Source organism: Mesoplodon bidens, assembly GCF_964165515.1.
Source record: "Mesoplodon bidens genome assembly, chromosome: 19".
Classification (NCBI taxonomy): domain Eukaryota; kingdom Metazoa; phylum Chordata; class Mammalia; order Artiodactyla; family Ziphiidae; genus Mesoplodon; species Mesoplodon bidens.
The window spans coordinates 50,417,392-50,560,252 of NC_138179.1; the positions used below are offsets into that span (position 1 = coordinate 50,417,392).

Below are 142,861 nucleotides of genomic sequence, written 5' to 3' on the forward strand. Positions count from 1 at the left end.
TCTAAAAGAACCTGCCCTGGGCTTCCCTGGTGGCGCAGTGGTTGGGAGTCCGCCTGCTGATGCAGGGGACACGGGTTCATGCCCTGGTCCGGGAGGATCCCGCATGCCGCGGAGCAGCTGGGCCCGTGAGCCATGGCTGCTAAACCTGCGCGACCGGAGCCTGTGCTCCGCAACGGGAGAGGCCACAGCAGTGAGAGGCCCACGTACCGCAAAAAAAAAAAAAAAAAAAATTAAAAGAACCTGCCCTAAATCACACAATTAGCTAGTGGCCAACTCAAAAATTGAAACTTTCCCTTGTCTGCCTCCAGAGTCTCCATCCTCCTGTGCTGAAGGCAAAATTAACATTTCATGCCAGTATATGATTATTTACGTCTAAGCAGTGCATGGGCCACTAATCAACACAGAGGAGAGTGAGGCCAGAGCAGAGCTGGAAAGCCTCCCGTAGTTCCACACCCTCAATTTCCAGGTGAGAAAACATGAGTCCCAAGGACGTAAAATCACGTGCCCAATTCAGACAATGAATTCTTTCATTCATTCGTTTTCCGCGCCAGGTGCTCGTATGTGTTCTCACTAGAGCTTCCATGGCAAGCAAGCACCTGAGCACAGAGGAGCAGCCGGTGCCTGTGGGGACACTCATCCATGGAGAGATAGCATCTGTCCAGGCAGCCTTTGATCCTTCTCTCTTCTGGGTCACTGATCTAACCCTTTCCCCCACAAGCCTTCCCACCCCAGCCTGTGACCGCGCGCAGAGCGGCCCAGTTCCGGCCAGGCTCCCAGAGCACCAAGTCCCCCGACTTGGTCTTGCCCCACATGGGAGTGCCCCTCCAGTCCCACCTTTCACCCTCATCTTGTGCTGTTTTAGACTCAGGTAGACCTTGCCTGAAAGGACAGCCGCTACTACCCAGAACCCTTCTGAAAGCCAAGTGCCGTGTGCAAAAAAGAATTGACTGACACGGGACTTCCCTGGCAGTCCAGTGGTTAAGACTCTGCACTTCCAATGCAGGGAGCGTGGGTATGATCCCTGGTCAGAGAACTAAGATCCCACATGCCACGCGGCGAGGCCAAAAAAAAAAAAAAAAGAATTGACTGACACAATTCAACTCAGCGAGTGAGGGACGGGGAGTGTGCGTTGGCCCAGCCATGTACATGTCTGTGTGTTTGCATTTGAGACCTGTGGACTTCGTTCAGTTCCCCACCCCCGACTTGTGTGCCCATTCATTCATTCATTCATTCAGGAAGCTTCTAGTCACCCAGCATCTCCTCTGAGGCAAGCATTGCCCTTGCATCCGGTGATTCAGAGATGAACAAGACAGGGTCTCTACCCAGGAGTAACTTGTGGCCCCAATGTGGGAGAAAAACACATGTGCAAAGAATTACAGCTATGTGTGGTAAGCACCAGAGTCGAGATCTTTGCAAGGGAGAGGAGATGGAAAAGCAGCTCATAAAACACCACATCTGAGCTGAGTTAAGGACAAATTAGGGTTCACCAAGTGGGCTGAGGGTGAAGGAGGATGTTCCAGGCAGTAGAGAGAAGCACGCAGGGGCATGGCATGCCCTTGGAACTAGAAAAGTCAAGTTCAAGGGAGGGAGAGGGAGTTAAGCAGGGGTGGAGTTCAATAGGCATGGTCTGCTGCTGAAGGCAGGGACTAGGGGACTTCGGTCCGGAGGAGTCCAAAAGGGTGATATTGGTGGAAGGACAGGAACGTTCTTTCTCAGATGTGGTCAACGACATCAGCTCTTTTTCACAGAAAGGCCCCAAAGACCAATCCTTTTGGTACAAATGTGAAACTCCTTCCAACGGAGAGAAGTTCTCTTCCAGCTCTAGCTGGAATCGCCATGTTTCAATCTTCTCCATCCCTCCCTCTCTCCTTCAGGCTCCTGTAATGCAAAATCTGTGTTTTGCTCCCTGTAAATGAGAGAATTTAATCATCTGAATTAAATAAATTAAATAAATTTCTTCTCCTAGGCAGGAAGCTCAGCACATTTCAGAGAGAATTCCAGCAAACCCTCCAGAAACAAAGAGAGGGCCTGAGATCCACCCACATGAACAATGGCTACAAGGGTCAACCAGTTACCAGAAGCCATTTTCTCTGCATAAATCTGCAGCATTACAAAACCTGTGCATTATAAAAAACACATAAAGGCTATCCACAGGAGGAATAGCAGTGGTATGGGCCAAGCCCTCACACCAGGGAGATGCGTCCCAGAACCTCCACGTGTGGCACACGCTAAGTATGTGTATACACACCCCTGCCCAGGTCCCACACCCAAACTCCAAAGGGAGAGGAAAGCTTCTGGGGCCCATTTTTAAGTGGTGCTCACACACACATGTCTCACATACTCACACTCACAAGCACAATCACACCCACCCACACTTGCACACACACTACACACTCTCACATATATACTCACACATTTTCTGTGCTCCAGGGAATCAAGAGTAGTACCTTATATATTAAGGTGAAAGGTGCGTATGGGCTGGTGAACTTCCGGTCTCATCAGTAGTGTCCTTCTCTGCCCCAGCAGAGCAATAAGGCTTGGGTGACATCAGCAATGCCTTCCTGTTCCCACAACTAGACTTACCGAAATTTCGCTGTTTTTCCCAAGATACTTTTGGAGCTATTTTCTGTACAGTTTATTGGAGTAGAACATCTGCCCAGAAACGTGCCCAGGTCATAAGTATAGGTTCGATGGCTTTTCACAAAGATCATTCTCAGATCAAGAGGCAGAACATTTCCTGAACCCCAGAGGCCCCCACGAGCCTCCTGCCCAGGGTAACCACTCTCCTGGCTTCTAACAGCACAGATTAGCTTTGCCTGCTTTTGAACTTTATGTAAATGGAATCAGAAGTTCACTTTGATGCTCCTTAATGGCATCCACATCAAGAGATTCATCACACTGATGCCATAGGACAAAAGAAGCCTAGGAAACAGGAGTGTAGAGAAGCGTTTGTCACTTCGTTTAGACTAAGGATGACCGAGGGCTTTGAAGGGTAAAAATGCACTCCATGGTTGCAAGGCGTTCTCTGATTCAGCAGGCAAAACTAGCCACCCAGACTGAAGCCAGACTTCTTGCTGCAAGTAGCGGGCCCTGGAAAAGGGGACGTGGATACCACCAGACTCTTCCCTCCTTGAGCATTTTTCTAAGTGGGTTGAAACCACCACCCTGAATGGGGACTCAGGACATCTGGGTCGGAGTCCCAGCTCTGCCACTAACTCCAGAGTGACCCTGGGAAGCCACATTGCCTCTCCACATCTCTGCTTTCTCGCTGTACAGTGGGGGTAAGAACGGTAATAGCTAAACTTTCTTGAGCACTTGCTATGTGCCAAGCCCTGCTCCAGCTCACTCACTGCTCTAGTCCAGGGCTCAGTAAATTACCTGCCGTGGGCCAAATCCGCCCCCGCTCCCCCCACCCGTTTGTGTACAGCCTGCAAGCTAAGAATCATTCTCACATTTTTAAATGGTTTGGAGAAAAAAGCAAAAGAATGATATTTTGTGACACATGAAAATCATATGATACTTCAATTTAAGTGTCCATAAATAAAGTTTTATTTGAACCCAGCCACGCACATTCATTTATATCTATGACTGCTTCTGGAGTAGCTGTGACCAAGACCTTATGGGCTACAAAGCTGAAAGTATTTACTATCTGCCTTTTTACATAAAAAGTTTGCTGAGGGAATTCCCTGGCAGTCTAGTGGTTAAGACTTGGCGCTTTCACTGCCGGGGCCCAGGTTCAATCCCTGGTCAGGGAACTAAGATCCCGCAAGCCACATGGCCCGGACAAAAAAAAAAAAACAAATGAAAAATGTTTGCTGAGCCCTGCTCCACACCCTCACTTTGGACCCTCCTTTTATCATCCATGTAACAACAGATAAGGAAGCTGAGATCCAGAGAGGTTAAGAAACCTGCCAGGGGGCTCAGCTGGGAGTGGGAGATCTGGGCTAAGTGCAGATGGGCTGGCCCCAGTCAACCCACTCCGGGGATCTGCCCACCATATGAGGTCCTCTCAGGCAGTGGGCATGATGGTGTCACTTGGCAAACAGCAGAGACAGATAGAAACATGAGACAGGTGCCTCCCTGACCCCCTGGCAGGCGTCGGTGACTGATTCTACGCTCACCCCTCAGATCAAAATGCCCCGACACCCCACACATCCCACATCCAGCCCAAAGACCTCCTGATTGGGCTTCCCTGGTGGCGCAGTGGCTGAGAGTCTGCCTGCCGATGCAGGGGACGCGGGTTCGTGCCCCGGTCCGGGAGGATCCCACATGCCGCGGAACGGCTAGGCCCATGAGCCATGGCCGCTGAGCCTGCATGTCCGGAGCCTGTGCTCCGCAGCGGGGGAGGCCACGACAGTGGGAGGCCCGCATGCCGCAAAGAAAAAAAAAGAGACCTCCTGATTAATTAACTAGTGATTTTCTACAAACTTCTACCTCAGAGGCAGAGGGTTAAGTTAACCATACTCTCCTTTCATGACCTGTTTTCATAATTAGTCTTTTCAGGACCCTATTCTTGGTTTCATTCATACATTCATTCATTCATTCATTCATTCTCTTTTATCCCCATTGCCTATGTCCAAATGATAGTGGCTATCTTTCTGTTTGCTGCGTTCTTGCAGGATGGGCAGTGTTGTTTCACATGCATGCAGGGGCTTATTTACATAAATGGTATTGTGTCATATCTCCATGTTTCCTACTTTTTTCCCTGGGCAACATTTTTTGCTCTGTACTCCCCTGTTGAGGGATAACATGTATACAGCAAAGTATGTGTGCTTAAGTCTAAAACTCAGTTTTTTATCTATGAATACAGCCTGCGTAATCACCACCTAGATCAAAAGATAACACATTTCCAGTACCCTAGAAAGCTTCCCCTGTGCCGCTTCCCCGTTAATAAACTCTTCCCCCTTCTGCTGCCAGGGGTAACCACTACTCCAGCTTCTGTCACCACCCAGTTAGTTACCTTGTTTTTTTTGTTTGTTTTTTTTTTGTTTTTTTTTTTGCGGTACACAGGCCTCACTGTTGTGGCTTCTCCCGTTGCGGAGCACAGGCTCCGGACGCGCAGGCTCAGTGGCCATGGCTCACGGGCCCAGCCGCTCCGCAGCATGTGGGATCTTCCCGGACCAGGGCACGAACCCGTGTCCCCTGCATCAGCAGGCGGACTCTCAACCACTGCGCCACCAGGGAAGCCCCATAGTTAGCTGGTTCTTGAACTTCATCTAAATTGAATCATACAGCAGGGCCTCTTTCCCATCTTTCATGTCTTTTGCTTCTTTTGCTCAACTTGTCTGGGAGATCATCGCTCCAGCTCCACGTGATGCGGGTAGCAGTCATGTGTTCTTTTTTACTCCTAAGTTTTCAAGATCTAGCCACGTGGTTCTGGGTGCATGCAGTCTGTTGCTTCTTGTTGCTGCTCCGTGGCACATCCAGCCCTTTTTACCTTTCCACTGTCCCAACAAAGGACACACAGGGTGCCTCGGGGATCATCCTCACCCATGTCCCCTTATGGAGCTGTGTGAACATTTCGCTGGAATGAATACCTAGGAGCAGAATTGCTGGCACAGGGTCTGGGCAGGCTGAAACTGACAAGTTCTACCAAAGCAAAAGGAGCCAGGAGAAGCAAGAGCTGCTCTGGTGATCCTCCCCTGACCCCATTCTCCCCTCCCCCATTCCTCTCCAGGAAAAGCTTTCAGCCCCTCCTCTGTGTCTTCTTGCAGGACCCAGCTAAGCATCTCGCTTCCTGAGTATTGCTGCCTCCGCCGGCAGCCTGCACCATCCTGCTACATTATAACAAGACGCTAATCAATGAACTGCTAACTCTATCGCAATAAAGGAGCGAGCCCAACCTTATATAATTCTTTTTAATTGTTTTCTCACATTACAAGGGTTTTTTTTTTTTGCTAAACTTATTCTGCCATAAGTTATGTCGTTTAATTTCTCAAAGTGCTAATAATTTAATTGCTTCCTTCCTGCGCACAAAGTGCCTATACTGTCCTCCCTCTCCGGCTCGGAGATTATAAAACGGAGTTGGCAGGAATACCTAAGAGAGGAGTCTTTTTGGTGATAGGATTTGATGAGAAGCAGCTTTCTCAGAAGTCAGTATGTGGGGCTGGCAACCTGGCTGCAGACGGGGCCCAGCCAAGCCTGCTGGCTAGCTAGCTCCTGGGAGTTTATGATAATCCCAAGGGAGGGGAGAAAGGGAAGGAGCTGAGATTAGAGGGGCAGCGTGAGGTGAGGGAGCACTGAACGCAGAGTGCATCCCTGTCCCGGAAGGCTGTCAAGGAAGCTGGGATCCATCCACAGCAGGAGGGATTTAGATCAGACTCAGGGCTGGTCCTGACAACCAGGACTCTTGAGATGCTGGCTGGACCCAGGGCAGGGTGCTGAGGTGACATCTGATAACAAGAACTAGCATTTATTGAATCCTGAAGGACAGCCTGACACCGTGCTCCCCTATATTGATGCATTCTATCATCACACCAGCTCCCTGGAGTAGGTACTCTTATTACCGCTGATTTACTGATAAGGAAACCAAGGGAAAGAGAGATTCACTTGCTCAAGTCCTATAACTTATTGGTAGCAGAAAAAAATGAGTAAGGCTCCATGGCGTGTGCTTTCATCTGCCCTGCAGTCATGCCTCTGCCATCTGTCTGGGTTGGATGGCATCGCATCTTATGTGGCAAGAAGTGGGGGGTATAGGCCTTGGGACAGGATCACAGATGAGCTACTCTTGAGGGTCCCTCCCTCCTTCTGTCCAAGGTCTGATCAGTCAGAACTGCTTTAACATCCCTTCCCCTCCACAAGCCCCCTCTAAGAAACTCTAAGGTTGTGCTCAAGTCAGCTGGCACATTCCTTGGGAAATGTCTTTCTGGGGTCTGGGGAGCTGGATAAAATAGAGAAAACAATCCAATTTATTGGGTCTAATTTCCATCAGAAATCTTTTTCATCCTCTCCCCTAACCCCAACTTCAGTTCAATCTTAGCAAGTATTTACCAAAATAAACTTTGCCCCCACAAAAAAAACATGTTCTTGGGGGTCCAGAGGCTCAGAAATGAGTCGGGCCCCTGTCCCTGCCCTGAGGAGCCCACCATCTAGTAATGGCATTATGGGGCGGGGCATGGAGAGCACCTACGTGTCCTCAGTGTTTTCATGCAAAAGTCAGAAGATTCCCTTTCACCAGAGGTAGACTAGGGGTGAAGGTGAGTCCTGGAGTTCTGATTTCTTCAAGTCTGTCTCTAAAGCCATTTCCTCCAAGAAACCTTTCCTGCCACATTTGTTCTCCCAGGGAGCCCATTACTCTCCTTCAAGTTTCTCAACTCAAGTTGCAAAGAACTCTTTTTTTATTACTGGAGTATAGTTGATTTACAACGGTGTGTTAGTTTCAGGTGTACAGCAAAGTGATTCAGTTATACATAGACATATATCTGTTCTTTTTCAGATTCTTTTCGTATATACAGACTATTGAGTAGAGTTCCCTGTGCTATACAGTAGGTCCTTATTGATTATTTTATATAAAATAGTGTGCGCAATGTTCATTGCAGCACTATTTACAATAGCCAAGACATGGAAGCAACCTAAATGTCCATCGACAGATGAATGGGTAAAGACGATGTGGCACATATACACAATGGAATATTACCCAACCATAAAAAGGAACGAAATTGAGTTATTTGTAGTAAGGTGGATGGACCTAGAGCTGTCATGCAGAATGAAGTAAGTCAAAAGAAAAGAAAACAAATACCATATACTAATGCATATATATGGAATCTAAAAAAAATGGTACTGATGAACCTAGTGACAGGGCAGGAATAAAGACTCAAACGTAGAGAATAGACTTGAGGACACGGCGGGGAAGGGTAAGCTGGGACGAAGTGAGAGAGTGGCATGGACATATATACACTACGACATGTAAAATAGATAGCTAGTGGGAAGCAGCTGCATAGCACAGGGAGATCAGCTCGGTGCTGTGTGTCCACCTAGAGGGGTGGGATAGGGAGGGTGGGAGGGAGACAAGAGGGAGGGGATATGGGGATATATGTATATGTATAGCTGATTCACTTTGTTATAAAGCAGAAACTAACACACCATTGTAAAGCAATTTACTCCAATAAAGATGTAAAAAAAATTAAAATAAAATAAAATAGTGTGTATATGTTAATCCCAACCTCCCAATTTATCCCTCCCCCCCACCTCTCCCCTTTGGTAATCATAAATTTGTTTTCTAAGTCTGTGAGCCTGTTTCTGTTTTGTAAATAAGTTCATTTGTATAATTTTTTTAGATTCCACATATAAATGATATATGATATGTCTTTGTCTGACTTACTTCACTTAGTATGATAATCTCTAGGTCCATCCATGTTGCTGCAAATGGCATTATTTCATTCTTTTTTATGACTGAGTAATATTCCATCATATATATATATATATATATATATATATATATATATATATATATATATATATATATATATATATATATATATACATACATACATACATACATACACACACCACATCTTCTTTATCCATTCATCTGCGGTGGACATTAAGGTTTCTTTCATGCCTTGGCTATTGTAAATAGTGCTGCAATGAACATTGAGGTACATGTATCCTTTCAAATTATAGTTTTCTCTGAATATATGCCCAGGAGTGGGATTGCTGGATTATATGGTAACTCTGTTTTTAGTTTTTGAGAAACCTCCATACTGTTCTCCATAGTGGCTGCACCAATTTACATTCTGCAGAGAACTTATTTATTCACAGACAAGGCAAGGTCTCTTTCATGATGCCAATTGTCCTTGACCGTGTATCAGAATCTTCCTTGGACTTGTCTTGGACACCCCCCTGCTACTGGATGAGAAGTTCCTTGAGGGCAGCCTGGGTGCCTCACTCCTTTTCTGTGCCCCTTTGATTCTCAGCCCAGGCCCTGGAAGCGTCTGCTGATGCTGAATGAAAGACACCTACCTGCTTTGCACAGCCCCTGGAACTGAGTTTACAGCCAGAGGATGCTCTCCTGAGAGACATGGAAAGACCAGTACCTCTAAAGCAAAGCTTTGAAAACTATGGCCCATGGTCCTAGTTGGACCCACTGCTTGTTTTTGTAAGGCCTGTACGCTCCAAAGGGTTCTTACCTTTTTCAATGATTGGAAAAAAAATCAAAAGAAAAATAATATTTTATGACATATGGAAAATATAAGAAATTTAAATTTTAGTGTAAGTTCGATGAATAACCTTATTGGGACATAGTCATGTTCATTTGTTTAGGCGTTGTCTTCGGTTGCTTTTGTGCTGCAATGGAAGAACTGAGTACTTGCAGGTGAGATGGTATGACTGACAAAGCCTACAATATTTACTCTCTGGTCCTTTACAGAAAAAGTCCACCAAGCCTTGCTCTAAAGTGTAGATGGAAGACCTAATTCACCAATAGTAGGAGTCCACGTGGAAGGTTGGGCAGCCCAGGGAGGGGACCAAGTATCTCTGGGAAAGTCAGGGGCAGAGGCAGCCCACGACCCATCTTCCCAGCCGGAACCCCGCCCAGGGGGCTGAGAAGGACCTTTGGAGGTGTATCTTCCCCGAGTCAGGAGAGCCAGGAAGTGGAACTGAGAGGTGACAAAGAGGCAGGGGCTTTGGGGTTTGCTTCCATGTGGCATGGCCATCTGGCTCCAGTTCCCTGCTGCCCCCCAGACCCCGCCAGGGTGTGGGAAGGGGACACCCGCACAAGGAGAAGAGGGGTTCCCAGTACATCATGCTCTCACCTTCCTGAAGGCTGACTTATTCAGAACGAGTTGGGGAAGCAGGTTTGAGAATCCTCAGTGGGGGAGCCCTGCCCATCACCGTGGACTCTGGACTTGAGCCCACGGGGTGAGAAGTGGCAGCTTCTCCTCCCATGGCAGGGCTCAGCCACGGTGCCACTGGGGTCGGCCCTGACCCGCCCTCCACCACCTATGAAAAAGGGGTTCAGCCAGCGTGCTCTGTGCTCCCACCTTCCTTCTGCATCCACGTGGAGGAGGCCAGGCAGTCTGAGACACTTGGGAAACTTGCCTTGAAGAACAACCAAGAATCACAGAGATGAGCAGAAGACCTTGTGCCTGGGTGGCATCTCCTCGGGACCAAGGGGGGAAGGGTCCCTGTCGGGGTCAACCCCAGGAGACCATCCTGAACAGAACTGACAGCAAGTCTTTTGAAGGCTCACACCTGCCGTGCTGGCCCCGCCCCTCCCCATCTGTTCATTCATTCGTTCAACACATATTCATGGGGTCCTTCTGTGGGTTGAGCTCACCCTCTGGTAGAGAAGATTCTCTGCTACGGGGAGAATGTTATAAGTAAAATACAAATAGCTAACATTTATTGAGAACTTACTTGGTACCAGGCACTATTCTAAGCCTGTGTAAAATCGCTTAATGCTCTCAAAAACACTGTGCGGAAGAGAGGTACTGTCATTATCCCCTTATTATAGATGGGAACACACAAGCTCAGTGAGGAGGGGGAACTTGCCTGAGGTCACCCAGCTGGGAAGTGGCACAGCCAGCCTGTGAATCCAGTCTTGTCTGATTTCAGCAGCCAAAGTCCTAACCACAGCTTGAACGTGGGTGTTCCAAGGAGAGAGAGACACATGCTCACTGGGAGGATCAGGGGAGACTTCTCGGAGGAGGTGGCATTGGAGCCGGCATTGAAGGGGGTAGGATTCAGGCATGGGGCTGGGGAGAGGGTATTCCAGGCTTCGGGGATATCAGGACCAGCAGCAGGAGGCTGGTAAGCATGAGGCTAAATTAGAAGATTCTAGCGGGGTGTGAAAGGGATTGTGGAAAGTGGGAAAACTAAAAACTCCTGAGATATTTGCCTTGGAATGTTCTCTTTGGAATCTTGGCTTTGCGGTCCCAGGCCTGATGTCCACAGCTGGCCCTCCACAGAGCTGAGTGAGAAATTCTAAGCCAGTGTGAGAGAAAGAAAGGCTCCACTTGGCCCTGACCTTGCCCAGGCCTGCACACACCAGTGGCCTTGAACTGGTTTCCCAGGGCTCAGGCTTGGTCTGGCTGGCAGGGATTCCCCTGAAGGGAGCCTGGGCTTGCTCCCCCGCTGAGATTCCAGATTCCGACCGTGAATTTTCCATGGGACCATCACCCCGGTACTGTAGGGAGGAAGAAAGAGGGAATCGGTTTCCTTTGCAAGCAGGCAGCTTGTGGCTTCTCCTTACCATGCTGGACCCACTGTCCCCTTCTGGGATAGAGTAGGGGAAATTTTACCTTGGGGAGCCTCGGAGACCAAACTGGGAGATTTAGCAGCTGACACCCCAAAAGAATGAGCCTCAGGCATCCAAGCTGTGTCCCTGGCACCTACATCAGTGCTCAATAAATATCTGTGAAGGCAGGAAGAAGGTAAGTGGGTAACGAGGGAAGGGGTTTGTCCAGGGAGGTGTAGAACAGGCCTCCACCTGCCAGAAGCTTCCCGTCTAGTCAGGGAGGTGGGTGGGAGTGGCAGTGAAATGTTATAATGATAACATTATAACATTTTTCATAACTCAAGTTTGAGGCACCAAAGGCAATATGGGGAAGGTATATGTCATCACGAGGGTGGGGAAGCCTTTCCCAGAGGGGGGCTTCCCCACCCCAGTTACGGTCTGAAGAGGCTCTGAGCTCCTGCTCAGCTCAGCGGTGGCTTTTCCTTGAGGTCCTTCTGAGCCGGGCCCCTCTCACCCAGTTTGGCATGTCAGGCCCTCATGTGGTCTCTGCTGCTCTCTGCCGAGGATGGAGATTCCAGAACCACACTGATATGAGTGCGTCTTCCCTGGGGAGGAAGGAGGGGGCCTGGGTGACTTGGCACCCCGCCCCCCAGGAGCTATGAAGCTTACTTTCTCTGCTCAAACAGTGGGGGAGGCGTTGTGCTTTTTGCCCAAACCCAATTGCAGCAACTGCATGTGAAGGGAGAAACATGGCAGCCCCAAGCCACAGTCGAGGTGCCTTGTCCCATGGGGCCCCCTGGTAGGAGGGTATCTGCCCATGTCCTCCAAGTCACCCACTTTTCCGTGGCAAGGGTAATGGGGGTGGCTCTGGTCCACCCCTCTTCCCTGGTCCCCTCAGGATCTCAAACTCTAGAGACCCTAGGCTCTGACCCTGCCTTGTCAGTCTCCTAGGGCAGGCAGCCGTGGCAGGGAAAGGGGACCACCAGAATAATCTCCATGCAGCTTTACAAGACTGAGTCTCACCCATCTCTACATTTTCATACCACAACCCGGGGATTCAGAGAGGTTAAGTGACTTGCCCAAGGTCACACAGCCAGGAATGGCAGTTGGAGCCTGAACCCCTCTGATTCTCTGTCTAGTGCTACTTCATTGTGTCAGTGCCCTCAAGAGACTGAGAAAAGGAGATATGAGGCTTAGTCCAGACACCCCCACTCTGAGGAGCAGGGCAAGGAGGCAGAGAGTCCCAATTGAGGATTCGTGGTTCCAGATAATAAAGATTGTAGCTAGAGCCAAAGAAGGGAAAGTGAAAAGGTGAAGAATGCTGGTGGTGAAGCTCCGATTTCTCCACATCTGGAGGCAGGACATCCTGGACAAGTGTTCACACTTTCGTTTGGTGACTGCTGCTTCAGGATGCCCTCTGCTGCCCGCTCTCTGGGGTGGAGTGAGGGTGGGGACAGGTGTCAGTTTATGTGGAACACTGGGAGCCCTGCCTTCCAAAGGAAGCACCAGACTAATGCTACATCTGGGGTCCCAAACTTGGAGAAACAGCAGCATCTCTGGAGCTGAGGTGGGGGGAGGTAGGAGAACGTAACTGATTAATTAATGAATCCATTTTATTCATTTATTGAACAACTGCTACATGGCACTGCTGGGAGATGGGAATACATAGTAAGTGACAGCCAAAAAACAACAGCAAATCTTTCTTTTAGCCCTCACCATGTGCCAAGCCAACAGTTTTACATGTGTTACTCATTTATTCCATATCACACACATGTGGGGCTCAGAGAAGTTAAGAAACTTTTCCAAAGTCACAGAGCTAGAAAGTAGCAAGGGCGGGGGGAGTGGGCGCGCGGGGGCAGAATTCCCTGGTGGTCCAGTGGTTAGGACTCCACGCTTCTACCACAAAGGGAGAGAGCTGAGTAAGCTCATGCCGACAATGCAGGAGACCAGGTTTCCCTCCAAGAGAAGTGTGCTCTGAGTGTCCTGCAGGATTTGAGGGAGGGCCCTCTGCCTGGGAAAGTGGAGAGGAAGCATTTCATCTGGGTCTTGTGAGGTTTCATCCGTAGGAGAGGAAAAAAGGGTTTCAGGTTGAAGAAGTAGCATTTGCAAAGGCACAGAAGCCCAAAAGAAAATATGTGTCCCAATTCGCAGAGACGTGGATGGATCTAGAGACTGTCACACAGAGCGAAGTAAGTCAGAAAGGGAAGAACAAATATCCTATGTTAACGCATATATGTGGAACCTAGAAAATGGTACAGATGAACCGGTTTGCAGGGCAGAAATAGAGACACAGATGTAGAGCACAAACGTATGGACACCAAGGGGGGAAAGCGGGGGTGGTGGTGGGATGAACTGGGAGATTGGGATTGACATATATATACTAATATGTATAAAATGGATAACTAATAAGAACCTGCTGTATAAAAAAATAAATTAAATAAAATTCCGAAAAAAGAACCTGCTAAAAAAAAAAAAGAAAATATGTGTCCCCGGGTTGATGAACTTGGGTATTGAGCGTGGGACTGGGGAGTGTGAACATTGTGGAGACAGGTTTAGGAGCTGGGATTGCATCCTACAGACAATTGGGAGTCACAGGGCAGGGTAGGGTGGGGAGGACTCATTCTGAAGAAATTACTGCAGCCTTCTGACTTCTTGGAAATAAGAAGTGAAGCAGTGACTATTATAATTTGTGTATGTACACACACACACACACACACAAGGACCCACAATCCTCCTTCCTCTGATCTCCTGCCTCTTAACTGGATCCCCATTTCTCTGCCAAAGAAGGCGGAACCCCTTGTCCCTGGAAGCATAGCATCCCAACAGCCACTGCAGACTAGACCCTGGGGACCTCAAAGCCTCTTCCTCTAGAATCTAAATGAAACTGGCCACCAATAACCAGTAGATGAGAAAGGTCACTGCCTGTAAACTGGCACACCCAGATCCATGGCCAAGCAGCTGTGGAGGCTTCCCCAGGACAGCAGCGTGGAGGAGATGGAGGGGAAGTGGGGGAATATCAGCCCATACACTGGGAGCCAGAGAGGCTTAAATGGAGGAGGCCATGAAGTGAGGGTGCACCGGGAGAAGGGGGCAGCCAGAGAGACCTTGCACATACATTTACAGAGAGAGATTGAAAAGGGGTTTGTTCTTGTTAACTCGGCATTTTCTACCCATTATACCTAGACCTGAGCCAAGGTAGATCTTATTGTCCCCATTGTATATATAAGGAAACTGAGGCTCAGAGAGATTAATTGACTCACCCAGATCACAGAGCCAGTCAGAGGCACAACCAGGATTTTGTCTCAAAACCCTTGCCAAGTAATCAGACTCAGATTGTGCTTAGGGCAAAACAGAGGCACCAATTTTTTTTTCCTTTGCAATACTTTGGTATTGGTAATCATGATGAAAATCCAATCTTGTTTGGATTTCCTCTAATTTATTCTATGGTTTTTGTTGTTTTTAATTGTATGGGAGGTGGCGGAGATGGGCAAAACCATCTTAACAGTACATATAACAACCTTTAGAAGTTCTAGTTCAGCTTACTGAACTATTTGTTCTCTGGTTAGGCCAGGCTGTGTCAGGATGAAGTTTCTTTGGCTCTTGGTATTTTCACCCCACCCCCCACCCCCACCCCCCACCCACCCACCCCACCCCCACCCCCCCACCCCCCACCCCCGCCACCGTGTTCACAAGTCTACTCCTTGGTGTTTGTCTCACCAAGAATGCACAAGAAATTGAACATGTCATCTCAGCTGCCTTTAGTAAGGTAAAATGGGTTGCCAGGGGAGAGACTATAAAATTTCATCAGAGAGCATTATATGACTTTTGAATTTTGTACCAAGTGCATGTCTTAACTATTCAAATAAATAATGGTTTGCAACATTTACAACCTCGTTTTAAACAAAAACAACATAAAATGTGAATTCAACAGCTTCTGTTTTCAACTCTGCAGACACAACCCTGGGGATTGTGACACAACGGGGACAAGAAAAACAAAGGTCCGGTTACTACCTTGAAGAGGCAGAGAGAAAATTACAGAGAATCAAACACAATTTAAAATCACACCAAATGATCCTGAGAATAAGAATCCAGCCTGGGAAGCCAGGAAAGCCAGAGGGACAGAACTGGGTAGAGAAGTGGTCGGTACCAACTGGCGAGGTGGGGGCAGGGGTTCCAGAGGCCAAGCCCCTCCCAGCAGGAGTTTGCACGGCGGATGGGGGGAGACATTTAAAGAGAGAGGAGCACAGCCAGAAGATTCCTGCCCTTGAGATACACCAGTAAGTTAAGAAAGAAGGTGGGGCCATGAACAACCAGCCCCTCACACATCACTGGAACTTCAGGGGTCCCTTCCCCAATCAAGATTCAGTTTCTTTGTCTATAAAATGAAAGGTTTGGCCCAGAAAGATCTCCAGGTGCCTCGCAGCTCTAATATTGTCTGATTTGATGGCTGCAGCCTCCTGCAAACATGCATAAAATAGATTAGTTTTAGCGGTAGTAAAAACAAAACTGAAAATCAGATTTATCATTTTAATTAAATATACTTTACGTTCTCAATTTCTAGGGAGCAAAATGCTTCCCCCTGCATTAGTTTTCCCTTTGTGGGAGACATTCGTGTCTGATATGCAATTTAAGAAAATGCCGAACTACCCCCTAAGAAGATACACAATTAACAAGACCCTAACAGGTATTAACAGGAAAGTGGGTCTTGTAGGGAGAAAGAAAGAGCATAAAAAGGAAATGTCAGGGAGGGAAGGGTCAGGTGGGTCAGGATATCAGAGGACTGGGGATCAGGCTGGTAAGAACAATATGCTTTTGTCTCTACGGGTCTCTCAGAAGCGGCTGCCCCTGGAGCTGGGTGGAGCTTGAACAGGGAAGCAGGAGGTGGGAGTTCGGTCCACTCTCCCATCCCCCCCACTCCCCACCCTTCGGTGACATAAGGCCAATTGCTCTCTGAACTTTAGAGTACTCAACCACAAAATGGAGCTAAAAATAGCTGCTTTGAAGAATGCTGGGAAAAGGTAATTAGATAACATATCTGAAAAGGCTTAGGAATACAATAAAATGTAAAGCACACAAGCACACGTGAAAACACCGTATTTTGGAAACTCAGATTGGGATCCAGAATGCCTGGGCCCCATCGGGTGAGGTTCTGTGTGCTCTCTGCATGCCTCCCCCTAACATCCTCCCTTTCTGCCATCCTCTCTCCACCCAGGTGCTTGGTCCCCACGGAGTGAAAAGAAAGCAGCGCCTTCACCCAGGGCGAGCATCGTTTCCTGGGTTCTGGGTTCCTTGGCCCCAGATTGTAAATTAACAACTGTGGCTGTAAATTACCAGATAAATCTGGGCTGGGGTCGCCAGCAGGGATAGCTGAGAATCAACAGGAGAAGTAAATCTACAACAGCGCTTCCCAAGTTGCAGAGGAGCCCTCGAGATGCCTCAGGGGGAGTCAGAAGAGTTTCTGACTTGAAAAAAAAAAAAAAATACACTCAGAAATAAAACCAGGAATCCCCCCCACCACCACTACTTGCTCCAAAAAGAGTCCAGGAGAAGTCAAGCCCCCAGGCTTCTGCCAGCTCTGGGTCCCCTGCCTCTGCCTTAGCCAGCTGGGGCGTTCACTCGGCGGCGCATTACTCGTGATGACAAGAGCAAATATAGACGCTCTCAGAGAACTGGGGAGAGACTAAGTGGAATGAACGGCATTTAATCTTTAACGAGAGAAAGTGCCTCCCCTTGGCAGTGCCCTGCCCATCAGGAGCTACGGCCCCTCATAATTCAAATCCGCACTTAATTAAAAAGGGGATCATCCTGGATTCTGCCCAACTGGCACCGATTCCACTCTCATCCTTCAGGCTGCTGACATTTGTCCATTTGTCTCTCTTTGACAGAAAGGGAAAAAAATCGAAAGGGAAAAAAAGATCCTGTTCCATCCTACAGCTTTCAGGGAGGGCCTGTTCTTGAGCTGGGCTGCTTCGTCTAAAGGCCGAGGGTTTGAAATCTAAACGAATAGGGGAAGACACAGAGCAAGACAAGGAAGACTTGGCATTTGGGAGAGTCCTGAGCGGCTGCAGCAGCAAAGAGGAAAAGCTGAAGTCACCAGCACCTTCTAAAAATAAAAGTGACTTTCCTCAGGGGCACACTTTGACCTCCCAGACTCTTCCCAGCGTTAGGCGCAAACTTTCCTGCCATGACAATATCCCAGATGGAAGGAGGACACATTTATTTAGCCTTGTTTAAACATATTGAAATGTTCCTCGGTGGGTGTCTGACCAGTTCTTATACGGTTCCCCAAAAGGTGACTCCCAAAGGAAGAGTCCTAAAATCAGCCCCTCCCAGGGATTGGCCTGGCCCAAGGAGGTCATTGTGTCTGTCCCTCTACTCCTGAGAATCTCACACCCAGATGAGGGTCTCTGGGGAAAGCAGAACCTCCCATCTCAGATTCCTGACTGTGGCCTCTCTCTGCTGTACGAGATCCCACAAGAGTCAGGCTGTGGTGATCACCTCCTCTTGTTTCTCCCAGGTTTCCTGAGTACATCCCACCCCTACAACACCCAAGGGAAAGAAAGGCCCGGTTTCCACCCATGGCCTCATTTTCAGGCCTTTTCTCCTGAGACAGCTCTCCTCTACCAGGGTGCCCTCTGGAGTTGCGCAAGACATCTGCTTTACCCCTACATTTCCTCCAGCCCAACGACGTGCTCCCAGCCAAATGGCTGGAGGGAGGGCCCGCCCCCTTTTCTGTGGGGCTCTCGAGAGGTCTCGCACTAAGTAGAAGGTGGAGAGAACAAGGGGAGCAATTGCTCCACCCCCTCCCAAGCAGAGTCTCCAAAAGTGCTCTTTCCAACCACTTTTAAGATCATATATATTGACAAGATGTTTGTGAAGACATCTAGGATAAGAGACATTAGGGCAGTGGTTCTTAACCTGGGGAGATGGGGGATCATAGACCCATCTGTGATGGTTCTGATAAAAGCTCTGGATCCTCTCCTCAGCCAAATGCATACACGTCTCCACGCACTGATGCAGACAGTTGGTTTCACGATGTAGAGTTATCCGGGCTTCCCTGGTGGCGCAGTGGTTGACAGTCCGCCTGCCGATTCAGGGGACACGGGTTCGTGCCCCGGTCCAGAAAGATCCCACATGCTGTGGAGCAGCTAGGCCCGTGAGCCTTGGCCGCTGAGCCTGCGCATCCGGAGCCTGTGCTCCGCAGCGGGAGAGGCCACAACAGTGAGAGGCCCGCGTACCGCAAAAAAAAAAAAAAAAAAAAAAAGATGTAGCGTTATCCATGGACCCTGGGCTCAGAAGCCCTGCAGTTTAGAGGAAGCAGTGTGAGAGAGTGGGACTGTGAGACAAGGACAAAAGGAAATCCAAGAGTGGCACTCTTTTTTTGGTGACTCACCGGCCCATGGCGAAGACCCCATGTTCTCCCACCCCCACCAGAAAATAGGCCCTGACCCTATTCTCTGGTTCATTCCCCCTGGTGACAACTCCAGTTTGGGAGACACTAAAGAGTCACAGGTTACCTCTTGACCCTGTTTATCTCATCCATCTGGCCTTACTATTAAGCTGGGTTACCTTCTAAATACTGCCCTTTAAGCAACTGAGACTCAGCTCTTCCAGACACTGAGGAAGCCAAGCCTCTGAAGGCATTTCTGTCTTCCCCTCATAGTTGCGCTGGGCAGGTCACCCAGTATCCACCGCTACATTCTGAAAGGCCACCTAGGCTCTTCAGGTCTAATCCAGGTATCTCTCCCTCCTCATCCCAGTGCTTGGAACTTCCAGCTCTCAGACAAGTCCCAAGCTGCCTTTGTTGGACATTTGCATATCTAAAATCCACATTTACATTTTATAACATAGACTCCTAGGAAACAAAGTCAACGTCCAGCCCCAATATTCCAGAGAGAAGGAAGTATTAACCTGCACAGCCCCCAACCAGAGGTGTGTTGGGGGGTGTCAGGGTGTATGTTGTATGTGTTCTCCGTGAAGCTGTGTGTCCAGGAGGGGACTGTGAGCTTCCTTAATCTGGATGTGTCCATGTATACTCTCTGGCTCAAGCGTGTTCTCCATCTCTCCTGCTGTGTATTCACTCAAATGTAGTCTTTGGGCCCATGAGTCGGTCGGTCTGGGGAGTCCTCAGTCTGTTGAGCAGATCCTTGGGGTAGATGTGTGTTTCCAAGGCCTCAGTTTCCTCGTCTGTAAAATGAAGATGACTCCCCACAGGACTGCTGTGAAGGCTGCATGAGTAAATACAGGCCAAGTCTTTGCAGCAGGGCATGTCACATGGAAGTTCTCAGTAAATATTGGTTATTGTGATGTGACTGCCAACAGAAGAAAGCTCTGGACCCTCTCCTCAGCAAAACGTGATTTCCAGCCCCTCTATTCCTTCCTCTCCCCAACTACCTCAAGCCCTGGAAGAAGCTCAAATGTTCCCCCTGGAGATGTCACTGCTCTTAAAACCGTGAAACCCAGATTGGGACTTGAACCCATGATCTTTTTTTTTTCTTTTAATAAATTTATTTCTTCATTCATTTATTCCTGCATTGGGTCTTCACTGCTGCACTGGCTTTCTCTAGTTGCGGCGAGCGGGGGCTTCTCTTGTTGCAGGAGGCTCTAGGCACGTGGGCTTCAGTAGTTGTGGCACACAGGCTCAGTAGTTGTGGCTCACGGGCTCTAGAGCACAGGCTCAGTAGTTGTGGTGCATGGGCTTCATTGCTCCGCGGCATGTGGGATCTTCCCGGACCAGGGCTCGAGTCCCCTGCATTAGCAGGCGGATTCTTAACCACTGCACCACCAGCGAAGTCCCGAACCCACGGTCTTTTTTTTTTTTAACATCTTTATTGGAGTCTAATTGCCTTACAATGGTGTGTTAGTTTCTGCTGTATAACCAAGTGAATCAGCTATATGTATACATATATCCCCATATCCCCTCCCTCTTGCGTCTCCCCCCCACCCTCCCTGTCCCTCCCCTCTAGGTGGTCACAAAGCACCGAGCTGATCTCCCTGTGTGATGCAGCTGCTTCCCACTAGCTATCTACTTTACATCTGGTAGTGTATACATGTCAGTGCTACTCTCTCACTTCGTCCCAGCTTACCCTCACCCGCTCTGTGTCCTCAAGTCTATTCTCTGCCTCTGCGTCCCTGCCCCTAGGTTCATCAGAACCACTTTTTTTTCTTAGATTCCATATATATGTTTTAGCATGTGGTATTTGTTTTTCTCTTTCTGACTTACTTCACTCTGTATGACAGACTCTAGGTCCATCCACCTCACTACAAATATCTCAATTTCGTTTCTTTTCATGGCTGAGTAATATTCCATTGTATATATGTGTCACATCTTCTTTATCCATTCATCTGTCGATGGACACTTAGGTTGCTTCCATGTCCTGGCTATTGTAAATAGTGCTTCAATGAACGTTGTAGTACATGACTCTTTTTGAATTATGAACCCACGGTATTTTAATTGAGATTACACACCTGGTCTCAGGACTTAATGAAGCTCAGGTTGTTGATGTCTCATCACAGAAAGAATTCAGTGAGAGACAAAGTGATAGGTAAGAAGTGGATTTATTTAGAGAGAAATGCACTCCACAGACAGAAGGCAAGAGCGGCCTTGGGAGAAACACACTCCACAGACAAGAGTGTGGGCCATCTCAGAAAGCAAGAGCGGCCTCGAAATATGGCGTGGTTAGTTTTTATGGGCTGAGTAATTTCACAGGCTGATGAGTGGGAGGACTATTCCAACTATTTTGGGGAAGGGGTGGAGATTTCCAGGAAATGGGCCACCGCCCACTTTTTGGTCTTTATGGTCAGCCTTGGAACTGTCATGGCGCCTGTGGGTGTGTCATTTAACTTGCTGATGTGTTACAATGAGCATACACTGAGGCTCAAGGTCCACTGGAAGTCAAATATTCTGCCATCTTGGACCTAGTTGGTTCTAACCAGCTTTCATCATAGCCTATGGCTATGTTGTTGTTTTAAAGGCTGTGCCCTGCCCCCTCCCCTCCTGTTTTCACGCTGAGCCTGGATGTTGAATCAGAGGCCAGGTGACAGCAGTGACGACTCAGCCAGCCTGCTGAGCCACAGCCGGAGGAGGAGGGCCCCTCAGCCACGACCCTGGATGAGGAATGAAAAGGAAGCACTTACTCTCCAGGGAGTCAGGGGGCCTCCAAAAAATGGAAGAACTCAGAACCAGAGGGGCACCCCAAAGAGAGCCCCAGACCGGAGTGCCCTCTCCAGGACCCACCAGAATCTTCTTCATTGTCATGGAAACTACATCAGAGCTGCCTTCCTGGAAGCTGCCTTTCCTCCTCCCCCACTTCTCTTGGCTCAGAGACACAAGCTCCTCCCTAAACTGGTCCCATCCAGCTTAAAGCTGAGATTTGCTTGGGCTTGTCTCTCCTTGCTTGGGGAGGGTTCCTTGCTAAGCTCGATTAGTTTGGTCTTTACTGTACCTACTCACTAAACAACTATTTCCTGGGACCCTCATAAGCATGAAGTAAGCTGGGGAAGACTCAAAGAGGCAAATGAGATCTTTTCCAGGCCCTGGAAAGCTCTCCATACAATCGGATGACCATGAGGCAGAAAAAAACATGACAACAGAGATATAGGCAAGAATGTTGTAGGGTCTTTACGGAACTGATTCAGGATCTCTGGAAGGCTTCCTGGAGAAGAGAGGCAATAAGCACGAGTCTTAAATATTTCGGCAGAGAAGAGAGGGAAGTTTATTTTCATTTGCCCAGGATGATCTCCTGAAAGGAGCCCTAAACAGGTGCCAGAGGTTTGGTGTTCTAGTTCTAGTTCTGATCCTGACAACTGAAAGAGCTTGCATGTATCATTTCCTTCTCTGAAGCTCGACAGCCTCATCTGTAAAGTGGGGGTGTTAGAGTAGATGAATTTTGAAAACAGGCCTGAGGTTTGGTCACTCTCTTGTGTTTATCACAAACGGTCAGGAAACAAAATCAGGCTCTCCTCAAGGGAGGGCATAGACTGTAGACCCAGATTATCTCATAAAAAAAAAAAAAAAAAAAGACCTGGGGGATGTCATGTCTTGTGTGTCTCCATGGCTCCAGCCTAAGCAGCACAGCACACCAAGTGTCTATCTCAGTCACAGCTGCCTACCTGGCACCCAGCACTGTCTGGCACAATAAATATTTACTGAATGAACTGGTAAATGAATGAGGTGACAGACTAGGAGTAGCTTTTGGCCAAAACTGACAGCGGTCCTGCCCCCAGATCATCAGATCCCTTGGGGCTTTTGCTCCCTCATACCCTGTGTTTGCACTCAGGATAAGAGGAAAGATGGCGGAGAGAGAACTGCATTTTCAGAGGTCCATGCCGGGCCTCTAGTTTCTGCTGCCATCAATAGAAAATGGGTCACAGAACAGCTCTGTAGAGAACAGACCCTTGAGAGAAAGTCTGGATTCCGTGCCAGCTTACATTTATTGAGCGCCTACTGTGTATCAGTTGTTGTCACATAGCTTTAATTCATTTAATTGTGGCCTCAAAGGGCTGTACAGGAGAACATAGGGGATTGCGGGCTGCACACCCCAGCCGCGCTGACGGAGTGACCTCCGCAAAGCCACTGCCCCTCTCTGAGTTTTCATTTTCAGTCTCTGTGAAATGGAAAAAAATAGAACCCCTTCGCCAGCTTATGGGAGTGAAATGAGCACGTGGAAGCAGAGCGCTTCATAAATGCTTCAGAGATAAGCATTCACACTCCCACGTACACGCAGATGCACAGAGATGTGTGCAGACGCCAGCCGGGGGTGCTAGCCGAGCCTCAGGGCCACAGCCGAGTCCCGCAGAGGAGCCGTAGGGTCCTGGACTTCCCCCGTTTTCTCTCAGCTATTTATGAATGAACTCCGGCCGCGAGGAGTTTATTTTTTTATGAATGGGAGCCCAAGCGGTGAATGAAGCCGGGAGCCAGCCCCTGCGTTCTGATTGGCCCCCGCGGCTGGGAAACTCCGCCCCTCCGGGTCGGCCGGGCGAGTCTCGGGATTGGCAGGCGAGCCGGGCCCTGGGGTTTCATTCACAAAAGTCAATGAAACAAAGGGAACGGGGTGGGGGGAGAGAGAGCCGAGGCCGAGGCGAAGGAAATGCACCAATCAGCGGCTCCCCCGGGCTCACAACTGTCGGCGGCGCCCGGAAAACAAGCCGGTGCGCGGGGGACCCGGGGCCGGGGCCGCCTCGCTCCGGCCTAGCCCTGCGGCCCTCAGTGGGGTCCCGGGGTATGCTTGGGACCCCCGGCTGCTCCAGCACAGACGCCCGGGCCTCAGGTGAGGCTGCGGGAGGGAGAGGGAGGGAGAATGTCTGCGATTCCCAGCCTCGCCTCCAACACGCACCACACTCTCACCGCCGCCTCCGCAGATTCCAGGGCAGGGGGTGGGAGACGCTGGGATTCAGGGTTGGAGGGGGCGCCAGAGTTGTGGGTGTGCGAATGGTGCGCTCCTCGCCCGCTCCTCCGCGCGCCAGCGCACACGCGCGCGCGAGCGAACACACACACACACACACACACACACACACACACACGTCTTATGTAACTGAGCCTGGGCAAAGCAGGGCTGCAGAAAGCAGCCGAAACGGCGAGCCCGGCTCCCAGGAGCAGGTGGGACCTCCTTTGGCGGGAGGGGAGTGGTGGCGGCGCTAAGCTCGGCAGGCGGAAACCTCCCCATCGCCTAAGTGAGTCGGAGAAGTTTTGCCGTCGGACCCAGAGCCTCGCGACTGCCCCTCCCGGTCGCCCTTCCCCACCCCCACCCAGACGGTGTGCAAACGCAGCCCCCCCGCCCCCAGGTCTCTGCCCCCGCGCGGGGCCCGGGCCGTGTGGCCGGAGGGAGAGGCCGGATGGAGCGGAGGATGAAAGGCGGATACTTGGACCAGCAAGTGCCCTACACCTTCTGCAGCGTGAGCGCCGCGCCGGCCTCCACGCCCGCCCCCTCCCTGCACCCCGCCCCTACCCACCCAGCGGCCCCAACGGGGTCCAGGGCTGCCCTCCCCTGAGTCACCCCGGGACCCCAGCCCCGCCCCCCAGACCAGGCAGCCTCAGGGTGACTCGGGGGCATTCTTCCCCTTCTCCGCAGAAATCTCCCGGAAATGGGAGCTTGCGCGAAGCGCTGATGGTCCCGCAGGGGAAGCTCATGGACCCAGGCTCCCTGCCGCCCCCCGACTCCGAAGGTAAAGAGACAGAGAGACAAACCTCTACCCTCCCCACCTCACACACCCCGAGGGCTGACCCTGGAGCCCCTGCCCTTTTCCCAAAAAGACTCGCCCTCCAAGGGACTCTGGTCATTATCTGCCAGTACCCCCAAGGGGGAGGTCATCCGGCTCGCTAGGGCTCCCGCTCTCTCACGAGCACCTCCAGCTCACCTTCTCCAATTCCATTATTCACCCCTCAGATCTATTCCAGGATCTAAGTCACTTCCAGGAGACGTGGCTTGCTGAAGGTGAGTGGTTTTGTGACCTTTACTATTATTGGGGTGGGGGATGCTCTCTACCCCTACTATTCCAGCCTAGCCCGCTTCCTCTCTCCTCGCCCTCAAGGGCCTCTGCAAGGCCCCTTCCCCAAGTCCCCTGCCTCTCCACTCTTTCCAGCTCCCAGCGTGGATACTTATATTGATATTTATTTTCTCTGCCTTGAGCCAGGCTTGTGTAACTAGGCCTGCGGATGAATCAGACCATTGTGTGGGGTATTTGCCTATTTGAATGGAACTTGGCCCCAGGCCCGTTTTCCTGGTTGAAATTTTCATTTGCAAAGTTTGTTTGGCACCAGCCGCCAGGCCGAGGTGTAGGTTGGGGTGTTGCAGGAGTGGGGCGTTTGAGAAACTGGGGGAGGAGAAGGAGAGATTCATTTGTTACTTGCTTTCTGGAATTGCCAAAACATTCATTGTTACACCCTTGGTTTCTCTTCTTCCCAGCCCGCAGCGCCAAACAATTTACTGTTTGAGCCAAAAGAACAGCAAAAGTTTAAATAATTCTTTTTGGCCGCACTTTGGCAAAGCAGCCCAGGGCTTCTCCCTCAAACAGCCTTAATTGTTATTCTAATGGCAGCTGATCCTCCCGCCCCCTTCCCTCCTGACTACCTCCCTCCACAGGCAAATTGCCCCTCCAGTTTGCTGGGGGCGGGGGTGGGGTGCGCTCTGAGCTGGAGGGGTGGGGTCAATAGCGAGGCCTCCTCTGGGTAGCGAGGTGTGTTCCGGGGTGGGGGTGGGGGTCTCCTGGTTGGATTCCTTGGTGTGTTTGGGTGGGGCCTGAGGGTGTCGCCGGTGGGGCTGAGGTGGAGGCTTATGGTGTTTAGACAGTCTGAGAGGGAAGGGTTAACACCCCCATCTGAGGGTCCCTTCAGTGTAACACTGAAAACCAAGAAACTACAGCACCAGGAACCCCTTCTTGGGGGCTCTTTTCTTCTTTGGGATTTCCCCTTCCCTCCATCTGGGTATCTTTGACGATTTTTTAAAACTCAAACCCAGCTCCTCTAGAGCCATCTTTAAAACCTTGGGGTAGAAGAGAAAGACCCCTGACTAGGTGAGACTAGATCTGTCTCGACGACTGTGGTGTCCCCAAAATATGTACTCTAACAGACTGTTTAGCATAGAGCAAGCACTCAAGACATTTTGTGGAATTCGAGGCTAAACGGCCTCGTGGGTGCTGGAGGGATCTGGGGGTTCTGGGGGAGATTGTGCACGTCTTGTCTTCCCCGATTCTGCAAGCCCTGTGTGCCCAGCTGCGAGTTACATGCAGAGCTATGCCCAGTCCTCCCATCCTCCGCTTAAGGTTCCGGAGCTGGGCTGGAGCTGAAGAACGCAGCGGTGTCGGTTTCCACCGTCTCTCAAAGACTTCCTTTCCCAAAGCCTGATTTCTGTCTGGCTTGCCAGGCTCCTCGTCTGTCAGCTGAGGGTCCCTAGGCTCCCCAGGTGGGCAGCTCCCGGGACTGTGATCTAGGGGTAGGCTCAGAGGGTGGCATTTTGGAAGCAGCTGGGTTTGGAATGGGAAGGGGAGGAAAACGTTCTCATCTGCTCTCAACCTTGGAAGCCCCACCCCTTGGCGGTGGGGGTCTAGAAATTGTACTTGTGTCTATCTGCATGTGTCAGTGTGACAGCCAGTGTGTGTGCTTCCTGCTGCTGCCCTGGAAGTCCCTGTACATTTAAATCCAGTGGGTGGGGAGGTGGGGGTGGGGATCGCAAGACGGAGGTTGGGGGGGGGGCCGCTGGGGTCTCCTTGGTTCCCTGTCCTTCCTTCTGAGGGAGCAGCTCAGGTTCCCAGCTGGCGATGGATGGCCAGGCGTGAGGGGGGGATGCTGAGGCCGATCGCTCCTTCTCGCTCTCTCTGCGGAGACAGATGCAGCTGCCGGGGCCCTGTCCCCCTGCACCATCCCAGCAGCACCCCAGCCTCCTCTCCTGCCTCTTCCCACCAGGTCAGTGACCCCTGCAGCCCAGAGGGAGTTTTGGGGTGGCAGGGAGGGTCTAGCTCCTTTGGAAACTTGCCAGTGGTGGGGCGCGTGGGACTGGAGGCCAGAGCCCAAACTCCCTCAGCTTGATTTCCCCCTAAAGCCCCAACGTGGAGAGACGCAGTAGGTCCTTGAAGTGTGGGTGAGGCTGTGAAGATTTCGGGGGAACACGAGGCTGGATTCTGGCGGAGGCGGTTCTGGGTGCGGCGGCGGTTCTGGGTGCGGCGTCTGGTGTCTGTGCAACATTGAGGGGGAGGGGAGGGGGGCTCTGTAGAGGCAGCTCAGACATCTTTGGGTTGGAGGTTTTCTAGATGGAGAGGGTGGGGGTGAAGTGAGGCTAAGAAGGTGTGTCTGTTTTCGGGGTGCCTGAGATCTGCTGAGTTGCTGGAGAAATAATCAGGCTACTGCAGGGAAACCCAGGCTCAGACAGGCTGAGCCCAAGCTGTGTCTGGCTATGGTTAAAGATGTGCCGCTTCTGGACGAGGGTTCCTTTCCGGGCTTGTCGGGAGCCCACAGGAACCCTCAGAGACAATGATGTTGGTCTCTTTGATGGTAAGGAACATTGACTCTGGGTCATGTATGTCCTTTGTATGAGGCGGGGGTCCATAACGGGGTCGGTGGATTCCCAAAAGCTCTGTGGATAGGTTGCAGGGGTCCTTGCGCCCTCTGATATGTGTATAAAATTATTTGGGGTACACCATACACAAAGGAATGTGAATTTTTCTAGGAAGAGAATGATCCATAGCTTTTATGAGATTCTCAAAGGGGTGGGTCTGTGCTCCCCTGGTCACAAGAACCATTGCTCCCAAATCTCCCTCCAAGGTCTTCAGCTCCCTTGCCCCTTGGTTTTCCCTCATCGTATTTTTAAGTCCAAAAAGAGAACCTGTGTGGGAAGGGTATGCATGGAGGATGTGTTTCATCCGTGTGCTGGCGTGAAGTAAAAGGCATCAGGGTGTGTGTGAATCTGCGTGTGTGCACGCTGGTGATTCAGCCTGTCTGTGGGGGGATATGGGGTTAATCCCCTCCTCCAGTCTTTCCTAGCTACATTGCCTCCTTCTACATCTTTCTGTCTCCTCCCCTTCCAGAAGGCTCTAGGGGACAAATGTCCCCTCCATAGATAGAGAACTGGTTCCTTCCAGCACACTGCCAGGGTGGGGGCGGGGTAAGGGTGAGAGATGAGGCGAGTGGTGACACAATGGAGCAGAAACTCCGGGAAATGGCCCCCCTTCCCCCTGGGGCTCCTTAAGAGACCCCTTCACCCTGTGATTGCACCCTAGGAGGGGGAGAAGGTGATGGGGCATATATCATATAGGTGGGTGGTTTGGCTGGGGTGGGCTTAGCTACTTGGTGGTTCTCACCTCCCAGCTCTCCTGGAGCCCAGCTTGGGAGGCCCCTAAGCCCCTTCTCTTCTACTGACCACCCCCCCCCCGGCCCACTGGAGGGATGTTCCCTAAAATTCTCTCTTTCTGGGCATCATGCTGGCTTGGCACATTTCCCGTCCCCTCCTTAATCATCTACCATGTCCCCAGGCAGATCAACTCCACCTTAGTGCCAGGCTGGAGTTGGGGGCAGACCCTGGCACACTGGCTTGGCAGCCAGAGCTCAGCCAGGTCAACAAATATAGAGTGGCTGACACTCAAGACCGAACACGGTAATTAGAAATTCTCCTGCTCTCCAGGAATGAGAGGCTCATTGTTACTGTTCCTATTCCCATCCTTGACAGTCTCTGTGCGACTGAAGCCCTGTCCTGCCCCTTTGGGAGGAGCCGGTGTTCTGGAGAGGGGCCAGGCAGGGACTGGGGTTCCCACCACAGCCCCTTCTTGCTTGGCTGATTTCTCATGGCCCTGGGATGAAGATGGTGCCACCTCTTTTGAGGTGTGGTCAGTGTGCTGGGGGGGGCCTCCTCTGGGACTGCTGGGGGGACTGGGGGTTCTGGTCAAACCTTCAGGCCTGAGGCAAGAGGAAAGACAAGATGACCCCAGGGCTCTCTAGCGTCACATGACCTGGTCTGTGACGCCAGCAGGAGATGCCCCCAGCCCATTACCTCCGTGGAAACTGGCAGTTAATGTAGCCCCAGAGGCAGACCTGTGTGCGTCAGCTTCCCCCGTGTTCTGCACCTCCTCCACCCTTGGAACCCTCCTTGCCCAGGTGGCAGGGAGGGAAATATTGTCCATCTTACTCTTATCCCCCCCATCCTGCCACTTCGGGGGTCTTGTCTATGGGTGGGCCAGAGGGCACAGCAGGGATGGGCTTGGGCCTTGCACCCCTGGGCAGCTGAGCAGGTTTTGCACCCTTCCCTTTATCCAGTTTTCCAAACCTGCCTATCCTTAAGAGCTACCAGGGGCATGCGTTAAAATACAGATGCCTGGCCCCCACCCCGGGCCTATGGAATGTGACTCTCCAGAGGAGGGGACTGGGAATCTGTTGTTAACAATGCCCCGGGATTCTTGATTGGGCCCAGTTTGGGAATGGTTGCCTTTGTGCCCTAGTTGCGCTCCTGAAAAGATGTGCTATGTGGTTTTTTGGTTTATTTGTTTTTGCCACGGGATTTCATGGTCTAGTGATCTATTTGATCACTTTAGGATTGTTCTATGCTTACTTTTCTTTCATACGTTCTTTAGCTGCTAGTGGTTCCTGATTCTTAAACCCCTCAGCCATTGGGTTCCCTCTGTCAGGAAGTCACCTACCTACAAACGTATATTTTATTTTAATTAATTTATATTTTTATTGAAGGATAGTTGATTTACAATATTGTGTTAGTTTCAGGTGTGCAGCAAAGTGATTTGGTTATACATGTATATATGCGTATACCTATATTCTTTTTTTATTCCTTTCCATTATAGTTTATTACAAGATATTGAATATAGTTCCCTGTGCTATACCGTAAATCCTTGTTTATTGTATATATGGTAGTGTACATCTGTTAATCCCATGCTCTCAATTTATCCCTCCCCCCGCCCCCCCCCCGCATAAATGTGTATTTTAAAGCACTTGACACCTCTGATATTTAAAGTAAGTTGGTGAAGAATCCACTTGCCAAGCAATTGATCACAGCCTAAAGCATCCCTTGTGAGATGTGCTTTTCAGGGGACCTGCCTCTAATGTTACCTGGTGGTGGAGAGGGGGAACCCTAAAGGGGAGGAAAGGGCTGATTGGTTAGGATCTCTTTAGTTCTTGCTCCCAGGCCCATGTCGCTGGCTCTCACCGGCCTGAGGACAAGGAGTCATCGTAGTTTATTCATATAGTTGACAAATAATGCATTGAGTGTCTCTTCTGAACGAGAGCTTGTTTGAGGGGTGCTGGGGAGTCAGACAAATAAGACAGACAAAGCCCCTGCCCTCAGCAAGGTTAACTTTCTGGTAGAGGAGATGGACAATAAATTACACATAAGTTACATGTGCGTAAATTAATAAGTTCAGGTAGTCATATGTGCTAGGGAAAAAATAAAACAAGGATGCGATCGAGAGCCAGGAGGGACCACTTTGGTTTGGGTGGTCAGAGAAGGCCTCTGAGATAGCAAAGTGAGCTAACACTTCAAAGGCCAGAAAAAAAAAAAAACAGGCCAAGATGTGGGGAAGAGGGTTCAAGCTGGTCAAGTTTGAGGACCCAAAAGGAGACCGGAGCTCTGGAGAGTAACAGGCAAGGAGAGGCAGGTGAGAGAGGTAAGCAAGAGCCAGGAACTTGGGCACCCCAGAGGCCAAGGGCAAGAGTTTGGGGTTCATGCTTTAAGCAAGGGAGAGAAGTGATCGGATTTCTGTTGTAAAAAGATCCCTCTGACAGTTTGGGGGAGAGTAGATGTTGGGAGTTCTGAAAACATGTCGTGGCTGAAATCCAAGGAAGAAATGATGGAGCCTTGGCCCAGGAGGGAAGCCATAGAGACTGGGGTGTGTCCTGTATAGACTAGGACGAGTGGCCATGATCTCCAGCCATCTCCTCATATCCCTCACCCTTACCAGCCATTCTCAACTCTCCAGTCATTGTATCCATGAGTTTTCCTATTGTCCAATCTGAGAGCAGTCTCCAGGGAACGAAAGACCCCTCTCCATGGGTTCCATTGCTTCATCTTCAAGCCAGTCTCTTCCCAGACTGATAGGATGTCCCTCTGGGTGTCTACCCTTCCCCTTCCTGCTGTGATCTATTTATTCTTGAGAGAGGGGCAAAAAGTGGGCAAAGACTCTGGGGTCAGGAGAGGCGCTCAGCTGTATCCCACCTGAAGGAGTTAGTGAGGCCAGGGTAAGAACTAGAAATCAAAGCCCGGATATCCAGTCTGGAGGCCATGGATGAGCTGTTGTTCTATTTTAGTTTTCCTGCCTAATCTCCAAACTCAACTCGACCCACGCTGGCGCCCTGGGAGTGCTCCTCAGAGCTCCAAGCTTGGGAAGCCCTTCTCTCTCTCCTAGTTGCACATCAAAGCGATAAGGCACCTGACCTGCCAGTGTCCCCAGCCTCCTCTCCCACTGTCATCCCCTTATCACCTCTCTTGAACCATTCTCTTTCTTCCATTCCATCTCCTTTCCCAGGCTCTAGATTTCTACCTTTCACCGGGGAGGTTCTATAAAAGGCAGATTCCTGGGTTCAGCCCAGATTCAGAATCTTCCCATGTGATTCTAAGTCCACAGAATCTCACTCCTTATCGTACCTGCCCACCCCAGATGTGACTCTGCTGGGAGCTTTGAGGGAGCTTTGTAAACTCTGAGGGGCAGGGCTGTCTGCACTCATAAAAGTGGAGGGGAAAAAAGACAAAGCATCTAGGACAAAACTCTGGAATCTGCTCAGACGGGTTCTGAGAACTTGCAGCCTTCCCTCCAGGGTGTTAATGGAACCCAGAGATGGAGGTCACTAGGACCTGGGGTGGAGTTGCCCTCAGTCCTAGGAAAGCCGTTTCCCCGCTTCTGGGCTGGTGCTAATCTGCAGGGCTGCAATAACGGTGTCTGCCAGGGACTGCCATCCAGGGCCCCCACCCCAGACTCACCTCTGGCCTCTCTCTGCAGCTCAGGTACCGGACAGTGATGAGCAGTTTGTTCCTGATTTCCATTCAGAAAACTGTGAGTAGAGGGCCCTGGGTAGAGGGAATGGGGAGTAGGGGAGGGCAGGAAATGAGTCATAGGGATAGAGAATCACAAAAGATCAACTTGTTCTGTCTTCTAGAATAGGGTGGAAGGTAGGGCTCCCCATTCTTGGGTTTGGACTCAAATACCAAGCAATAACTGGGAGATGTCTTCAAATCGGGGCTTGTCCATCCTAGCTGTGTGACCTTGGAGCAGACGCTTCATCTCTGTGATCCTCCATTTCCTTATTTCTGAAACGAGGGGCTTGGACCAGTGCAGCAGGGTCCAGTTCTACCATTCTAAGTTACTTTCATGCAACCGGGGGCAATTTTGCCCCCCAGGAGACAGGTGGCAATGTCAGTTGACATTTGGGGTTGTCACAACTGAGGGTGGGGTGCCGTTGGCATCTAGTGGGTAGAGGCCAGGGATGCCGCTAACATCCTACAATGCTCAGGATAGCCCCCATGACAAGGAATTATCTGGCCCAAATGTCACTAGTGCTACTGTTGAGAAACCCTGCTTTAATGTCAGATACTTTGCTCTCAACTATCTTCAGTGAAGTGAAACGGGGCACAAATGATCGACAACAGAACCGTCGATTGCAGGTTTTGACTCTCTTACATTCACTGCCTTGGAACCAACTCTGCTGCTCAGCCTGGTGGCTGGAGTTGGCGAACCCAGCAGGGGCCACAGGAAAGGCCAATGTTCTTCTCAGATAATTAGGAGCATGTGTATGTTGCTCGTCAGCTGACAGGCAAGTGGGCTCATATCCAACCTTAACCAGAAAAAGAAAGATTCTTCATAGCCCCAAATAAGAAAACATTGTTCTCCCTTGGAATTTTCCAGGGCAGTCAGGAAAACCAGAGGCCTTTGGTTGGAGGTGCTCACTCCTAGAAAGGTGTTTGGGGGGTGGGGGGATTGCGTTAAATGTTGAACTTCAGACAGTTTCTTTGGTTCAGATTGGACATTAGCCTGAGGTATAAAACTACACATAATGTAAATAGCCGAACTGTTCTTAGAAGCGTCTGACAACGGAGATCCAGAGAACGGGGATGAGGCTGTACTGGCGCCCAGCTGCTCCTTAAGGAGCAGATGGTGTCCGAAGCTCTTCCTGCCTCTCCTGTGACACTCGCTGGCCTTGCTCTGCCCCTCCCGACCCCCACAGTAGCTTTCCACAGCCCCACGACCAGGATCAAGAAGGAACCCCAGAGTCCCTGCACAGAGCGGGCCCTGCCCTGCAGCAGGAAGCCGTCCCTCTCCTACCACCATGGCGAGCAGTGCCTTTATTCCAGGTGAGCCCCAGCCCTGCCCTGGGGAAGGGTTGGATGGAGGGTGGGGGTGGGCACCTGTGAGCAATGGCAGCAGTTGAGATGCAGGTTAGACGACAGAAAGGACTTCCGAGCTCCTGTAATGGAGTAATATAGCTCAGGATTTCCTGAGTTGTTAGGATGAAAAATGCAGCAGCGGGTTCAAGGGATGTGTGTTAAGACCCGGGCAGAGTGTCTCCACTGGAGAAGCTGCCGTCTGACCCAGCCCAGCTGCTCTGGGCTGGGGAGAGGTGTTCTAAAGATTACACCCGGGCTTCCCTGGTGGCGCAGTGGTTGAGAGTCCGCCTGCCGATTCAGGGGACGCGGGTTCGTGCCCCGGTCCAGGAAGATCCCACATGCCGTGGAGCGGCTGGGCCCGTGAGCCATGGCCGCTGAGCCTGCGCTTCCGGAGCCTGTGCTCCGCAACGGGAGAGGCCACAACAGGGAGAGGCCCGCGTAATGCAAAATAAATAAATAAATAAATAAAGATTACACCCAGCTTCAGGATTAAGAAAGGAGAAAAGAAAGTTCATTTGGGGCTGAGTCTGGCTCATGCTGTTCCTTTCCCGGCACCCTCTACTCTTCTCCCATAATCCCTGTGACCTGACTTCCCAGGGAGTGAAGCGTTCAAAGATGCTCGCCCAACTTCTCTGCCCCCTCACCCCTGTCTCCCCCTCACCTCCAGTGCCTATGACCCCCCTAGACAAATCGCCATCAAGTCCCCCGCCCCTGGTGCCCCCGGACAGTCGCCCCTGCAACCCTTTCCCCGGGCAGAACAACAGAGTTTCCTGAGATCCTCTGGCACCTCCCAGCCCCACCCTGGCCATGGGTACCTCGGGGAGCATAGGTAAGGTGACAAGGAGAACCAGGTCTCCCCAGTTTTTTCTCAATCCCTGAGTGTTCTTCGCTGCCGTTAAGAAACCTGGCATGGGGGGAGGTAGGGAGGAAGGGATATTGACACCCCCCATTCCCCCCCCCCAACTGGAGCCCACTCTAAGCTCTGGGAGCCGCAGGCACAAGGAGGACTTCGTTTAATATTCTCTTTTCTTCCTTCTCCATCCAACCACATCCAGCTCTGTCTTCCAGCAGCCCCTGGATATCTGCCACTCCTTCACACCCTCTCAGGGAGGGGGCCGGGAACCTCTCCCAGCCCCCTACCAACACCAGCTGTCGGAGCCCTGCCCACCTTACCCCCAGCAGAGCTTCAAGCAGGAAGACCTTGACCCCCTGTATGAACAGGCCGGCCAGCCCGGCCATCTGGCAGTGGGCCTGGGTGGAGTCAATGGGCACAGGTACCCAGGGGCGGGGGTAGTGATCAAACAGGAGCAGATGGACTTCTCCTACGACTCAGGTAAGAGATGCTCCTGGGAAGGGGATGGAGGGGTTTTGGTGGATTGCTGGGTGGGGTGGCATGTGATCAGTTCCATTAAACCCTGAATGTCTCCCCACAAGTTTTTTTACCTTCCCATCCATTTACCAGTTCATACATTCAACCCACCCACCTACCACTTCTTTTCATAGATTCAAAAGAACTGTCACTTTTCAATTAGCAAACTTATATTCAGATAAGAGATGAGTGACATGTGCAGGTCCTTGCCCTCAGGTAGCTTGTGACTTGATAGGAAAGTTAAGGCATTTCTTCCTATTTCTATTTAGCAGGTGCTTGGGGGTTTAATTACCTACTGAGATTTAAGTACTGTGCCAGGAGCATGAGTGTGTGCAGTTGGAGGACACAAAGATGAATAGGACGTGTCATTGGTCCCTGTCCCCACAGAAGCTTAAAAATACAAAGGGATTTGAATGAGGAGAAACATGAACTTGGAACTAGCCAGGTTCACAGTTCCCAGTTGGAAGGCGGGGTTCACATGTGGTTTTCACATCCTGTTCGGAGCCTCCAGGTTGGAAGGACCCGCCATCCTGGCCAGACCGGAAGTAGGGACGGCTTTAAATTCTAGTTTCCACCTGGCTGTTGACAGGAGTGAGATGCACTCAGCTGCTGTGTTCATTAACAGCTACTGCTCAAAACCCCATGCGCCCAGGAAAGGCCCAGAAAACCTTGTCTCCTGTTAACATTCCTACCAGCTCCAAACTTGAGTTTATCTGCAAACTTGCATTAGAAAAAATAAATTCAGAGATTAGGGTAGGCTCAGAGCTGGCCAGAGCTTTTGAATTTCCCTTTTCCTGGTGCCCAGTCTTTTAGGGGCAGGGGGTGAGCCCCAAATCCTCCAGGCTGCCCCAGCAAGAACCAGAAGGGAGCACCCACCTCTCCTCAAGCCCGGGCCCTAAGCCTGAGCCATGCCCGGCTGTGAGATGGAGGAAGGAGGAGGGAGACGCTCTTGCCGCCGACCTTCAAAGGATGTAGACCGGAGGAGATCGTGTTACATGCCCTTGAACTCCTGCCCCTCCCCCTTCAGCTTCCTGTGAATGGAGTCAGGAATTCCATTCACAAAATGGAGGCATGAATGAGCCCACCCTCCCGCCTCCTCCCGGAGGTGTCGGGTTTCACCATCTCATTCATAGGTGGGAGTGGTGGGGGTAGGGCGGGAAGGGGCTGGCGCTTGAAGGGCTGGCTTTGCACCGGGGCCTCCTCCAGGTGGGGTGGGGAGGTGTCAGTTCCGTGGAATGGAATGAAATAGAGTGGACGGCCTGCTGTCAGACCTGAAAACACACAGCCCCGTGTGCCCGCTGCCTCTTCCACAAATAGATGCATGCGTGTGCTCTCTCTCCCCCCCGCCCCACCCCCACTCCTTTCCTCTCTCCCTCCCTCCCTCACACCCGCACTGGGCTGGAACCTGCCCTGCTGACCGGACGTCAGCCCATTCCAAGGGAATCTTAGGCTGGGACACTGAACCCTTTCCCCGGAGGTTCATCTCTACCCGCCTCCTCCCCCTAAACTCACAGGAAACAGCTGCTCCCTGGAATCCTGGGCCTTGTGGAGCAGCTTTGCCCAGCCCCAGCTGCTGCCATCCAGGCCCTCTGACCCCGCCCTCAAGTTGAAGGCTTCCGGCTTCTCACTCCCTCTGGGGGAAGTTCCCCTAGGATTGGGTGGTAGGCAGGCCTCTGGGAAAAGAGCCGGAAGGCAGGCTGGCAGAAGTTCTTGAATGTGTGCAGGACTGCCGCCCCTACCCCATATACCTATAACATCGCCCTTTTTTCTTTCTTCCCCCCAGATGTCCCTGGGTATGCTTCAATGTACCTTCACGCAGAGGGTTTCTCCGGGCCCTCTCCAGGTGACGGGACCATGGGTAAGGCAGCCTCCTCCCTCCCCTGCCAAGCCCTCCAAGTTTGGAGGAGGGAGTTGTGCCTTGGGGGAGGGGCTCCTGGCCAGGAGTCCCTCTGGACTCTGTGGGGTCTCGTATCAGTGAACCCCCAGATCTAAGTGATCCCTGCAACTTCCTCCTCAAGGCTATGGCTATGAGAAACCTCTGCGACCATTCCCAGATGATGTCTGCGTCGTCCCTGAGAAATTTGAAGGTCAGAAAGTGACCTTCCATGCCCTCTGTGTCCCCCAGGAATCACATAACATTTCATGAGAAAGGGCCTGGAGAGACCCCTGGGGAGAGGGGGCCGGGTTGCTTGGGGGACCAGAAGGCACAAGCCCTCCACCACCTGTTTCCCGTGTTCCCCAGGAGACATCAAGCAGGAAGGGGTGGGAGCCTTCAGAGAGGGACCGCCCTACCAGCGCCGGGGTGCCTTGCAGCTGTGGCAGTTTCTGGTGGCCCTGCTGGATGACCCGACAAATGCCCACTTCATTGCCTGGACCGGCCGGGGGATGGAGTTCAAACTAATTGAGCCTGAGGAGGTGGGCCTCTCAGATGTCCCCACCCCTCCTCCCAATGACTTTGGGGCCTGGAGATGAGAGGACCTGGGAACTGGTGGCACATGCCTTCACCAGCACCGTTGCTTTATTTAACCTGAATTCCTGCCAAACCAGGGTCTGTTGGCTGGTGCTTAGCTGCAGGACCAGCTGAGCATTTGCACCAAGAATCTCAAGTACTCTTTCTGACCTGTGCCCCATCATTTCCTCCGCTGAGCTGCCATCGCCATCCCCAAACTCTGTCTCCTGTCCCCAGGTCGCCAGGCTCTGGGGCATCCAGAAGAACCGGCCAGCCATGAATTACGACAAACTGAGCCGCTCACTCCGATACTACTACGAGAAAGGCATCATGCAGAAGGTCAGGTGTTAAGGGTCCAAGGACAAGGGGGTGGGGGGCAGTGGATGTGGGAAGGTGATGGGGGCAGGAGAGCATTCTCGCAAGTTTGAAGGAGCAGACAATGAACCAGTCAGAGAAGTCAAACTGTGGACAATCCCAAGATTTCCCTCTCCCAAAACAGTGATACACATAAATAGTAACGGAAAAGCCTAAAGCATGGAGAGGTTGAGATTAGAGAACAGGAGCTTCTTAGAAGAACCAGTTGGAGGAGAAATGTGCCCCAGGCAGCTGTAGGAGGGCTGCTCTCCCCACCCCCACACTGACCCAGCCCTCTCTTCCCACAGGTGGCTGGCGAGCGTTACGTGTATAAGTTTGTGTGCGAGCCCGAGGCCCTCTTCTCTCTGGCCTTCCCGGACAATCAGCGTCCAACTCTCAAGGCTGAGTTTGACCGGCCCGTCAGTGAGGAGGACACAGTCCCTTTGTCCCACTTGGACGAGAGCCCCGCCTACCTCCCAGAGCTGGCTGGCCCTGCCCAGCCCTTTGGCCCCAAGGGTGGCTACTCTTACTAGCCCCTAGCAGCTGCTCCCCTGCTGCCGGGGGTGCTGCCCTGTGTACATAGAGATAAATTTGGTGTCAGGGAAACTCCCGCTCTGAAACCCACAGATGTCTTTGGAGCAGACCCCCTCTGCCCATCAGTCACTCCAGCCCAGACTCTGAGCTGCTCCCCAGGGTTGACGGGAAGGGAAAGTGGAGACACTGTGAGTGTGAAGGTGGCGTCTCGGAAACTCCTCCGGGGACTCCACCTCTGGCCTTTTCCTAGGTCCTGCTTAGAGGCCAAGCCCCACTCCCTCTCCCCCATCACAGAGAACAAGAGCTTGTTCTGTTCTGGGGGACAGAGAAGGAGCTTCCCCACTTCAGCCTGGTGGAGAGGGAGACATTGAGCTCCCCTGATCCCCCATGCTGGGGAGACAGCGGCCTGCAGCCTGCACTCCGCTCCAAGCTGTGGCCCTGGAGGGTCCTACTTGGCAGTTCTTGGTGCTCTTTGTTCGTAGAGTCAGGGGGAGGCTGGAGTGAGGAACCTGGGATGGGGGAGGGCTTGCCAGGTGGAGGAGGGACGGCTGGGCTCGGCTCCCAGGGCCCTCTGCGTCTCTTCTGCGTTTTCCTAGGCCCAGGCCTGGGCTTTCACCTCCATCTCCACTACACCTGCCAGACCCTAATAAAGGCCCTGCGTCTCCTGTGAGTTCTCCTTTGTCCTCTTTGCTGCCATGGGAGAAGGAGCTGGGGTTGGAAGGAGCTCTGGCCTTAGGGGCCCATGACCTGCATTTGGGGCCTGGCCCTGACACTTAACTTCCCTTATGGGTTTAGGAAAAAACAATTGACCTCTGACTTTTTCCTCTGGAAAATGGGCTCAGTGATACCTGCTCTTTCCCCCTCCCAGGCTTATTGTGTGAGGATTGTCCGAAATAATGGACAAAGGGTACTTTGGCCTAGTGCCCGCTGGCCACCTGCAGCCATCTCCCTGTCCAGGTTGAGGGAAGTGGGAGCCTAGTAGAGCTTTGAGGACCTCCTGGGGCTTCTTCAGGCAGAGTTTGGCCTGTGGTTTCTGTGATCACAGTTGCTCCCATGACCACGCTACCCATGTGTACCCCAACTGTGTGTCCCCTCCTGCCGTGGCTCCAGGTTGCTGTTTTTGCTGAAGGTGAGGACAGTTTGTGTGGAGAGGATCTGGAGAGCAGGGAGAGAAGAAAGGCACCCAGGCGGGAGGGTGCGGGGAGCCTGGAGCAGCCCCGAGCCCTGGGTCCTGGCTAGTGGAGGGAGAACAGGCCAGACCTTCGCAGGACAAGGGAAGGGGAAACAGCATGGATTCTCCTTGCCCAAATGTGGGGGAAACCAGAACCCTGGGCCGAGTTGTTAGGGTTTGGGGGAAGGCCAGGCTGAAAAAGTGACACCTAGAGAGGAAGTGTAACAGTAGATAGGACAACGGGGTGGCTGTGCGTAAGGGAAGAGCAGGATGGGCAGTTCTAGGCCCAGCCCCTGTGTAAGCAGCTTCCTAGGAGCCAGGCTCAGGTGGAAACGGGTGCTCTCCATCCAGGTACATCAGAACTGCAGGGAACCGCAGCTGCGCTGAGGCAGGGCCAGCCCAACCCCGTTGATGCTTCACCCTCAGCCCCTGCCCAGTACTTAACGCCAAGATGGCAGAAAGGGATGCCATGCGAACCCTACCCACAAATAGAAAGCAATGTTATTTTTTCCCCCAGAAACAGAAAACAATGTGCTGATTTTCATCATTTAGAGCAAGAGACAGAAAATTCTAAGAAAGAAGTTTTTAAAAATATATGATTTAATTGTACATGAAAGCCAGGCTATCATGGTGGGAAGAGGTGTAAAGTCAAGTGGAAACCCTGAGGTCCCCAGTAGGCGCACATGAGGAGAGACGGGGATTTAGGTGAGAAGCAGTGTCCTGGAAAGGTCTCCACAGGCTGAGACACATGACCTCTGCCCTCTGAAATGCGTGTTAACGAGACACTCCTCACAACTCTTGTTCAAATCCTTACACTTGGAGGGCACTGCTCCGAGAGGAGACAGCTGCCAGACCACAAGCACGACCATTGGAGAGAATTCTCTGGCTGAAGGAGAGACAGCCAAAACCAAACGGTGCTCCAGAATGGATGAAGGTGAACCCTGGACCAAGGCACGTGACCCAGCAGGAGCGCTGACATGTGGCCCGTGGGGATGGTCCCCGACACACAGACAAGTACAAGACTTGGCACATGTGCAGGGGCAGGAGACTCCTGAGCTAGGCTCCCACAGGGGGCGGGGGGAAACAGCGTACTTTTAACAACCGAGAAGATTCCAGCTCCCTGCGTGAGACCCACATCCTCTCCTGGGCTGTCACTCAATCTCGGGAAATATTGGTTCAAGGAAGAGAAACGGGCCCCACTGTGTAGGAGCAGCAGGCGAGTCCTCCTTCCCAATCTGGCCGGGAGCCCCCTTCTCCCTCTGGGCAGGCTCAGCAATACTGCCTACATGCTGTTTCCTGATGGAGTCAGAAGGTCAGACCCCAGCCATGTCGTCACATGACCCCAGCTCTTCGGGGAGATGTTCAAGGAACACCCACAGAGCTGGGGTCCTTCTTTGTGCTCACCTAACCCAGAAAGATGACCAGCTGCTGTCTCTCGCCCTTGGCCTGTTAAACATCCCCTTTTCAACTTCAGCTTAAAACCCAAACCTCCTTCCTTGGGGGCGACGACTTCAGAGGTACGAATGCTGTCAGTGCTGGTCACCCAGCTGGGACAGGCGGGCTGCCAAGCCCAGAGTTTTTTCCTAAACTGGAGAGACCTGGGCTGGAATTAAGACTGGGGAGCTGGGTACCCAGCCCCTGCTTCCACTTCACTTTCCTCGGTCCGTCCCTGCACCATCTCTCCCTGTAATACCTTGAAGGTTAGCACGTAAAGATCACCTGCCCTTAACTGCTGGCCTGGCTTCCTGAGAGGCACACTCAGAATCGCAGGGGCTCACTCAGCTCAGTAAAGGGGCGGGGCCTACAGTCAGCAGGTTCTGCTGGGTTGTTTCTGAATTGTGTCTTCAGGGTGGCTGGTCTGCTGCTCAATGACAGCCCACAGTCCTTTATATCCTAATATGTCATATGGTCTCTTTTAGTGTCCTTTATATCCTAGTATGTCATATGGTCTCTTTTAGTGTCCAGCGTACCACTGTATAGTAGTTCTAGTATTTACATCATTACTTACTGGTGTGAGGAGGTAGGAAGCAGTGCAGGCCATAACACAGGATGTCCCCAACCCCCGGGGGCTTCTCTACAAGACCAACTTTCCAGAAGTTCCACAGCCTGGCCCAGCAGCATCTGCCTGATGTTCTTCCAAGTGCAAGCCCAGAGGCTTCTCAGGAAATGTGAGAGGGGCACTTGGAGGTGGCCATTCCCCAGCCAAATGCTAGGAGAAAACCACCAAGCACGAGGCCAGGCGCACAGATCCTGGGCAGCACAAACAGGCTCTGAGAGGTGTTCCGTTGATTTTCAGTTTGCGGGTGGAGGAAGGGAGGCTTTGACCAAAACAACCCTTTGTCAAAGACCTCAGGAGGATAAAAATAAAACCAAAATAAACTGAAAGTTGTGTCATTTCTTACATGTTTCAAAAGGAAATAGGACACGCTGCATGTTGTGAGCATGGCAGGCGGGAAAGAGAGCCAGGGAGAGCCTTCTGTATTCAATATGTGGCATCTGTAACCACTCAGGTACCCGAAGTGGAGCGCCTGTGCAGTGGATGTGGTTAATCATGGGGCGGTCCATGCAGAGCCGGACCAGCGCCGGTGCTGAGAGATAAGACTGGAGGTCTGGCTGTGCGTCACCTCCCAGCCCAAAGAGGCCCCGGGCTCTGGTTTCAGGGGACTCTCCACGGAAGCCACAGATACTAACCCTCCCCACCCTCAGCCCAGGCCAACACTAACCTTTCAGCTAGAAGAAACAGCCACAGAAAACCAATTTTTGTTTCCTTAAGAAAATAAATATTTGCAGGAGGTTAAGCAAAAGTACAGAGGCTGAACAGGGACAGGAAGCGGGGCCAACACTTTCAGCGAGCTTTGTGGCTCCCTCCTCCAGAGTACCAGCTAGGGCATCAGGGCCCTCACTGAGTCCAGGTACCATATGCTCATGACTCCCCTTTCCCATCCGAGGGCTGCAGAAGTTTCCCCTTTCTTGGAGATGATGCAGTGTACTCCCATGTTGGCTGTGAGCCCTGGCTGAGTGCCTTGGGGTGGTGGGGCTTGGAGGCTCTGATCAAACCAGGCGTAAATCCCTGTTTCTATTTTACCACCAGGGAAGAAATGAGAGACAAGTTTAGGAAATGCCCAGTTAAGATAGTCAGTCACTGGACAGCTGTATCCTCAGGATCAGCTTTTCATCAATAAGGGCGAGGCCAAGCCCGGGCCCACTGCTGCAGAAGAGACACACAGACTCTCGCCTTTCAGCGCCGCCGGAAGGCTCGGGATATTCTCCAGGCGTTGGGTTCCTCATAGCGGTTGTACAAGGGTTCAAGTCGTTGCTGCTTCTTCTGCTTGCTTAGCTTGGTCGGGTCAGAGACCTTGAAGAAGGCTGGAGCAAACTCCACAAGCCACCGGGGGTCAATGGTGGTGACCTCACGCATGTACTCCTTCGTGGTCAGCACCAGCTCGTGGTACACCACCCTGAGCGGGGGACAGAGAGAGGGCTCAAGCCTCCGATACAGGCCCGGCTCCACGGCACCCTGGTCCCTGGTGGGCCTCAGCTGAGCTTGCATTTGACCCTCTTACCTCTCCTGCCTGACCCCTGAGGAGACTGCAGCCTCTGTTTATGATAGCCACACCCCAGTACTGAGGAGCCTACACACCTCTAACCACAGAAAACTGCCAGTTCCAACGATTTAAGTGACACGGAGCCAATCACATCCCTGTTCTGGACCTTGGTTTCCTGCTCTGTGAAATGGGTGGTTTTCTAGGCTGTATCCATAGAACTCCAGGGCCCTGAAGAGGACCTCAGAGGCTGCCTCAAGGGAATGGGGAAAGCCAAGCAGGCAAGGCTCTACATCTCCAGCCCTCTTCTACCACCATGGTGGCACAGTGGTTTTTAATTGGTTTTATGTTAGGATGGGTAAGATTCCAATTTTTTAAAAAATACTACTTGAAAAAAAAAATTTTTTTTTAACCACCTCACTAGATAATCTCTAAGATTCTTCCTAGCTCTTACCCCCATGATTTTATTTCTCTAAAAAGGGCCTCGGGACTTCCCTGGTGGTCCAGCGGTTAAGACTCTGCGCTTCCACTGCAGGGGGTGTGGGTTCGATCCCTGGTCAGGGAACTAAGATCCCGCATGCCGCACAGTGCGGCCAAAAAAATAAAACTAAAAATAAATAAATAAATAATAAATAATAAAGGGTCTGATATTGTGTCTAATTCAGGCTCCTGCTTCTCTAGAAATATGAGCAATATTAGAATAGGAAGTGCTGGGGGTGGGTGAGGATACAAACACAAAAAGGCTAGTAGATCCACAAGTTCTCTCTGCCCACCTACCATTCGGGCTGTCTGTTGAAGAGAGCACTGGAAGGATGGATGTAGACCACCTGCTGGTCGATCAGTGTCCGGTAACCCTCCTGTGGGTCTTTCTTGGCAGCGTTCCGGAAGAATCCACTGCAGATGGCCTTCTGCACTCGGACTGTGGACTTACCACAGGAGACCACATCCAGCTTGTGTCTAGCAGGAGAATAAATCAAGAGAGGTCAAAGGTGTGAGACTATTCTGCTTTCAGAGGTTCTATCTTCCGGAATGATGGTACCCAACACACCCTTCTTGGGGTCCCCAGAGTTTGGCACCAGGACCCTGCTTCCAGCCCTTCCAGGGGCAGCTCTACACAGCGGGCAAGATGGATGCCACAAGAGCCAGACACTTTGCTTAGGTTGTAATTCAACCCAATTAATCATGTTGCAGAGGCTTGTAAACAAAGAGCATTTTCAACAACTAATATATCATCTCCCGCTTAGGAACTTTCTGAAGTGATTCTCAGCCACATCCTTACCTGGGGAGGAGTACAACGAAGACGGAAAAGCTGGAGGAAAAGAGTTATGTGAGGAGTGAGAGTACAGATGCCTACAACTTCACAGGTTCGTACAAACAGACACGGCATTCAAGGAGGTTCAACTTGAACACGAGAAGTCACCGGGTGTTACCTGTCCATTATGCCCAACATCTGCTTGCGAATGTCCTGGGCCCGGCGCAGAGAACGAGCCTGGATGAAGTTCTCATAGCACCACGGGTTGGAGAACTTATTGTTCTTCCAAGAGTTGTACACGGCCAGCAGGGTGAGGTGGTCCCCTTCGGTCTGGTGGAATTTGGCCTTCTTCTGATCTGCAAGGGCTTGTTTATCCTGCAAGCAGTGCGGAGAGGATCATTTTCCACCCCACAGCTACTCACTGAACATCCAGCAGTGCTGGGGAGCCCTCTGCGGCCCCATCAAGTGTCCACATTAACCAACTTCACCTGACCCCTGTCTGAATGTGGGCCTGAACTCCCTACCTTGGGCCTGTAGAAGACGTTCTGCACAGACAGCATGGACACAATGGTCAGCATTTCCTCACTGCAGCCTAGATGCACAGACATGATCAGCATTTTGCACAGCATTGGCTCCAGAGGGAACTCTGCCATCTAGAGGGAGGAGAAGAAACTACAGTTGCATCCCTGGGGAAGACCCATCTGGGTTGCCAGCGTAAAAACACTGGTCAGAGTGGGTAACAGACCACAGGAGGTTTACCTAAGCATGATGGTGTGGGATGCCTGGCTCTATCAGAAGATTTTTTTTTTTTAATTTCCCAAATTAAAATTTCCCAAATAAACCCAACAAAATGTACGTGACCAAGAATATAACTACCGTTGGAATAGGTGGGAATTTTGCCGACATCTTTTCAAATTAAGGCTAGACTCAATAATATATCATGAGGTAAGATTAACTGAATAGAATTTCTTTTTCTGTAAAGAAGAAAGAGTTTTAAGTGATAGTGGAAAATCCAGGTTAAAAACAGGCATGTAGAATTCTACTCAAAGCTTATCCAGGGCCTCAGAGTTTAATCTTTTAAACAGAACAGAGTATGGAAGGTTAGCCAAGGAACCTTCCCCAAAGCACCGGAAGTCAGGTTCTGTCCCCTACCCTGCGGCCCAGGCGAGTAAGTAGGCCCTCGTCGTCCAGGGCCCCCAATGTGTATAGCTGCTCCATGGCTGTGATCAAGGTTTCCATTGGCGGGGCATCCATAAAGTCAAAGGACAGCAGGTCATTGATGCCCATGGCCTAGAACAGAAGAGAAGAATGTGTGTGATGGGAGGGTCAGCCTCACCAGTGTTAACATGGAGGGAGACTACTTGTCACCTTCTCTCTTCTATCTTCGACTGCAATTAGGAAGCCACTAGCAGGATTAGCAGGAATCTCCAGGAATGTGCCACACAAAACTCAAGACTGATAGAAAGCATATACTTTCTCGGGAAACTTTAAAAAACACTCACTCAGAATGACAGTATGTACAGCTTAACGACAAAAAGATAAAAATTTAAAAATGGGCAAAAGTAGACATTTCTCCAAAGAAGATATAAAAATGGCCAACAAGCATATGAAAAGATGCTCAATATAACTAGCAATTAGGGAAATGCAAATCAAAACCACAAGGAGATACCACTTCATACCCACTAGGATGGCTATAGCTATAATTTAAGAAAGAAAAAAAAAAGAAAGAAAATAACAAGTGTTGGCAAGATATGGAGAAATAGGAATCCTCATATGTTGCTGGTGGGAATGTAAAATGGTGCAGCTGCTGAGGAAAACAATTTGGTGATTCACCAATAACTTAAACACAGAATTATGAAATGATCCAGGAACTCCACTTCTAGATATATACCCAAAAGAACTGAAAGCAGGGACTCAGACAAATACTTGTACGTTAAGTTCACAGCAGCATTATTCACAATAGCTAAAAGGTAGAAACCAGCCAAATGTCCATCAATAGATGAATGGATAAACCAAACAGTGTATATACATACAATGGAATATTATTCACCCTTAAAAATGAAATTTTAACACATGCTACAACATGATGAACCTTGAAAACGTCATACTAAGTAAAATAAGCCAGATCAAAAGGACAAATATTTTATGATTCCATTTATCTGAGGTACCTAGAATAGGCAGATTCATGGACACAGAAAGTAGAATAATGGTTACCGGGGCAGAAGGGAGGGGAAAAGGGATAGTTTAGTCAAATGGGTACAGAGTTTCGATTTGGGACGATCAAAAAGTTCTGGAAATGGACAGTGGTGATGGCTGGACAACACTGTGAATGTACTTAATGCCACTGACTGGACATTTTAAAAAGATTACAGTGATAATGTATTGTGTATTTTATCATAATTAAAAAAAAAAAAAAGACAACAACCAGCTTGCCCTGTCTCTTGCATACATAATTTCTCCTGTGCACCTAGGAAGTGCCTTGTACCATGTTAGGTGGCAGGGATATAAAGGTGACTAAGACATGGTCCCTGCTCTCAGAGTTCACAATGGTGAGACACATGGACACAAAACCACCTGCAATCTGCCTGGCACAGAGTGGGTATTCGATACATTTGTTACCAAATTTGATGACTAAAAGAAACAAGTGAATGGATGCACTATCCAAGTGTGTATAAAGGGAGATGTGGCAGGATCTAAGCTTTCTGTTTCTTTCCCATGAAGTGATGGTGACCATAAACACAGCGGGTGTTCAATAAATTCTTATTGTATAAGAACTACAAGGAATTATGTTAGCAATCGGTAAGCACTGTGCCAAGTGCCTTTACCTGCATTATCTCCTTTATGTTCACAGGAGAGACGATTAACAGCCCCTGCTTTTGAGAGGAGGATAGAGGTCAGAGGGCCGAGCAGATAAATTTGCCAAGGACACACAGCTCGGAGCAGAAGTTTGAGCCACAGATGCCTCTCTGTTCTCACTCCAGAGACTGGAGCAGGTTTTTTTTTCTCTGAAGCTCTGTTTTAGCCTCTTACAGGGAATGAATAATAAATTACAACACAGCACTCTGCATCAGTGAAGTGCCAGGGCTCCAGCGCAGCATCAGTGGCGGGGGGGGGGGCGGGGGGGCGGGGGTGCCATCATCTAGGAAATTACTCATGCGGCTCCCCCTGCCAAAAGACAATGAAGGTCCTCACGGGGGACTGAGAGAGGAAGAGCAACGATTCAGATGAAAACCAAGTCCCCAGGGGGCCAGGCTGAAGTCTGTACTAACAGTTCCCCTCTTTGGATTGGGGGTTTTGCTTCTGTTCTAAAAGAACAGAGTTGGATCTGAAAGTTAAAGGGTTGAGGGAAGTGAGTTTGTCCACAGTTTGGCACTGATTCGATTTTTCCTCATATCCTGTTTGAAAATGCTCCCAGCTAAAACCTTTTATAACCAAATACCCTGCTGGTTACGATGGCAAGAAAAAAATGTCACAGCACACATGCCAATTTAGCCCCAGCCCCGCAGCAGAGAGGCTGTTATCACAGCCGTTTGCATCCCACTCAAAGGGACTGGTTCCATGAGGTTACCGAAGTATTTAACAAGGTTCATAAAACTGAGATTCATTTACTAAGGCCACAGGATTGGACTATTCTACCAAAGCATTCTAACAAGACAGTGATTTCTACCTTGAGTGAGAGCACTGTGCTTGCTAAGTTGGTTCTCTGGATTTCCGGCACGTTGGTGGTCAGCATTTCATCTCGGTAGGCACGTTCTGTATACAACCTGTAACACTTCCCTGGGCCTGTTCTCCCAGCTCTGCCAGCACGTTGCTTTGCCTGAGCCTAGAGGAGTGGGCATATAAAAGTAACATATCTGTTAAACATTGCTTAACAGCTTTACCCAGGAAACCTGTTAAAAGAGGGGCACTCAGCAACAGGCAAAACCTAAAATGGGGTTTATTTCACTTCCTTTAGGGTCATTTCCAAGACTACCTACCAACGCTCTTATCATCCCCTCTCCAACACTCAGCATTTCAGGAAAGTTTGTTCAAGTGAGGCCAAATACACGCAAGTGAATCGAAGAAATATGGTAAAGATCACAGAAATATACCTTCAAAACAGTGTGGCAGGGGCTTCCTTGGTGGTGCAGTGGTTAAGAATCCACCTGCCAATGCAGGGGACACGGGTTCGATCCCTGGTCTGGGAAGATCCCACATGCCGCCGAGCAACTAAGCCCGAGCGCCACAACTACTGAGCCCACGCGCCTAGAGCCTGTGCTCTGCAACAAGAGAAGCCACCGCAATGAGAAGCCCACGCACCACAACGAAGAGTAGCCCCTGCTCGCTGCAACTAGAGAAAGCCCACACGCAGCAACAAAGACCCAACACAGGCAAAAATTAAAAATAAAAAATAAAATAAAATGTATTAAAAAAAACCAAAATAGTGTGGCACATCATAAATGAGAAAGCATAAAACAAAATGACAAAACCCACCCTCCACAGTCATGACCAAATGTAAGTGAACTGAATAAATATAATGTTAATCATACCAGTGAATGAGTCTGCAGCTGTTTTAAAAATTCGGTTTGAGATGCTCAATGACAGAAGGAAATGTTCACTCACAGAGATGAAGAAGCAAGTTGCCAAACAATGCAATACTAATTTTATTTATTTTTTAATCTTTTTTTTTTTTTTTTTTTTTTGCGGTACGCGGGCCTCCCACTGTTGTGGCCTCTCCCGTTGCGGAGCACAGGCTCCGGACGCGCTGGCTCAGCGGCCATGGCTCACGGGCCCAGCCGCTCCGCGGCATGCGGGATCTTTCCGGACCGGGGCACGAACCCGCGTCCCCTGAATCGGCAGGCGGACTCTCAACCACTGCACCACCAGGGAAGCCCTATTTTTTAATCTTAATGCAAATATACAAACTACCAGAAGTAAAAAACTAGGAAAAAAATACCTTAAAATGTTAACTGTGGCTAATTCTGATGGAAGGCTTATAGATGAGTTCTATTTTCTTTATCAAATATCCAACAATGAACATATATCACTTTAATAATCAGGAAAATTAAATATTTAATTAAAAACCGCATACTTACTACACTACTAGAATTGCAACCTGAAACAAACATGAAAAAAGATGGGCAAGAAAAACATCAAAATGATGACAGTGATTGGTGGTAGTAGGACTATGGGTAACTTCCAAACTAATGTAATATTATTTCTGAACTTACGGGAGAAGGGCGCTAATTTTTGAAATTAAAAAAAAAATGTAGGTTAGCCCTAGGTTGCTAGGAAACAGTGAATAGCAATCTGAAGAGGGCTGTTTTCTGATAAAACCATCTGTCTTATAAATAGTATCAGGATTTAGAAATTCCTATGCCAGCTCCAAACCAAAGGATGGAATATGAAAGGTCACTACCCACTCAAAGGCAGGCAGCAATCACATACCGTGGCAGATTCCACAGCATTCTACAGGTGTCTCTCCAAATCAGGGAGAGCAGATAATAATAAATAATTTCTCCATCACTGCGAGTTGCACGTATCACTCCCCAGGAGAACTGTACAGAGTACACATGCTGGGGCCAGACTGCCCTGGTTTAAATCCTGGCTCCACCAGCTGTGTAACAGGCAAGTCACTTAACCCCTCTGGTTGTCAGTCTCATTTGTGAAATGAGGATAATAATAACATCTACAACAAAGGATCAACTGAGAATATAATGAGTTCATGTATGTGAAAGTAGCTGGGACAGTGCCTGGCACTTAGGAAGTACCCTGCAAGTCTTAGCTATTATTACTGAAGTTTCAAAATGAAAACAGCCTTATGGTATTATAAATTATGAAAGTAATGCATACCTCTTACAGAATATTAAGACAATACATATAATATATATAAAATAGATAACTAATAAGAACCTGCTGTATAGCACAGGGAACTCTTCTTCACTTTGCTGTACAGTAGAAACTAACACAACATTGTAAAACAACTATACCCCTATAAAGTATATATATATATATATATATATATATATATATATATATATATATATATATAAAAGTACAGGGAAGAAAATGTGCTTTACCCATCAGCACAGTAACCAGCAGCACCACCAAGAAATAACCCTGGCTAACATTTCACCAACATGCTTTCAGTCGCAGGCACGTTTACATACACTGTGCACAAGCACACACCATCTATTTTTAAACAAAAATTGGATTATACTACTCATGCTATTTTGTAGCTCACTTTTTTCAAACGATATATCAGAGTTATATGCTTATGTCATTAAATATAGATACACACCACCATGTTAATGTCACATAACATTCTATGGCATGAATTTACCATATTTTATTAAACTACTTCCCTTTCGGAGCTCATTTAGAATTTTTTCCAGGTTCCCTCCAATATAAACAATGCTTCAGTGAACATCCTTTTCCATTACCTTTGGATATGTGTTCCATCATTTCTAACTTTCAGATATACTGCTAGAAGCAGAACTGTTAGGTTAAAGAAATGAACTTTTACATTTTGGATACATTGTGGCCAAACTGCCTTCAAAAGGGATGATCAGGCTATTCATTTTTAAATATAATTTAGGTCGGAAATTATTCCATAATTACCAAAGAAACACATTATCATCTCATGAATTATTACTATCTCAGATATCTGTGGCTAAGTGCAATACTTCAAAAAATATGTTCTTACCACTTATATTAGATCATCTAGGGTGCTAGGATTCAATTTCTTTTTTTTTTCTAAGTTCCAGTTTTATGGGGCTTTTTAATGTTGACACACAATTCTAGAGATTAAAAACAAACAACACAAAATCTCCCTTATCTCAAGAAAGCAGCCAGCATCTTAAAACAATAAAATTCAAAATACAAAACCATAAAAAATTTCAGAAAAGCCCTAACCAGGATTTTCAGAAAAGCTGCCAGGAGAAGCTGCCATACCTGAGAAATAGGAGTTACCACGAGCTGGTCGATCCCTGTCTTAGAATTGTAAACCTTCTGCTTCACGAATCCAGGGTCCACCACATAGTAAATGCCGTCGATCGTCAGTGAGGTCTCCGCAATGTTGGTGGCAATCACGACCTGCAGGCGAGAAGGACACAGCTGGAATGAGCCGCCCAGGCTCAGCCCAGAGGTGTGAAAGGAGACTTCTGAACTCAGACACCTTCCCAAAGGGATTGTGTGGCTCTCCCTCTCTCTAGATGATTGGAGAGCACTTAATTAATCTCAGTTTGGCCTCAAATGGGCAGAAGGGGAGGTGCCTTCGTCTTAAGGGTTAGGTTGGGGAGGGAGTGGTACCTGAGAGAAGTGGAGTAGGAAAAAGCAGTGGCCAATCAAAGCCAATTTCATTTGGTGCAAATGGCTGCATAGCTCATTTTCTAGATCCAATGGTGATTACTACAATTTTAATTTTCTAGCACCCTGGGAAGGCAGAGATTTCCTGGCATCACATGTGCCAGCGCAAAATGAGATTTTTCTTCCCCCACGGGGACATCTGGACTACAGAATGGGCTGTTTGTGTATGTGGAACAAGAGGGAGATTTTTTTTCTGATCATGAAATGAACTATAAGGCAGCAGAGGAATTTCACAGTTTGTGTGTATGCAGCAGTATATGTGATCTAGAAGGTTATTGGTCTCAGCTTGGCACTGCCACGGTTCTTACACCCAGAGGTTCAGATAATAAAACACAAATGCTCAGAAAAATCACTGTTAGGAGGCACCAGAACATCTCACCCCATGCCAGCATCTTACCGGCCCTGAAACGCTTCTACCTGCCAGAGAGCTGCAGACGCCCTCCCGGAGAGAAGTGCCATCACCAGGAACAGAACAGAGGAGGAATCACCGTCTTCCCACCAAACCTGCTCCTCCTCGTTTCCCTCCTCAGCACCATCTTGCATCCAGCTGCCCAAGCCAGAAACTGGTAGTCATTCCTGACCTCTCCCCTCTGCCCTTCCTTACACCTCCAGGCATCCACTATGTCTTGACCGTTCTAACTCTTTAATGTTATTCAAATCCTTCTGTCTTCCAGATGGTTACTAGATTCATTGTGGTGGTCATTTCATAATATATGCAAATGTCAAATCACTTTGTAGTGCCCCTGAAACTAACATAATGTTGTACATCAACTACATTTCAATTAAAAAAGAAAATCCATCTCTCTTCCATTCCTAGGTATATACTCAAGAGAAATGAAAACACATGTCCACACAAAAACTTGTAAACAAATGTTCACACCAGCATTATTCATAATAGCTAAAATGTGGAAACATTCCAAATGTCCATCAACTGATGAATGAATAAACAAAACGTGGTACACTCTGTTCTACAACAGAATATTATTCAGCAATAAAAAGAAATGAAGTGTTTATACATGCTACAACATGGATGAGCCTTGAAGACACGCTAAGTAAAAGAAGCTAGGGGCTTCCCTGGTGGCGCAGTGGTTGACAGTCCGCCTGCCGATGCAGGGGACACGGGTTCGTGCCCCGGTCCGGGAAGATCCCACATGCCGCGGAGCGGCTGGGCCCGTGAGCCATGGCCGCTGAGCTTGCGCGTCCGGAGCCTGTGCTCCGCAACGGGAGAGGCCACGGCAGTGAGAGGCCCACGTACCAAAAAAAAAAAAAAAAAAAAAAAAAAAAAAGAAGAAGCTAGTCCACAAGGACCACAAATTATATGATTCCATTTATATGAAATGTCCAGAATAGGTGAATCCAGATCCAGAAAGTGGATTAGCGGTTCCCAGGGGCTGAGCAGAGGGGTGAATGGGGGATGATTGCTAAAGGGTGCAGGGTTTCTTTGAGGGGTGATGAAATTGTTCTAAAAATTAACAGTAGTGATAAATGGTGATTAATGATTAATAATGGTAATTAATGGCTGCACAATTCTGTGAATATACTAAAAAAAATTCTGTGACTATACTAAAGTGTACTGAATTGTATGCTTTAAAGGAACAATTGTATGGTATGTAGATTATATCTCAGTAAAACTATTATTTTAAAATCCATCTGTCCCCTTTCCCACTGCCTCAGTACACACACTCACAGTCAATTCCAGCTGCTGGAACTACACAGCTCCCTGAAATGGCCACACTCTCTCACCCCTCGGCTATCACAGCCTGTCTGTCTACTCAGAATGCATGTTCTCCTCCCTTCTCATCTAGATGAACATCCACGTGTTCTTCAGGACTAGCTGAGATCCTCACTAAGTGGGTTGGGTGCTCCCCCACTGGGCATCCAGCACACCAGCAGCACGTTCACACTATATGTTAAAGGCCTGTCTACCGGTGGATGTCCCACAGCAGATAGAAGCCTGTCCTCAGACGGCAGCCCTGGTGTCTACCCCAAAGCCTGGTAGATGCTCAAAAAAATATCTGTCAAATGAAGGAAAAGAGAGGAAGAAGAGCAGGATCACATACAAGATTCTCATTCCTTAACAAACTGGTTGGACCACTTTCTAAAACATAATAAACAAGATGCACATACACCTTAAGCAATCCCTGTTAGCGCCAGCTGCATACAGCACATGGTTTCAGAGCACAAGAGCCCGTGTTACCTTTCTGCTGCCAGGTGGAGCCGGGTCGAAGATTCGGGTCTGCATCTCACTGGGAAGAGCAGAGTACACTGGAAGGATAATCAACTCTGGAACATCGGGTCCCAGGGATTTCATTCTTTCATACAGGATCTCACAAGCAGTATCGATCTCTTCCTGACCAGTCAGGAAGACCAGGATATCACCTGAGAGGAGAACAGAAGCATTGACTTTCTCTGTGTGTGTCCTGTACAAAGGCCACAGTGACATTCACCGAACTCCAAACGATGGAAAACACACTCATATTCTGACCTCTAACAAATCAAGAGGTTTTCGTCTATCCACGTTTATTCATTTGTTTGTTGTTTTTGTTTTTTTAAATTTTTTAAAATTTGTGTCTATATTTAAGTAGATGCATTTAAACCCTGCACACCATTATTTATATTTTCATCACCACCATTTCAAACATGCAAGCCTGAGACTTACAGACAGACCAATATTTAAAAGGCATTTTTTTAAAGGTCTAAACTACAGATGGTTTTTTTGTTTGTTTGTTTTGGCCGTATCACGAGGCTTCCAGGATCTGAGTTCCCCGACCAAGGATTGAACCCGGGCCCCCGGCAGTGGAAGCGTGGAGTCCTAACCACTGGACTGCCAGCGAAGTCCCTAGACGGCATTTTTTAAAAGACGAGCAAAAATACCCACATTAGGACTTGGTCTAAGAGGAAAAAATGCTCTTTCCCCCTACCTGGTGGTTCTGTTAAATGGATCTGCATGACAGTGATCAAGCTGGCATCCAGATAATCGGTTTCAGGTTCCTTTGTATACAGTATTTCTACTGGGTATGTTCGACCTGGGATGGTGAAGATGGGAGCTTCATAGAAGTACTGAGAAAACTTCACCGCATCCAAGGTGGCTGAGGTGACAATCAGCTTCATGTCCTGCCGTTTCTGAACCGTCTAAAGGGAAACGCAATGTAGCTTACTCAAAAGGACTGCCCGAAGAGGCACAGGTACTCAAATCCAATTCCCAGAATTCAGTTCCCAACAGGTAGAATAAGGGTCACCAAAGAGCACCTAGTTACCTTTTTCAACAATCCGAAGAGCACATCAGTGTGAATTGTTCTCTCATGTGCCTCGTCCAACATGATGATTGCATACTGAGTGAGGTCAGGGTCAATCAGGCACTCTCGGAGCAACATCCCGTCCGTCATGTACTTGATAACTGTTTCGGGGCTGGTGCAGTCCTCAAATCGAATGGTGTAGCCCACCTAAAGCAGAACAGAAGCTGAAGACCTTAAGACACAAACCTCTCCTTTTTGCAATCTCCAGGCAAGATTTTAGCCCAGGCTATTTATTACCCATAATCTTAACAGACAGAATTTGACCAAGATGTACAGTGATTTCCTCAAAGTAAAATCTGCCTTGGATTTGATCCTGAACAGATCACTGATGACCATGAGAACCCTCTCTCTCAGGAGAAGCCTGAAAAAAGGTAGTATTACTCCCATTTTATAGATAGAGATTTGGGCCTTTACATTTTCTTCAGGCATTTTCAGAATAGCTTCGCCAACCGCTTACCTCTTGGCCTAAGCAACAACCAAACTCCTCTGACACTCTTTTGGCCACTGACATGGCCGCAACTCTTCTGGGCTGGGTACATCCAATCTTGCCCCTGGAAGTGTAGCCCGCCTCTGCCAGGTACTGGGTGATCTGCGTTGTCTTCCCAGATCCTGTCTCTCCGATGACAATCAGGATCTGATTGTCATGGACAGCCTGAAAACAACCAAATATAAACACGGTCTTTAAAACCTGCCTCACATTACTCTGGAGCAAAACAACTGATTATGCTCTAACACTAAAGGAGAAGAAGGGGAAACAGTAGTATACATACGTAAGATGACAATCAGAGTTTAATTTATTTTTAATGATGCATAGAAACAAACGCTAACAGTGATTTTCTATGAGCAATGTTCTTTCTTATTTTAATCACATGTATGACAAAGTAAAAACTTTAAACTTTATGAGAATTCTCTTTTTAACTGACTCAATTTTTTTTTAATTTATTGGTTTCCTTAAGTTCATAAAAACACAAAGATGATGCTAAAAGCATAACTATCCAGATAGACCTAATACTTTATATATGTACATGTATTTTTTTAAGTATTACACAAACATGGTTAAAGAATTCAGTAGTAAATAAGTAAGTTAAATACAGTGTTCCTTTCTACTGCCATTCCCAACTCTATAAAGTCACCTTACCCCCTAAAGTCACCTGATTTCTACACTGTTTATAACAGCAAAGGACATCCATCAACCTATACGTCTATTAACACAGGACTAGTTAAATAAGCCAGAGCACATCCACATAACAAAGCACCTAAAAAAAAAAAAGGGAACAATGCTGAGCTATATCACTAAGGGGAAAAGGCTAAATACAGAACAGTACATATAATATGCTGTCATTTAGAAACACATACAGCTCATATAAAACATATAATATCTGTGTTTTTATATATATTTGTACTTCATTGTATAAGATGTTACTGAAAGGATTCCCTGGAAACTAGTAAACTCAGTTGCCTCAGGAAGGTTTAGTGGTCTTAAATCAGATCTCCAGAAAATGGAAATAAGTATCCGAAGCAAAGATTTGCCTCAATGTCAAGTCAAGCATCCCCATTATTCTTATTGTCCAGAGCTATTTGTCTGTGCAACACAATACTCTGTCCACTTGCTCTAGGGATCGCTAGTTCAAACAGATTTATTTCCTCATAGGAAAAAAAATGTGTAGACTAATATGTACATATATTTTAAGTACTTGGAAATGGTTTTTTTTTCCTATCCCCTTCGGAAAAGCCACTTCAAATGTGCTAATTTCAATTAAAACATGTCACCCTCTTTTTAGAAAACACCCTGACTTCCCTCCCCATCAACACATCATAAAGGGCTTCCCACCTGGACCAGCTGCTCCTTCAGTTTGTAGATGGGCAGGCTCTCTCTCTGTTCAATGATTGACATCTGGGTCTTTTTTCCATAAGAAGCTTTGTTGCCCCCAAAGGCATGCTTCTTCCACTCGGGAATGTCATTGGGCATCATCCCAATACCCCTCATGTTGGCAGCGATCTGCCTGCCTTCCGCTGCAAAGGAAAACAGGCGACTTGGTATCATCCTCATGCTACCTCACTGCCCCCTCCCCCCACACTCAACAAATCACATTTCTCCAGTGCATCCCTCCTCTCTGCTATCTCTGTCTTGAAGCCACCATCTCTCTCCTCTGAACTGTTATAAAAGCCTCCTAATTCACCGCATGTGTCTACTCTTGCTCCATCCAATCCATTTTGTAGGGCAGCCTCAATAATCCTTTGGAAATGCATCTCTGATCTTGCCACTTCCCTGCGTAGACCTTCGCAGCATTTCCCCGTGAACTTTAGGACTGAGCCCTAACTCCTAATGCCGTCTCCAAATTCCTGGCAGCCACAACTCACTCCCCACCTCTCTGCCCGTCATTCTCTCTGTTCCAGCTACACAGGTCTTCTTTCCCACATCACAGCCTCAGCACAGGCTATTCCTCAGCCTGGAGCATATTCCCCAATCCCCATGCCAGCTCCTTGGACAGACTAAGCCTATTTATCCTTCGGGTCTCCACATTACCAGGGAAGTGACCCACCATAGCCAACTATACTACCTGTACTTCTTATCTATGTAGCACGCATCGTGACTTGGTCAGTAATTTGGTAGTATTTGGTTAATATCCACTTTCCCCACTAAAATGTGAGCCTCATAGAGCAGGGATCATGTCTGCTTTCTTCACAGTTGTATACCCAGGTACCTAACACACACAGTAAGTATTTGTTATGACTGTATCCAGCAGTCAGTTAATATTTACTACACAAAGATTTATATGAAAAGAGAAGTTTCAAAGCTGTATTATCTTTGGAATAAAAATTCTTAAGTTATTCAGAAGAAAACAGCCAGTCTAATGATTTGACCACGGTTACGAAAACATTTAAAAAACAAAACAAAACATGCTCTAACTGAAGGGAAAAACTAAATCACCAAAGCCAAGGCTAAATCTTTAGTTATGTACTGGCAGTGCCTTCTCCCTGTGTATGTGAAAGTTCAGATTTTCTTTTTTTTGAAAAGTCCACAGTCCCCTCCCAGAGTCCTACCATCAGGCAGAGGATCAACCCAATGTTTGTTGAGTCCCATGGGAATAGAATCCATCTCTGCTTCCCGCTGGGCCTGCTTGAGTTCCCGCCTTTCTTTGGCGAGGGCACTCTGCATCATTGCTGCTTGGGAGAGGGACCCATCCGGGTTCTAGTGCAACAGAGGACAAGGCAGCATCAGAATGGGATCTCAGCATGCATTAAATATCCAGTAAATAAAATACAGATGTTAACCCACTCAAATCTAAAAGGAGGCCCACCCGGAAGAAAGTTCATATTAACATACCAGACTGCATGAAAGAAATGGATAAACTGTACTATATTCAGAGAAAATGAACAAGGACAATGATAAATCACTGAAGAAATTAGGGATTTGGGGCTTGAAGATGGGAACCCCAAGAGAATGGACATGTAAGAAACGGATAAGAATTCTTCTGCATGGTCCTGAGAACTAAAATTGAGACCACTGAGATGCCTCAATAAAAGATATTCAGGTCTACCTAAAGAAGAACTATTGATCAGATCCATCTGGGGATGGAATGGGTCTCCTCAAGAGCTGGTGAATTCCCTGTCACCAACATTGTCAAGCAGCCATGAGAGGACCACGTGGGAGGAACACTGCAGAAGGATACGTGGGCGGATTGCAAGCATCAGCTGGGCTGGGAGATCTTTAAGATACCCTTTTTCAAACCTAAAATTTTATCATAATTATTCAGTGAATTCTTCTCCTCACACTGCCCTCCACAACACCCAGTGCTATAGCTTTCTACCGGGGGGCCCAATTGCTCAAGTGTACCCTTCAAAATTGCCCTTGAATCTGCAAGGTAATGACTCAAGCCCTAAAGCCTGGGCAAAGGCAGTGATGGTAGATCCAGCACTCATATTTATCTCTGCTTCCTCCCAAAACACACTAAAATGAGAGTATAAGAATTTAAAAGGCAGAAACAACAAAGCCAAGTCAATCTTCCTTTAAAACAAAAATATTCTGGACCCCGACCAACAGTCACTACTACCTCCCGTAGCCTGAATTCTGCTTACTCAGATCAAGTAACCTGCTCTGAAAAACTGAATTGCTGCTTTAGGAAAAGAAGTTCACTTGACACGTCCAGATTAGGGTCTCAGTGTTTCTCACCTTAACAATTTTGATAGGGCTCATGTCCATGCTTTGCTTGGTGTGCCCTCTCAGGAATGGAGGCTCTTCCTCAACCAGTTCAATCTCAAGGTCCTCATCTAAAAGTCCCCCAAAAGAAGAATTAGCCAAAAAAAAAAAAGAGAGAGAAATGACTGATCGTTTTCACCAAAACAATACATTTCCACAAGCATCAGCAATCTTTATCAAAGATAGCTCCCAAGGTCAAAACTCTAATGCAGGTGTCTGTTTCCCCCTCCACCAGCCATTTCTAGGGCATTTGTGCCCCAGCCCGAGAACTATCAGACCTTTCTTCACAAGGAGTTAAGCCTGTGGGAAAACGCTGTCTGACACTCTAAACGGCACTAAGGCATTTGCCATCCAACTTCATATGGAATAACTCCTAACCCATAATAGATAAGGGGAAAAAATTTTAGTTGGACAAATGGACAATACCAAATGCTGACAAGCATGTGGAACAACAGAAACTCACTTATACTTATGGTAGAAGTGTAAATGGGTACAAAAACTTTAGAAAACAATGTGGACGCCCTGGTAAAGTGGAATACACACATTTCCTACCACCCAGAAATTCTCCTCCTACATGTTTAGGAAAAAGAGACAGTCTTGCATATGTGAATTACGAGACAAATACAGGAATTTCATAATAGAACTATTCATAAAGGTAAACAAAAAACCCAAGAAGACAGCCTATATGCCCATCAAAAAGTAAAATGAGTAAATAATCGCAAATTTATATACAGAAAAACTCTACAGCAATGAAAACGAGGGAAAAATAACTATAAAAATCAACATAGAGGGACTTCCCTGGTGGCACAGTGGTTAAGAATCCGCCAGCCAATGCAGGGGACACAGGTTCAGTCCCTGGTCCGGGAAGACCCCCACATGCTGCGGAGCAACTAAGCCTGTGCGCCACAACTACTGAGCCTGTGCTCTAGAACCCGTGAGTCACAACTACTGAGCCCGCATGCCACAACTACTGAAGCCCACGTGCCTAGAGCCCATGCTCCGCAACAAGAGAAGCCACCGCAATGAGAAGCCTGTGCACCGCAACGAAGAGTAGCCCCCACTTGCCACAGCTAGAGAAAGCCAGTGAGCAGCAACGAAGACCCAAAAATAAATAAATAAATTTAAAAAAAAATCAACACAGATAAATATGGAAAGAATGATGGTGACAAAAAAAAAAAAAAGAAGAAGTTCAAAAACAGACAAACTGAACAATACAATGTTTAGGGATAGATATATAGTAGACAGTAAAACGCTAAAGGAAAATAGGAAATAACGCAAAATTTAGAATGGTGGTTACCCAAAGGAGGAAGGAGGAAGATCTAATCAGAGAGTGGCATGTATGGGTTTCAAAGGTGTTGGGAGGTAAAGTTCTACTTAACTGGGTGGTAGGTACACAGATGTTCATTTGTTATTGTTATATAAACTATATAACTATATACACAGATGTTCATTTGTTATTGTTATATAAACTATATACAATTTATTAAGGAATTTATTTCACCATTTAAAAAAATTGCCTATGGGCTAAGTCAAAAATTATTCCAGGGCAACTCAGAGGTAATCTAGGCAGATCCAGGGTTTACAGAACAATTACTAAAAATGTGAGATCAAATTCACTCCGCAAAATACAATTATGACTTTTTATATCCTAAAAACTGATTATAAGCAACAAGTGTAACAATATATACACATTTATCAGAAAAATGAAGTTTTTTGCTTCCATTGTGAGGAGACCCTTTTCCTTTGAGAGATGAGTGGTGAGACCCAAGGAACAAATGAGTTTAACCACTGGGTTAAACTACAAATAAACCCTATCCACGGCTCAACTTGCCAACCGTCCTCCCGATCCATTATCCTGCTCCATCTAAGTGGCTGGTTACCTTCTTCATCATCCACTTTAGGGAGGATGCCAGTCTCTTCATCAAAGTCTGGAAACTCTTCTTTGGAAAGGACGTTGGCAGCAATCATCTAGCCAAAGGATAAAAGGAAGCATTTGTCACCTGCTAGATCAAAACTCTTCTTTTGTAAGAGAGTTAATACAGAGATTTCATGTAGGAAACCAAGGTTTTTTTCCTTTGCGGATCCAGGACTGCTGGGCCTTGAACACCGTATATCCCATCCCTAGGGGGGCGCGACAACGTGGTGCCCAAAAGCACAGCTCAAGGGTCTCACCCCCAGGGTGTTATCTGCTCCTTCCCTTGACTCCATGGCATTCTGCACACCCCTTATTATGTAATATGTAAGCCTTCGCAGTTATTTGTTTCAACCTACCTCCTCCCCTGGAGAAGAGATTCTCAAGGGTAGGAACCATGATAGGTCCTCATAGCCCTAGCATCTGCCCAGTGGCCTGGCCAATAGCGTTTTTATGTTTACTGACTGATGATGAAAACAAGAATGAACATTTATATAATACGTAACACAGGCAGGCACTAACCTAAGAGCTTTACTTCTACTAACTCATTTAATCCCCACAGCGTCACCACTGGCCCTGTTTTACAGATGGGGGCATGGAGGCTCAAAGAGGTAGTGTAACCTGGCTCAGGATCACAAGCTAGCAAGTGGCCTAAAGTCACCCAAGCCATCATGCTCCAGGGCCCGCACTCCTAAACACCATGCTACCTGCTGAATGACTACGTGGCCGTAAGAGCAAATGGCCCCAACCTGCTTGATCTCCCACTTCTCCGGGTCAGAAATGCGGGTAAGGCGCTTGCGCTCCAGCGAGTCGTCCTCTACTTCAGGGGCACTGACGAGGGAGAGGTGGGTGGGTCTATCCGGATTCCTCATAGAGGTCTCCTCGTTGGTCTCCCCAACAAGATTCCGTCGTCGATTTGGGTTTAGATCTTCTCCAGTCTCTTGATCCACATCCTAAGGCACAAAAACAAGGGATATAGCCTACCTGCCGTCCTCTTAGGTTTCCCTGGCCATCAGTTGTGGAAACCGGCTGGATATCTCACCTACCTTCATGCTCAAGCTGGTCTTGGTCCCAGTGAAGGACAGCACTTTGACCTTGACCCTCTGGCCTTTGCTCACCACATCAGCCACATTGGCCACACGGCCTTCCCGGCGGAGCTCAGAGATGTGCACCAGGCCTTCCCACCGCTTCCTGAGGGAGAGTCACACACGTCTGGAACATGCCTAAAACACTTTTTCCCCAACCGATTTCCACCCTCGTTGGAAATGAACGAAGGGAAATGGTCTTAAACTCAAGAGGAAAGTTCCAAAAAGGCGGCCAAACAATAAAATAGGATTACCACCCTCCCAGAGAAAAAGTTGGGGGCCAGGGGGCAACAAATTCTCATCTGTCTCAACCAGCAAAGGGGCAGATCTCCCGAAGGCAGAGGGAGGAATAAATGGCTCTATGACATTTCAAATAAAAAGTCAACTTCTAACCACCTGATACAGTAATTTTTTAGAATGTGAAAATCCCCAGTGACAAAAGAAATTCTGTCCTTCGGTGGTGTGAAAGAAGAGTACCAGCCATTACCTCAGTCCCTCCAGCTGCACAAAGCATCCAAACTGCATGATGCTGGTAACTTTGCCGTTGTAAACGTCCCCGATGGCGGGCTCTTCTGGGGGAGGGCGGTCCACATGCTTATCCCGCCATCTGTCCAGATTCCTCTCCCCATACTTGTCTCGGTCTTTCCGGTCTCTGGGGGGACTCTGACTTCTGCTCCTGGACCGGTATCTAGACTTCCCCTTAGTCCTCTCCCGGGTCCGGGAACGTGACCGAGAGCGGGACCGCTGTCTCCGCTTGTGGTCTCTATTGCGGTCTCGGTCTCGCTCGCGGTCTCGCTCTCGGCTCCGCTTCTTCTTCTTTGCCTTGTCCCTAACAAATCAACAAATACCTGTTTGAAAAAGAAAGCAGCCCAATTCCATCTTTGCCTTCCCAAGCACCCAGCACAGTGCCATGTACACGGCAGGTACCCACGAAATGCTGAACTGAACCAGAGCTTCAATAACTATGACATCCCTGCAGGCCAATGAAGGAGGCCACAGACATATTCCCCCTCTTTCAACCTGGATTTCTATCTTCTGAACGCCTCAGCATTTGCTGCCTAAACATTCTCGACAGGGAGCAGTGAAAATAGATGCAACAGTATGGTACGTGGCCAGTCTAGATTCTGTAAACTTGCCCAAAGTTTTGCTTGGCTGGTCCACAATGCAACTGTCACCATATCCTAAACTTCCAAAGGACAGGACGCTAGGGACAAACCGGTGCTCAGCATCTCTGTGCTTCTGCCGGCCTGCCGCGCTGGGCATCAAGGCCTCCAGTTCTCTGAGGACATCCACAGCGACGTTCACATCCTCCTCATCCAGCATGGTCTACAGGGGCAGAGGCAGCCAAGTTAGCAGAAGAGGGGCAAGTCACTCAAGACTCTGTACTTCAGGTACATCGACAAATCTGACACCCCTACATTGCTGACCACTTATGTGAAGAAGGAGAGAGGACAGAGATTCCCAACACAGTTTGAGACAGAGGAAGAAGGAATGAGCAAAGGCTCCTGGGAATCACTGCTACACTTGGCACATCCCCCTTGACCTTAATACAAGCCTATGGAAGGCAATAGGATATCACCCCTCCCGTGAAAGCATGAAAGTGAGGATTATACACAGAAAACAGACGTCAAACTGTTTAAAAAGGAACTCTCCCTCTACACTCCCTCCCGTCTTTCACCTGTTTTATTTCTTTTTCCACAGCTCTATTACCTATCAGCTCTATCATATACTGACTTGTGTATTGCCTGTCTCCTCCTCATTAGAGGAGTTCACGTGTTTATTTCCTGTCCCCACCCTAGTACTAGGATGTAACCTCCGAGAGGGCAGACACTTTAGTCTATTTTGTTCACTGCTGTACCCTGGTAGTTGTAACAGTGCCTGGCACACAGTAGGTACTCAATAAATACTTGCTAAAATGAAATCTAAAAATCAAAACACTTTAAAAATAGGATCTTCGGGGCTTCCCTGGTGGCGCAGTGGTTGAGAGTCCGCCTGCCGATGCGGGGGACACGGGTTCGTGCCCCGGTCCGGGAGGATCCCACATGCCGCGGAGCGGCTGGGCCCGTGAGCCGTGGCCGCTGGGCCTGCGCATCCGGGGCCTGTGCTCCGCAACGGGAGAGGCCACAACAGTGAGAGGCCCGCGTACCGCAAAAATAAATAAATAAATAAATAAAATTAAAATAAATAAATAAATAAACATATATATATATAAATAGGATCTTCTAATATGTAATAGAGAAAAAAAAATCTAATTTCGCACGTCAGGCATCTGTTCCAGAACCTTAAGTTGTTGCATACTTATTCCATATCCCTAATCACTGCTTTCCATAATTCCCAATCTCATTTCCCTAAAATATGGTTCTCTGAACCCTTTAACACTATTCAATACAACAGTATGTGCTCAGGGAGTGACCACTTTCACTCTGAAAAATATGTTACAGTGTAGACAAACTTAAAATTAATAACTAATGAGACAAAGCAAAGGGGTGAGGAGGGGGGAACATGCAGTTACAGTAGACATCCTCATCCTCATCCTCTCATGGGAACAGTACCCGAACAGAAGGGTTGTCTGGCTGGCAAAGGACTGGAAAGAGTTCCTTCAGCTTTTCTTTTTCAGTTTTGGGTTTAACAACTGGATCTTGTTTCATTAAAGCGCATGAAGGGGTTAAAAAAAAAAAGATATATTTAATACTCTTAGTGGTTAACAGAAGAACTCCAACATTAGATTTGCATCAAACTAAAAACAGAACATTTTCCTACATATTACTCACATACATTACTATAAACGTAATTCAATTTTCAAAAAAAACACAAAAACACTGATTACAAAACCCTTAACAAACTATCCCGGCGTGGCGGTGGGGAGTATGATTCAGTATTCATTTGATTGGTTATGTCTTATCATTTTAATTTTGTCTTAAGTCATTTGAAAATTTTGCTAGAACATTTACTTGCTCAGCAGCTGCTGCAAGGGAAATAAAAGCAATTTACCGGACGCTTACAATCTAAACTATTCTGGAGATGAAGCTTGGCTAGGAGCTCTGCTCACCTTTGTTTGTGGAAGGCTTCGCTGGAGGCCGCATGGTTTGTATGAGACGCAGCAAGTTACTAATAAGAGAATCCTTTGAAAAGAAACAACAAAAATTGTCAGCTCCTGGATCAGTGCTTAAAAACACTAAGAAAAGGGGTGTCCTTTAGAAAAGGGTGGTTATGCACCTGAATTTAGCTAACTGGCACAAATGAAGCATAGAGTGTCAACCTAATATGGCACGAACCTAGTAACACAGCCTCAGAGGAAGCTAATATTTAGGACTCTTTGGGGGGAAGTAATTCAGTTCCCGTCAACCATTTTATTTCCCATGGTTTAGAACTACCTCTAAAACCTAGACTCTTGCTTTTTACTTCCTGATTCAGAGAACAAGAATGTAAACACCCATAAAGACTTAATAATGGAAATCGTGCCCCATTTTCCTAGAAAGGTGTCACAGGTAATTCAGTTACATTACCACTGCTTAGTGGCATGAAAACATCACACTTAATGGCTTACTTGATTGGCATGTACTATCAAAATTTAAATCCAACAGTGACACTGAAACAAAACAGGGGTCTCTACATACACATACCGTGAATTCTGCACCATTTTTGACCAGTGAAGACTTAAAAGTATCAAAGGTGGTATTTTTCTCAGCAAGACTGATCACAAATTCAGCTGCAAATGAGAAAAGGGATTACAAGAAGAATGGAGACTTGAGCAAGAAATCAGTTTCAAGTATGTTAAAAATAAAACCAGTTGGGTTATCCAACAGTCACAAAAACCGACGACCACCATTCAGTAAGGGTAAAGAAAGAATTTAGACTACCAAGATTAGCCACGTATAGTTAATTTTCATAAGTAAAAACAAGAAATGGCTCATCAGGCCCTTGAGTGTATTTAAGGGAGGAAGACCTCCTTGTCCCAGATCACTGTACTCTCTTCATGAAACTGCTAGGTATGTACTCCACCATATAGATTCTAGAGGCAACCACATCCAAGAGCATGAGCCCATGTGCATGTGTACATGCACGCACACATGGACACACGCACAAATAGGATGCTTTCTACAGTTTCTGAAGGGACACACCCGATCTATATATGAGGGCCAGGCAGCTGCTGGATGGTACAACATCAGAGTCGGTGAAAGACTCACTTGCCCCCTCCCCCAAATTTTTCTCTACAAACCGGCTTAGTTTTGAAATTTCTAATATTAGAACCTTTTTTTTTTTTTTTTTTGCGGTACGCGGGCCTCTCACTGCTGTGGCCTCTCCCATTGTGGAGCACAGGCTCCGGACGCACAGGCTCAGCGGCCATGGCTCACGGGCCCAGCCGCTCCGCGGCATGTGGGATCTTCCTGGACCGGGGCACGAACCCGTGTCCCCTGCATCGGCAGGCGGGCTCTCAACCACTGTGCCACCACGGAAGCCCTAGAACTATTTATTAATTACGAGACTTTCAGGAGAAAAGTGCATTATGATAGGCTGAGATAATAAGCCTCACACTGTAAGTTCCACAAGAAAATTTTAATGATTTCATTTGGATTTTTTTTTTTTTTTTTTTTTTTTTTTTGCCGCACCACTCCACTTACAGGATCTTAGTTCCCCGACCAGGGATTGAACCCGTATCCTCCACAGTGAAAGCATGGAGTCCTAACCACTGGACCGCCAGCAAATTCCCTTCATTTGGATTTTAATCCTTAAAAAATAATAATAGACATGGAAGATCTGGATAGCTAACTTATAAACTAGTAACACCATACCATTTCCATGCTGAAATTTGCCTTTACCTTTTTTATGACATTAAGTGAAAGCCAGAGGCCATCAGCTTTTTTTAAATAACAAGTTAATAACAACATCGGTGGTTAAGACTTTTCAAACATCTACTACATGCCAGGCACTATGCTAAGTGTTTCACATGGGTTATCCCCATGGTTCTCACAACAACCCTCATAGGTAGGTGCCATTATTGTCCCTGTTTTACAGATGAAGAGGCTGAGGGTTCGAGACAGTGACTTACCCAATAATAATTGGTGGAGCCAGGACTGGAATCCAGAAATCTGATTTCAGAGCCCAAATTCTTTAGAGAAATGTGGAGGGAGAACTAAGTCACATGGTGCTAGTCATACAATGCTCAAAAGAGCCAATCCGAAAGCAGTCAGCAGCATATTCATACTGCAGCCGTCATTAATGAGGATTTTTTTTTAATTTTCAGAATTATATGAGGACATCATTAAATTAACTGAAGTATCAAACACTGGATCAGTAATTAAAAACAAGCTCATTGTTGAAAACAGGAAAAACAATGAGACTGATTTAAATGATAATACATCAAGGTCAAAATCAAAAGAATCAAGTCAACAAATAAAACACAAAAGAAGTAAATATATACCTTTTTGTTATTAAAACGAACTCTGGCAATTTAGTTTCATCAAAACAATATTGTTTATCACATTTTTCCAATATTAGTATTTTTAATGTTACTGGTTTTGTAATTCTGTGTTTAACAGTGTGATACTGTGATTTATAAGAAGCAATACATATTTGGTCTCCATCCCTGGCATGGAGCTCCTAAAACCCTTGGAATTTCCTAAATGCAGAGAGTAAGTTATCTTTTTTTTATGTTCCTGAGATAACCTTAGGAAAGCCCCTAGGTAACTAGGATGAGGGCTAGTTGCCAGGGAAACCAATCAGGAGACTAGAGGGCTGGAATTTTCAGCCCCAACCTGATCTCTGGGGAGGGGAGAGGGGCTGGAGATTGAGTTCAGTCATCAATGGCCAATGATTTAATCAGCTGTGCCTATACAGTGAGGCCTCTATAAACACCCAAAAGGACAGGGTTTGGACAGCTTCCAGGATGGTGAACACATGGAGATTCCAGGAGAGTGGAGCACTCAGAGAGCATGGAAGCTCCTCTCTCCTTGCCACATACCTTCTATTTAGCTCTTCCTGAGTTATATCTTTTTATAACAAACCAGTTAGGGACTTCCCTGGTGGCGCAGTGGATAAGAATCTGCCTGCCAATGCAGGGGACACGGGTTCGATCCCTGGCCCGGGAAGATCCCACATGCTGTGGAGCAACTAAACCTGTGCACCACAACTACTGAGCCTGCGAGCCACATTACTGAGCCCTTGTGCCACAACTACTGAAGCCCGCGCGCCTAGAGCCCATGCTCTACAACAAGAGAAGCCACCGCAGTGAGAAGCCCGCGCACCACAACCAAGAGTAGCCCCTGCTCGCCACAACTAGAGAAAGCCCACGCGCAGCAACAAAAGACCCAACGCAGCCATAAATAAATAAATAAATATAATAAACCAGTTAGTAAAATGCTTCTCTGAGTTCTGTGAGCCACTCTAGAAAATTAATCAAACCCAAGGAGGGGGTCGGTGGAACCTCAGATCTATTGCACCTGACAACTTGGACTTGCAAGTGGCCCTCGAAGGTGGGGGCGAGGCAGTTTTGGTCTCAATAAGTTTTTGTTTCCTCTAAAAGAGGCTAAGGCATTAGTGCACTGTAGTTCAAAAGAGAGAGAGAGAGAAACAATGTAAGCGCACTGACCGAGGGACTCTACCTTGTTCTCTACTGTATTCCTAAGCCCCTAGCTCAACAAAGGTTTGCTGAATGAAGGAACATATTACCCAGAGAGATAGCCAACTGACGAGAATATCACCTCATTATTACCTAAAAGAGAAGACTGAGGAAAAATGACACAGGATAGGTACATCTCGATGGGAGGCAAGAGAAAAGTGAACTAAAATATACAGGTGCTATATACTAACCCTGTGAAGAACACAGTATCATACCTATTTCACAGATGAGAAACACAGCTTCACAGAAATTACATCTTACCCAAGATCACACATCTAACTTCCCTCACCCCTCTTTGTCACGCATGGGTCCCTTCCCTTCCATCCCTCCAACTGATGACTTCATCTTCATTTAGAAAAGAGAACAGTCACATTGGAACTCTCTGCCTCATCTCCCCACCGCCAATCCCTAAATCCACCTGCATCTACAACCATATTCTGTCCTCCTTCCTGTTAAAATGGATGAAGCATCCCTGTACCTGTCAAAAAATCCCTCCACTCATGCTCTCGACCCCATCCATCCCTCTGCCTTCATAAGGACTCCGCCTGCCTGTGGCCTTAGCTGTAGGACCCCAGTCTTTTCCATTTTCTCAGTTTGGGTTCTCCCTGTATACAGTTTGTCCCAAGACGTCTAATGTTTGACAGACACTAGACATTGGTGCTTGAGAGACAGTAAAAGCATGAATGGTTAAGAGCACAGTTAAAGCCACAGACTACAAAAGACCTGGATTCCAGAGCAGGCTCACTCACATTTGACATGTGATCTTGAGGGGCGTTACTTTATTATTCGGAGCCTTGTTTTCTTAATCTATAAACAGATGATACTATCTCACAGAATGGTATGAAAACCAACTAAGATAATGTAAGTAAAACACTGAGCATAATATCTGGCATGTAGTGAGAACCCAGTAAGTGTCTGCCATGAACATCTCATCGTCATCATCATCATGTGGCTCTACGTTGTTGTTGTTAATGCTGTTTGTCTGTGTCTGAAAAAACAACAACAACAAAGCGATGGCCGCTCCAGGTTTCACTGACAGCTCTGGGAAATGGTTTCTAACAGCTCGGCCCGGAGGGCTCTCAAGAGGAGGCCACTGCCGCAGGTTGCCTGGGCCAAGTCTCTGACAAAGAGATAGACTCACACGGACCCACACACTCGGTCCATCAATCCCCTTTCTCCTTCCGCTTCCCTCAAGCCCAAACCCAGATGCCGCAGAGACCTCCGCGGACTCACCCAGATCCTTGTCGTTGATCCCCAAGTGATTGTCCAGCTCAGTGCAAACCTTCGACACTAAAGACAGATACTCTAGTTTGGCTAGTTCTTCCGCGGGGCCCAGCTCTGTTCCGGGTACGGCTCCCGCCGTGACCACGGCCACCGCCATGGCTACGATTTGCCCCGGGCCCCTCACTGCCACCCTTCGGAGCTACTGTACCCGCCGGGCCCCGTCACTGCCGGCCTTCCGAGTTACTCCCACCCCGCTCCAGCTTCCTCTTCCGGGTCGGCGCACTTCTCTTTTGTTTACGGTAAATTGATATCTCCTGGAGCTTCTCTTGGCGTTACCGGATGGATCATAGAGATCAGACAGGAAGTGCTTAAGGAAGGGACGGCTGAGTGGGTTACTCTGCACACAGGGAGGCGCCCTCTACAGGCCAACGAGCTTCTTGGCCCGCTCTCAGGCTCGGAAACGTTCATTCTCCACGCGCTTCCGCCCTAGGTCGGCAGAGGGCGACCGGGGCCTGCGCAAGGGGATCTGGGGAAAGGGGGTCGCGACCTCCACCCATCGAACTCCCCTCCACCCCGCCGAACCGCGCCTTAGAAGCCTTGAAAAAGGTACCCGAATTCAAGTATGGAAAAGGCAAGATTTGCTTTACAGCAGATCCCTATATTCCTGGGGCTTTGCTTCCGCTTGGGTCATGACTATCTCAAGCGATTCTGTAACAAACCAGCAGGCGACGGAGTCTAGTTCTGTCGTTAACTCATTTTACAGACGAAGAAACTGATACTTCCACTATCTAGCTGAGTGACCTTGGGCAAATTAATCTCTTGGGGCTTAGTTTTCTCATCTGTAAACTGGGATAATGTTGCTCTAACTAGGTTTAGGTGATGATCAAATGAGATAACTGTACAAGGAGCCTGACTCTAGTAAACACACTACAAATGGCAGTTGCTGTAATCCCAAAGCTGAGACAGTGGTCACCGTAAAGTCTGTCAAGCGTAGATCTCCTCAGTCTGAGACCCCAGAGAGCCACCTGGCTCCTCTCTTGTGAAAACCACTTCTCAACCCCTGATTTTCTGGATGCTAATACCCTCAGTCCTCTCAGAACTTTTTCCCCCAAATATCAGCTGTGCTGTGATCCCAAAGTCAATAAGCTCAGGTCTCCCAGCTTCTGCTTCAGGCCCCCTTTTCCTATGTGACAGAGGTGAGGATTTTCCCACACCACACTGCTCTGAGTGATGAATGAGGAAACAGAGGCACCCCCAAGTGAGTGGCTGTCTCATCAAAAGGGATGAAATCAGGGCTTCCCTGGTGGCGCAGTGGTTGAGAGTCCACCTGCCGATGCAGGGGACACGGGTTTGTGCCCCGGTCTGGGAGGATCCCACATGCCGCGGAGCGGCTGGGCCCGTGAGCCATGGTCGCTGAGCCTGTGCATCCGGAGCCTGTGCTCCGCAACGGGAGAGGCCACAACAGTGAGAGGCCCGCGTACCACAAAAAAAAAAAAAGTGAGTTCATGGCTGGGAGGGATAAATTGGGAGATTGGGATTGACATATACACACTACTATAAAATTGATAACTAATAAGGACCTACTGTATAGCACAGAGAACTCTACTCAATACTTTTTAATGGCCTATATGGGAAACGAATCTAAAAAAGAGCAGATATATGTATATGTATAATTGATTCACTTTGCTGTACACCTGAAACTAACACAACATTGTAAATCAACTATACTCCAATAAAAAAATTTTTTTTAAAAGCGAGTTCATTCTTACAAGGATATATTTAGAGCACAGGAAATATAGCCAATATTTTATAATAACTATAAATGGAGTATAACCACTAAAAATTGTGAATCACTATGTTGTACACCTGAAACATAATAATGTACATCAACTATACCTTAATAAAAAATAAAATTAAAATAAGTTTTTAAAGTGAATTCATTCTGGGAATTCCCTGGCGATCCAGCGGTTAGGACTCAGCACTTTCACTGCCGAAAGCCTGGGTTCAATCCCTGGTCAGAGAACAAGGATCCCACAAGTGGAGTGGCACAGCCAAAAAAAAAAAAAAATTGAATTCATTCTCATTGTCCTTTGGATATGTTTTAAAATATTATACCAGATGTAATTAATTGCCTGTTATTATTATATTGCTTTCCTTGGACAGCCTCCATGTGGCCCATTTAATACAACTGTTGATAGTTCCCATTAAATAATCTACCTTCACAAAACAATATTTAAAATATCGAGGGACTTCCCTGGTGGTCCAGTGGTTAAGACTCCAGGCTTCCACTGCAGGGGGTACAGGTTCCATCCCTGGTCGGGGAACCAAGATCCCACATGCCATGTGGCGTGGCCAAAATAAATAAATAAAATAAAAGACTGAAACAAATAGCTTATGCTTAATCACTACCACCACCCATGATGGATAAGAAATAATTTCCCACTGCCCTCCTGTAATAACAAGGGCTTTGCTTTATGCCTATTCCTAGACTGATGTATGTGTTCAACCCTACCCACAATTCCCACATTATTTCTGTTTTGTCCCAGAGACTGGTCCCAGGGGTAAGAACTTGGGGGTTGGGGGAAGCAGAGAAGAAAGTCTTGAACCTCTTGGCAACCCTAGATTGGATGGATGGAAAGCAGAAATAACCTACCTGTGTGTAGCTGAAAGATGGCATCCTCAGGGAAGTTGGTGAGAAAATCCACAGGACTTCCTGTCGCCAAAACAAAATGGTAGGCCTTCCCTGGTGGCACAGTTGTTAAGAATCTACCTGCCAATGCAGGGGACATGGGTTTGATACCTGGTCCAGGAAGATCCCACATGCCTCAGAGCAACTAAGCCTGTGCGTCGCAATGGCTGAGCCTGCGCTCTAGAGCCCGCGAGCCACAACTACTGAGCCCGCGTGACACAACTACTGAAGCCCGTGTGCCTAGAGCCCGTGCTCCGCAACAAGAGAAGCCACCGCAATGAGAAGCCCGCGCACCGCAATGAAGAGTAGCTCCCACTTGCCGCAACTAGAGAAAGCCCACACGCAGCAACAAAGACCCAAAACAGCCAAAAATTGAAAAATTAATAAATAAATTTATTTTTTTAAAAAAAGAGAGAGAGAAGCCACTGCAATGAGAAGCCCGCGCACTGCAACGAAGAGTAGCCCCCACTCGCCGCAACTAGAGGAAGCCCGTGCACAGCAACGAAGACCCAATGCAGCCAAAAATTAATTAATTAATTAATTAATTAATTAATTATAGTTAATTTTTAAAAATGGTGTTGCTGTAACCAAGAGAGCCCTGACTTTTTCTGCTGGGACCTCAGGGGAAACAGCTCTGCTCTGGAAGGCAAAATCAGAATGATTTGCTTCTAAGCATGTGACTGCCACTCAACTGTTATTGTTATTAATGCAGGGAGAGTTCAGAAAAAAATGGCACCTACTTCACTGCTCCACTGGGGGCCTGACCCAACCGGAGACTCTGGGAACCAACCGAAAGTCATTGGTGGGAACGGCCTGAGCCCTTTCATCCGAGGCTCTCGCTTAGAGGGACGGGACGGACCCCAGAGAGAGTGAAGTAGTGGAACACCCCTCATTTTTTACTCTTTCCCCCCAAATTCTTCTCCAAATTTGAATCAATTCATCAAACATGTATTGAACATCTACTTCGTGCACAGGCACTGTGGTAGGTTCTAGAAAGGATCATTAGGGGTCAGAAAGGCAGTAGAAAACCATCAAGGAAGAACTAGAATATTCTTAATACCATATGCGTGACTAGGGGCAGAGCTGTGTTTATTAGTCTGGTCTGTCTGCTGCCTAAACAAAAGGGCAGGTGATCGGAAGACAAAAAACAAAGCACGCTTGCTCCTGGTCACCTGAGGTCAGCTCAGGGGAGGGAAGGGGGCAGACGGGGCCAGGGCCATTTCAGAGGGCCATTCCTCCTGTTGCAATCCTTTATTTGTCTGCCTTATCTTACGATGCTCCAGCACAGCCTCAGTTTCGCCCCAAATATCCCCGACCTAAAACTTCCCCTCCTCTTAGGTCATCAACCTGCCATCATTAACAATGGATGCTTTGAGCTCTAAATTCTCCAAAGTTTTATATTATTAGGCAAAAAAATTCCTTCTTAACAGACTTTTCCTTTTTTGTCACAATTAAGTTTCCTCTTTTCTCTCTCACTTTAAGGGCTGTCTTTAAAATGTCAGGGGAATAAAAAGAATCAGACACCCAGACACCCTTAGGATGTGAACTTGTTAAGAGAATTTATTCCCCCACCTCTACCTCCTCATCGTCTGTGGAAAAGGTAAGAAATTTTCACATATTTATTTATTAGTTAATCGTCTTTAAGTGACCCTGCTTCGGGATGCAGTGGATATTTTGTAGACTTCATTTAGGTTGGTTTTCTTTAAAAAGAAATTCTGGGGGGACTTCCCTGTGGCATAGTGGCTAAGACTCTATGTTACCAATGCAGGGGACCCGGGTTCGATCCCTGGTCAGGGAACTAGATCCCACATTCATGCCACAACTGAGGAACCTGCCTGCTACAACTAAGACCTGGCACAACCAAATAAATAAATAAATATTTTTTAAAAAAAAGAGAGAGAAGAGGGCTTCCCTGGTGGCGCAGTGGTTGAGAGTCTGCCTGCCGATGCAGGGGACACGGGTTCATGCCCCGGTCCGGGAGGATCCCACGTCCCATGGAGCGGCTGGGCCTGTGAGCCATGGCCGCTGAGCCTGCGCGTCCGGAGCCTGTGCTCCGCAACGGGAGAGGCCACAACAGTAAGAGGCCCGCGTACTGCAAAAAAAAAAAAAAAAAAAAAAAGAAAAAGAAAAAAAGAGAGAAGAGAGAAAAAAAAAAGGTAAGAAGCCACTTAGGAGATCAGCATATGGCAGGATTTAAAACTTTTTTAAAAAAGAAAATAAAAGAAAAATTTTTAAGTCAATATTACAAGTCTAGGTGACAAAGTGGCAAGTTACACTGAACTTTGTTTTTTCTCTAGTGATACTTAGCCTCGACTTCTGGGAGCAGGGTATTTTTGTAGCCTTTGGTTTCTGTTTGAGGTCATTCTTTAGTAACTTGAGGCTTTCCTCAGGAGAGATGCAAAAAACAAGGCAAACCAAAAAGTATGTTGATAGGAAAATAGCAGAGAAAAGGGGAGCTGGCGTTCTGTTTGTAAGTCAGGCATGTAAACAGCTGCCCAGTTAGCTCCAGGCCAAAGGTCTGTGTTAATCTGCACACTTGCCACTAACTCCAAAGACACTGCTCCTTCGGAAACTCCATTTCTTCCCCCAAGAAAAGAAGGAAGACTTCCCAGCATGCCCTCCATCCCAAATCTGAGAGTGCCCGGCAGAGCAAGCCATGAGGGACTTCTCCCCGGGCTCTCCAGGCCCTGAGCCTCAAAGAAGCTTTGGTGGTAGCAATAGCTGCTGCCCTGGTGCCGAAATAGCTGCCTCTCCATCCTGGGATTATAGTCATTATGGTGATTGATGCCTCCAGAGTGAAAATTAGCAATCTGGTGAGGTAACTAAAAATGAATGCATCTCTTCCTAGGGTTCACTACACCCAGCTGAGCCACCAAATAAAACCAGCATATGGGGCAATTAGGAAGCCAGCTCCTGCTTTCAAGTCCAAGAAGAAAGAGACGGAGTTCAGGGCCCCAGCTTCCCTGCCTGCCTCAGTAATGATCACAAATCCTAATAAGCATCCGCTTTGCCTCTCAGTAGTGCCCCTGGTCTGTCCCCCATAAACACCAACCTGTGGTTTCACCTTTCAAAAGAATCATTTGTTCCACACAACAACATCTTACCCTCTTTTGCTGCAAATTGGCTGAGGGAGAGGAAGGAGGGAAGTGCGGATAAACCTTTATCACATAGGTTTGTGTGGGGCAAAGATATTCTTTCTTCATAGCCATATATTTGTTTGTTTGTTTGTTTGTTTGTTTTTGACCACGCTGCTCAGGTTGCAGGATCTTGTTTCCCAGTCCTAGGATCGAACCTGTGCCCCCTTGCAGTGGAAGCGCAGAGTCCTAACCACTGGACAGCCAGGGAATCCCTGCATATATTTGCTTTTACATGACCCAGAAAGACTCTGATCTTCCCTAACTCTCAAATAGTGGTGTGAGTAGAACTTATCTGAAAATTTTTGCAAGACATGGAGATCCCATAATGATTGATCAACCTCCCTACGGATCACATGCAGAAATCCCCATCCTGTTTTATCCCCATGGACTTGGACCTGATGGGACTTCACGTTTGACAAGGATTGATTGGGGTCACGCTGTCAGCTACTTGCATATTTGGATTTAAATGCAGTTTCAATCACTTGTACTTCTCATGAAGTTTTAGAGTTAGAGGGGATTTAAGAGATAATGTAATCAAATCCATTCATTAGATGCCATCTTTATTTGAAATGGTTCTACTCCCCTGACCTCAATATCTGAAATTCCTCTCTCTAACCCAATGTATCCTTTCTACCACTGGACCTTCTCTTAATTTTCATGGTGTCTCTAAATCTTTCATCTATCCTTTCTTCCAATCTATCACCATTCTTTTTCACTTATATTCCCTCAACCATTTTGATGTTCACAAATGTCAAGGAATCCCTCCCTCCGTTGGTTTTTTTTTTTTTTTTTTTTTGCGGTACGCGGGCCTCTCACTGTTGTGGCCTCTCCCGTTGCGGAGCACAGGCTCCGGATGCGCAGGCTCAGCGGCCATGGCTCACGGGCCTAGCTGCTCCACAGCACGTGGAATCCTCCCAGACCGGGGCACGAACCCGTGTCCCCTGCATCGGCAGGCAGACTCTCAACCACTGTGCCACCAAGGAAGCCCCCTCCATTGGTTTTTCACTGTCCTTATTTTGCCAGCCCCGAGTGGCTCCTGTTGCCCTGTTTCTTTCTTCCCACACTGCTGGGTATTGCTGGAGAAAGTCCCAAGGTCACATTGGTTCAACACAGTATAAATTCATAATCTTGAACCTCACCTGGGCCTCACTTGGGCTCTTCTGGACAGTGGTTTTCCATTCATTGTGACTCAGGATGTCCCAACTCTCCCAAAGTCCCAAACTCACCCCCACCACCATCATTCTCAGAAGACTTCACCTCGTACTTACAGGGAAGATGGAGGTCATTCAAGACTACCCTCCCTAGGGCTTCCCTGGTGGCGCAGTGGTTGAGAGTCCGCCTGTCGATGCAGGGGACACGGGTTCGTGCCACGGTCTGGGAAGATCCCACATGCCGCAGAGCGGCTAGGCCCGTGAGCCATGGCCGCTGAGCCTGCGCGTCTGGAGCCTGTGCTCCGCAAGGGGAGAGGCCACAACAGTGAGAGGCTCGCCTACCGCAAAAAAAAAAAAAAAAGACTACCCTCCCGGGAATTCCCTGACAGTCCAATGTTTAGGACTCCATGCTTTCACGACCAGGGGCCCGGAAAAAAAAGAAGACTTCCCTCCCATCCCCACCCTCACTTCCATCTCAGAATAAGTCCATCCTTTCAGCTGATGTTTCTTTCTGTCTCTAGGAACATACCCCTTCTCCTCCTCAAAGCTCATGCCTCCACCACGCTCTCTCTTCATCTCATCCTCTCCATTGACAACCTCTCTGCACTCTTGCATCCTTACCTTTTCTCTCTCCTTGTTTCTTACCCTCTTGTTACAAACATGTTCAAGTCTCCACCAAGCTAAAAATAGGAAATCTTTGGGGCTTCCCTGGTGGCGCAGTGGTTAAGAATCCGCCTGCCAATGCAGGGGACACAGGTTTGAGCCCTGGTCCGGGAAGATCCCACATGCCGAGGAGCGACTAAGTCCCTGAGCCACAACTACTGAGCCTGTGCTCTAGAGCCCATGAGCCACGACTACTGAGCCCTCACGCCACAACTACTGAAACCTGCATGCCTAGAGCCCGTGCTCCACAACAAGAGAAGCTGCCGCAATGAGAAGCCCGCGCACCGCAATGAAGAGTAGCCCCCGCTTGCTGCAACTAGAGAAAGCCCGTGCACAGCAATGAAGACACAACACAGCCAAAAATTAAAATAAATAAAATAAATTAATTTTTTTTTAAAAAAGGAAATCTTTGTCTGCTTTCACTCAACCTACTCTCCTTATCTGTTTCCTGATACAACCAGAGCTCTGGGAAAAGCAAACTGTACTCAAATCTCTCTGTTCCCCCTCCTCCCACCTGCCCCCTTGTCCAACTTATCCCCTCAACCCCTGGCCATTTGCTTCCACCCTCATGATGTTATTCATTTATGTATTGATTCATTCAACAGATATGTATTGAGAACCCACTCTGTGCTAGTCATTGTTGAAACTCCGCTCTCAGAGAGTTTACCAGTTACCTCCTAATCCAGTGATTCTCAAATATTGCTGCACGTTGGAATCATCTGGGATCTTTTTAAAATACTGATGTCTGGGTTTCACTCCACGATATTCTGAGTTCACTGGTCTGGGTGTGACCTGGGCATCAGGATTTTTTAATACTTCTTGGGTGATTCTAATGTGTAGCAAAGTTTGGGAACCACTTCCCCTATCCCCTAATGCAAGGTTTCTCAACCTCAGCGCTACTGACCTTTTGGGCAGAGATCATTCTTTTCTGGTGGTGGTGGTGGGGGGGGTTTCCTATGCACTATAGGTGATTTAGCAGCGTCCCTGGCCTCTACCTACTAGATGCCAATAGCATCCTCTACCCCCCGTCGTGACAACCAAAAATGTCTCCAGAGATTGCCAAATGTCCCCTGAGGGGCAAAACCAACCCTGGTTGAGGGCCACTGCTCTAACGTCTTCAATTCTCATACTCCTTGACATGTGGATAGCATCGTGAAACCCCTCCTTCAGGAGACTATCCTTAATTTGGCTTTCACCACAGTGCACTCTCTGATTCATTATGCAAGGATATAGTGATATTCAAAGCATGTTGTAGGGTGGATATAGGAGTTGCTCACGTGTCTTTTGCTCACCTTTTATTGGCTACTAATCTACAAAGCAGATGAGTAATGTAACCTTTACTGTGGGCAGCCACATGTCTAGCTAAGTCTGGGATTCTGGTCCTAGAGTTTGTTTGTTTGTTTTTTGGCCGCACCGCACAGCTTGCGGGATCTTAGTTCCCTGACCAGGGATCGAACCCGGGCCCCGTGCATTGGGAGGGTAGAGCCTTATCCACTGTGCCACCAGGGAAGTCCCACTCCTGAATTATTACATGAGAAAGAAATACTCTTCTGTCTGGTTTAAACTACCATATTTGGGTGTCGCTGTTATATCGGTTGAACCCACGTCCTAATGAATACAGATCCAATCAAGTTCAACTACCACTCTGGCAACTCTCAGATCTCTATCTCCAGCCCCTGCAACTCTCAAACTGTACTCCCCTATTTCGGTTACGTACTGGAAGCTCCAGCTGGATAACCAAGTAGGATCCTAAGCTCAGTTTATTTAAAACCAAAAGCATCATTCTTTTGGTTTCCCAAAACTAACACTAACTGCCATTTTCCCTAACGCTGCTTAAAAGGCATCCTATTCTCCAAGTCATCCAGGCTCCAAATCTGTGATGCCTGCCTTCCTTATGAGCCTTCTATCCAATTAACAGCTCCCCAACAACCTTAGCTTCCCCTGCACGTCTACATGTTCCATATGCTTCCACCAGACCAAACCACTTGCTAGTCCCCCCCTCCTTAATACGCCGTCTACTTCCAGAACTATTGCAGATTCTGTACTTACTTCTACTGAAAGTCCCTACCCAGCATGCCCTTCTCCTCAAAGGCACGCCTGAGTCATCCCACAGAAGTCCATCCCAAAGCCTTGCACGTGGTAGGCATGAAAATGTTTTTCAAGTTGAAGAGATCAAGTGGTTTGCCCAAAGCCACATGGCTAGATGTTCTGCTGTATGATGGAGACGGCACATTCAAATGATAAACTAGATTTCCTGCTTATTTTTTAAATTGGGCTGACAATGTCATGAGGACATGGACTTCTTAGGAAAAGGTAGTGATTTGAGAAATTCTAAACTATAATTTAAATAAGTGTTCTGCTATTCTGAGCTTTTGGCATACCATGTAGTATAATTATATCATGTGTCTGTGTAATACAAGATAAAATATAAGCATTTTATATAGTTTCATGGATGAAATGTGAATCTTCATCCAAACAAGCTCTTGCCTGCCTGATTCATTATGGACCAGGAAGCCTTTAGAATACTGAGATATTTTTCAAATTGAGCTTGCTCAAATCAGATTAAGAATCACTGAGGGATCCTCTCAGCCAATTTTAAACAAATCAGAGGGTACTGTGGTCAACATTTGAGTCATGTGACCTGCTCTTACAATGAATGTCTATAGCCAACCTTTTTACGTGCCCAAGATTTTTTTTTTTTTGCGGTATGCGGGCCTCTCACTGTTGTGGTCTCTCCCATTGCAGAGCACAGACTCCGGACGCGCAGGCTCAGCGGCCATGGCTCATGGGCCTAGCCGCTCCGTGGCATGTGGGATCTTCCCGGACCGGGGCACGAACCTGTGTCCCCTGCATCGGCAGGTGGACTCTCAACCACTGAGCCACCAGGGAAGCCCCTGTGCCCATGATTTTTTTAAGATTTTTTTTTGAGCCGTATGTAAAAGAGAATCAGTATGCTTTGAGTACCTACATAGGCACATGGCTAGATACTTTAATGATCATCATCACAACCGCAGGCGGTAGGTAGGAACTGCAAGAAACAGGGAAGTGGGGAGACAGGCAGCAAGGCAATTTGGCCAGGTCTCAAGTGATGGGGCCTCTAATTTCTCCTGCTTTTCAGAAAAAAATTTGAGCAGGGGTGGTTTAAGCCTTGAACTATATCCTTCAGTTCGTTCCAAGAACCATATTGGGCCCATTTGCCTGGCCTAGTCATTCACAGCTACCTGTAAATTTCAACTGGGTTTGTGATCAAAAAGCCATCCGATGCTCAAGTTATTATCATCCCAGCTCAAAGGTGACCTTTCTTCCTCCATGGCACATGGGAACATGATCTTTGGGTATCATTCAGCTTTGGGTATAAATATAAAAGGCAGACATTACCTGCACACACTCTTGTATATTAAAAGTGGTATATATATATATAGGGCTTCCCTGGTGGCGCAGTGGTTGAGAGTCCGCCTGCCAATGCAGGGGACGTGGGTTCGTGCCCCAGTCCGGGAAGATCCCACATGCCGCGGAGCAGCTGGGCCCGTGAGCCATGGCCGCTGAGCCTGCGCATCCGGAGCCTGTGCTCCGCAACGGGAGAGGCCACAACAGTGAGAGGCCCGCATACCACAAAAAAAAAAAAAAAGTTGTATATATATAATGATATATATAATTAATGTATTTGTTTAATATAGTTTTGAATTTTTGACTTATTTTAAAAAGCTATTCACTTAATTTTCTACATTTTACCTTTCCCTTTATTAGTTTTAATCTGGTTTATGTAAAACAAAAATTTCACGTTCAATTATGTTCTTTTATGCCTACACTAGTGTTTTTTGTCTTTTTGTCAGTTCTGTAATAATACTCTTTAGATTGGTTTGCATCTTTTATTATTCACACAGTTTCATTTACCACTTTTTAAAATAAATTTATTAATTTTATTTATTTATTTTTGGCTGCGTTAAGTCTTCGTTGCTGTACGTGGGCTTTCTCTAGTTGCGGCAAGCCCACGCCATTTTTGCTGCAGATCAAGTTCACCTGATCACTCAGATCTTGTCTCTGACAATGTGGGAACGAACAGCACAGCACAAAGGCACGGAACCCAACTCTTCAACTTTACGTGATTCACACACATATTCAAACTCCATCTCCCACAGGGTGTGGGAAGCTGGTGTTCCCACTGATGTAGATTTCAAGATGACACGGGAAGCTGGTGTTCCCACTGATGTAGATTTCAAGATGACACGTGTGCCTAAGGGCATGGGTTCGGAAGGAAATGCTACACTCCCAGCTATGTGTCTGCACTGGACTTGGGTGGCATGGTGAATAATCAGCCCCGTGAAGCCACACCCAGGTAAACTCGTACAGACTTGGAAGGATAGGAAGGGAAAACAGGGGAAGTGGAAAATCTGAAATAAAGGCAAAGGTAACAGGCCTCTACATGGTTACATGGTTTGCTGCTTCCAAAGTATTTTCCCACACATTATCTTGTTTTGAGTCCAACAGTAACCCTGGAGGAATAGAGAGCAGGTGCTGTATTACCTACATTTTAGAGAGGAAAACTGAGAAAAGACACCTACCACAGTGCCAGGGGCATAGTGGGTGCTCAATAAATTCATTCATTGAGTCCATGTGCTACTGATGCTCAGTGAACATTTGAGGAATGAACACATGTGGTTCAGAGGCATGAAGTGACTCTTCCCGGGCAGAGGAATCACTTAAACTTGGGCTGTCTTGCTCTGCACTACACTACATGAAGCTACATCTGCAACTGTGAACATTTCTAACTCCATCATGAACTTACGTATTGCAAGTTCAGAGACCTTAGATCCCCACTGCATGAGAGAGGCACTTCTCAGGCCTGCCAGCCCTGAAGACAGTTCTTAAGGCAGTGCTTACTGGCCCTAGAAACAATTAGATCTTGCATTGAAAGGTTTTGCTACTCAAGCAATCTGTTTCAGAAATCTGTGCCTTGAGCACACACACACACACAAAAAAAAATTGCTCAAGAAAAAAAAAATTACCGCAGGAGCTAGCAAGTGATTTATGGATCATACACACACACAGCCCCAATCCCTTTTTGCTGCTCTGGATGTCCAGGCTCAGCGGCCATGGCTCATGGGCCCAGCTGCTCCACGGCATGTGGGATCCTCCCGGACCGGGGCACAAACCTGTGTCCCCTGCATCAGCAGGCGGACTCTCAACCACTGCACCACCAGGGAAGCCCCCTTTTTGCTACTTTCAATGGCATGTGAAGCTAATTCAAGGAGGCAGGAGGACATTCCATTGCCTAAGTCCTGTGGAGGTGAAAATCCTGCCCTTCTGTTAGTAGACAATCCTACCAGCAGAAAACATGATTTCTCCTGCTGAGCACATGAAAGATGATTGAGGCCTGTCATTGCTTTGTTCCCTGTCACCAGAAGACTATCAGTTCAGAAATCACATGCAGAAATTAGATCAAAATGTAAATTGGGGAAGAGGCGTTGCCGTCACTTGGGGACTATCCTCCAGCTGAAGTTGCCAAAGCTCTTCCTGCACCCGCTGGGAGACATCTGTCACAGACTCCCCAGATGCTTCAGTTCCTCCACCAGGCAGAATCAGCTGGGTGAGAATCTCTAACTCAGATCTGCCTTAGATGATCAGAGATCCTGGCTAGATTCCAATCAGACCAATCTTGAGGAAATAAATAGAATAATTCCCATGGGAAGATAAATGTTTCTTAGGGAAGATTCTTCCAGGTCAGCCAAGATCAACCTGGGATCCCCGCGGGCTTTCGGGAAAATGAGAACTCAGACCTATCCCAGGTCTTAGAGTAGCTCTGGGCATTTTGGTCATTCAAGCCAGCAATCCAGCAGAGCAACTGAGCAGTAGGGGCTAAATGCTTCAGCAGTGCAGCTACCCTTTGGTCGATCATCTCAAACCTCAAGGGAAGAAAATAAATTGTAAATTGCATTGGTCCCCTTAGATCGGTGAGCAATCTCCAGAGAATTTATTGATATTCACCAAAGTCATCAAGAGACTGACTTAGAAATCAGAAAGCTAAATTGACCACTTATAATGAGGATGAAACTTTTCAGTGCTAGGAGTACCCCACCTGAAATTATGCAGGTGCTACAACCACACAGCATCTTCCTCAGTTGGATGGTCCTAACTGACTTACTGGGTGGGCATCTCTCCAGCTTATAGAGTCACGAGGGCCTAACCAAGCTTCTCAAGAGGTCAACAGTTGTCCTAAATTTTTAGCTTTCAGTAGTTGGCAATATCCATCCAATTTTTACATCTTGTTTCCAGGAATTTATCCTATAAACATGTGCACGTAAGTATGCAAACTATATGACTAAATGCATGAGACTGTTCATTGCCACACTGCTTAGTGAAACACTACAAACAACCCTCATGCCCATCACCAGGGAAATGACAAAATGAATCATGGTACATCCATCCTGGGAAGACAGGGCAGTCGTGAAGTGGCAGAGCTGTAAGAACAATAATATTCCATTGGTCTTTTTTAAAGAATAGATGATACAATAGACATATTTTTAGAACCAGAAAAAAATTAATAGATGATACAGATGGATATAAACATACTTGAAAACATATGCTCTTCTACATATTTAATCCAGAAAGCAGCACAAGAAACAGGAGAGAGAACTAAGGAGGAACAATTAATGTTCTCTTTATACCCTTCCATGAAGCTTAAAATTTTCATAATTGAGCATCTATTATGTTTAAATTTTTTTTTAACTTTTTAAAAAAAATTCCATTCCCTAATCATTCTTCAAAATAATGTCAGCCCAGCATCTGTCCCATTTGACTATTATCTGGACTATTAATTACCCAGTGAGCTTCCCAGTTGAACTTAATAGGCCTCAGGGAATTGTGACTCCAAGGCCCCTTCCCTGCCCACAGCTGTAGAGAGGGAATGTTTAATCCTTTGATCCCATTAGAGGCAGATGATTCATGTGGTTGTATAATCATTTCTTCTGAGAAACAGTGATGAGCAGAAAGCTGAGTCAGTTAAGGGAGAAAAATTCATATTTTTAATGCTTCTTCTGACCATCCTAACACATACCATCAAAAGAAAGGTGGGAGGTGAAAAATGGGGAGTTGTTGTTTAAAGGATACAGAGTTTCAATTTTGAAAGATGAAAAGAGTTCTGCGGATAGATGGAGGGGATTGTTGCACAACAATGTGAATGTACTTAACGCTACCGAACTGGAAAATTTTGTTATGTACATTTTATCAAAATTTTTAAAAAACAGAATGCATGCAGACAGCTACCCTTCCATTCAACCTGATTGACTAGATCACACTTTGCACATCCGTTAAATCAGGATTTATTTTTTTTAAAGCATATGGTAACAAGAAAATAACAAAAACAAACACCCTACTCCTTTTTTTTGTTTGTTTTGTTTTACTTTTTTTTACTGAAGTAGAGTTGATTTACAATGTTGTGGCAACCTCTGCCGTACAGCAAAGTGACTCAGTTATACACATACACACATTCTTTTTTTTAAATATTCTTTTCCGGACTTCCCTGGTGGCGCAGTGGTTAAGAATCCGCCTGCCATTGCAGGGCACGTGGGTTCGAGTCCTGGTCCGGGAAGATCCCACATACCGCGGAGCAACTAAGCCCATGCACCACAATTACTGAGCCTGTGCTCTAGAGCCCGCGAGCCACAACTACTGAGCCCGAGTGCTGCAACTGCTGAAGTCCGCGCGCCTAGAGCCTGTGCTCCGCAACAAAGACAAGCCACCGCAATGAGAAGCCCACGCATTGCAGTGAAGAGTAGCCCCGCTCGCCGCAACTAGAGAAAGCCCGTGCACGGCAACGAAGACCCAACACAGCCAAAAATAAAGAAATAAATTAAAAGACCTCTCTGTTAAAAAAAGAAAAAATTCTTTTCCATTATGTTTATCATAGGATACTGAATATAGTTCTCTGTGCTATACAGTAGGACCTTGTCGTTTATCAATCCTACATATAATAGTTTACATCTGCTAATCCCGCACTCCCAGTGCTTCCCTCCACCACCCCTCTCCCGCTTGGCAACCATAAGTCTGTTGTCTATGTCTGTGAGTGAGTCTCTTCATGTTTTGCAGATAGGTTCATTTGTGCCATATCTTAGATTTCACATGTAAGTGATATAGTATGGTATTTGTCTTTCTCTTTCTGACTTACTTCACTTAGGATGATCATCTCTATTTGCATTGCCCTACTCTTTTTTTTTTTTTTACCATTTTGCTTTTTTTTAAGGCATTTAATTTTATTTATTATTATTATTTTTTTTTTTTTTTTGGCTACACAGCACAGCATGTGGGATCTTATTTCCCCCACCAGGGATCGAACCCACGCCCCCTGCACTGGAAGCATAGAGTCTTAACCACTGGACTGCCAGGAAAGTCTGCCCTACCCCTTTCTTTTTTTAACCATTGTTTTGTTAGTGATTATCTGTCAAATTTGCACAGCCGTCTTTTTTTAATTTATTTATTTTTGGCTGCTTTGGGTCTTCGTTACTGCACACAAGCTTTCTCTAATTGTGGCGAGCGGGGGCTACTCTTCGCTGTGGTGTGCAGGCTTTTCATCGCAGTGGCTTCTCTTGTTGTGGAGCACGGGCTGTGTCTCCAGAGGTTGGGGTGGGAGAGACTGAAAGTTCCAGCCCTCTGATCACCTAGTTGATCATTTTGGCAACCAGCCCCCATCCTTAGGTGCCATCCAAAAGTCACCTCATTAACATAACTCCATGCTGGGCACCACTGAGGGGGGAAAGATAAGGCATGCCCTACCATAAATCCAAGGTGGTATAAGGGAAGGCTTCCTGGAGGAGGTGGACATTGAATGATAAGTAAGAAAACTTAGACCCATGGAGATGAGAAATGGAATAACCCAGGGACAGGAACAGAACAGGCAAATGCAGGAGACAGGATGGAAAGAGCAAGAATTGTGAGCACTTTGAATTTGCTGGGTCTTGGCCTACCTTAAGGGAAGCAGTGGGACAGATACTTGGAAAGGTATCAATAGATTGGGAGGTGATCTTCCAGGGCATTGGATGCCTAGCAAACAATAAAGAACCAATAAACCAGAACCCTCAATAAAATGGATGTTTATTTTGTTTGTTTCTCCTGCTGCATGCGGGATCTTAATTCCCCGACCAGGGAGCTAACCCATGTCCCCTGCACTGGGAGCGCAGAGTCTTAACCACTGGACCGCCAGGGAAGTCCCTGTTTCTGTACTTCTTAAAAAGAAGCAAAATTTTAAGTGATATTAATCTATTGGACAGAATTTCTCTATTGAGGCACAACATATGTGAACATTCCTAGCATACTGCCTGGCACACAGTAGGTGATCAATAGATATATAAGCTAAATTTTTTTGATGTTAGTCAAGGAAACCGTACAATCCACACTTCAGTACAGGAAATGATTCTGGAATGGTGGAAACAGTCTTAATACAACCCCAGTCTGTCTGTGCTTCAGAATTTTCCTCCTTTTTTCTAAGGAGGGTGTTGTCTTTAATTCAGACACATTTGTCTGTGAAAAACATGATCCCCTGTGGATTCATTAAACAAATGTTTATCTAGAACCCTTTATGTGTCAGGCAGTCATTCAGGCATTGATGATAGACATTGGAAAACAAGACAGAAATGTCCCTGCCCTCCCAGAGGTTCTAATCTAGCCAGAGAGACAGACAACAAACAAGTAAACAGACAAATGAGGAAACAGGATGATGTTTGATAGCAATAGGGCTATGGGAAATATAAAGCAGGGTGAATAATTCATTCAATGTTCCCTTAAACAAAATACATGAGCATCTACGACAGGCCAGGCACTGTGCTGGGTGCTGGAGATAAATCAATGAGCACAACCTGACTGAGGGCTCCCTGCCCACTGGACCTTATGTTCCAGCTCCCAGAGGTATTGGAGAAGCCTCCTTGAGGATGAGACTTTTGAGCTGAAGGGGAAGTCTCTCCAAGAACGTGGCAGGGAGAAAAGCAGATGCATAGGCCCTGAGACAGAAAAGTGGCTTCCAGGAACAGAAAGGAGGCCAGTGGAGCTAAAAGCAAAGCAGGAGGGAACTGACACTCTGTGGAAAAATCCACAGGTTCCCAAACTTCCACACTAGTTGGGCACGGGAGTCCTGGGACACTGGGTCTGGGAATGGAGATAGGAGATGGGAAGGTTTTCACTTGCTTCTTCCACTGGCCCATTTTTCCTGTGCCTGGGACAGAACCCTGAAAGGGACATGTCCAGCTTTCTAATCTGAAACACCCAGGGAAGTGAAAATACAGGTGAGGAAACACTTGTGTGCCACCACCCTCCAGGCCAGGAGCCCATCAATCCTCTCTAAACTTTGGAGACTTCCTCTGCTACATGCATTTCCACTCTTTTACTGGTGGGAGCGGAGGCACCCAGGGCAATGTGCCCTACTGGTTATAACTAGATTCACACCACACCACACCCTACCCCCTACCATCCCCGAATCCAAGAGCCAGCCACCTCTCACGTCTCTGTTTTGTTGGAACTTAGAATTTATCTGCCCCCAGGTGCAGAACAATGTGAGATAAGCTGGGTTTTGATCTGCTTTGCTTGGTTCTATTTGTTTTCTCCACCTAGGGAATTCCCCCCCCAAGCAGCCTAGACAAACCCACTTTCATTCTTGTGTATTTCCCACCTCTGGGTGTGAAGCTGTCAGACCCAACAATTGGCAAAGAAAGCCACCTCTACAAGGGCAGCTTCTCTGCAAAGGTGTAACACGATTGTTTTGGAGGTAATTTACACTGGAAGTAGATGTTGGAAGTTATTCTTCATTTGCAGCTCACTGGCATTTCACACCAGAACAAAGCTCACTGGTCCTCGAGGTAAGGGGCCAGGTCAGTAATGCCTTTTGCAACTCTCTCCACGCCACCCCCACCCCCACCCCCAACACACACACACTGTGATTTGCCACCTTTCTTTTTACTTCAGAGGAAAAAGAGGAGTTCAGAGCCACAAACCAAGAGCTGGCAGCAGGGACAGGGTGGATCAGGACCTTCACTTCAATAGTCCTGACACCCATTGTGGTGTAAGAATGATCCAACCTCCCTCGCCCCAGGGCTCGGCACTTCCTCTGCTCCCCAGCCACTTCTGGGAAGGCTCTCCTGCACTTACCCCGGAGAGCTGAGAAATTGGCTTTGTTTCTTAAATTGCAAGAACTCCCATCCACCATGGATCAAGAGGTGCCAAGGTGGGAACTTGGAAGAAGCCCAAAATGGCAGTTTTCTAGAAGCTGGTGGAGTCGATATTGTCTGCCTGATGAACAATCTTGGAAAGAGTCTTCTAGGTAGAAAAACCCAGGAAGCCAAGGGAGCAGACACCCCAGTTCCCAGCCCTGGGAGGAGACAGTGGGGGTCACCAAGGGGCGGCTTAGAGAGGCTTCGCCCGTTTCTGTAACCAGCCAGCCCTGATCCCTGGCTTTGATGCGGACTGTCGATTGATATTGACTCTTTCCAATTTTTTCTAAAGGGCAAGTCCCCACTCCCACCTTCCACGTGGTTGTCCTTTAAGCCCTCCTGGACAGATTTTTTGAAGCCACGCTGATAAAAAGATAATAATAATAATAACTCAGAAACCACTCAAGACCGTCTGCTTGTCCACACTCTCAACCTCAAAATAGTTTCTATTTATAGAACACTTCACAATTTCCACACCCCTTCCCCCATAAATTATTGATTTGAATTTCATGACAAACCCTTGAGGTAGTAGGTAGCAGTTATTAGCCCCTTTTTTGCTGCAGAGGAAACTGGTGCTCAGAGAGGTTAAGAAACTTGTCTAAGGTCACCCTGCCAATATACAGGAAGTGGTGAAATAAAGACCCAGATCCAAGCACCCAGATTCCTAGTTCAAAAGACCATTCCTGGGACTTCCCTAGTGGCGCAGTGCTTAAGAATCCTCCTACCAATGCAGGGGACATGGGTTCGAGCCCTGGCCTGGGAAGATCCCACATGCCACGGAGCAACTAAGCCCATGCACCACAACTACTGAGCCTGCGCTCTAGAGCCCGCGTGCCACAACTACTGAAGCCCACGCGCCTAGAGCCCGTGCTCCACAATAAGAGAAGCCACCGCAATGAGAAGCCCGTGCTCGCCCAATTAGAGAAAGCCCGCGTGCAGCAACGAAGACCCAACGCAGCCAATAAACAAACAAACAAACAAATAAATAAATAAATTTATTAAAAAAAAAAAAAAGTCCATTCCTAGTTCACTCTGTCCCTCTGCTGCATGGAACCTCAGATCCTCCCAGATCTTGGTGGTTGGCAAACAGAGACCACATGTGCTCAGGCTGGTGGGGGAGGAAGTGTAACAGGCATTCCCGCCAGGGGTGGCAGCGTGTGCACTGTGACAGCCTCGTTACAATGATTAAATTGTCCTGTGTCAGTGACAGATTGGAAGACTGGGAGGCAGGTAGACAGACCATGAACCTGAAAGCACCTCTGGGACAGCCCAACCAGCAAGACCTATCCATCACCGGGAGCTGGCAGGGCCCATGATCTCCCCCAGTGCTTCCGGGGACAAGACAGCTGGGGGGGCCTGAGGAGCCAGATGTTATCTCCTGCCATTTGCATCTAAAATTCCTCATTTCTTGGCATGAATTGATGGAGGAGGCATAAAGGGGTGGGATAATGGGGTAGCACTTTTAATTCCTTTCTGACCCCCATTTAAGGCAGCCTCAAGGGGGAAGTTCCCCAAAGGTTAAATGACTTTAGGAGATGAGCAGGAATACAATTAGACAAGTCAGCCAAGAGGTATCAGAGGCCTGTAGAGGGCAATTTGGCAGAATCAGACTTTTAAACGAATGAATTTACCCTACAAATATATTCTCTCATGGGCCAAATGAAGCATTCACAAGGACATTCACTGTAGCACTTGTCCATGTGTTGAGCAAATAAATATTAAACATTGCAGATATAGCAGGAAACATGCCAAAATAGCTGCCCTCATGAGCTTTCATTCCAGAGAGGAAACGTTTATCCATTCACCCAATAAATCTTTACCGAGCCTCTACTATATGCTAGGCATTGTTCTAGGATAGGGTTGCCAAATAAAATATAGGCTACCCAGATAAATTTGAATTTCAGATAAACACTGAAATATTTTTTAGTATAACGATGTTCCTGGGGAGGAATGGACTGGGAGTTTGGGGTTAGTAGATAACACAGGGAACTATATCCATATCCTGGGATAAACTATAATGGAAAAGAATATAAAAAAGAATGTATACATTTGTATAACTGAGTCACTTTGCTGTACAGCAGAAATTAATACAACATTGTAGGACTTCCTTGGTGGCGCAGTGGTTAAGAATCGTCTGTCAATGCAGAGGACACAGGTTCGATCCCTGGTCTGGGAAGATCCCACATGCTGGGGAGCAACTAAGCCCTTGTGCCACAACTACTGAGCCAGCGTGCTGCAACTACTGAAGCCTGCGTGCCTAGAGCCCGTGCTCTGCAACAAGAGAAGCCACCACAATGAGAAGCCCGCACGCTGAAACGAAGAGTAGCCCCCGCTCGCCACAACTAGAAAAAGCCCGCGAAGCAACAAAGACAAAACGCAACCAAAAAATAAAATTAAAATTAAAAAAAGAAATTAATACAACATTGTAAATCAACTATACTTCGATAAAAAAATAAACTAAAAAACCAAAAAAACTATGTCCCAAATGTCCTGCCCTCTTGGGATAGAAGTATAGGATATCCTTACACTAAAAAATTATTCACTGTTCATCTGAAATTGAAATTTAACTGGAGGGACTTCCCTGGTTGTCCAGTGGTTAAGACTCTGCCCTTCCACTGCAAGAGGCGTGGGTTCAATCCCTGGTCGGGGAACTAAGATCCCACATGCTGCGCAGCATGGCCAAAAATATTTAAAAAAAAAAATTTTTTTTTAAGAAATTTAACTGGAAAGCCTGTATTTCAATATGCTAACTCTGGCAAACCTATTCTGAGAACATTGTTTATAGGAGCAAAAGTTCAGAAACAACCTAAGTGTCCATCAATAGGGGACTTGTTAAGTAAATTATAGAAAATCCAAACAATGGGAAATCATCATCCAAAAAATAATAAGGCAAATCTATATGGTGATTTGGAATTATTTCCAAGATGCAGAGTTAGGTGAAAAGAAGAAGGTTCAAAACAGTGTATAAGTTATCCCACCATCTGGTAAAGAAAAAGAAATATGGAGATATGTGCATATATGTTCATAGACTCTCTTGGGAAGGTGGCCAGAGATGGGTAACTCATGCTTCTGCAGAAGGAGAACAAGAAGACTAGGGGAAAACAACAGTACCCCCTCTATACCTTTTGAATTTTGATATAAATCCATATATTATTTTATTTTATTTTATTTTTTAATAAATTTATTTATTATTTATTTTTGGCTGTGTTGGGTCTTCATTTCTGTGTGAGGGCTTTCTCTAGTTGCGGCGAGCGGGGGCCACTCTTCAACGTGGTGCGCGGGCCTCTCACTGTCGCGGCCTCTCTTATTGCGGAGCACAGGCTCCGGACGCGCAGGCTCAGTAGTTGTGGCTCACGGGCCCAGTTGCTCCGTGGCATGTGGGATCTTCCTGGACCAGGGCTCGAACCCGTGTCCCCTGCGTTGGCAGGCAGATTCTAAACCACTGCGCCACCAGGGAAGCCATATATTACTTATTTTAAAACAACTTCTTTATCTCTGTGTGTGTTTTAAGATATCTTTGCTGGTAGGGCTGTAAGATTCTTAGAAAGAGTTGCCATAGCCTCCTTGAAGGTCTTCGACAGTCAGGATTTCAGGATGGCCCAGGAGGCAGGAGAAGAGGCAGAATGACCTTGGAGGGTCACTCAAGTTCAGTATCAAGAACCATGGCACACACACAGGGCCAGATACATAATTTTCAGGGCCCAGTACAAAATGATGTCTCCTTGTCCATAAATTATTAGGAATTCCAAAAATGGTAGCAGCAGAGGTATAAGTCAAGTATGGGTTCCTTCTAAACACAAAGCAGAGAAAACCCACACGACTGCTGGGTGGTTCCTTTGAATAGGGACACCCGGGAACATAATTCCTCACACACAGCCATTTTCCACACTCACCACTACTCCAGTCTTGAGCTCAGAAGAGAAACCAAAACAATAAAATAAATATAAATCAAAGCCAACCATGTTAATAAAAGGAATCCAAGGGTCAGTGTGGAAGACAAAACATTAGAATTCAGACAGCCTTAGGATCTTCCCGGACAAATTACACAAATGGCTGTCAGAGGTGTCCCAAAGTTCACACAAAATATGCCTCCTGGCTCATTTAACTCCCATTCCCCGTCAGTAAATTATTCACTGAACAAGCTCGAGCTGGTACAGCTGTTGTCCCAACATAGGCCTGATGTCCACACAGAAAACTGCTCAATAATTTGTACGGAAAGTGACCCAGCACTAAATCCATCTCTCCCTGAGCAGAGGCACTGGCTGCAGGGGAAGAATCCTCCATACTGCATCCGGCCTCCTTTTGGAACCAGGCGCCAAGTCCCCATCGAGGAGCCACAGGTGGCCTTGCAGCCCCAGAGAAGCACCTCATAACCCAGCAGTCAGAGAGCTTGGGAGACCAAGGACACCAGAGGGAGGACTCCAGTGGATGAGAAGGAAAAAGGAGGATGTCGGGAAAGGAAAGAAAGAGACCCGGCAGGAGAAGAGATTACAGACTGAAGAGGGAGGGATGGAACAAGGAAGAGGGAAGAAATACAAGCTTTGAGACAAAGTCTGTGGCTCCAGAGTGGCTTCTACCTCCTTACCACCCCGATCTCAGCTTCCGGAAGTTCTTCCCATCCTTGAGGCTCAGCTCAAAGGATACTTCCTCAAGGGAGCTTTCACTGATTGCCGCAGAACAATGCTGCTACAAAAAGAAATAAAAATAACCTTGATGGAGAGTGTACCATGTGCCACCTGCAACATATCATTTAGTTCCCCCCAACCCTTTGAAGTAGACACTATTGCTGCCCCAATTTTTCAAATAAAGAAACCGAGGTACGAAGAAGTTTAGTAACCTGCCCAAGGTTACGCAGGTGACAAATGGTGCAGCTAGAAGCAGAGTCTGACTTCAGAGCCCTCACTTTTAACCCTTCAGGGCTACCATTTCCTTCTCCTGCCTCACTCTGTGCCCTCAAGTGGCTCAGACTTTGCTTGTGGTTCAAAGTTCACCTCTCCACTCCCACCTCTGGGACTCTGGCTCACTCATACCCCTGTTCCTCCAGGAACCCAGTATGATGTCTAGCACACAGTAGGTACTCAATAAATATCAGTTCCATTCCTTTCTCTAGTCAGACACATGTACAAAAAGTACTGTGTCTCAGGACTTCCCTAGCGGTTCAGTGGTTAAGAATCCACACTCACTGCAGGGAGCACGGGTTCGATCCCTGGTTAGGGAACTAAGATACCACATCCCACATGCCATGCAGTGCAGCCAAATAAAATAAAATAAAATAAAATAACAGTTATATTATCTAAAAAAAAAAAAAGTACTGGGACTTCTCTAGTGGTCCAGTGGGTAAGATTCCACACTCTCAATGCAGGGGTCCTGGGTTCGATCCCTGGTGGGGGAACTAGATCCTGCATGCATGCTGCAACTAAAAGTCCACATGCTGCAACTAAAAACTCCGCATGCCGCAACTAAGACCCAGCACAGCCAAAATAAATAAATGAACAAATAAATAAATATTTTTTAAAAAATAAAAACATCATCTAAAAAGAAAAAAAAGTACTGTCTCAGCTACAGACCGGGAGAAAATATTTACATATCACATACCCAACACAGGATTTGTATTGAGAATATAATATAAACTCTTATAACTGAAAAAAAGAAAATAGGCAACTCAATTAAACACTGAGTAAACGATATGAACAATGCTTCACCAAAGAGGATATAAGGATGCCAAATAAGCACATGAAAAGCTGTTCAGTATCATTAGTCATTAGGGAAATGCAAATTTAAATTATAATGAGATATCACTACACACCTATTAGAATGACTAAAATTAAAACTACTGGGCTTCCCTGGTGGCGCAGTGGTTGAGAGTCCGCCTGCCGATTCAGGGGACGCGGGTTCGTGCCCCGGTCTGGGAGGATCCCACATGCTGCGGAGCGGCTGGGCCCGTGAGCCATGGCCGCTGAGCCTGCGCATCCGGAACCTATGCTCCGCAACGGGAGAGGCCACAACAGTGAGAGGCCCGCGTACTGCAAAAAAAACAAAAAAAGATCCCACTGCCTACACGGCATGATCAAAAAAAACCCCAAATTCCCACACCTGGCTGCTTCCCAACATCCCTTAGGAGAACCCTTCCTACTTCCCATGCCCAGGTCCCTGGTCCATGGAATCAGAATCTTCAGGGTTTGGGGCCCGAGGATCTATAGTTTTAACCCCCTCCAGATAACTATGAGGCTCACCTAGGTTTAGAACCCACTGCCTTGGGGTCCATAAGATCCCAAGGGTGCTTGTTAAAAACTCAGACTCCTGACTGACCTTGGGCCTGGTGTGGGGCCGTAGAATTTGCATTCCAACAAGCATGCTGTCCACAGACCATACAAAGGGGACCTTTGAGGACTGGGAAAGGGCCTCTGCAGCTACTTTTCCAATTTAATCAAAATGTAGATGAACCTCAATAGGAAGCAGCTCTTCCTTCTTCCCAGAGGAACCAGCTAGACTTCCTGTAAATCCAGTTTGCCTGGCTAGCTCCAAAGCATTAGCGTAAAAGCACTGGAGACTGAAGGAAAAGAACAGCTCTTCTGCCCAAGAGAAAACCCTCCGCTCCAAGCAGACGGGGGGCTGTGGTGGACAGCGTGGCAGGTGGTGTTTATCTGCAATCATGGGCTATTCACCAAACTCCCAAACTGCCTCTTAGATGCAAATTGTTCACCAGCAACGTTTGTCTTGGGAATTGATGATGGCAGTCGCCGTCATTTTCCCTTTCCCAAATCAAACTCCTAAAGAGTCAGCAAAGCCTGGAAGCCACACAAAGGCACCACGTCCCGTGTCACAGAACAGGACATCACCTCAGGGGTGGACCACCAGCCCTGGGACTCAAAACAAGGAGTCGGGTTTGTTTACTTAGGCAAAATCACAAAGATGTTTTCACATTAAGTTCCAAAATAGTTCTCCCTGGACTTCCCTGGTGGCGCAGTGGTTAAGAATCCACCTGCCAATGCAGGGGACACGGGTTCAAGCCCTGGTCCGGGAAGATCCCACATGCCGTGGAGCAACTAAGCCCGTCCACCACAGCTACTGAGCCTGTGCTCTAGAGCCCATGAGCCACAACTACTGAGCCCGCATGCCACAACTACTGAAGCCCACGCGCCTAAAGAGAAGCCATCACAATGAAAAGCCCACGCACCGCAATGAAGAGTAGCCCCTGCTCACCGCAACTAGAGAAAGCCCGTGCGCTGCAACCAAGACCTGATGCAGCCAAAAACTAAATAAATTGAAAAAAAGAAAAATCCAGGGTTCACAGATATTACTTGCAGTGATATCTATAATATTTTTAAATGGAAATGATTTAATGTTCAAGGGTAAGAGAATAAAAATTGTAGACATACAGTGGGATACTAGTAAGCTCTTAAAAAATAATGCTACAGGGGTTTCCATGGTGGTCCAGTGGTCAGGACTCCGAGCTCCCAGTGCAGGGGGCCCGCGTCCCATCCATGGGACTAGATCCTGCGTGCCACAACTAAAAGATCCCACATGCAGCAACTAAGACCTGGTGCAACCTAAATAAACAAATAAACATATTTTTTAATGCCTTACAAATTTATTTTTAAAAAAATAATAATGCTATAGAACGGGAGTCGGAAAACCACACCCACGTGCCAAATTGACCTGCCTCTTGCTTTCATAAATAAAGTTTTATTGGAACACAGCCATGCTAATTGTCTACGTGTCCTCAACAATTGCTTTCATGCTATATGACAGTAGTAACTCCAACAGACCTTATGACCTGCAAAGACTGAAATATTTACCATCTGGACCTTCATAGAAAAAGTTTGCCAACCTCTGCTATAGGAGAATATTTACAAATGTTTATGGCGTATTGCTAAATGAAAATAGAAAATCAAGCTACCGCATGATACCATTTTTGTTATGCATACGTATAAGACTGAAATAAATGCAAACAACAATGGTTCTCTCTAGGTAGTGGGATTATGGGTGGTCAGATGTTTCTATAGATTTCTTTTTTTTTTTTTGCGGTACGCGGGCCTCTCACTGTTGTGGCCTCTCCCGTTGTGGAGTACAGGCTCCGGACGCGCAGCCTCAGCGGCCATGGCTCATGGGCCCAGCCGCTCCTCGGCATGTGGGATCTTCCTGGACCGGGGCACGAACCCGCATCCCCTGCATCGGCAGGCAGACTCTCAACCACTGCACCATCAGGGAAGCCCTATAGATTTCTAATAGGCTATTTTCATGGTTTTCAGGTTGTCCATACTGAATATATATTGCTTCTATAATTAGCAAGAGGGAAGAGGAAAAAATAAGAGTAAGTGGGGATTGTATCATACCTGGGACTCGCTTCAGTGCCATTTTCCACTCACCCCTCCCAATCTCCATCCTAACCCCCAACCCCATCCCAGTCCCCCTCCGGAGTACCTCCTTGTCCCCATCTCCATCCCAATCTTGGCTTGCTTTGCAAAATCCCCACTCAAATGAAAAAGGAGAGGATTCCTTTTATTCCAGGCAGGGGCCACATCAGCAGCTGTACCTGGGGACATGGAGGGACAGGAGGGAGAAGAAGCAGAGTTTTGTTTTGGTTTGTTTTTTTACTGGTTTTGTCTCTGAACTAAAAATACAAGTCTTGGTAACATAGGTATTCAAGGCCCTAACCTATTCTCCAAACCAAGAATTCCTCAGCATTGCCACAGTCTAGGACACTGGTAAGGGTTTGTGCTGAGGCTGAAAGCCTGAGTACTATGCAGCACTGCTATATCATAAAGAGACCTTCATGTACCTATTCAACAAACATCCCAAGCACTCACTGGTACCAAACATAGCCCTACCTCAAAAACTGCAAAGACAAGCCTGGAACTTTAAAATAGTCATAATAACTGTCTCTTTTTTTGGCCACGCTGCCCAACTTGCAGGATCTTAGTTCCCCGACCAGAGGTCAAAGCCCGGTCCACTGCAGTGAAAACATCGAGTCCTAACCATTGGACCTCCAAGGAATTCCCGATAACCTCTTAATAATAAACGCTTACACTTGCACAGAACATTACAGTTGTCAAATCTCTTTTACATACTTAGGTCGTTTTATTTCTCCTTAGTCAATGTATAAACAATCAGATGTTATGAAGCACCGCCTCTGTGCGTGGCCCTGTGGGAAGTGTGAAAAAACATGAGTGTACTACAGTGGTCCTCAATCATGTTGCACATCAGAATCACCTGGGGAGCTTTTAAAAGAAAAATACAGATGTCAGAACCTCCAGGGGTGCAGTCTGGGAATCTGACTTTTAAAGCTCCCCCAGGGAGCTCTCCCATATGCAAGGCAATAAGGCCAAATGATTTCAATAGGTGGTTCTTGAATATGGCTGCACACTCAAATCACCTGGAGCATCTAAAAACCCCAGTGCCCAGTCTGGCACCCAGACTGATTAAATCAGAATGCCCGTGGGTGGACTCAGGCATTAGTATTTTCTAAAGCTTCCTGGGGGACCCCAAGGTGCAGCCAATTTTGAGAACCACTGAACTGAAGGAATTCAGAGGTGATAAGAGGGCAGGCTAGAGTGGCCAAGGAATCTTTCTGCAGGAGATGGGAACGAAGCCATGGCTTCAAGAATGAGCAGAAAAGAAGAAGAAAGCAATTTGAGGGTGGAGGACAGTATAAGCAAATATTTGGCTTAGGCAAAAGATTCATGATGAGAAATAAGGCCAGGAGCATAGCGTGGGGACTAATATTGAGGGTCCAAGAATGCCACGTAAGGGGTTTAACTTATACCTAAGAGACAGTCACAGAAGATCTTGAGCAAGGAAGTGACATTTAAGATTTGGGGGGGGCTTCCCTGGTGGTGCAGTGGTTGGGAATCTGCCTGCCAATACAGGGAACATGGGTTCGAGCCCTGGTCTGGGAGGATCCCACATGCCGCGGAGCAGCTGGCCCCGTGAGCCACAATTACTGAGCCTGCGCGTCTGGAGCCTGTGCTCCGCAATGGGAGAGGCCGCGATAATGAGAGGCCCGCGCACCGCGATGAGGAGTGGCCCCCACTTGCTGCAACTAGAGAAAGCCCTCGCACAGAAACGAAGACCCAACACAGCCATAAATAAATAAATAAAATTAAAAAAAAAAAGCAAAAGAAATCTGAATGAAGTGTGGTCTTAAAAAAAAAAGAATAAATAGTCTTAAAAAAAAAGATTTGGGGGAAGATAAAACTGGGAGTAAGTACACAGAGATCGGCTGGGGTCAGGGGGCCCAGATAAGAGACTATGAAAGATTTTCTGAAACCATAATACCTAGCAAGGGAGAAGGTACAGAGACACACACACACTCTCATGCTGCTGGTAGGTGGATAAATTGTTACAGCCTTTAGGGTGCCCTTGTTTGGACTGGAACAAGATACTCCTGCCTCCAAGGAGACACAAGTCTGTGCCACAGTGCGTGGCTGGGCAAGCAGAGCTGAAGCTGGATTTTCAGCCCTGGCTTGTTCCCCTTGATGCTGACCCCCACGTGCAAAAAACAACCCTCACAATTCTCTGCAGCAGTTCTGCCAGAGGACAGGTTCACAAAGTTGTAAGACTGCACGTAATCAACCTCAGCTATGGATCACTAACTGTGGAACATTTAGGGATTGTTCCTGCATCAGGGCACCAAGTTGACCATAGAGCCACCAGTATGTTAGAAATGCCCAAGAAAGCAGTGAGGGTTCTGTCAGAACTTGGACCGGGGCAGAGCACATCAGTGGCAAGCATCGCTGATCCAGTAGATACCCCTCTTCTGCCTTGATTCAGAACCCTGCTTTTGGGTCTTCCCTGGTGGCGCCGTGGTTAAGAATCTGCCTGCCAACACAGGGGATGTGGGTTCAAGCCCTGGTCCAGGAAGATCCCACATGCTGCGGAGCAACTAAGCCTGTGCACCACCATTACTGAGCCTGTGAGCCTAGAGCCCGTGCTCCGCAACAAGAGAAGCCCCCACAGTGAGAAGCCCGCACACCACAACAAAGAGCAGCCCCCCACTCGCCACAGTAAAGAAAGGTCACACGCAACAACGAAGACCCAATGCAGCCAAAGGAAAATAAAATCCCTTATTAAAAAAAAAAAAAAAAAAGAACACAGCAATGTGCCCAGCACCAAAGATGACTCAGAATTAGTCTAAGCCATTCCTGGTCATTGCTATTGCCTTTGCCAGCAGTTGGTCCAAGGGAGCATCTAACAGTTCTAGCTACCAATGATAAGAGGATCTTCCTCCCCCGCAAAGAGATTAGTACGTAAAGTGGAAGCCCTTAGGCTGCCACCAAGACTTCCCATCCTTGTTTCCTGTTTGGAAGCCTATTGTGTGAGGATGTGATCTTGGAGCTGTGGCAGCTATCTTGCAACCATGAAGAATGTCAGAGATTCTCAGAGATCCTGAGCCAAGAGAATCTCAGAGATTCTGACTCAGTGCCCTGACCTTGCTGGGCTGCTTAACTAATTCTCAGACCACTTACCTCCAGACTCCATGTTTTGTGAGATAATTAAATGCCTTTACAATTAAGTTACAATTCTCGGGCTTCCCTGGTGGCGCAGTGGTTGGGAGTCTGCCTGCGGATGCAGGGGACACGGGTTCGTGCCCCGGTCTGGGAAGATCCCACATGCCGCAGAGCGGCTGGGCCCGTGAGCCATGGCCGCTGAGCCTGTGCGTCCAGAGCCTGTGCTCCGCAACGGGACAGGCCACGACAGTGAGAGGCCCAAGTACCGCAAAAAAAAAAAAAAAAAAGTTACAATTCTCTAGGTATTGTATTACTTGCAGCTGAACACATATGAATATTCTCAATATTCACCAATTAATTTGTTCAACAAAAATCTAATGAGCTCCTATTTGGTACTAGGGATTTAAAGACAGATAAGTTTCCAGCCCTCTGGGAGTTTAAATTCTAGAGGAGAAGACAGATAGTTAAAACAAATAGACCCATGTGACAAGTGCTCTAACAGAGGTATGAATAAAGTACTACAGGATGATAGAAGACAAACTGACTTGCTCTGAGAATGAGGATATATAGATGGAGTTTTGTTTTATTTATTTATTTTTAATATGGTTATATATTTTTTTGTTTGTTTTGTTTTTTTGCGGTATGTGGCCCTCTCACTACTGTGGCCTCTCCCGTTGCGGAGCACAGGCTCTGGACGCGCAGGCCCAGCGGCCATGGCTCACGGGCCCAGCCGCTCCGCGGCATGTGGGATCCTCCCGGACCAGGGCACAATCCCGTGTCCCCTGCATCGGCAGGCGGACTCTCAACCACTGCGCCACCAGGGAAGCCCAATATGGTTATATTTTGAATTCTTGATTTTTTCCAGTTTTTTTTAATGTATTTTTAAATTTTTATTTTTGGCTGCGTTGGGTCTTCATTGCTGCACGCAGTCTATCTCTAGTTGCAGCGAGCTGGGGCTACTCTTCGTTGTGGTGCGCGGGCTTTTCATTGCAGTGGCTTCTCTTGTTGCGGAGCACGGCCTCTAGGTGCGCAGGCTTCAGTAGTTGTGGCTGGAAGGCTCTAGAACACAGGCTCAGTAGTTGTGATGCACGGGCTTAGTTGCTCCGCAGTATGTGGGATCGTGCCGGACCAGGGATCAAACGGTGTCCCCTGCATTAGCAGGCAGATTCTTAACCATTGCACCACCAGGGAAGTCCCAGATGGAGTTCTGTTTTAGACATTAGGTTTGAGGGATATCCAGGTGAAGATGTCTGTGATGCTGCAGGCAAGAGGTCTCAATTAAACATGTAAATTTGGGAGGCATCAGCAGAGGGCTAGTAGTTGAAGTCATAAGAGATGTTAGAATACATCTCCAATACATCGGTCAGAGATGCTTTCAACAGCTTAAAAATTGAGAATAGCAGGGTCAGGCCAGGACTGATGCAGTCATTGGCTTAATTATATCAAAGATCCTGGGCAGCATCTCTGGGATTGATTCTACTGGTCTTCTCCCCAGGCTCACATGACAGATGCTGCAGCTTCAGGCACCATATCCTCACATCTTGTTTAAAGGTATGAAAGGCTGCTTGTCCTCCCAAAATGGTCCCGTGAAATCCCTCCCACCTAAACTTCTGCTCGTGCTCCACTAGCCAGGGCCATGTCGATGTGTCCACCCTTAAACAAATCACAGGCAAAGATAAATTATTTACTGTAATTTCTTGGACCAATCATGATCCATCCCCTGGCACAGAGGAAGGGTCACCTTCCCTGAACAAGAAGAAAAAGAATGATTGTTGAATGGGCGGCCCACAGTATCTGCCACTCACTGAGGAAGCCAAGAGATTAGACAAAGGCCTAAGACAGAGAACTGGGAATTTGTCAACATTTTCAGGACAGAAAAGAAAGGAGATGGAGGGCTTCGCTGGTGGCGCAGTGGTTGAGAGTCCACCTGCCGATGCAGGGGACACGGGTTTGTGCCCTGGTCTGGGAAGATCCCACATGCCGCGGAGCGGCTAGGCCCGTGAGCCATGGTCACTGAGCCTGCACGTCCGGAGCCTGTGCTCCACAGCAGGAGAGGCCACAACAGTGAGAGGCCCGTGTAACGCAAAAAAAAAAAAAAAAAAAAAAGGACGTGGAGAAGAAATGATCAGAAAAGCAGGAGGAAGGGAATTCCCTGGTGGTCCAGTGGTTAGGACTCTGTGCTTTCACTGCCAAGGGCAAGGATTCAATCCCTGGTGGGGGGAAACTAAGATCCCACAAGCACATCGTGCATCACAGCCAAAGGAAAAAAAAAAAGAAAGAAAAGAAAAGCAGGAGGAGGAAGTCCCAGAAGAAAAAAGAGTTTCCAGAAGGAAGAAGTGGCCAACAGCTTCAAACATGATAGGGAGGAGGTCAAATAGATGAAAACAATCCTGGAGGCCATTGGTCTTGGTTACTAGGAGATCACTCTTGACCTTGGTAACAGTGTTGCCAAGAGCATAGAAGCATATTGAAAGGTGTGAGTGGGAAGTGAAGAAGTGAAGTGTACAGGAAAAGGGGAGGAACAAAATATGCAGCCAGAAGGAGAGGACTTGGAGGAAAAGCGGTATTGAACATAGAGTCTGCCAGAATCCTAAACTATAGCTAGACTGGATTGGAAAAGCAGGAAGACTGACCAGCTTCCTCTACTGCATATTCATCAGGGACCTTCTTGGCCAGCTTGAGAGAGAGGATGAGACAGAAGAGCCCTTCCCACTCTGGCTCCATGACTAATTTCATCTCTCATGGGGCTTGGCATAAAAGCGGGACTAATCATGCTCTCCCACCATCTGGGCAATTACGGTCTCCCATCAGCTGGTACAAAATGAGGGGTTTGTGACACTTAATGGCAACCCTGCCCCCATCACATCTGGGCCTTCATCTCTTGAATTAGCCAAATCAAGGGAAGTTTGGAGATGTATTGTGATTCAAGTGATGGAATAAATAACCCCGTGGCCAGGCTGCACTCCAAGTCTCCCCGCCTTCGTGATGCTTAATTGGAGAAGGCTGAAGTGGCATGACTGGTTCTGCAAACACCGTACAGAGGGACACAGGGTCTGGGCAAGAGGGCTACAGTAGGAATATGCCCAGCCTGGATTCCTCCTGCGTGGAGTCTTCCCAGACCTTCCCCATCTGCTGTCCACCCTGGACCCACGAGCTAGAGCAAAGGGATGTCTCAGGTTGGGCTGGGGGAACCCCATGCTGGGCAGACACCCCCTGCTCCACATCTTAGGAAGGACCGATATGAGAATTCTGTGATCCTAGGGTCCCTGTGTGCCCCTCTATCCTGGCACCAATCACACAGCATCAGAATTCTCCGGGAGGGACTTCCCTGGTGGCGCAGTGGTTGAGAATCCGCCTGCCAATGCAGCGGACACGGGTTCGAGACCTGGTCCGAGAAGACCCCACATGCTGCGGAGCAACTAAGCCCACGTGCCACAACTACTGAAGCCCATAGGCCTAGAGCCCATGCTCTGCAACAAGAGAAGCCACCGCAATGAGAAGCCTGTGCACCGCAACGAAGAGTAACCCACACTCACCCACAACTAGGGAAAGCCCATGCGCAGCAACAAAGACCCAATGCAGCCAAAAAAAAAAAACAAAAAAAACAATCCTCCGGGATTCCCTCTGTCCCATAGACGGCTGCTTGAGAGCAAGGACCAGATCTGCCTGTTCACACCACTCTACGCCCAGTGCCCAGAATAGGGATTGGCATAAAGCAGTACTCAAGAAGGGTTGGCCATGTGAGCAAACAAACGAATAAATGGAAGAATGAGAGGCTGCAGAGAATATATTCTGACCACAAAACACTCCTCAAAGGGCATTTCTTCAGGAATTACCACATGTTCACAGGGGCTCCTCTTCTGGTCCCCTTTCGATTATGAAGCACCTTCCCATCTGGTATATCATGATATTCTCAATCACCTTGATAGGTTGGGAAAGAAGAGGAAATAATCAAACGAAATTCCAAAACAGATTCAGTAGGGGTCTTGTGGGCTCTGTCAGGGATGCAATTAGGGCAGAGAATCCCATTCCCCTTTGTGACTAATCAATTCTACAGCAGGGATTATATTTCCCATTTTACAGATTAAAACAAACAAACAAAAACAAAACAGCTCAAAGAAACAAAGTACCTACTTGTGTTCACTTGGCAGGTAAATAGAACAGCCAGGACTGGAACCCAAGCCAAACGCAACCTTATTTCCCCTCTACCACCTTGGCCCTTGCCTCCTTCCACCACTGTATTTCCAATTAACAAGGGTATCTTCTCTGAAAGGACTGTACATCCCAAGGAGAAGCAAAGCTTCTGGGTAGAGAGTTTGAACACATCTCCAGGCCAACCAAATGCTTTGCCTGCGTTTCTTTACTCCCAGCCTGGAATATCCCCAGCCCCAACCTGCCAGGCATTCAGAATAGAGCCTGTATATAGCCTTAGGCTTCCAGACATCCTGTTGGCCCATCCTCCTAGGAGACACTCTGTCTTGCGGCAGTGGAATCAGTTCAAGCCTCACTGAAGAGCAAGAGCAATGGACTCAGGAGCCAAGCCTCTTAGGGCAGAGAGAGCTACAGGAAAGGCAGAGCCCCTGGGGAGGCCTCGGAAGTTGCTTCTGTGCTCTATTTTCCTTTTTAATTTCATCTATCCAGTTTAATTTTTTTTCCACACTTTTTTTCTTATAAAAATAAGTCTTAACCATTGTGGAACATTCGGAAAAATACAAGTAAGCATAAATTTTTTTTTAATTTTAAAAAGCAGCAATTCCCATAAACTAGCCCACAGAGAAAAGCACTATTAACATTTTAATATATTTCCTTCCAGTCTTTTTCCTATGCATTTGTTACCTGGTTGACAATGTGTTCTATGTACAGTTTTGTATCCTTCTTTTGCTGAAATGGAACAGCTTTGTTGATTTTTATTACAAAAAGCAGCTCATCCTAGGCCTACACATACCTAGATAAACTTAGGAATGTCAGACAATGCAAAAACTATCAGATATTTATGTTCGCCTACTGTATTTTAGACGCTTGGGGTACAAAGTCAAGCCAAATATTTCCTTCCAGTCGAGGGAGAAAAGCAACAAATAGGTAAGCAAGTAAATAAACAAGATAATTTCAGATTGTGGTAAGGGCTTTCAAGGATAATAATATGTAATAATAATGTGGCAGAGAATAATGAAGGAAGGGAGCAAGTAGGTAGGGGAGTGGGAAGGCCTCTTGGAGTAGGTGACATTTGAGCTGGAACAAACTGGGATGTTTTTCCAATAGCCAGCGAAGACCTGTTGGATTCTGTCTCCACAGAGAGCCTGGTACCACCCACAATGCACCAGGGCTCAGGCTCAAGACAGGGACTCATCTAACATTCAGCACGTATTTATTGAGCTTCGGCTATGGGCTGGGCACTGGAGATACAGTGAAGGACAAAGCAGATGTGGTTCCTTTCCTCATGGCACCTATTTCCCAGTGGAGAGACAGACAGTAAACAAACCCTCCAATATATAAATACACGTTTGTTAAGGGCTATATGGTAGAAGCAAGGGAGAAGAGGAGGGATCTACATTAAACTGGCTGATCAGAAAAGGACTCTCTAAGGGAGTGACGTTTAATAAAGAGTTGGAGGATAGAAAAGAGCCAGCAGGAGTCAGCAGCAGTGGGGAGCATTCAGGTAGAGAGAGAGAGCGCATGTGCAAAGTCTCAGAGCAAGAAAGCACCAGAAGTGTCCAGGGAACAAAAGTGAATCCTGTTTGGTTAGATGCCCGCCATTCAGAGGGAGGGTGGTCCTAAATGAGGCTGACAAGGTAGACAGGAGCTAGAAATGGCCAGTGGTCAAAGTGATGGGAAGCCAAGGGAGAGTTTTAAGCAGGGGAGTAACAGGCTCTGGTTTATATATATACTTAATCGCTTTGGCTGCTGTGTGAAAAGTGGATTATCGGTTGTAAGAGTGAAAGCTGTAAGAGAGAACTGCGACTTGGATCAGGGAGAGAGGCGGATACAGCAGAAAGAAAGTTAAGACATTGGATTAATAGGATTTGGTGTCAAAATAGAGGGTTTTGGCTTGGGCACCTATACAGATGAACGTGTCACTTAGAGATGGGGAACCCTGAGTTCCCTGGGAGCTGGAATTGGCGCAGTAGATGGTAGGGGGTGTATTAAGAAGACTGGGGCTTCCCTGGTGGTGCAGTGGTTGAGAGTCTGCCTGCCGATGCAGGGGACACGGGTTCGTGCCCCAGTCCGGGAAGATCCCACATGCCGCGGAGCGGCTGGGCCCGTGAGCCATGGCCGCTGAGCCTGCGTGTGCGGAGCCTGTGCTCCACAACGGGAGAGGCCACACAGTGAGAAGAGCGCGTACCGCAAAAAAAAAAAAAAAAAAAAAAAAAAAAAAAAAGAAGACTGAAGCCCCTCCAGGCCCCAGAAGAGTACAACATCACCTTTTTTCTTTTTAATATTTATTTATTTATTTAATTTAGTTGGCTGCGCCGGGTCTTAGTTGTGGCAGACGGGCTCCCTAGTTGTGGCATGCGAACTCTCAGTTTCAACATGCATGTGGGATCTAGTTCCCTGACCAGGGATCGAACCCGGGCCCCCTGCATTGGGAGCGCAGGGTCTTAACTACTGTGCCACCAGGGAACTCCTACACAATGTCACCTTGACAGTTAATAATAGCTACTAGGGATGCTTCAAAGTTCAGCTTTGATCTCAATATATGACCAAAATTTCTGCTTTGACTTCATCCTTTGGAAGACTGAGTTGTGAAATGTGTCCTTCAATGACATTTCTGAACTTGTACATGATGGGTGATCATGTGGCCACATATTTTGCCATCATATCTTATATCTTGCCAGTATAACATCATGACATCAGTTATATAAACAGGGCATGTCATTCAGGTTTTGTTTTGTTTTGTTTTTTGTTTTGGGGTTTTTTTTTTTTTTTTTGGCTATACTGCACAGCATGCAGGATCTTAGTTCCCTGACTAGGGAGCAAACCCTCTGCCCCCTGCAGTGGAAGCTCGGGGTCTTAACCACTGGACCACCAGGGAAGTCCCTCAATTTACTGATATGTTATTTCCATAGAGGTAAGTGTTCCCAATGTACCTTGGAGTGAAAATCTCATTGTATGCTTTATGTGTTGAAATTATTGTCTCAAGGTTAAATTTTTCTAATAATTAATGATGAATGTGAAAACTGGCGGTTCTATGTACAAAAACAGTGTTCAACTTTCAGATGTTGATATAAAGAAATAGGTGGCAACTATGTAAATAACAGGAGAGTGTGTTGGCTAAATCAGTGCTTCTCAAACTTAGGGACTATCGGAATCTGGAGAGCTGAGGAGAAGGGGGGCTCATCCTCCAGATATTCTGATTAGATAGGTCTCTGGACCAGCCCAAGAATTTGCCTTTAGAGCAAGCTCCAAGGTAATAATGATGCTGCTGGTCTTAGGACCTACACTAAGTAGCACTGAGTGAGAAAACTTTGCAGAAAACATTACATTCTTTTTGAACTGTGAAACAATTATGAAAATATAAATGATAATATAAAGCAAAATGATAGTTATTATATTGTAAGTCTAGTCTTTGTTGAATTATTTGGTGAATTAATGTCTATAACCTTAATCCAAATAAATTTTAGAACTGTAATTCTTATTTAATGCCATTTAGTCTATGAGTCTTTCAAGAAAAGACTCTAAGAACTTTCTTATCTTGTGAGGATGCATTAAAAGCAGAATGTCAATATGTAAATGAACTATTTTCTACCATTAAATATATATTTGAATATAAAAAAAAAGCTGAATGTCAACTTTGCTGCCTCAAAATTTCAGAAGGAGAAAACATACAACATCCATGACATGACACATTCAATCCAGTCATAATAATGAAAATACAGATAAGAAGAAAATGTTAGAGAAAAGTGACGTATCCAAAAAATGTTTTGCCCCTCCACCTATCCCAGATGAAAGTAAGCTGTTACTTAATATTCCCAGATGTGCCATGTAGTGACTGCAGGGACAATTCAGCTGCTGAACATGCTGAGAAAGTATTATTTCTGCAGTATGACAAACTTTAGAAATTTGGCTACTACATTTTTTTAAAAATCAAAGATGGCAGCTCAAAGTACCATTCAGTCAGAATAACAACTCTTTTTTGTTAATTTATTTATTTTATTTATTTATTTTTGGCTGTGTTGGGTCTTCATTGCTGTATGCGGGCTTTCTCTAGTTGCAGCGAGTGGGGGCTACTCTTCGTTGTGGTGCCCGGCTTCTTCCTGTGGTGGCTTCTCTTGTTGTGGGGCATGGTCTCTAGACAAGCGGGCTTCAATAGTTCAGCACGCAGGCTCAGTAGTTGTGGCGCACAGGCTTAGTTGATCCGCGGCATGTGGGATTGTCCCAGACCAGGGCTCGAACCCGTGTCCCCTGCATTGGCAGGAGGATTCTCAACCACTGCACCACCAGGGAAGCCCTGCTACTACATTTTTAAAAGAACAAAATTGCAACAGTAGCTAAATCTTTAACAAAATTTAAGATTTATTCTTGTTCCCAAGAATTTCATTCTATGGTAATATGTATCTTCACTCTCAGCCAAACATTGATTTGACATTTGTCCAAAACGTCCACTCGGTGGGATGAGCAGATGCAAACTATTATATATAGAATGGATAAACAACAAGGTCTTACTGTATGGCAAAGGGAACTATATTCAATATCCTGTGATAAACCATAATGGAAAAGAAAAAGAATGTATATACATGTATAACTGAATCACTTGGCTATATAGCAGAAATTAACACAACATTGTACATCAACTATACTTCAATAAAATAAATTTTAAAAAAATGTCTATTCAGTGTGCCTCCAATTCACCAATTATTGGGCACAGATTGCATGCCAGCCCCTGGGCTGGGTGTTAACTCAGTTAATCCTCACTAGCGTGTGAGGTAAGGTTCCTATTTTCAATTTATAAGTGAGGAATCCATGGCTCACAACAATTAGTCCAAGTTCCCCAGCAAAGGTAAGTGGTGGAGTCAGATGCCAAGACCAGGTCCTACTGGTACCTTAATCTACCTTCCTAGCCTCTAGGCAGGTTTCTGCTTCCCAGCTGTGCCCAGATCCACCATAGCGACAGCCAAGGCTGTGGCAGCAATAATCAGAGCCTATAGAGGACTAGCAGTGGCTTCCTGTCACCTGAAGGGAAAAGGAAAAGAAATGTGCCTGGTGGCTGACCCTGAATCTGAAGTGAGAATTCTGCTCCTTGAAGAGGATGCAACCAGAGATGACGAAAGGTTTCTGAGTTCAGGTGAGGAGGCCTCTATTGTGTCCTGGCACTGGTGTTTGAGCACGGGGCTGGGAGTCATGGTACCCTCACGTCTGTAGAATGGGGATGGCTGCCTGTGTCAGGGGGTCATAATGAGGCTCATAATGAGAAAAAGTGAGATTCTGAAGTTCTTTGCATACTCGCGCTGGGGGTGGAGGTGGAGAGATGAAAGAGAGTGGGGAATACAGCACTTCTATTTCTTCCTAAACTGGGGTTATATTAGATCATCATGGGAACACCACCAACAATGAAAATCAGCTGATGTCCCCAGGGAAAAGCACTCAAGGACTTTGGACCCAAACAGATCTGAGTTTGAATCCTGGCTGTGCTGCTTTTTGCTCTGAGAACGTGGGTCACGAAGCCTCAGTTTACCCAATCGTAAAACGCTAACAACACTTATGTCCAATGGTATGCCAGGAAATGTTTAGCAACCAGCTCTCCGGAAGAAAAGAAGAGCCCTGCCTTGTGGGGTTTGCTAATTTCCATGATGAAAACAGTCCCACAATGACAGCTTCCAAGTTATCAACATGATGTCAACCAGCTCACAAAATTCTTGAAAATTGGCTCTCACCAGCCAAGCTGGTGTGAGCTGGCTCCAGCACGTCACAACTTCTGCTCAGGGCAGCTGTAAGGTTTAAATAAGAGCAAGAATGTAAGTGCCTAGCATGGGGGGGAGCAGAGAGAGGCAATTGAAGAGTGACAAGATTTGAGCAGCTCCGTTCCATGGATGTCGTGTAACCCCACCTGACTTTGGGCAAAGACTCAGCCTGCTATGAATGCCGGGCCCCTGGGAAGCCCCATCACCTCTCTAAATTACAAGTGTTATCCTCCTCATACCTTAAAGCTGTCATTTCCAAGGGTCACAAGCTGTGAGTGGAGACCCTGTTTTATCTCCTTTCACATCAAATGGACCTGAGGCCAAGCTTTTTGACCACGCTTCTACCGGTCAGTGAAGAAACCACCTTTAAGCCACTAACCCTGGGGAACTCCTTGGAGGTCCAGAGGTTAGGACTCAGCGCTTTAGCTGCTGTGGCCCCAGTTCAATCCCTGGTGGTCAGGGAACTAAGATCCCACAAGCCACGTGGTGCAGCCAAAAAAAAAAAAAAAAAACCACTAACCCTGATCCCTTTGTGGGAAAACTCCCCCACTCTCCTAGCCACCAAGTAGGAGAAAGCTTTAAACCAGCTGTGGAAAGAGGGGAGAGAAGAAAGAGGAGAAAGGTACTAAAATCTATATGTCAGGCTTTGTGCTGCACGCCACCCATGCGGTATTACTTCAATTTCTACGATATCTCCATTTTACAGATAAAACTGAGAGGTGGAGAGGTAAAATAAATTTTCTAATGTCACGCAGTAGGTAAGTAGCAGATCTGGAATTGACCCCAAGGCTGTACTCTCTTTTCTACACCCACATCCTAGTGGGCTATTGGAAAACAAAAGAGGGAGGACGAGAGGGAGGGAAAAATTATTTCACAATGGATAATGTCCCAATTTTTCAATCCTTTATAATATCTCTTTTGGGAGTGCTTCTGGGTAGGATAGAATAGTTCACAGCAAGCCAATACGTCCTTTTCAGCCAGATAAATTGCAGAACTAATATTTATAAAAGCTTTAGATCCAGAAAAAACTATAATTCAAAAAGACACATGCACCCCTATGTTCATAGCAGCACTATTCACAATAGCCAAGACATGGAAACAACCTAAATGTCCATCGATTGATGAATGGATAAAGAACATGTGGTACATATATACAACGGAATACTACTCAGCCTTAACAAAGAACAAAATAATGCCATTTGCAGCAACATAGATGGACCTAGAGATTACCATACTAAGTGAAGTAAGTCAGAAAGAGAAAGACAAATACCTTATTATATCACTTGTATGTGGAATCTAAAATATGACACAAACCAACCTATCTACGAAACAGAAACAGACTCACAGACACAGAGAACAGACTTCTGGTTGCCAAAGGGAAGGGGGGTTGGGGAGGGATGGACTGGGAGTTTGGGGTTAGTAGATGCAAAGTATTACATATAGAATAGATAAACGACAAGGTCCTACTGTGTAGCACAGGCAACTATATTCAATATCCTGAGATAAAACATAACAGAAAAGAATATAAAAAAGAATGTATATATGTGTGTGTGTATGTGTATAAAATTGAATCACTCTGCTGTACAGAAGAAATTAACACAACTTTGTAAATCAACTATACTTCAAAACAACAACAACAAAAAGACCAAAAAAAAAACATTAGAGAACTGCAGAAGTCCTGTAGAGACTAATGTTCTGGGGGCTGGGGGGACCCTTTAGAAATGACTGGATATCTGTAGCTCCTTTTCCCCCGGGAGCATTTTCGAATTCTGGGCAGGACGAGAGACTGATAATCTGGATTATTCCTAAACAGAGGGTTTTGCTGCTGAGCAGAAAAGCCATTAGAGCTTCCAACAGTCACATGGGAACTAGAAAACCAAAATGTGAGACTTGAGGGACCTCTAATATGCAGCCAGTTTCCCCTCTAAACACATGCTGAATTCCAAAACTATGCAGGGAGGAAAGCTAAAGAGAGACACTGACAAACCTCTGAAAAACAGAGTGGAAATTCTTACATTTCTCCTGGTGTTGAGGACACAATCTGCCAGGCCCTCACCTGGAAGCTGAGGAGAGTCCACATCCCAAGAACTGTGCAAACCCGAAGTAGGCTGAATCTCACCAAATCTGTAATACAGCCTTGCCCCAGCTGAGATCCCCATTGGATTAATGGGATCGGCCACACTTTCTAGGCAGAGTCTAGAATGAACTGTCTCTGGTGGAAAGCAACCATTTTGTGGAGCATCTACAGTGCTTATATACAAAATTTCTAACATGCAATCAAAAATTACTATGTATGTGAAGAGATAGGAATATATGACTAATAATCAAATGAAAAAAATACACAATAGTAGATCCACAGGTGATACAGACATTGGAGTTAGAAGACAAGGACTTTTAAATAATTATTTTTAACATGTTCAGAAAATAGAAGATGTACAAAATAGATGAAAAATGGAGAATTTCAACAGGGAAAAGAAATTTTAAAAATCAAGTAGTTATCTGTTAACAACAAAAAAAATCAAATGGACACTGAAAATAAGAAATTGATGGATAGGTTTACTAATTATAACAGAGACAGGGTAAACGCACTGAAATATGAGTCAATATCTCTTTTGGGAGGGACAAGGTAATTGAAGAATATCCCTACATATCTCCCTACCTCTCCTCCCAAGCCCCAAACCCTCATTCCTCTCCCTACCTTATAATTTAGGTGATTATTTTTCTAAAAGTAGCTGCAATGGTTATTGTTGTTGCTGTTGTTATTTTTTAAATATTTATTTATTTATTTGGTTGCACCAGGTCAGTTGCAGCAAGTGGGCTCCTTAATTGCTGCTCCAGGGCTCCTTGGTTGTGGCATGCAAACTCTTAGTTACGGCATGCAAAGTTTTAGTTGCAGCATGCATGTGGGATCTAGTTCCCCAACCAGGGATCGAACTGGAGCCCTCTGCATTGGGAGCTTGGAGTCTTATCCAGTGCGCCACCAGGGAAGTCTGCTGTTGTTATTTTTATTTTGAAATAATTTTAGATTTACAAAAGAGTTGTAAAGATAGTAGAAAGAGTCCCAGGGCTTCCCTGGTGATGCAGTGGTTAAGAATCCGCCTGCCAATGCAGGAGACACGTGTTCAAGTCCTGGTCTAGGAAGATACCACATGCCACGGAGCAACTAAGCCCAAGCGCCACAGCTGCTGAGTCTGCTCTCTAGAGCCTGCAAGCCACAACTACTGAGGCCGCAAGCCACAACTACGGCAGCCCGCGCACTTAGAGCCCATGCTCCGCAGCAGGAGAAGCCACCGATGAGAGGCCCTCACACCACAACGAAGAGTGGCCCCCGCTCACCACAACTAGAGAAAGCCCCGCTAGCAGCAACAAAGACCCAACGCAGCCAAAAATAAATAAATAAATTTATTAGAAAAAAAAAGAGTCCCTGTAAAGCTTCACCCAGTTTCCTCTAGGATATACATATTTTTAGCAAGTATCGAACCCTTGGGCAAGTAAAATGATTCCGGGTTTTTATTTCCTCATATATAAAATTAAAAGGTTGGACCATATTCTTTAAGATCTCTTCCAGCTCTAACATTCTATGAGTCTAGATCTAAGATATATTTTAAATTCTGCCTAGTGGCCACTAAAAGATGATGAAGATGATGATTAATGTTTTATATGGGGCTTCCCTGGTGGCACAGTGGTTGGGAGTCTGCCTGCCGATGCAGGAGACACGGGTTTGTGCCCTGGTCCGGGAAGATCCCACGTGCCACGGAGCGGCTGGGCCCGTGAGCCATGGCCGCTGAGCCTGCGCGTTTGGAGCCTGTGCTCTGTAACGGGAGAGGCCACAACAGTGAGAGGCCCGCGTACCAAAAAAAAAAAAAAAAAAAAAAAAAAAAAAAAAAATTTATATGTATGAGCTATTATTACTATGTGCCTATCACTCTCCATACATTATCCATCATTTAATCCTCCCAAAACTGAACCTATTGGGACTTTGTGGTAGTCCAGCAGTTAAGACTCTGTGCTCCCAAAGCAGAGGGCCCGGGTTCGATCCCTGGTTGGGGAACTAGATACCGCATGCCTGCTGCAACTAAGAGCCCAAATGCAGCAACTAAAAGATCCTTCATGCTGCAGCTAAAGATCCCGCGTGCCACAACTAAGACCTGGCACAGCCAAATAAATAAGTAAATAAAATCCTTAAAAAAAAAAAACCCTGAACCTATGGGGTAGGTTCTATTACGATGTTCATTTAAGAGATGGAGAAACTATTCGCACAAAAGCTATGAATTGGTGAAAGTCCTACAGCCCTCTATGCTGCAGAAAAGGAACTGGATTAACTCAATCAATCCAACTTTAATGAGTACTTACCTGGAGAGGGTGAGAGGAGAGATTAAAGAGAGGAAACAGGAGGAGGAACTGAGGTAGTCATGGTATAAGAGAAATGGCCCTAGATTTGGAGTAAGCAGCCCCATTTTAAGCTCCAGCTCTACCATGTTTTGGCTTTGTGACTTCAGGCAATTCACTAAAGTGTTCTAAACTTCAGTGTCTACAACCAAATAGGGGAAATTCTATCATAATAGCTGCTATGGACTGAATGTGTCTCCCCCACCCCAACCTACCACCACCACCACCCCACCCAAAATGCATATGTTGAAACTCTAATCCCTAGTGTGATGGTATTTGGAGGTGGGACCTTTGGGAGGTAATTAGGATTAATTAGGTCATGAGCGTGTGGCCCCATGATGGGATTAATGCCCTTATGAAAAGGAAGAGACGCAAGATCTCTCTCTTGGCCCTGTGAGGATGCAGCAAGAAGGCATCTCTTTGCAAACCAGGAAGAGGAGTGCCAGGAGGAACCAAATCAGCCAGCACCTTGATCTTGGAATTGCCAGACTTCAGATCTGTGAAGAATAAATTTCTGTGTCTAAGCCACCCAGTCTATGGTATTATTTTTATAGTAGCCCAAACTGACTACAATAGCTAACACAGGGGCTTCCTTGGTGGCGCAGTGGTTGAGAGTCCGCCTGCCGATGCAGGGGACGCAGGTTCGTGCCCCGGTCCGGGAAGATCCCATATGCCGCAGAGCGGCTGGGCCCGTGAGCCACGGCCGCTGAGCCTGCGCGTCCGGAGCCTGTGCTCCGCAACGGTAGAGGCCACAACAGTGAGAGGCCCGCATACCGCAAAAAAAAATAAATAAATAAATAAAATAGCTAACACATACAGTACATACTGTGTGCCTGGCTTGCTCCAAGCTTCTTCATTTGTTGCACAAGTATTTTTTGGCAAACTTCTCTGTGTCACGCACTGTTCTAAATGTTCCAGGCACTCAGCGAACAAAACGAAGATTCCCTCCATTCTATAGTTTATGGTTTAATTTGGAGAGACAGACGATAAACAAGTAGACCATTAGTCCTTACAAAAACTGTACAGAGTAGGTACTATTATTAGCCTCTTTTTTTAAATGAGGAAACTGAGGCATAGGGAGGTGAAGGGATTTGCTCAGTCCCACAGCTGGGAAGCGACAGAGACTGATTCAAATGCAGGTTGTCTGGCTCCAGAGGCCACACCCTCCACCTCTGCACTGTTCTGCCTCTCCAGTAATGGCCTCACAAGGTTCTTGTGAGAATCTAAGCTGAGAAATGCATGAAAGCTCTTTGTAAACTGTAAAGCACTGTACACACGCTGGAGCTGTTGGTGCGGTTGGCCAGGGTCTGCTAAGGCAATGACCGTGGTGGGAAAGTAACCTCCAGTCTCCTGCTCACCACGAGGCCCCTTCAAGCTCTGGAATTCTCCGGGATGCTCCCGATGTGAGTGGTGAAGGGCTGGGGGACATGAGAAATAGTGAATTCGGTTCCCTTCCTGGTGGCTCAGATGACCCACAGGGACACAGCCTGGAAACTACCTTGCTCTTCACCCATGTTTTTACTTGGGGTCATCATCCTGTAGAAAGAGAAGTCCCATAGGCAGGGTGATTAAGGCTGGTGAGTCATGCACCCTGCCAGCCTCCTCCAGGTACCAGCATCCATCAGCCAAGGGAAAGACGGGAGAGCGTGTGACCGCCTACACCCGGGAGTGAGGGCTGGGGGCTAGGGAAGCTAGGACTTCCCTTCAGACAGGGCAGATGGTTGCTGCTTGATGAAGGCTCGCTATAGTCACTCAGAGACACACACACACACACACACACACACACACACACACACGAAACAGGCTTCTGCCTCAGGAGCTTGTCAGACCTTCCTTAGAAGAGGACCCTCAATAGCTATTGGCTGGCTGAATGAGTGCATAAATGGAAGGACAAATAACCGATCATATTTGCAAAACACTTTACAGCTTACAAACCCTTGTCACGTACACCAGTTCATGTAATCCTCCCAGAAGAATGATGAGGTGGGTGTCACCGGAATCCCAATTACATAAATAAGAAAACGGACTCTCAGAGAGTTAATGTCAACTTTTCAAGGTCTCACAACTGATTAAGGGCATTTACTGAATAAATGAATGAATGAATGAATGAATGAGTTGGGGAGCCAGGATCTGAAACCATGTTCTTGTCTCAGAACTCAGTTACTCTCTCTACCATATATGATGCTACGCTCCTCATGAAGAATTAAACAGAGTCTCCTCTGAGGAAGGGAAGTTGGAAGCAGTAATAAGAACAAGTCAGTGCAGGAATGTCACCTTCTTAGCCGATGCCTTGGAGGGCAATCACGGAGACAGTGATCTGCCCTCCAGGTTCACTAAGCTCTTGCTCTGGCAGCCATCCCAGACCACACTGGCTTCTGTGTTATATCTACTTACAGACTCACCCCCTTGGACTGTGAGCACCGAGCCTTGTTCATCTCTGTGTCCCCAAGCATCTGGCATCACCCAGGTAATGAGTGAATGAATGAGGTATGCGGAAGATCCTCTCTTCTTTTTTAGATCTGTTTGTTTGTTTGTTTGGCCGCACCGCGCAGCATGCAGGATTTTAGTTCTCACGCCCCCTGCAGTGGAAGCACGGTGTCTTAACCACTGGACCACCTGGGAAGTCCTGAGTCCCCCAATATTTAGGAGGCTAAATATCAACAGGGTAATCTCAACTTTCAGAGAACAAAAGAGGACAAGTACATCCCAGCTGCTCTACCCCAGACAGCCCCAAAGAGCTAAATTTTCTTTCTCCCTCAAAAGGGCTCACATAGCACACTTCCACCCACGCCTTGGCTCTCCCGCAGCACCCCCCCCCTTTCCACCTCCCTGCAGACGGCCCGCTGCTCCCACCCTCCCACCCAGCCCTCTGCTATCAGGGCTCTGAACACCCAAAAAGGAAAAATGATTCGTGCTGAGCGAAGACAGAGCCAGGGAGGAAGGGAAGGGCTGTTCGCTGCCAGCTGACGTTCTGCAGACCGAGCTGCCTGCATCTGTGCCAAGGGTGTGGCCACTGGCAAAATCTGCGTGAGACGGGGGAGGGGAGAGAGAGAAATGTACTGATTCCTACAGCACATCCGGAGCCCTATCTTAAACTGTCCCGAATTGGCCTCCCCAAGTGGGAGGATGAGATCAAAGTCTCACCCATGATGAAGGACAAGAGGTCATACATTCATTCGACAAACATTTACTGGGCACACTGCGTGCCAAGCAGCACCCTCAGCACAGGAATGCAGTTGTGAAAGACAGCATACCTGTCCCGGGAAATGTCACACTGGAGTGGGAGAGACAGACAAGTAAACGGGCAACAGCGCTACAGTGCCATCAGAGGAAAGGAAGAGACAAGCACAGGACACAATAAGAGGTCAGAGGAGGGGCACCTCACCCGGACTCAGGAGTGACGAGGTGGTCAGAGAGTCAGCCTGGAGGAGGTCACACCCAACACCCTGAGTTGAGAAGAATGAGGAGGAATTAGATCAGTGAACATGGAAGGAGAGGCGTTCCTAGGCAGCAGGAACAGCCTGTGCCAAGGCCTGGGGCTGACACAGAGAGCACCCTGCTAGCACGGGCCATGATCTGGTGCAGCTGAGTGAGGAGAGAAGCAGAGGCGTGGTCCAAGTAGCAAAGCCTTTGTCACAGATGCTAAGGAGTTTGGATGTTGTTTTAAAGACAGCTGGGCTTTCATCAAAAGGTTTAAGAGGAGGAGGTGACTGATCAGATTAGCATTTTAGAAAAATGAGTCTAGTAACCAAGTGGGGAAGAGGTTCCCAGGGTGCAAGAGGGGAAAGTAACAGACCACTAAGGAAGCTACGGTCATAGTCCAGTGAGAAATGGTGAGGACCCGTGCAGTAGAAACTAACACAACAGGGACTTCCCTGGAGGCTCAGTGATTAAGAATCCCCCTGCCAACGCAGGGGACACAGGTTAGGTCCCTCGTCCAGGAAGATCCCACGTGCCGCGGAGCAGTTAAGCCCGTGCACCACAACTACTGAAGCCCACAACTACTAGAGCCCGTGCTCGGCAATAAGAGAAGCACCGCAATGAGAAGCCCGCGCACCGCAACGAAGAGTAGCCCCCGCTCGCCATAACTAGAGAAAGCCCGTGCGCAGCAACGAAGACCCAATGCAGCCAAAAATTAATTAATTATTTATTTATTTTAAAAGAGTGACGTTAAAAAAAAAAAAGAAACTAACACATTGTAAAGCAACTATACTCCAATAAAAATTAATCAAAATAAAATGTAAAAAAACACCCAAATATCTGTCTTAATTTTTCTATTTCCTACTCATTTAGTAAAGTAAGTCATGGAATTGAAAAAAAAGGTGAGGACCTGAATTTAGGGCAGTTCTGAGGGGAGGAAGAGGAAGACACAGATCTGAGAGGTATTTAGGAAGTAGACTTAATGGACGTGGTGACCAGCATGGGGAGATGGGGGTGGGGGAAGGGAGAAGAGGATGAGGTCCAGGTCCTGACTTGGATGTTGAGTGAATCAGATGAGGGGACCTTGAATAGAGATGGGGAATCTGGGTGGAGGAGAAAGTTTGGACTGGAAACAGACGAGTTCAACATGGAGTCTCTTGAGTTTAACACAATGTCTCCTGCAGACATCTGGGGGAGATATTCAGCATCAGGGTGGAGGTAAGGTCTGGGGCTAGAGATGAACACTTGGGAGGCAGCGTAGCTGCTGTGGTTAAAACCATGTGTGTGGATGTGATCTCGGAGAAGAATTTGCACATCTGAGAATGTGTAGACTCTGTCTTCCTGTCCCCAGGCAAAATGGGCTGCGGTAACATAAGTGAAACTGCTTGGCCTGACACGTGGGTCAGAACGGATGCTCAGCAAGTTGCAGCTGAATGAATAGTAGGTCAAAATAATCACGAATAATCATTTAGTCTAATGTTTTGCTTCCAGACACGATCCACATCATTCCCCTGTTTCTTTCAAAACTTTCTATCCTATTGTCTCTCTCTTTTTTTAATCCTATTGTCTCAGGATGCTGAGAATTGGGAAGTTCTTCTAATGTGCACCTCACACACATTCCTCCTTTCAGATTCCAGTCCTCGAGCCCTGATCATCTTGCTCGCTATATTCACCAGCTGCTCACCCTCTTTCCCTGCCTCCTACACTCTCCCTTTGCTGATATTTTTAAACTGTTTTATTTTCAGACAGTATTCGTCACAGCCATCGGCTGCCTATTGGAGGTATTTTCATCAAATATTGTATTTGTGTAGTTAAATCATAACTTTCCATAGAGGAAAGCAATGACACAAATAATCCAAAAATGATCAATTTTAAATGACTTCTAATTGGATTGGGAGGCTGCTTCAGTCCTTGCATCTGAATATGGGTTGGTTAGATAATCCAAAAGTCAAATTCAAGCAAAATGGCCATATTAGGGAAATTGATACAAGAGGAACTTGCCTAGAAACTGACCACTTGTTCCATCCCAAGGCCTTCAACATGGCACCCAGCCTTCTATCTATCCACCTTTCTATCCACCCATCCATTCCATCTATCCATCTTCCCATCCACCTGTCCTCCAAATCTATCTGTCTGTCCACCCATCCATCTATCTATCTAAAAACATCTTTTGAATGTCTGCTGTATTCCAGACACTGCACTAGGTGCTGAGGGATATGAAAATAAATGAGACCTGGAACCAAGAATCTTCCAATCCAAATGCAGGAAAAGACCCAAGATTAAAAATAACTCAATCTTAGAAATGTTCTAAAAGAAGAATTAGAAGACATAACTCTTTCTAGAGGAATCAGAGAAGGCTTCGTAAGAAAGGGTCTTGAAGGAGGAGAAAAATTTGGAGGTGCACAGTTTTACCTCTCACAGGGATACAGGGCAGAGGGGCAAGACTTACACCCCAATATGTAGGCTACACCTGGGCATGGGGAATCTAACCACAGGACTTCAAACCATGTCAGTTCTCTTGGCCTCAGTATATTTATCATTATATCAAAAGGGTTGTAATGTGGTTTTCTAACTATGCTCCACTGAATGTAGAGTAACAAGCTGTCTCAGTTGAGAGTTTGAGAGATTTCTTGGGATTTGGGACTTTTGATGCTAAAACAGGACAGACCCAGGATGAGTTGTTCACCCTAATTGAAGGGTGACCCTTACAGATACCATAGGGAGGTCACAGAGGCAGGAAGTAGGGAAAGCAGGACTCAGGGCAGAGGACAGTCCAGGGGGCTCAGAGCCCCCACTTTCACTCTCACTGTATCAGTCACAACTTTTTTGCACATTGAGTTTCTCTGTTGGATTTTGTTGGAAGAAACATTGCCACTACTTTTTAAAACGGTTTGAAAACCATTGGACTAAATGGTCTCTAGTGTCCCTCCAGTCTTTTGAAATTAAAATTATGTATCTATATGGGAGTTCCCTGGTGGTCTAGTGGTTAGGACTTGGTGCTTTCACTGCCGTGGCCCGGGTTCAATCCCTGGTCGGGGAACTGAGATCCTGTAAGCGTCACGGCGCGGCCAAAATATAATTGATTTTTCTCTGTCACTTCTTTCCATCATTCTGCCTCGTATTTTTTCCCTTTGTCTGATGAGATGCACAGGGGACTATAAGACAGATATAAGTATTTTGGCTCAAAAATCTTCCTTCCGGGCTTCCCTGGTGGTGCAGTGGTTGAGAGTCCGCCTGCTGATGCAGGGGACACGGGTTCGTGCCCCGGTCCGGGAGGATCCCACATGCCACAGAGCGACTGGGCCCGTGAGCCATGGCCACTGAGCCTGCGCGTCCGGAGCCTGTGCTCCGCAACAGGAGAGGCCACGACAGTGAGAAGCCCGCGTACTGAAAAAAAAAAAAAAAAAAAAAAAAAATCTTCCTTCCTATAGGACTTTTAGAGGCTCTAAAATAAATGAGAAAATACGAAACTAAATTAACATTGAGTTTTAAAATCCATAGCGTTCCAAAGCAGCCTGTGGAAGGCATCCTTCATTTTATACCTTTCTCCCTCTCCACCCAGTACCACTTGTTCTGAAATTACATCTCAGGGGGTAAGTTCAGGAGTTGGGGGACAATGAATCATCCTAAAGAATCCCTTCTTGTTTCTTCGGGGTGGGGCCGCAAGCTGAAAGGGGACCAGGAGAAGCAGTCAGAAACAACATCCCAGCTCCTCCTCCCACCTCGGCTCCCTCTAGCAGCTCTAATTAGGGCCTGTCACAGGGAGAGAAGCCAGCTGCAAATTGCATTCATCAACGAATTACCGCAATTACAGCCTCAGCCCCAGCCTAATGGGGGCGACTCGTCCGGTCAGACGGTCCCTTCCTCTGATTCAGAGCAGCCAAATGCTTTGGAATGCCAGGGTCATTTTCCCTGATACAGACCGCACACTTTATCCTGGCCCTACACCCTGCCTTCAAGCAATACATCAGGAAGGATGGATGTTCCCCCAAACTTCTCCGGGGTGCTTCTATCAACCATCACTGAAGTTCACTCAGCAATCTAGGCCCGATTCCCGCTGCTGTCCTTTTTTTCTTTTTTCTTTTTTTTTTTATGGCAGCGTTGGGTCTTCGTTGCTGCGTGGGGGCCTTTTCTCTAGTTGCGGTGAGTGGGGGCTACTCTTCGTTGTGGTGTGCGGGCTCCTCATTGCAGTGGCTTCTCTTGTTGCGGACCACGGGCTCTAGGCGCGTGGGCTTCAGTAGTTGCAGCACATGGGCTCAGTAGTTGTGGCTTGCGGGCTTAGATGATCTGTGGCATGTGGGATCTTTCCGGACCAGGGATCGAACCTGTGTCCCCTGCATTGGCAGGCAGATTCTTTTTTTTTTTTAATATTATTTTATTTATTTATTTGGTTGCGTCGGTTCTTAGTTGTGGCAGGCAGGCTCCTTAGTTGTGGCTCGAGGGCTCCTTAATTGTGACATGCGAACTCTTAGTTGCGGCATGCATGTGGGATCTAGTTCCCTAACCGGGGATCGAACCTGGGCCCTCTGCATTGGGATCGTGGAGTCTTAGCCACTGAGGCACCAGGGAAGTCCCACCTGTTGCTGTTCTTTAAGCTGAATTTCCTCCAGATGTGGTCCTGGGGAGAATTGATTTGCTGACAGTTCAAGGGCCTGTTAAGAAAACTTTCCTTGTTGCCAGAGGGCCAACTCAACTCCTCCATCCCTCCTGCCCTCCTTGATGACACAGAGCCCAGGTTAGGGTGAGGTTCAGATGAAACCTGGGGAGGTGTAGTGCAAGTGTCACCTCCCAGAGGGAGAAACATGTGACCACCCACACCTGTCCACAGCTGCTTCCTCACTCCCCTCTCTGGAACCAGCGATCCTGGTTTCAACAAGGTGTGTGTGTGTGTGTGTGTCAGAGAGAGACACATACCACAGGAAATCCACATGCTAGGAACAGGAGGATGTGGAGGGCATGACACTGGATCCCTCTGTGTGACCTGGGGTATGAAAGAACAACCAAATGCCCTCAGAGAGTACTCTTTCTCTTGCTTTTTTTTGTTTTTTTAAAATATTTATTTATTTATTTATTTGTTTGGCTGCACCGGGTCTTAGTTGCAGCAGGCGGGCTCCTTATTTGTGGTTTGAGGGCTCCTTATTTGTGGCTTGAGGGCTCCTTAGTTGCAGCGGGTGGGCTCCTTAGTTGCGGCTTGCTGGCTCCTTAGTTGTGGCATGCAAACTCTTAGTTGTGGCATGCACGTGGGATCTAGTTCCCTGACCAGGGGTTGAACCGGAGCCCCATGCATTGGGAGTACAGAGTCTTAACCACTGAGCCATCAGGGAAGTTCCCTCTCTCCCCTGCTTTTTTTTTTTTTTTTTTTTTTTTTTGCGGTAGGCGGGCCTCTCACTGTTGTGGCCTCTCCCCTTGCAGAGCACAGGCTCCGGATGCCCAGGCTCAGCAGCCATGGCTCACGGGCCTAGCCGCTCTGCGGCATGTGGGATCCTCCCAGACCGGGGCACGAACCCGTGTCCCCTGCATCGGCAGGCGGACTCTCAACCACTGCGCCACCAGGGAAGCCCCTCTCCCCTGCTTTTTGAGCCAGAATTCTGGCATCTCTACAAACAGGGCTGTGCCAGAGAAAAGGAAATTTCAGAGGTCAGTCCATCCATCCCCCATCCTCTGGCCAGAAACAATCATCTCTTCCTTTCTCCCAGTCCCTGTTTGAATTTGGGAGGGGTCAAGGAAAGGAGGTTTCTTTTCAGTGCTGAAGTTTCTAAGGAAGCCAGCCCAGATCCCCCACTTCCCTTCCAGAGAATGTATCCTGTGATGTTTAAGTAGGAGTCAAGCCTTGAGAATGAATTTCTCCTGAACTGTCCTTGCTCCACAAGAAGAGGCAGGGACAGATACATCCAGTAAAGAAGTCGCACAACAGAAGTGATTTGAGTCAAATGTCCCCTGGGACCCCAAAGCTTTCTGTCCAGGGGAACGGAGGCTCAAGTGACCCATTGGCAAGGGAAGAGGTCAACAGGGGTGACCCAGTACCCCAGCTTCCTGGAGACTCTCGAAGAAACTCAGCATTTCATCCTGAGTTTCAGAAGAGAGAAGGCAGATCAAAGGCAGGAACCAAGGATAGTGGGGGTAGGAAGGGACCAAGAAACAGATGGAGGGAGAAACAGGGTGCGACAAGGGCAGTTAAGAGCTGAGGTTGAGGCCCAGAGTGAGAGTAGAACCAGGACTGGATTGCCAAACCTGGACAGCAATCAGGGTACTGGCCTGCCCAGGTCAGTGACTTTTTCGTCTCTCAGTCTACACCCTGAGTGGTGCCTTTGATGCCCCGCCCAGGTCCCTCTGCTGGCTGTAAGTGTTGGCTCCAATGACTCCAAAGGCTCCCAGTCACCCCTTCTCTGGAGACTTGAGCAACCAGCAGCCAATTAGCTGACTGATGGGGTATGGGGGGGTTACCTACCTCAGGGGGCTCCTTTCTGTGGTCCCAGTCTCCATCCAGAGCTTTCCTACAGGGTGAAGCCCAAATTAGACTCCAGCTGTGAGAGGGGGTCCTTGCTTAGCCCCTCCCTTACCCCATCCTGCTTCCTTTCCTCCCTTTCTCCTGACTTTGCCCTCAATAAACCACGTGCCCCTGAATCCCTGTCTCAGGCTCCGCATCGAGGAAACCGGATCTAGAACAATTTTGTGCACTGGTTACACCTTTAGCTCCAGCACCTAGGATGGTGTGTCAGTGCCCAATAAGGCTAAATCTTATGATATTATAGGCGATTAATTGAAAAAAATACATGACTGATTGAATTAATGCTCTGGGTGGGAGATAAGTGGGTGAGGGTTTTTATTGCAGAACTGCCCTCCCCCACGTACACACACACACACACACACACACACTCACACACACGCAGTGTTAACCTGATCCCCATGGCTCATCCCAGTACATCCCCTCTGCACATAGGCCACCTGCTTATGTTTGTGCAAATTCAGGAGCAGATAATCTAGTTGGTGGATTGTCCACACCCCCAGCTGGCATCTTCCCCCTCAGTATCTCCTGCCTGAGTTCTCTTTCTGCTCCAACACCTTTTGGGGGTTGGGAGAGGGTTGGGCAGAGGAGGGCAGCAGGGGAGGGCAAGATGATGAAACTTCAGTCTGTCAACACTGTTGCTACTATCTCAGCAGTATGATGAAAGGTCAGAAACTATTGGGTAAAATCAGGATAGGAATTTTCTGTGGACTCCAGGTAACTGGGCTCATCGTGAAACAGACAGTTAAAGAGCTGTTGATAGAGTGAAAACACCCGAACTGGAGCTACAAAATCACCTGCAAAGTAATCAGGTTTGGATCAGTGAGAATCATAGTTTGATAAGGTGTTTTAAGATAATCTGAGAGACTTCCATGGCGGTCCCGTGGTTAGGACTCCTCGCTTCCAGTGCAAGGGGCCTGGGTTCAGTCTCTGGTCGGGGAACTAAGATCCCCACATGACACGAGGCCAAAAAAGTAAATAAATAAATAATAACTTGAGATATGCAAAGTCTTGACCTATCCTGAAAGCTTTCCAGGAAGGAGGTGAGCAGACCTTTCACGCTGTTCAGTCCTCCCTGTCGAGAAGACCCTTCTGTAACCTCCCCTCCTTCTTCCAGATTGCCGCAGTTTGGTCTGTTTCTCTTCTGATTTTGGCAGAAAGGAAGAACAATGGCTCTCCCATTCTTTTACCCATAATGCTCCTTCCCCCAAATATCTAGACCTGCATTGTCAATAGAAATAGAATGCGAACAGCAAATGTAATTTTAGAATTTCTGGTAACCATATTTTTTAAAGGTAAAATGAAGCAGATGAAACTAATTTTAATGAAGCATTTTATTTAACTCAATATATCCAAAAATTCAACACATCTATATAAAAAAGTATTCATGAGATGTTTACATTCTTTTTTCATACTAAGGCTTCAAAATCTGTTGTGTATTTCACACTTACTGCATGTCCCAGTTCAGTTCGGTTACATTTCCCTGGTTCAGTGGCCACGTGTGGTTGGTGGCTGCCATATGGGATAGCACAAGTCCAGACCTTGGGAGTCCCTTCCCCAACACCTGCTCTACACTCAGCTCCTCTGGGGTGGGAGGCAGAGAATGGGAATCTAGATACAGTTTGACTATCCTGGGGTGACCTTGGGAGGAGCTGGGAGAGGGGAGTGGTGAACAGAGTCCAGGGAGCATCCCAGGCCAGGCAACTAATTACTGGGAAGGGAGGAAGGAAGCTGTGTCTATTAAACCTCAACCTCAGATCTTTCCTCCTGAGCAGTAGGTAGGGCCAAGAAAGTACTTCCAAGCCCATGGTCCTCCAAGTCCCTAGTTAATCAGAATACGTAATTCCAGTTCCTTAATCTGCTTCTTTTCCCCACCTCCTCCAGGAAGCCTTCCCAGGTAAACTCCCCAACCTTATTTGATAGTTTCTTTCCTGAGTGCTGTCAGCATTTATAGACTAAAACCACTTCTTCACTGCGGTGACACCCCAACCCTCCAATTCTTGAGCGGACACCCCACATTCCATAGATATGAGATGATCACCTACTGTGTGCCCACCACGGTCCTGGGGATAGAGTGGTGTGCAAAATGGTTGAGGGCTGTCCTGTACAACACGGAAATGAATGCAGACAGTAAACAAACTTGAAAACAAAACAAGGTAATTTCAGAGAGTGCTAAGATGAAGGGAGAAAGATCATTAAGGAGTTCCCCACACCCACCTTGTACTGAGGCCACAGAAAGTGAACCAGAAAAGATCTGATATTGTGTACTCAACCCCCTCACTTTACAGATGGGTAAACTGAGGCCAGGGGACAAGGAAGGGCTTGGTCAAGGTCACAGAAGTTGGTGGCAGAGCCACGTCTTACTTTGAGGTTACTTTCTGAGGTGCTGCCTGGTCAGAGTGGTGGCTCTGTTCCTCCCCCATTAGACTGGGAACATTCCAGGGAATGAGCAAGCACTTCTGCCTTCTCTCTCTGGAGGGATAAGAGTCAGCATCTGGAATGGAAAGCAGTGAGTGATCTTATAAAAACAAACACAATCAAAATCGTAAAACTTCACTTGCAGCAATCTTTAAAAGCCAGCTGTCAGCCCCACCCTCCTCCACCAATCTCCACCAGATTTAATAGGAGGGGATGGGAGGTACTAAAGAGATACACTCTCCTGCCTGCCTCACTCCCCACCATCCCGGTCCACCCAGGAGGGGCATAGACCCAGGATTAACCCAGAGGCCTGAATGAACTCAACAGAGATGGAGCCCCAAACAACCCAGAGTGGCCGAGGGATATGATACTTCACGCTTCTGCTTTCTGTTCCAGGAGTCCATGAGCTATAGTGGCTGATGGGGGTCCCCACTAGGGGAGTGGGGGAGGTCCAGGTCCCCAGCCGCCCTCCTTCAGGCTCAGATCTGTTCTCCATGTTCCCTTCACAGCCCACGCTCCTAATCTCAGCCGCACTCCCTCCCTGAGCCAAGTCCCAGGGATTTATTTCAGGAGCTGTTTCGCCCACTCCGCCTGCCATCTGTGAGAAGCTGGGTGCTTAGGGAGTCCTCACCATCTGCCCACCTCCGCCATCAACCAGGCAGCCCCGAGTGGGGCTCAATCCCCAGGCCTGCAAATCCTCTACCGTATCGCTGGTGATTTTTTTTCTTACCTGCCATAAAGCAGGAGCACTGGGACGTCTACTCTCTCACCCTAACCCACACACACACCCTTCAGCTTGAAGAGGCCTTGAAATTTGAGGATGGAGGATGAGGAGGCTGAATTAAATTCCCCCCAACACACACACCCAAACCCACTGTCTATACACACACACACACACACACACACACACCCCGAAACCCACTCTCTACACACACGCACACACACACACCCAAACCCACTCTCTATACACACACACACACACACACACCCAAACCCACTCTCTATACACACACACACACACACAAACCCACTCTCCATACACACACACACACACACCCCGAAACCCACTCTCTATACACACACACACAAACCCACTCTCTACACACACACACATACACACACTTTGGCACTATCTAGAAAAATTAAAAATAAGTTTACCCTTTGACACAACAATTACACTTCTAGGAATCATCTTACAGGAAATCTCCCCCCAGTGTACAAAGAAATATGTACAAGGAAGTTCATTGCTGGGGACATGCTGTGGATTTAATTAATAAATGAGGGCCCATTCATACAATGGAATCTCATGTAGTCATCAAAAAGAATGAGACAATCCATATGTCCTGACATTGAATTATGCCCAAGATATACATGAGAAAAGCAAAACTGTACAACGATATGCCTGAGATAACCCCATGTGTCATTCATATATATATATATACTATTTTTAATATATGCAGAGAAAAAATATCTGAAAGATTATATGTAAAAACCTGTTCACAGTGTTTAGCTAGCTCTGAAGTTTAGACTATGGGGCTCTCCATTTTCTAAGTTTCTAAGTTTCTTTTACAACAAAGACCTATTACTTTTATAATCAAGTGAGGAAGGGGGGAACTGTTCTTTTTTTTAATTTTTAAAGGAAGGAGGGAAGAACAAACACCCTCCTCTGTCTTAGCCAGAGGAAGAGGTTCCATGACACCCACCCACAAACTCCCCAGCCGTGGTCCTGCAGATGGTCTTGGAAATGATGTGTGGCTACAGACTGCCCATTCCTTACCGCCCAGTGCTGGCCTGGGCTTTCCTTACTGCCTTTGCTCCCTCCCCTCCCGCTCCGTTCCGAAAATGCCCATGTTGGAGAACAGGCTGTCCCGTGTGCACCTAGAGCTTCAGTGGAACTCAGCGCTTCCCAGGCCCTGGTGGAGGTGTCCGTCTCCAGAAAGACTTGGTATGACACGTGGTCAGTGTGAAAGGAGGGTGGGGACTTCTGGCCAGATTTGAGGCCAGAGCTCTGCTGGGCTTTGAAGATAAAGCCCCTGTGCGTCTCAGGAAGGGGAGTGGGGGGAGTGGAAAGCTGGTCCCTAATCTAATCACGGCAGGGAGGGAGGGAAGGAGGGGCAGGTCAGAGCTCTGAGGTCCTGGACTTGCTCCCTGTCTCCAACGTCCTGGTTGTCTGCCCAAGGGAGTCCAAAGAGCTGGCCTGGGAGGAAGGATCTGGACGCACCACTAAGTAGCTGTTTACTCGGGCAAGTCGCTACCCGCTTAGGGACGTCTTTCCTCCCTTTTTGCTACTTTTTCTCTTCCTTGAGCACATGCAGCATGGGAGAACTGGAGGGGGTGTGGGAAGGTGAGGGACCACTGCCATCTTTACCCTCATGAGGGCTTTGGGGAAGCACAGGGCACCCAGGAAAAGTGCACTCCATCTGGATTTTACCATCCAACCTGTGCAGGAAGAAGAGGTGGCTGGGGCGGGGAGGGGTGGGGGCGGTGGCTGAGGGGTGTGACTGGGGGGGGTACCACTCAGAAGGGAGCCCCAACTCTGGGACCACTGGTTTCCTTCAACTTCACCTCACAGGCAACTAGCCCCTGCCCCCACTCTTAGCCCCTAGACACCCTCGGCCCTTAAGGAGCCTCTTCCTCAACACCCATCTCAGGGTCTCAAAGAAATTCTCCTAAAGAAAGAAGCTGAGACAAAGAAACTACAACCTACCTGCAATCCTGATCCCACCCCTATCCCAAGCAACTGGCCCAGAGTTCAACGCGCCGAACCCCTGAGGTGGTCCCCTCCCTCCCAGCCCTCCATCCCTTTGATGGACTAAGGCAGGAGGATTATTACAAAGCTCCGGACACTTACCCAGCCAGAATGTAGCTTTCTAATCAGAATGCCCCCGTGCTCCCCTCTCCCCACAACACTTCAGAGCAACTGGCTTCTCCATCTCACTTGTCGCCAGCACCCCCCTTCCTCCACCCCCCAGGGGGTCAGGGCACGAGCCAGGACATTCACAGGTCTCCTGTGGACCATGGCCCCCACCCAGGGCTGGAGAGGGGTTTGGGGGAGAAGAGGGGAGCAGAAGGCAGTTCTAATAAGATAGGGAGGGAGGCTGATTGGCAGAACAATAGAGCTGGCACCATGGATGCCTCTCTGCTAGGGATGGGGGAGCACCTCTGCATGCATAGTCCCCCAAATCCAGAGACCTCAGTCCCCCAGGTGACCGAAAATGGAGAGAACGTGTCCTTGGAGATTTTGAGACAAAAGAGCAAAACTGGGGTGGAATGGGGAAGAAAGATCTCCCAGCAAGACCTAGGATCCTTCCCGCCAGGTCCTCCTCAGCCTATTCCTGGGCTGCAGAAGAGGACTCTACCCTGAGGACTGGGAGAGATGAGTCACAGGTGTGGGTAGAGGGCAGCCAGGTAGCATGCGTCCCCAGCAGAACCAGCCCGGCAGCTGTGTCGAGCAGGCCCCAGCACTGACGCAGACTTGGGCACCCTTCCGGATGGATGCACATCCACCCCCATCCTGCCAGCCACCTTGAGGGCCGGGAGAAGGGGCGTGCATGGGTGTTAGCCAATCTGACCTGGCCCAGACTCAGCAGACTCAGCTTCTGCCGGCTGGCTAGGAAGAAATGAGTTCCTTAGGAAGGCTCCCCCAGGATGGGTTTGCCAGCACCTCCCGTGCCTCCCCAGGTCCTTTAATCTGATTCTGGAGCAGGGACTCGGAACATGCTCTGGGGATCCCGTGTTTGCACAAAGGGTGGGCATGGAACTGGGGGACTGGAAGGAATTGTGCTTGGTTTTTACTTACGACTCCCACTCAGATTAGGAAGATCTAATTGTCCTCAGACACAGCTGGCCCTCGTGCTGGTGAGGTGGGCGTGGCCCTGAAAGTCTGGGCAGGGGTATTCAGGCTCTCACGACACTAGCATTTTATTCTTACGATCACTGCTAACATTGGTGGTCTACGTGGATATCCAGCCGTCCTCACTCGCACCAGGCTCAAACAGCTACTAGACTTCCCCTCTCTTGGGAATAGCTGGACGACTCGTGGCTTAGTCACAGGTGCCTGGCTGGTTCCATCCAGCCCAGGCCTCCCCAGCACCAGTCACTGGCACTGCTGCCAGTGAGCTGCAGTCAGCAGGACTGAGCACACAGAGGTGGCTTAAGGCCAGGAGGAAATTACTTTCCATTCTCTCCACATCCCCCAAGATGTGTATTGGGGTTGGGAGAGGAAATCAGACTAACCACCTGAGTGCTGCGGACGAGGCAGACCTACCTACATAGACCTAAGAGGTGTCCCCAAGAGCAAGGACCTAGGAGCAGCTCACACCAGCAAAACTTGAAGTTAAATCTGCAAGGACCAGCTGGGATCGGGGGCAAGTCAGAGCCAGAGGAGGAGGGGAGGGGAGGAAAGTGGAAGAAAGAAGGGACCCAAAAACACCTGGCAGAGATCAGGCAATAGCATGGGGTTATTTCAACTCTCTATAATCCCCACCAGCCCATAAACACACAATCTAATTTTTTAGAAAAGTGCTTGCTTTGCAAATTCAGCCAAGATAAGTCCCTCCTCCCCACCCTTGCCTGCCCATATAGAAATCTTGGACTAACCCTGAGGCTAGGTAAGGAGAGGAAAATGCCAGACCAAGGTTAGAGCTACAACATCATCAGTCTTTAATAACTTATAGGCAAATGCTAAAAAATCGTTAATAATAACAATACAGAGGACACACGTGGCTTATAAAAATGGCTGTGAGTCTACAAAGGTGGGGAGGAGTTCTTGGCACTTTCATACAAAGAGAAAAATATAGACTCTTACGACTGGCACCCCTAGAAAAGCAACCTGGGGAGACCCCTCAGTTGGGGGGAGGGGCAAGAGCTAGTTCTCGTTTATTTCAAATGCATCCTCCAAGAAACTCTCCTTCACCCCCAAACACATCTAATCAAAGAGCCAGAGAAGAAAAACAGGAAACAGGGTCGAGGTAGAGTCAGTTTACATTTAAGCCTCCACAGTCCTGCAGCCTTCACTTCTCCAGAAGTGAGGATGAGGGAGAGATGTGAGAAGACATCCCACCTCCCATCGCCCACCCCAGTGCTGCCCCAAAACAGGACCCCCGGTGTGCTCCTTGGTCCTTCATCGAGGTGAACAGGTCCTTGCACCCTGGGGCTAAGTGAGGGGCCACAGGCTGAACCTGGCTGTCCAAGCGTGTAGACCCCTACTGGTGAGGAGGGGCAGCCTCAGGTCACCGTCTCTTCTTGCCTGTCCGGGCAGCCTTCTTTCTCTTGAGGATCATCTCATACAGGCGCTCCAGGCCTGGCTGCAGGCCCAGCCCGTCCACAGCACTGCAGCCCTGCACGTGGGTGAGTGGGGCAGCAGTGAGCTCTCGGACTGCCAGCCTCTTCTCCACCTCGGCTGCGCTCAGTGCCCCAGGCTGATCCTGCTTATTGGCCAGCACCAGGACAGGCACACCCTGGTTGTCCGAGGCCCGGCTTATTCGGTGTAGCTCCACCTTGGCCTCCTCCAGCCGCTCAGCCTCAGCAGCATCCACCACAAACACCAGCCCGTCTGTCCGGCGTGTGTAGGAGCGCCACAGTGGTCGAAGCTTCTCCTGCCCCCCCACATCCCACACTTGGAAGGTGATGCCACGGGACCCCCCCAGGGGCACCCGGATCTTCTCGGTGTTGAAGCCTTTGGTGGGGACACTCTGGACAAACTCTTTGAACTTGAGGCGGTAAAGAAGGGAGGTCTTTCCAGCCGAGTCCAGCCCAATGACCACAACGTGCAGGGCCTGGAAGTGAGGCAGGAAGGAGGCGGTGGGCGCCATCTCTGTCAAGTGGTTCCCCATGATGAACTCTGGCTGAGGTGCAGGTCCTGGGGCTCACAGTAGAGGCAGGGAGGAGGCCTTGAAACTGCAGGCTCTGGAGACCACAGCTGGGCTATCTGAACAGGGAAAGGTCATGGGAGAAAAGAGGAGGAGATGTTTAATAATAAACATGAAATTTGCAACTTCTTGATCATTTCCTAAACCAGCTGCTCATTTTTTTAATTCCTTTTTTTTTTCTTAAAGCAGCTGCAGGTATAACAGAGGCTCTCCCCCCTCCCTGGGGGCCCTGACAAGGGCGATGAGACCTAGAGAAACCCCCAGGTCCCGGGACACTGAGGTTGGGGGGCTCGATCGCCGGACAGTTAGCTTCCGCGCTTATGGTGAGGTAGCAGGCATCGCGACCCATTCCCCAGGAGAGAATTCTCGGGGGAACGTGCAGCTGGGGGGCACAGGGCCCAAATTAAGAATCAGGGTGCGGGCGCTGAGACCGGAGAGTGAGGCCCACTCCCACCCGTCTTCCACATCCCTAGGCGGTTGACACAGCCCTCCTTACACAGAGACCCCCTCCCCACTGCCCCGCGACACCCCACTGCCCGCCTTCCTGCGATCGCCGACTCCAGCTCCCCCGGCCCCGCACCCGGATCGCCTCGGCTCGGCCTGAACAGCCCCTTTACCTTCCGACAGCCGCGCTCTCCCCGCTCCCCTCCGGGCCAGCCCCGCTGGGATCCTAGCCGGACTCCAGCCTGCTGGCACTGCGGAGCAGCCCGGGGCACTCTGCCTTAAAACCCGCGTGTGACGTCACGTGGCGCGGGCCAATCAGCGGCCCTGCGGCAGCGAGGCGGGGCGGGGCGGGGCGTGGAGATCAGCGGACTGGAACCCGGGCCACACTGTGATGGACGTCTGATCAATTGGTGACCGTTTTATTTGATCTTTTCTACCATAATCTAATATTTGGAATTAAACTCGGGATAAATCCGGGATGGAAGGTGGGAGGGGCAAAAGGAACACGCGTGGCAGCGTTTGACTAGGGAGGAGAGGTGAAGAGCGTAATACTCTCAATACCCCCACATCCCCCTCACCCAGGCAGAGATATCCACCCCACGTATACGCTCCCTTGGCCGGGTCCACTCGAGAGATGCTGACAAGTCTTCCTCCTTTATCCTTCCTAATTCAATGTTTTAACCTGTGTGAACATGGAACCCCATAAAACAGCCTAAACCCATTACCCCTATTGATCTTCGTAACAGCCAGAGGATGAACGGAAAGAGGGGGAACCAATGAGAGACCAGCTCTAGGTGTTTGGACAGGTACATGTCACTCTAATTTCCAATCAGGAAGAAGAATTAACCAAAGAGTGATAACTGTCGTCCAAAAATATATTGAGGTAAGGCAACGAAGAGGATTTGAAAGCAGGGCAGAATTGCAGGAAACAGTTTTCAAGAGGTAGACTGGGGTGCCTGTGAGGTAGGGACTGGTGTCGTCTGCATTATATAGGTGAAGAAAGCTCTGAAGGGCTCAATGACTTGTCTAAGGTCACATATAGCAGCTAGTAAGTGGCTGAGCAAGGATGTGTCTGAATCCAGTGCCTTGGCCCCTCACCACTTACCTATCCAATCTCTCTCCTCAGGGAGATTCTCAGCAGAAGTCCCCCCGCCCCGTTGTTGGTCAGAGTGCCCGCCAGCAGCAGACCCCCTGAGGGCCTCCCTTGTTCAAATCGATAAAGACAGAATCCTTCACTTCACAGGGTGTTTACTGACCTCATTATTACTGTCTGCTGTGCATGAGCCAAAGAGACTGTGGAGACATAGAGGATGAGCAGACCACGGGGCCTGGCCTCAGATGGCTTCTACTCTATTGAGAGAGACAAGACTGGCCACTGACAGGGAACATTGGGACTTTGCAAATCGTGAGATAAGCACTTATAGGACTTCAGAGGAGGGAGAGAACATGTCAACTAGAAGCTTCTGGAAAGGTTTCCAGAAGTTAATTAGTCCTGCGTAGGATTGGTTAGGAGGTGGACAGGACTGAGTGGCATCTCCCCAGTCATTACAGCCTGATACAGTCTGGGCAGCACTGAAGAGGAGGAGTGTGACCAAAGGGTAACAGTGATTACCTGCAGGGAGGAAGGTAACACTGAAGGTGGGGAGGGGGTTCAAAGGAGAATGAAATGTTAACTCTACTCTCTCCATTTTTACCAGGAAGCTGGATGCTTGCATGTATTATATAATTCAGTGTTAACTTTTTAAAAGGCTGTCTATGAGGGGAATTGTAAAAGGGGGTGGGGGGGAAGCCATTGCCAGACAGGAGGGTCTAGCCCTTCCTGCCCACTAGCTTCCCATCTGTTGAGCACCAGCCTGCCTTGCACCCTCCTCGTCCCCTCCCCGCAACAAAACCAGCCACCTGGTTTTCCCCAGCAATGCAGGGAGCTTCCCCAAATCCCTGAAGAGATCAAAACCTTAGGTAATTAGTTTGTTACACCCCATGTTGGGGGGTGGCAGAATGCAGCAGGAGCTAAGGCACAAGGGTGGAACTGAGTTAGGAGAGGGGAAGTCAGAGCAAGCCAAGAGGTTGGGAACCACTAGCTCACTGAGTGGCCAGTGCATGCTAAGCTGTGGTCAAGGGACTTTGCATACTTTTCCTTCTTCTTTTTTTTTTTTTTTAATTTTTATTTTTGGCTGTGCCTTGCGGCTTGCGAGATCTTAATTCTATGACCAGGGACAGAACCCACGCGCTTGCAGTAAAAGCACAGAGTCCTAACCACTGGGCTGCCAGGAAATTCCCAACACTTTTCCTTTTTTTAATACACAACTCAAACCATGTAGTAAGTATAGTTATTCCAAAAAGAAGACACCAAAGCCAGAAAGGGTAAGTAACATGTCCAAGGTCACCCAGCTAGAAATTGGCCAAACTTGGCTTTGATCACATGCTACAATGGCTGTGAAACCGAAAACACAGAGAAACGGAGAGCACATGGAAACTGAAAACAGACACACATTGTTTTGTGTTTCTTCCACAGTCTTTGAAATTTCTTTAACATTTCTCCTACATCTCCTGGGCCTCACACCCAAGAGGGAAATTGTCACTTGATCACCTGATGAGGGAGATGAAACTGGCAATCTCCCCACCCTTCATCTTTTGCCTTTGCCAGGAAAGGTGTTGATGAACAAATGGGAAGGAGGAGGTGGGGCAAGGTGAGAGAGAAGGAAGGGGCCCAGTTTGTCAGGGCAGCACCAGGCTGTGGGCCTACCCCAATCCAGTCTCCTTTAAATGGGAACCCCGCCTCCACACCCAGCCTGCGGCCCAGGGAGCCTTCCTCCATTAATGACCATTTTGTTTCCTGGCAGCCTCACCTCTGCAGCCCTTTGTCTCCACAAGATGACAGCCCAGGACCTAGTGCATTGGAGGGTTCCCTACAGAGAACATGGGAACATTCTTACTTTGAGCATTCATTTATGGAGTGCCTGCTAGGTTGAAGGCCTGAGTGAAATGGCTTAGGACCTGCCCTTGTGGAGTGGACATTATAATGCGGAGTGGGGAGAGACAGGGAATAGCTAAAGAGGTTAATGTCAGATGGCGATACATGCCATCAAGGCAAATAAAACACGGAAATGTGCTAGAGAGTGACTGGGGAGAGAGCTGCCTTACCTGGGGGAGGGGGATTGCTCATGAAGGCCTTTCCATTGTGATGTTAAAGCCAAGGTTTAAGTGGCAAAGAGTCAAGTAAGCATTCCAAACAGAAGCACAAACTACCTGGGACCTACCTGCTTCCTCCCATTGGCTCCCTGACCTGGGTCAGATTGTAGCTGCTGAATGATTATTCTTCCTCAGAGCTGTCTCCCCACCAGACTAAACGCTGAGCCCAGGAGCTGCTTCTTCTCATCCACAGCTCTGCAGTGCCCAGCACCGTGCCTGCCACACAGTAGGCAATCAGGAAATCTTGCATGATTCATGACTGCATGATGGAATGATTAAATGTACTCAAGGGGGTTCCCTGAGTATGAGAACCAAGCATCCAGCCTTAGCTGGGAGTTTCCTGGTCTGGGTTCCTTGGGGGTTGGCAGAGATGCCTGTAAAACCCTGCAGTTCTAGGCAAGGTCTGGGCAGTACTCAACCCTCAGGCCTTTATTGGGGAAGAGGGATTTCCTGGAGGAGAAAAACAGAGGCCATGGGACAGATGACACTGGAGAGAGAGGACCCCTCAAGGCCTGGTGGGCTGAAACCCTGGGCTGAGAGTCATCATGAGTCCTGTCCTCCCACGTAGACTGGCTTGGAAAAGCCACTTTCCCCCGGGAGCCTCAGTTTCCTCAGCATGTTACTAGGGACTTAGATGATTCCAGGTCCCTTTCCCCAGGACAGCCCATGCTCTAGAGTAGGGGAGGGTACAGGATGGATGGAGCTCACCTAGAAAGCAGCTGAGGACATCCTTGTCTCCACAGCATCCCAACCAAGTACCTGTCTGAGTGCACAAATGAAGGGAGAGGAGTCTGCAGGAGTGGGGATGGGCTGGGGGAGTGGATGCCCAGGAACGGCTTCGGCCTGGGAATCGCAAAGACCCGCATCTCAAATCCCAGCTTTGCTTCCTCAAGAATCAAATGGAGGAAACAGAACCTACTACTTAGAATGAGTGTGAAAAGAAAAAATGTGGGAAAGGGGCCTTTAGGTACCCTTTTCCCATGCCAGGGGCCCTTTCGGAGGCAACTCACCCAAAACAACCCAGGGCCGAGGCAAGGGCTGGAAAGTGGCAGATGCTGCCCTCTGGTGGACGTGTCTGTCACTGCCTGCGTCCGGAAGAAAAGTGGAGGAGTGAAGTTGTACATGGATATCCTAGTACTGCCTCCGCTTACACGAGCCTCTCAGAGCATGTGCCACCTGCCGAGAGCGGAGAAGGAGAGCCCGCATTCCTTCCTGTTCTTATTTCTCCTAAAGCTCGTGAGCAACACTGAGCAGAGGGCTAATGGTGGTGTTTAATAAGAGTGTTCACATCCCAGACCAGGAGGAAGTTCCCTCAGATTCAACCCCTGCTTAGTACCAGAGAAGAAGGCAGGAAGGCCCAGCCCGCTGTGCATCTTTATAACGTTTCCTTAGACACACCTGCCTCTCTGCTCCCAGTCATCTCAGAGCAGTGTCACGGCGGGCTCTTCCCTACATACAGCGTTCAGAAAATCACCTTTCCTTTGGGAGGTGTTTCCTCTGAGATGAGAACTGAGCGTGCAGACTGCCAGTACCTCGGTGTGCTGCTGAGCACATTAGTTTCCAGCTGGGGCCGAAAGCTGGCATGCTAACCAGGGTGATGTGCTTTCTGCAGTGCCCATACCTTGCAGCAAGCAGTAAGAGCTGGGCCCGACCTCAAGCCCAGATTTGTAGCTCGAAAACTGATAGGAAAATAGTCCCACTCAACTTTTACATCTGATTCTTTTCTCAGGGAAATCTCATTTTCTTCCCAGGATTAGAGCCCGGATTATCCGTAGGAAGATAAGGATTCCTAAAGAAACGATTGTTTCTTTAGGGAGACATTTGGCTTTCCCCCCTGCAGGCACCACCATGGGAGCAGCATTGCTGGAGGGCTGGTGAAGGGGGCTTTGTCTGTTGCTGCCTCTGCATACAAGGCCTTGTTTGCCGGACCACCGGTCACTGCACAGGTCAGTGTATGTGTTATTTTCCTGAACGGAAGCCAAGTCACCAGTGAAAACAGTGGCGTCTGCCTGGGTTGGAGAGAGTAGCATGGCATCATAGCAAGCATGAGCTTTAAGTTTAGTCTTTAACACACGACTCTGCCACTTTCCAGCGGTATGACTTGGGCTGAGTTACTTAAGGGAGGAAAGAAAAAAGACCTAACGTTGGTCGCGGACCTACTGTGTGGGGGGTCGCTCTCCCAGGTGCCAGCACCACAAGGTGACTCGGACACCAGTTCCTGCCCAGAGACAGTGGGAAATAAGCAGACGGACATTTATCTGTGAAACTTTTGAAAATTGCAAAGCACTATAGAATTTAAAGAATCTTCCATTCAGTTAAGAAAAAAAAGAGAAATGCTTATTGTGCAGTGTGAGATACTGTGCCAGTGTTCTCAGACCAGTGGAACACCTCAGCCTGGTGTCGGCCCCATGGTGGGGCCAGGGAAGGCGTCCTGGTAGATGACGCCTGAGCTCAGTCCTAAAGGACAAAATGAGTGTGTGCCAGGAGAGAGGGTTAGAGAGGGCACTGTAGACAGAGTAGCCAGTACAGAGACTTGGAAATGTGAACCTGGAGGGTGAATGTGTGCCAAGCAGAGAAAAGACCAATGATGTAGGTGGGATGCTGTGTTAAGTGATTTTGGATTTTATTTTTAAGACCCGTGGGAGGGACTTCCCTGGTGGTCCAGTGGTTAAGGCTCGCGCTGGCCATACTTTCTTCCCGTTTCCCATACTTTCTTCCAATTACCATCTCTTCTCTTGCGTCTTCTTGCCCCATCGCCACAGTCACCTTTAACTTCACAGGGTTTCCAGAGTTCGTTAGCATCTTTTCCTTCATCTCGTTCTAAAGACAGCTCACTAGTCACGTGGTTCAGGGTGCAGACATACCTAATCCAAAGCAGGGCCTTCCCAGTCCTTCTTATCCCCTCAGAAGACCCATCAGTATTGGGTGGACAGGAGTGCCATAGCCTTGCACCTGCTTACCTAGTCTTTTGAGTAAATCTGGAAGATGAGTATGCCTTAACAAGATAAACACAGATGATACAAGAAACGTTGTTCTGCTTTTCTTGACTCTACGCAGCCACTAGCTTCCGAAGGTCAGACAGCAGCCCTGATGTCCCATCTCTTTGAAATGGGCTTCTGTGACAGGCAGCTAAACCTAAGGCTGCTGAAGAAACACAGTTACAACATCCTGCAGGTTGTGACAGAACTCCTCCAGATCAACAACAACGACTGGTACAGCCACCGCTACTGAGGAGTGGCCTCGTATTAAACAACTTTGCCTGCTGCTCAGAGGCGATCTTTATTCTGTTTGGGGGGAGCGGGGTGGAGGCCCTTGCTTGTTTTTTAGTCTGATGAACCTACCTAGAGCCCGTCATTGAACGATCAAGACAATACCTGCCTTGCGGTATTTTTTTGGAGCAAATGAAAGGCCAGAACTTAAATCTTCACGTTAGACCTTAGATGAATCGTAGGAAGAGCATTTTTCAATTGATCTGGATAAAACTCTTCTCCGTGTTAGCGCATTGAAAAGTGCAACTTAAACTTCCTATAGAGGCATTTTTCTTCCTGCTTGTATTGAAGTTGCGTATTTTTCTTTGCTTAATGTGGATGTTTTTAATGAGGGTATCTGTTAATTGTCAGTTTATAAAAGAAATTAACCTTGGAAGTTGTTTTCCAGAATTATTCTCATAATTTTTCTAACCTATCCCAAGCTTCATAGCTGTATGAAGTATTAAAATATGTATGGTATTAAAATAACAGCCAGGGCGCGATGGGAGGTTTGTTCCTCTTCCCTTCTCAGGGAGAAAGTCGTTCCCCTGCAGGTCTTAGTAACCGGCACTGTTGTTTTTCAAAAGAGCCCCAGTGATGCGTTTAAAGAATAGCCACCTTCTGGTCTCCGCGCTTCTGAGAAAGGAGCGGGGAGTGTGCTCATTGACCCAGCAGCGCCTGTTGAGCAGTGTCTGTTGTAGCAATCTTGCATACATTTTATTTTATTTAAGGGAGAAAATTTAGGTAGTGTGAAATATTTTGCTAATGCTACAAAGAAGGAAAGAAACTCTTCTATTAAAGGGAAAAGTCAATTGAACAGTTACCCTTTTTCTTTATGTCGGGAGGGGTGGGGGCAGGTCTTCTTTACAGTAGAGTGGGCGGGAGTGTACAGGAACATGAGAAAAGTGAAAGGCAGGCTCCTGTGTGAATCTCGGTAAAGTTCAGGGGTGGGCAAGTGAGTGGGTGTGAGGCTTAGGAAATCCTGATGGCCTGCTGAATGTTTGCAATCTGTTCAAGAGAACCTAGAATGAGAAAAAAGAGGCGGGTGTTTTACAAGACTTGGATGGGAGCAAACTCACTGAAAAAGTTTTGGTTTAACCGCAGGGTGAGTGAGTGGGAAGGAGCTTGCTTACAGGGGTCCCGGTCCTCACTCTGTTTTACAGAAGGGAGTCTTGGGTACAGCTGGTAAAGAGGTAACAAAAAACACTACAGATTTTAGTCATAAAAATTATTTGCAGAAAAAGAAGAATCTGACCCCCAGCCTGAAGGGGGAAGGATAGTAAAATAGTATTACTTAACCTGGTTTGGTATTGTAATGAATGGTGAGTTAAATTAATCATTGGCCATAATGATGTTTATTTACAGTATAACTCTTGAATGCTGTTAAATAAGCCAGGATTCAGACTGCAAGCCAACCAGCGTGTTTATTATTTAAAACGTTTTTATGGGGGGCCGGGGGGGCGCTTCTGGGTAGAGGCTGAGCGGCAGGGTGTGCGTAATTAATTCGGTTGATTTGGGACGGGATCTGTCTTGACCATGTGAGTTGTACTGTAGGGGTCCAGGAGGGCCCTGGGGTCCGGTCGTCTGTCCCATTGTACTTGTACCCTAACCGCTTAAAGAATGGTGAAATAAACTTTGAAACTCCTACCTGGACTGGCCGGTCCTTTCGTCCGGAACCTCGCGTGGCCTTTGAAGAACCGAGAAGTTTCCTGGCCGCTGTGTCGAGAGAGGCCGGCCCTGGGAGGGAGGGGCGGGTCCGGAGGAGCCGGGGCGGAGCTTCCCAAGGCTTTGAGCCGAAGCTTGGGGCGAAACCCCGGCTCCCGCACTTTCGGTTCTGCTTGGCAGGCGTTTCTGTCGCTGCGGTCGCCCGGGGGTAAGGCGATTCGGGACCCTCCTTCCCTTCTTCCCCTTTGGCGTGCAAGGGCCCAGGCCCCTTCTGTGCCTCCTCCTGGCCCAACACGCAGGTTCCAGGCTCTACTCACGGCCTCCCGGGGTGTCTGGTGGGACTGAAAATCCTCCTTCAGTGAAATCCTAGCCTCTCGGTCCGCTCCGACCCCGCAGCCCGTGGCCGAGCCCCAGAGTAGGGCGTGAAGCCTCTGGGGAGGCCAGGGTCGCTGCTCCCCACCTCCTCCAACGCTGTGCAGTCGGTCCCCGGGACTCTACGGGAAGGGGACTGGTGGCCCCTGCAGCCACCCTACCTTACAGGCCCTCCTCCCCGAAGAGGTACTCCAGAGATCTCTAGCCCTCTTGCAGCTGAGAGGAGCCCAGGATCTCAGACCTGAACCAGGTGAGGCTTCCTTTATTTTAAGCCCCGAAGGTCTGAGTTCGGCTCACCTTGCCCACTCATTTGCCACCGGTCTTTTGGGGAGGATCTGGAGTTAGCTGTGACTCGTCCTGGTGAGGGACTGAGCCTGAAATTGCTACCACCCTCCCCCAGACATGCTCTCCCACCCCAACCCGGAAAGCAGGCGGAAGAGGTTTGTGCTCCCCTCCACAATCATTTTAGGGTTTTTAGCCACACCTGTGGCCAGCCTAGCCTCCTTTTTCTTTTCTTGTCCCGAAGAACCCCTGCCTTCCTATTACGCCAGCACCTGTCCAGGCTCGGGAATGGAAACTCTCCTCCCACACCCAGGCTGGAGACCTCGGGCGTTTCTTTCCCGGGTGCTCTGGAGACACGTTCAGAGTCATCTTGTCGCAGAGGATGGAGGGGCTCTCCTGGCTGCTGCCCCCAAGACCTATCTAACTTCCTTCCCTTGCAGTGAATGACAGCTCAGCAGCTTTTCCAGAACAAAATTAAGCGCTCTGCCTTTCACTTGTGAAAGTCCCTTAAAGTGAAATAACTTCTGCTTTGCTTTTCCCTCCTGTAGGCCGACTGAGCTCTCCTACAATAAAAAAGAAAAGAAAAGAGTTGAAATGCATGGAGATTCCTGATGCAAGAGTCGTGTGTGACTGCTCGCATTTCCACAGCCTCACTTCCTTAGGCTTGAGCTTGCTGAAATTGTGGCGGGGCTCCTTGCCAATCTCAAGAGCCTAAAGCCAGAGGGACCCCCAGTCAGTGCTAACTGAACGTTGTTCTTCTCTCATCAGTGAACCATACCCCTGAGCAATGGGTGAGCCATTCTCCCAGCTGGGCTCCCGGGAGGATGAGAACAAGTCGATCCTGCCCTCCGCCCCAGCCTTTGGCAGCAAGGCTGCCAGCTACTCCAGCACCACCAGCAGCAAGGCTTTTTGTTCCTGTGTGCCTCGTGAAAGGGCTGCCGGTGTCAGCTTTGTGACTTGTCCCACCTGCCAGGGCAGTGGGGAGATCCCTCGAGGTGAGTGGCCCCAGGCTCTGGAAGTCGCCTGGGATCCGGGAACAGCTCTCTGCAGCCAGCTGGCCAGTGCCAGGCCCCTCTGAGTCTCCTTGGATGGGGTTGGGTCTCCCAGCTCCTAGTCCCCGAGTTTCAAGGCCAGCCAGGGAGACGCTAACCCTCCCCCGGGCTCGCTGCAGAGACCCCCTCCTGCCCTGGTTGTACCTCCCAAACCCAGGGGATTCCCAGCCTCTCTGCTCTCTTAGCAGCACTGCCTTAGGATTCAGGAAGTTACAGTGACGTCTCCAAAGAAATCGGGCTTCCCTGATTGGTGGTGACGTGCAGGAATTCCTCACACCTGTTAATGAACATCTCGCGCCTCCATTCTAGAGATGGCCAAGCTGAGCAGCCAACAGCCCGGTATCCCCAGTCCTGCTCTGAGGCAGAGGTGGCATGCTTCTGACAGTGCTCTGTGGGATGGAGGGCTGCTTCTGGCAGGCTGGCACAGGAAACGTTTGTCATGGACACTTCTTGGCCCTCCCTCTCACCCTCTTTCTACAGAAGTGGAGA

The 142,861-nt window shown here is 47.8% G+C and overlaps 4 protein-coding genes and 1 long non-coding RNA gene across 10 annotated transcripts in view; 3 read left to right on the forward strand and 2 right to left on the reverse strand.

Moving 5' to 3' along the window:
- Window positions 1-23,218: 23,218 nt before the first annotated feature.
- On the forward strand, window positions 23,219-38,358 carry ETV4 (ETS variant transcription factor 4). 6 transcript variants are annotated; one of them, XM_081218871.1, is made up of 14 exons: window positions 23,219-23,445; window positions 23,960-24,070; window positions 24,247-24,340; window positions 24,562-24,609; window positions 31,601-31,654; window positions 32,823-32,949; window positions 33,650-33,811; window positions 34,038-34,315; window positions 35,866-36,012; window positions 36,135-36,209; window positions 36,370-36,438; window positions 36,594-36,766; window positions 37,038-37,139; window positions 37,463-38,358. In XM_081218871.1, exons 2-14 carry the CDS (start codon window positions 24,011-24,013, stop codon window positions 37,685-37,687), a joined length of 1,614 nt encoding a protein of 537 aa, XP_081074997.1. In that variant the 5' UTR covers window positions 23,219-23,445; window positions 23,960-24,010; the 3' UTR covers window positions 37,688-38,358. The 6 variants fall into 6 exon arrangements, with proteins under 6 accessions (XP_081074997.1, XP_081074998.1, XP_081075000.1 ...); XM_081218872.1 differs by having other exon boundaries at window positions 33,668-33,811; XM_081218874.1 differs by lacking the exon at window positions 35,866-36,012.
- A 1,083-nt stretch (window positions 38,359-39,441) lies between these two features.
- DHX8 (DEAH-box helicase 8) lies at window positions 39,442-69,677 on the reverse strand. Its single transcript, XM_081218870.1, has 23 exons — window positions 69,347-69,677; window positions 65,118-65,203; window positions 64,544-64,616; window positions 64,047-64,132; window positions 62,711-62,820; window positions 61,982-62,323; window positions 61,456-61,600; window positions 61,159-61,362; window positions 60,378-60,465; window positions 58,471-58,568; window positions 57,342-57,489; window positions 56,128-56,309; window positions 54,754-54,948; window positions 54,258-54,443; window positions 53,922-54,132; window positions 53,198-53,379; window positions 50,587-50,727; window positions 47,321-47,476; window positions 44,806-44,943; window positions 44,178-44,306; window positions 43,832-44,028; window positions 43,179-43,358; window positions 39,442-42,317 (listed from the first exon to the last, which is right to left on the reverse strand). Exons 1-23 carry the CDS (start codon window positions 69,492-69,494, stop codon window positions 42,098-42,100), a joined length of 3,645 nt encoding a protein of 1,214 aa, XP_081074996.1. The 5' UTR covers window positions 69,495-69,677; the 3' UTR covers window positions 39,442-42,097.
- A 61,208-nt stretch (window positions 69,678-130,885) lies between these two features.
- On the reverse strand, window positions 130,886-132,809 carry ARL4D (ARF like GTPase 4D). The gene is made up of 2 exons (XM_081219170.1): window positions 132,735-132,809; window positions 130,886-132,176 (listed from the first exon to the last, which is right to left on the reverse strand). Exon 2 carries the CDS (start codon window positions 132,079-132,081, stop codon window positions 131,479-131,481), a length of 603 nt encoding a protein of 200 aa, XP_081075296.1. The 5' UTR covers window positions 132,082-132,176; window positions 132,735-132,809; the 3' UTR covers window positions 130,886-131,478.
- Window positions 132,810-137,537: 4,728 nt separating this feature from the next.
- Window positions 137,538-140,648, forward strand: LOC308606858. Its single transcript, XR_014013911.1, has 2 exons — window positions 137,538-137,699; window positions 138,811-140,648. It is a non-coding gene; the product is annotated as an uncharacterized lncRNA (long non-coding RNA).
- Window positions 140,649-140,781: 133 nt separating this feature from the next.
- Window positions 140,782-142,861, forward strand: part of LOC308606857 (transmembrane protein 106A-like) — a 7,141-nt gene continuing 5,061 nt past the window's right edge. The window contains 2 exon segments of the mRNA XM_081218285.1: window positions 140,782-142,315; window positions 142,853-142,861. The exon segment at window positions 142,853-142,861 is cut by the window's right edge and continues 55 nt beyond it. Coding sequence (XP_081074411.1) covers window positions 142,108-142,315; window positions 142,853-142,861 — 217 coding nt within the window. The 5' untranslated portion in view covers window positions 140,782-142,107.

Coding starts and splice junctions, on each gene's coding strand:
- ETV4 (XM_081218871.1), top strand. CDS start 24,011: ATGGAGCGGAGGATGAAAGGCGGATACTTGGACCAGCAAGTGCCCTAC. Junction 31,655..32,822: donor TGATTTCCATTCAGAAAACT/GTGAGTAGAGGG, acceptor CGACCCCCACAG/TAGCTTTCCACAGCCCCACG. Junction 36,013..36,134: donor AGTTCCCCTAGGATTGGGTG/GTAGGCAGGCCT, acceptor TCTTCCCCCCAG/ATGTCCCTGGGTATGCTTCA.
- DHX8 (XM_081218870.1), bottom strand. CDS start 69,494: ATGGCGGTGGCCGTGGTCACGGCGGGAGCCGTACCCGGAACAGAGCTG. Junction 60,466..61,158: donor AGAAGTGGGAGATCAAGCAG/GTTGGGGCCATT, acceptor TCCTTTGGCTAG/ATGATTGCTGCCAACGTCCT. Junction 44,307..44,805: donor TTACTCGCCTGGGCCGCAGG/GTAGGGGACAGA, acceptor TCCTCCCTCTAG/ATGGCAGAGTTCCCTCTGGA.
- ARL4D (XM_081219170.1), bottom strand. CDS start 132,081: ATGGGGAACCACTTGACAGAGATGGCGCCCACCGCCTCCTTCCTGCCT.